Here is a 141,385-nt window from a genome sequence, read left to right on the forward strand (position 1 = left end):
TGGTAGCTCGGGGGCAGGGAGGGGGCAGCTGCGCCTGTATGCGCTAGGGTCCAGGATTCAGCCCTGGCACTCCTGGCTTCAGTTTTCAGGGGTGGGGATCTGGACTTGCCCTTAGCTCCTGCTTCCAGCCTTATAGGGGTTGCCAGGGCTTGTGGCTTTGGTCCTTGGGGGAGGGGAGTGTGGGGGTTCAGGGCTTCTGCTGGGGGGGGGGACATTCCAGCAATTAGGGCTGTTACTCGGGGGGAGGGGCATGCCGGGGTTTGGAGTTGCTATCTGGGGAGGGGAGAGGTGCGCTGAGGACCGGGGCTGCAGCCTGAGTGGTGTTGGCAATTCAGGGGGTGCCCCATGGATCAGGGCTACAGCTCCAGGTTGCTGGGAATTCTGTGTGGGAAGAGCCAACAGGGATCAAGTTTTCAGCCCCACAGAAGGTGCCGGGGATCTTGGCTTCTCTCCCACATCCGGAAAGGGCTGTCAGACCCCTCCCCCCTTGGGACACCTGGCTGTAGGGTGCTCATGGGGAGGGGCGACACACCCCTCACTCACACCCATCCCCATTACCCCCTGTCACACACAGGCTGCCTCTCCTCCTACTGGCTTCTTGTCTTTCTGTGTCTGTGCCCTGCCTGAGAGCGCCACTTGCTGGCCACCCCCTGCCGCAGTCACCTGCCAGCCACAAACAGGAGGCTGCTGCTGCTGAGCTGATGCCCACTGACCAGCAAGGGGAGAGCCAGAGCTGAAAATATGGGTCTGCCCCAGGAAAGCTCATCACCTAATAAACTATCTTGTTAGTCTTTAAAGTGCTACATGACTGCTGTTTTTGTTTTTGTTTTACCAAGATCAGACCAACATGGTCTCTCTGTGACCATTTTTTTTAAAAAGTCAGGAGAGCGGCAAGAGGGTTAAAATACGGGTCTGTCCTGTTAAAAATTGGCCAGATGGTCACCCTCTCTATCCTGCAAATGACAACTTACTACACTTACTACATAATCTAGAGATTGTCATGGGTAGTGTGAATGGTTAGCATGAGTGAATCTACAGACAATGAGCTGAAGAGTGGCTATGCTGAGGTCCAGGCAAGAGCCCCAGAGGTTTATGGACTTGTTTACAACTGTGAAATAAAAGAACAGTGTATGTGTGCTCAGGCAGCGTTTCCAGCACTTCCAGATAAGAAAAAGTAACAAGGGAAGACTCTAGCCAAGGACATTGACTTGTGGTGAGGCAAGCAGTTCAAAAACCAGATATTTCTGGATCAGTCGTGAACACACCAGTAAAAAGAAGGGGGTGTCACTAATGGACATCACCCCACCTGAACTGTGTGCAATTAGTGAATGGCATCTGTCTGGACTGGCTCCTGCCAAGGGGATATATACCACACCATTTCCCCCCACAAATTGGAGTCCATTGATTCGGCATATTGGGGTGACGTGCACATCGGACTTCCATCTCAACCAAATTAACCAATATTACCTGGGGTTTGGCCAGCCTCAGAGGGGTAGTGTGTGTGTGTGTATTCGATTGGGTTAAGGCTTAGATGTAGATTGTTAGTTATTCCATTTAAATATTGCTTTTAATGCCTTTTAATGCTTGTGATGCCTTTTAATGCTGTCTTAATTGCTTAGTACTAAATATACATATATAGAGAGAGCTTTTCAAACTGCTCCTGAATTGAGTGAAATAAAACTTGTTAAAGGTATGTTTAAGATACTGTGAAAGACTCTTTTGTTCTGTGAATGCTAAACCAAATTGGTAGTGTGCTATGGCTTGATCAATCAGATCACAGCTCCCCCTCATGACAAGATCAGCTGCAATAGGTGCATTAGCCACGTCTACACTGCTACATATATTTTAAATTAAATTCAGACATTCCAGGGCTAGAAGGGGCCAGAGTGACAATCTGGTCTGAGCTCTTGTGTAATACAGGCCATACACTTCCTCAACACAATTCTTCATTGACAATATATTTTAGTCTACTTTCACAGGTGGCAGGCAGCATGTGCCAGCATTCTTATATGTCCTTTCAACAGTTGGAAAACCTTTCAGTTTTGTAACAAACAATAGAGAAATAAAATAATTAAAAATAAAAGGCCTGCTGCCTTTGCTCGCTTAGGGTAACTTAGAGAACCAAGTTTCAAGTTAAACAGGAATTTTAAGGTTAATATATGGGTGTAGTTCAGTGTTTACATTCACTTTCCTAAGCACAAAGAGTCACATCCTCATCCGATGTCTTGAAACTGGTGCTGAGTCAAGAAATTGCCACACCAGCCTGAACCAAGTACCATAAATAATAGGGGTTGGGGACTTATTTGTTTTCTGCTTTTCTGGGGTCCAGAAAGCAATATACACATAATGGTCTTTAAAGTACTCGTTCCCTTACTATTAAAAATACTACAGTTTGCTTTGTTCCTTTCTTTTCTCCTTTTCCCTTACAAACCTGATGATGGTAAACTCCACATCTACAAATCACATGACTGTGGGACTATATAATACCAACAGTCTGAGTTTTCTTGGTCACATTTGCTCTAGATTTTGCTTGTCAGAGTTTGCAAACACTCTAAGAAGTTATTTGCCACTATGATGACTGGAGGCTTAAGCGAGAGTAAGCCTGCAACTCCAGAAATCCAAAAGATTGCTGACCAGGTGAGTCACAGCCAATGAAAGATGTAAAACAAACTAACAGCGAAAAAGGGTATGTCTTTAAAGCAAATTCCAGAGAGATTATGGACTGAAGCTAGAATTTATTTTAAAAATCTAACATCCAGCATAGTCAATGAAAGCTCTCTAGACAGCTTCAAAGCATGGGGCATGGAGAAATTGCTTAAGAAGAGATGATACTGACTGCAGTCCAGGAAATTCCTAGATATGCCAAGGTTGGAAGGGACTAGCTAGTCTGACCACGTGGTTTACACAGGCATAGAACTTTTCAATCTCTAATCAATTTACTGTGGCAATTTACTGTTCATTTTAAATTGGGCTAGTTTTTTAATCAAAATGTCATGCAGCACTAAGTATAATGCCATACAGTGGTCTGTTATATCAGTGGTATTACCTTTTATCAACCACTTTTTAATCTCATCAAAAAAGTTATCAAGCTTATCTGATAGGATCAAATTTCCATAAATTTACACTGATTGGCATTACGTATGCTAATTTCCTTTAATTCTTTATTAATTAAGACCCATATCAGCTGCTTCAATTTTGTAACTATGGTCCAGTCAGATTGGCCTGGATTATCCCATTTATACTCTTGAAATAGTAACACATTAGCTTTCTTCCAATCTTCTGACCTGATTTTCAGTCTTCTCAAAGCTCTAGGGACATGTACAGAAATAGATGAAAGACAGCAAGGTCTAGTGGTCTTTATAAGCACTAGAAATTGAATCTACACAGCCAATTAACTGCCAGTGAAGTTCAACTGATAGTAGCAGTGATAGAAACACCCGTGGAGACAGGGTTTTACAAGTCGCCATTGAAGCTTGACCTGTACAGAACTGGCTGACGGGGCAGTAAAAATATCAGTGTTCTGTCTACACGGGCACTTGTGTACTTGGACTAGTGGAGCTGCACGGTTGGTGCATTAGGGGTCCCATTTGCTAATGCAGAGCAGCCCAGGGAGTCAGGCTTTGGTTCAGGGCTGCAACTAGAGTCTCATTACTGGGGGAGGGAGAGAGGATAGAAGAGGGGAGTGGGTATTGCAGAGACCCTGGATTCCTCTATTTAATAAACAAATAGCCTTCTAGGAGTCCATGGACTAGGTAGATCCCTGGGAAACCTTGGATTTTCAGAGTTTGTCAGGATCTTGCTGTGATTTATAACGTTGGCCTTTCCGATAATGATTTAAGGCCCCTTGAAGGTTGCTTGGGCTTGGGGGTCTGGAGGAGGGAAATACCCTGGGCCTGCCTATGTGACCAAAGGCAAATCACGTTACCTCTTTGTGCTTCAACTTCCTCAGCTCTAAAAGGAGGACTGAAGGGGGAGGAGGGAGACTGACACTTCCCTTCCTCAAATGGGGACCGTAAAGTTGAATTCATGTTACTAAGACATATTGAGAGTCTTCCTCAAAAGGCAACATGGAAGTACAAGACATTGGTGGTGTTGTGTGCACGCATTGTAGAAATGTAACAGACACTTTCTCTCAAAAAAAATAACCAATTTTTAGAAGCCAAGTTTAAATCTGCAGACAGCACGTATCAGAAATGAGGCCACAATACTTGGTTTTCAGTGAACACAAATGTGTCACAAAGGTGAAACGTCAAGTCAGGTTCTGCTTTCATTGCCATGAGGTCAGCAGAGGGTTTCAAATGTCCCTGCCCGTTCACTGAGAGCAGACGATAGCCTCTGGAGGGCAGCGATGTAGGGACCTGGACGACTTCAGGAAAGGACCATGCACTTGGAATGATTTAAAGCAGCAGTTCTCAACCAGGGGGCACAAGCAGGTTTCAGGGGGCCCCAAAATAAACCAGAGAGCAGGGCCAGCGCTCGACTTCTGAGGGCCCAGGGCAGAAAGCTGAAGCCAGAGCCCTGGCACCCGGCGTTCAAGCCCCCACATGGGGCTGAAGGCAAAGGCTGAGCCGTGGAGCTTTGCAGGGCCCCAGGCAGTTGCCTTGCCTACCCGCCTCGGCCCTGGCTTTAATCTAGTTTTCTAATGTGAAGAAAACCAGTTGTTGTGGCACAGGTGGGCTGTAGAATATTCACCACGCGCAGCAGGGGGGAGTCAGAAAGAAGACTGGACACTCCTGACCTAAAAAAATATAACAACATTATTCATTGCTCTCTCATCCATTCCAAAAGACGAAACCCTTGCCTGGTGCTTAGAGCAGCAGAAAGAACTCACGAGTTCTGACTTCCCCTTGCTGGCTCTGCCATTGCGTAAGATCTGTGTGTGCTGAGGAGAGGGCAGATTTTGACTAGGTTCTGGCATTTGAGAGTCAAATGGCAACTCCATGGTATTCTTTAGCAGCCAAGGACATCTGACCACCAGCCTGCTGACTAAAACACTTGTGCCACCCCAGCCATCATGATCATTTTTATGGGAATGGAATCTAGCTGCAAGCAGAAAAATGCCATTGCTGATTGGCTTGAATACGAGAATTGCCTTTACTGCATACGTGCTTTTAAAGAAACGGTCAAAGTTCCCAATTAGCTAATGAATGAAGCACAATGGATTAGCTGCTAGTGCAGTGGGACTGGTTGTCACGGGACAGATGTGACTCTGTGGGCTGACTTTGGGGAAGTCATGTCAGCACTTCTGCCTCAGTTTCCCCCGATGCCATGCGGGGCATATTTGCAGTAGACAAATGCTCCTAAAAGAGGCTTCAAAACAATTAAATCTCAGCAAATAGAAATGGTGTTTTGCCAAAGACAAAGGATTTTAACCCTGATTTCCTCAGCAGATACAAATCACTTTGCACTTTTCATTTGGGGAGCTGAAAGCAGGAATCCCAAGGAGAGGTGGGCAACCCTCTCTAGCTGCACGGAGCCTGGGTGCAGCATGCTGAAATTGCTGAGAGCAGCAGAAGGGGAGGTTCTATGGGAGCCGGAGGAGCGTCTAGTCAAGAACAAGGGTGTCGGGGTTCTGGGAGCAGGGCCATGATTGCAGCATTTGGGTCATGGGTGTAACTGCTGCTTGGGGAGGAGAGCTCCTCAGCCTGTGGCCCTGCCCATACTCCACCCTGCTCTGCCCCTCCCCACTGTCACCCTCCTCTATTCCCCCCCAGCTCGACCCATTCCAGCCAAATGCATGAACTCAAATGCAGCAAATAACATCTGAAAAAACCCCTAAAGAAAATGGAGTATATTTTGCACTGCATGCCAGATTGTCAAAACTGGTACCTAAAGAAAAGCACTAAAAGCATGTCAGCCACAGGTTTTTTGATATACCCTGGAAAAACCTGATATACCGAATAATATATACCATAATATATACCTGATATACCAAATATACCAAATAATTAGAGTTATTTGCAAAAATTTGTAAGAAGGGTAAGTCAGTCGTCCTGCTGAATACAACAGTAAATATTATGCAATACATGATGCAGCTCTCCTCTGTTTTACATTTTGTTAATTGGTATTTCTAAGCTGACTTTATATTTGTACTCCTAAGCCTTCCTCAAGCAATACATATTGAACACCTGGGAACAAAGACATTATTTTAAATTAATCAGAGTGGTTTTGCGTGTTCATAACAATGTTCATTTCTTTTAGAAAAGGGAACACGAATGTATTTTGTGTGATTGAAATAATGATAGAAATTCATTTGTCCAACTATCTGTAAGAAAAGGAGAGTTGTGTCTTTGAAGGGAGAAACATTACTGCAGGGATGAACAGAAAGGACAGGAAGACTTTGGAAGCAAGTTTTTTGTACGATGGTAATTAAAATGAACATGTGTATTTTCGATCCGGGTGGTCTTTTGAAGGATTTATTTAAAACGCATATGTCTGAAGATCCAAGCATGTGGGGGTTAAAGATGAATACCTAAATTGTGCATCTAAAAATCAATGCAAGGGTTGATATTTACAGTTTGCTTTAAATATTTAATTTAAGGGCCTAGTTCTGAGTAAATATGCCATGCTCCACGGTTTGTGTCAGAAACGGACAGTTCATACTTCAGGGTTGGCAAATGGCGTCATTACCGCTTAATGGTTCTTTTAAGCGTTTTGATGTTAGGGTACTAGGTCTGGAGAGCTGGAAGACCTTTCACTTTTTAGTGACTAGATCTGCTCCAGAGAAAGACTCATTAGGCTGCAACAGCCTGTGGTGGGGAGACTTGTGGAAGAGTCAGAATGGGGAGAGGAAGAGAGAAGGGTTTGGGCACTAAAACCCAGGGGGAGCATTGGTTTCCCTTGCCTCTTACACTGACTGCTCCTGATTTGGGGTGAGAGTGTCAGCCTGGGAAGCACTGGAACAGCTGCTCCTGAGTTGACACTCAAGCAGAAGATGCTGCACCTGTGTGGAGCCTCCAATGCGTTACACCAGTGTTTCTCAACCTTTTTTTATAAAGTACTCCTTTAAAAAAATTATAAAGACCCCCAGTACTACACTTTTCAGACACATGCAATTTTTTTCTACCATTGCAATACATTTGTTTAAAGAACTTAATCATAGCCAGGTGGGCGATGAAATGTTTGGGTGTAAGAAGTAAAAAAATAATAAAACGCTGTAAAACACTTGTTCCTCTGAGACCTCTTACAATGATGGTGTCTCTCCTGCACCCACTGGTGTCATATTTTACAGTTCCCACATTTAGGGGTAGCATGATTTCTGACCCCTACAACAGTCCCAAATTAGTTACAATACACCACATTCCATTCCAACACTGATCCTCCATCCGCCCTGGCTGAATTGGATTTACATAGCCACACCTCGGATTCCTTCCCCCTCCTGGCATGAGCTGGATTTACATATCAACGGTTAACAGTTAATTATCTTGCAGGGCTAAACAACTGGAGTGAGCACACCCACCCCCAGGGCAGCTCCCTCCTTCTAGCTGTCTGATAGCATGCTGTAATTCAGCCCCGGCTTACAAACGTAAAACAAAAATTCAGTTTTCTCCAAATTTCAGTGGTGTTGACGTATCCCCCCAGACTTCTCTAGAGTACCCCTAAGGGGACTCGTACCACTGGGAGAGAAACACTGCATTATACACAGACCTGAACTCTGAATTTCTTCTGCTGCGCGAGTGGATTGAAATATTAAGATAGTGAGGCCTGAGGATCCCTACCCTGCATTGGAACTGCCTCCCAAAGGTTACAGTGGGAACTTCTCCAGCCTGTTGAGTGAGCCTAGGCCCTAAGGCATTTGACCTTTTCTGGCAGCCCTAATAAATGAGTATTTCATTGGTGCTGTGTATCCCAGAGCTTTTGAGAGCTGTTGCAACCCAGGCTGCCTTGCAGCTGAAGTTTCTTTAATGCTCTTGCGCAAGACCTTTTGCACAAGCACTCTTGCACAAAACAGGAGACACAGTACAGCTGGCACACTCTGAGAAGGGCTGATGCGCCACAGCAATCCAATGACACCACCAGGTTAGGGTGATCACAGCAGTCCTAGGGAAAAACTAAGTCACTTGATTGTGCCAGATACGACAATCTCCTGGACAAACCATCTTGAATTCACTGTAAGTGTTATAGGAGTTCATTGATTAAAAGTACAATCGTTTCTGTTCTATTGAGGGATTCAATATAATTACATGGGGGAGGGGAGCCACAGCCGGCTAGGAATAGTGCAGAGGGGGCGTGGTTAGGCAAATTGACTCAAATTGTAAGACCTCCGCAGAGATCCCACGACCTGGGGAGATACTTGCATTTACTGCTTCAACTGGATTCTCCAGAGACCAACTGACAAAAAGGATTTTTAGATAAATAGTTTAAACAGAATCGAGCCTTTTTTCTCACCCTGCAAACGAGCGGGGCCTTGTGTCCAACCTTTGGGGAAAAGTTGGACGGGCCTAACCTACAGGAGCCCTAGGCTGGAGCTGGGGTGATCTCTAGTGAACTAGCTAGCGTGTGTGTAGGGCATGTATTGTGTGAATGGTTTCCATGGAATGCTTTTCCTTCACAATCAATGTGCTGGCTTAGGAGGAGCGTTGTGATAACTGGTCGCTGCTGGCTCAGCATTGTTCAGAGCCTGTGGAGAGAAAGCCGTACAGGTGCTGGCCCGCTGAGGCAGGCTGGCTTGCTGGAGAGATCACACAGTAGCTCAGGAAGCTGTGCAGCCTGGATTCCCTGCTCAGGAAAGAAAGAGAGAAGGGCCTTTGCCCAAGAGAGGTGATGGCTGAGGAGCTGTGGGCCTCAAGTGGGTGCCCTTGGTGGCTTCAAGGGGAAGCACAGGTGCACTTGCCCTAGACCGGGGCTACTCAACTTTAGAAGCCTTGGGTGTGTGTTTTGGGGGGGGAACAATGATACTCACAGCATGTGCGGAGGGCCGCAACTTAAGTGTGGTTCCATAGACATGCAAATATACATGCAAATAGCTTCTTTCACACTGAGGGACATGAATATAAAGATGAAGCCTTAAGCCGCGGTTCCAGATCCCAATTTGGTCTGTGTGAGCCAGTCAGCACCTCTCAGGCTCTGCCCACAAGGCTAAGCAGCCAGCACTTCCCACAATGCACCGGTGCTCCCGGCACCTCCTCCCTGGGGGCTAGAAACGCCGCCACTCTGTACCCATCTGTTCCCGCCAGCCCGTCCGCTTGCACCTTTCAGTGCTCACCCTGCCTAGGAGACGCCTCGCCGCTGTGGAGCGTGTTCCCAGTGGAGGCCATTTCAAAGGATCCCACCTGCGGGCCGTTTTTGAGCCCCGTGTAAACCCAAATCGCACCGCAGGCCGCAAACAAACAGGCTACGGGCTGCATGTTGAGTATCCCTGCCCTAAACTGCGCCAGTGGGCACTTAGCCTTTGTAAAGGTCGTTAATAATGTGCCTGTCACCTCATTGATGAGCCCCAAACTTCCCTTCCCCTCAGCTGTATGTTACAATGGGAAACTCTCTTCATTCCATGTCACAGTTTTGAAGTCCTGGCACTGAATAAGCTTTTAAAAATCCGCAGCATTTGAAGTGTCCTCAGGGAGACACACATCTACCCAAACCTGCCTCCTGCACCAGCACGTCCTGCCTTTGCCAGAGGGGTGTTAATCCCTGTGAGGCACTCGCCTCTGGGCTGCACCAAACCTGCCTTTGCCCTGCACACTGACAATAGGTGCGCCCATGTGGTATCCAGCCCCTCATTCCTGCACACCCATAGAAATCCCAGATCCTCCATTCCCAAAGGAACAGTGGACCCAGTTTTACTTTAAGTCGCTGTTCCTCTAGCACACACGGTACTTGAGTTCATGTAAAACAAAAGGGAATTTATTTAAGGATGGACAGGTTCAAACAGGAACAAGAGTGAGTTATGGAAACAAATTGTTCCAAGATATTCTTAAATTGGATATACACTTACATTACCTTTCCTAGCTAATAAAGTATATTCCCAGCCCACAAATCAGTCTTTAACCAGTGTTTGCCAGACCCAAGGAACCAGGACCTCTGGAGTACCCTGGCTCAGAGCTCATCAAGATGCCTCTTTAGTTAATATATCATGAGAGTCTTGATATATCATGTGACCTGAGGCCACTGGGGTAGCTCACACTGGAAATGTCAAGGCTCCAGGAGAGTGAGGGAGGAGCGGGGATGGGAAGGAACGAGTATGGGGCGTACTCTGGAAAGGGGATGGGAAAAGGTGGACAAATTCCAAAATCAATGGATGGATGGATGGGGGTATAGGAGGAGATGTTTGCAGAGAGCAGGAGCTTCAGGTAAAAGCTTTCAGGAAAGGCCAGGCAGGAATCCTAGTTTTGGGACGTGAAGCCTGTTGCAGGATCTGTGGAGCTTAGGAAATAGGATGGGAAGCTCTGAGGTGAGTTGAATTGTTTGTTAAGAAGCAAGGCCCAAAGAAGCGAAATGTCTGCTGCATGTAAGTTGATGTACCTTTTCTGGGAAACTGAGGCATTAAACATATGATGAGAAGGAGTGTGCTGAGCTTTTTGCACATCCTAACCCATTCTTTTTCATTATAGGTGAAGTCACAGCTGGAACAGAAAGAGAATAAGAGATATACAACCTTTGAAGCCATTGAATATAAAAGTCAGGTGGTTGCTGGAACAAACTACTTCATTAAGGTCAGCAATCAACAAAATCCCCTACTTCTTCCAGCCTTGCTAAGTGTTCTACTTTAAGTAGAATGGAGCTGTCATTTGTAGTGGCTTGAGGCGAGACGTTCAAACAGTGATCAAACAATGTTGGGAAAGGTCCAAGATGTCTAGCTAGCATGTGTTGGCTGCTATTTCTCTACACGAGTAGAAAAGGAAAGAAGTGGGTTTTGTGAATCTCACCTAAATATTTATAAAGCACACGTCACACATGTTCAGCTGTAAATTGCCACAGTTTGGGCTTTCCAAGAGGACAAGTGTGAAGAATGGGACTTAAATTAAGCCCAGGCATAAACAGGTGCAACTCCCAGGGCAACCAATGGAAGTAGCAGCGTCTTAGGGCAGGGCTGAATTTGACCTTGTGAGTGCAGGGATAAGCTATCAATTTTTGCTGATCATCAGGCGCATCCTAGTTTGGACACAAAGGCCTGTTTCTGTTCACACATGGGGTGTAACATGGGTTATGTAAATCCATGTTGGATTTAATTTTTATTTTATAGCTATTCAATGGCTCAGCACGGCATCTCCCCAAAACATCCTTTCTTTGGAATCTGCTTAGTCCATGGGTATCCTATGCTCTTTGTTTTTCAGGTTTCTGTCAGCGACAGCACTGAAGAGTGTGTGCACCTGAGGGTGTTCAAAAGCCTTCCCCATGAGAAGAAGGAGCCCAGTCTTACTGCCTATCAGACTGGCAAAACCAAATGTGATGAACTTACCTACTTTGAATGAGCTGCTTGGAATGGGCTCTTCTGCTGCTCTTTCTACAGAGGCCCGGCTCATAATGTTCATGCCAATACACGAATGAAAATAAAAGGAATCTGGTTTTCAAACCAAAGTTTGTGTTTCCATGTTGCTTGTAACAGAAAGGTACGTTCATTCCAGCAGTAAGCACCTGCTGCTAACTCACCAAAGGCCCTACTCTCAAAAACTAAAGAAGGAGCCCACATTATGTCACCCAGGAATTTAAAAAAACAATCAAATCGTTTCCCAAGCAACTCTTCTAACAAATAATAGTGTTAGTGTTAGGGGACCTGTTGTGCTTAAAAGAAGCACCCGGCATCTTTTTCAGGGGGATAAGGCAGCACGCCACATTTATTGAACATACGTAGATCAATCAATACTTTATCAGATGCATATGATACATGACACTCATGCACTCATACACACAAGCACACTCGGTCTTGTTGTTACCAATAGTTGCTCCCCCTAACTGCACTGGGCAGGTGAGTTAGATGGGGGAGGGGTGGAGCCGGGTTTCTGCAGATCCGGATCGATGCTCCGATGCTGACAAGATGAAAACCAGGGGTCCTTCTGCAAGATGCCTCATATTTATCCCTCTCATGCAGCTAGTTAGTTATCACCTCGCCTTTTTTAATGCTGCTTCAAAGAGAGTCCTTCCAAATGCAGGCACTTGCTGCTTGACTCCCAAAGCATCTATATGCCCAGTCTTCTTTTCAATGAGCTCACTTCACAGGTATTGTCTTGGATCTGTCTCCCAGCCTTCTCCACCCTTGCAACTGCTGCTGGAGGTGATCTCCTTTCATTCTCCATTCACACCTCCTTCATTTCAACAGGACAATCAATGAAAGGGGAAAGATCTATTCTACTCCTAGCAAAAGACATTTTTCTTTACCTTAACTATTCCTAAGACCTATAACATAAAGAGCTTGATACAAAGTTTCTATGGAAAAGACAGGATACAGGGTTTCTCTTAATACAAGTGATTCTATAAGAAGTCTTAATATAAATTTGGCTGTGTCTACACTGGTGCGTTCTTGTGCGAAAACGGCCACTCTTGTGCAAAAACTTGCTGCCTGTCTACACTGGCCGTGCATTCTTGCTCAAGTAAACTGACATTGTACTGTAGAAAATCAGGGCTTCTTGCGTGAGAACTCTGAAGCTCCCTCTCAGGAAGAAGCCCTCTTGCGCAAGAGCTCTTCCAGAAGAGGCCAGTGTAGACAGGCAACGTGAATTTCCTGCGCAAGAAGCCCCTATGGTTAAAATGGCCATCAGAGCTTTCTTGCGGAAAAGAGCATCTAACTGCCATGGATGCTCTTGCGCAAAAGCACATGCCAGTGTAGACGCTCTCTTGTGGAAGAGTTTTTGCAGAAGAACGCTTCCATAAAAGAGTTCTTGTGCAAGAAGCTGCCAGTGTAGACGTAGCCAAAGATACATCTATAAATATCAAAGGACTTACAAAGTTTCTCTTAATAGAAAGTTATATGAGAATGATACATGGTTATATGGAAATGTTACAGAGATTCATCCACAGACTGGGCAGATGTGCCTGAATGAGTGGGACAGGCTTGGGGTCAGTCAGGGTCTGCATGGGGAAGGCTCCCTAACTCCTGAACAAGCCCCTCCAAAGAAATGAGTCCATACTTCTCCCACCCACACCTAAAAGTCCTCCAGGTTCACTTCCAGGCTCCTTCTCTCTCTCTCAGACTATTTGATCTGAGGAAGTGGGTCTGGCCAACGAAATCTCATCATCTAATAAAACATCTTGTTAGTCTTTAAAGTGCTACATTGTCCTGCATTTTGCTTCAGCTACCCCAGACTAACACGGCTACATTTCTATCACTAGACTCCCCCAGTCTTTTCACTTGTCTGAGGGGTGTGGGAAATACTATAAGACAAACGTGCTGACAGGTATTTTGAACTAAATTACCAAAACAATTGAAACTGGCATTATTATAGTGTCATATTTTGACAAATAACGTATGCAGAATTTTAATATACTTTGTGCAGCATTTTTAATATTCTGGAGCAGACAAAGCCACCCATGGCACCAGTAGGTGAACACTTTTCACACCCTGGCTACGTCTACACTGGCATGATTTTCCGGAAATGCTTTTAACGTAAAAGTTTTCCGTTATAAGCATTTTCAGAAAAGCATGTCTAGATTGGCAGGATGCTTTTCCGGAAAAGCACTTTTTCCAGAAAAACGTTCATGGCCAATCTAGACGCTCTTTTCCTCAAAAAAGCCCCGATTGTCATTTTCGCGATCGGGGCTTTTTTGCAGAAAACGCTACTGTGCTGTCTACACTGGCCCTTTTCCGGAACAGTTTTCCGGAAAAAGACTTTTGCCCAAATGGGAGCAGCATAGTTTTTCCAGAAAAGCACTGATGATTTTACATTAGATCGTCAGTCCTTTCCCGGAACTTCAAGAGGCCAGTATAGACAGCTGGCAAGTTTTTCCGGAAAAACAGCTGATTTTCTGGAATAACTTGCCAGTGTAGACACAGCCCCTGTGTTGGAGCTGTCAATACTTGTTCTCAAAGGTCACCTGTACAACACCTTCAAATAACAAGCTTGGAAAATTAAATTTATAATACCGCTAGCTGCTAAAAAGCATGAATTTAAGAGGGTCTTTACAGCAATGTGTAATAGCACTTATCTGCTAACGCTTAATGGCCAACTTCAAACTCCTTTTACATAACAGTTTAATCTTTATTGTCCACTCCCTGCAAGTGGTGTCCTAAGACACACATTACTCCTTACCCTAATAGGCTATCCCAACTTGAATTTAGATCAAACACACTAAGCCCTAGTCTACACTAGGGAGTTATTTCAAAATAACAAACAGAGCATCCAGAGCACGCCTGTTATTTCAAAATGAGTGGCTGGTTATTTCAAGATAATAACTCCTGCTTTCCAGGAGGACTAACACTAGTTTCAAAATAGTTATTTTGAAATGGCAGTAGTATGGACTCTCCACTGCTGCTATTTGAAATAACTACTCCCCAGAGTCATTCTAAGTAATTATGCCCCCGTGCTTCCTGTGGCTGTAAGTCAAGGTAGCGCAGCCACATTAAGGGAGCGTGCCTCAGACTAAGTTCAAGGCTTCCCTGCTGTGTGGACATGCTATTTTGAAATAGCTATTTTGGATGTTATTATTATTTCAAAATAAGTGATTTCAAAATAATTTCCTAGTGTAGACATGCCCTGATTTTTTCTTCTCTGTTGACCCCTTAGCTCAGAAGCCTGTATCTTTCGTCAGCAGAATTTGGTCCAGTAAAATATATTACTTCACTGACTTTGTCTCTCTTACATCTTGGGAGCAACACAGCTCCAAGGTTGCAAACACATATTAAAAGTCGACCCTGTCACTTTTAATATAGAAGATCAAATGCAATTGTGGGACTTTTTGCTATAATGTAAATTTACCATTTCCAGGAGGAAAAAAATTCCCTGAATCAGTGCAGTAAATACATTCTTTTGTGACCTCAGGTATCACACTGGCAGCTTATGTGACTGTGCAACTTGATGCTTGGTGTATTGTAAGAAGTCAGTACCTTAATAAGTAAACTGCACTGAGCTATTTACCAGCGCCTTGCTTCCAGGAATACCAGCTCCACCAACACATTCAAACTGTCTGCTTTTGCTCTTAAGCAGGTGTCTGTCTCAAGACCGTCAGCCCTAGATCTGGCATCCACAGCTTGGTGCATAGCTAAGGAATGGCACATAACATACTGTGCTGGCTTCCTCGCCCCCGTAAGGTGAGTTGCAGATGGGTGGGGTTGGAGAGAGACACAGGTGGAAGAGCACAAAATGAAGGGTTGATCAGAGGGGTGGCCCCTGTTGTCATTGCCAGTGGCAGCGCCGCTCTGTCAGGGCCTCAGGCCCAGATCCTCAGAGGTATTTAGGAAGCAGTGAGAGCTAAAGGCCTGAAAACCTTTGAGGCTCTGGGCGCTAGACACAGAGTTTGTGGGAGTTCTAGCAATTAATTGCCATGAAAGCATGTGATTCCTGCACAGCACAATTAACACCTTCCTTTTGAATAGGGGACGGGAGCTGGTTTGACTCCCACACCTTCACCTCTCCTCTCTGCAGTTATTAGCTTACAGATAAAGAACCCTTCAAATAAACTGGGAAGGAAAGATAAAAACTGGCTTAAAGGTGTATGTGTGAGTGAGATGACCTTCAAAGTACATCACCTGCAGGTTTCCTAGTCCCATTCAGATTTGTAAAACTGAAGGTACGTCTACACTGCAAACTTATTTTGGAAAAAGGTATTCTGGAAGAGATCTTCTGGGATAATTTATCTCAAAATAGAGCTTCCACACTACACTGAAGCCTCAAAATTAGTCTGAGGCAGGCTCCCCTAATGTGTAGGCGCTAGGTCATTTTAGAGCTCCAGGAAGCACTGGGGGGGAGCTATTTAGAAATAGCAGCTGTGGAGCGTCTACACACGCCCTCTTCTGAAAGAGCTTTTTTGGAAGAGGCGTTGTTCCTCATGGAATGAGGTTTGCCAACATCGGAAGAAGCCCTCCATTATTTTGATTTTCTTTCAAAATAACACAATTGCGGTATGGATGCTAGTATTGTTTTTCTGGAATTATAGCCATTATTCCGCAAAAACGGTGCAGTGTAGACCCACCCTAGAAGTCAATGCCCTGTGTTTGGTGGTCTCTGAGTGAGTGAATTGGCCAAGAAGACTGAACTATCTCCTACCTCTAGAGGGAGTTTCTGCATATCAGGATGGAGGCATTCTGGTGTGGCGAGGCACTGTGTAGGAGAGAAGTTCTGATGCTTATATTATGCCAATTTGGGGACAGATAATTCTTCAGTTTCCGGGGCTGTTAATCTAGCACAAAGATCAATTTAAAGCCCAAAAGAGAATCTTGGAACTCTTGAAAATGGGCAAGTACTAGAATGCCCGGTCATCTTTCCCTGAAATCCTCTTGTAGTTTCCAATAGCACAGAAAGCTTTCTTTGTCAAGTTATCCAGCCTCCTCCCTCATTCCAGTGTCCCCTATCGGAAGGGGATACATTCTCAAGGCAGCTAATGCTGACATCAGACCAGGCTGAATTATGCCCTTTGCTCTGGTACTCTGGAGCCAAGAGCCTTACACCCTGTCTAAGTAAGCTCTGGCCAGGAACAGCTTTATCTCATTTTTAAATTCTGATGCTCTGAAGAGGTTAAAAAAAGGGCTGCACAGCACAAGATACATACAAAGGATATGGGTTTCCTTATGTTTGGTTCAGATGAAAGTAGAGAATAAGAAAGCAGGACTTTAGGATTTTATTCCCACTGCTGCTGGTGGCTGGCTGTGCGACCGAGTAAATCAAATTTCTTTCTGGGTTTATTTTTCTGGGACATCGAAGTAATCTTCTGTAAAAAGCTTTGAACCCATTGATTGTATTCGAGACTATTAGTCTGTTATGCTGTTGTGCAGTGTTACAAATTGCAGCTTAGTTGCCCAGTTTTGTAAGCAGCGGTGCACCAGAATTGAAACTGTCATTTTAAATTTTGTAAAGAAGTACGCAGCCCTTATGACAGGAATGAAAACTTCAAAATGCAAACTAATGCTGATAAGTATTTTTCAACATGGTTGCAAAATAAGGGGGTGCAGGGTTTGAAGTGCAATTGTAGTTACTTCAAAATATTTTTTAGAAGTTTTTCATGTCTTTGGCCAAAAAACATGACCAAAATGGTTGTTGGATTTTTGTTTCCTACAAACCAGGCTCTTAGTAAGTACAGGCAGTCCCCGACTTACGCGGATCCGACTTATGTCGGATCCTCACTTACGAACGGGGCTTTCTCGCCCGGAGGACGAGGTAGCGGATTGCTACCTGCGAGCTCCGGGGGAGAAAGCCCCCTTCGTAAGCTGCTCGGGTGCCCCTGGTCTGCTGGAGACCGTCTCCAGCAGACCAGGGGCACCGGGCGGGTTCCCGCGCTTCTGAGGCTTTGCCAGAGCAAAGCCTCAGAAGCGCGCGGAACCGCCGCTGCTACCGCTTGAGTCCGGGTGCCTGTGGTCTGCTGGGGACAGTCCCCAGCAGACCACAGGCACCGGGACTGAAGCCGCAGCCGCGGGGGGTCCCGCGCCTCTGAGACTTTGCCAGAGCAAAGCCTCAGAGGTGCGGCACCCCGCTTCCGCTGCGGCTCTGCTCCGTGTTCCTGGTCTGCTGGGGGGAGGGGGGCCACGGCTAGTATGCCCCCCCCCCCAGCAGACCAGGCTTTTTTTTTGGACCCTGGGGCAGAGCAGCTGGGGCGCTGCCGATTGGTCCTGCAGCACCCGCTCTGGGCACTACTGGACCAACCCGGCAGCACCCCAGCTGCTCTGCCCCAGGTCCTGATTCAGCCGCTGCTGGTCAGTTTCAGCAGTGGCTGAATCAGGACGCCTGGGGCAGAGCAGCTGGGGTGCTGCTGGGTTGGTCCAGTAGCGCCGAGGAGCGGTGCTACTGGAGCAACCCAGCAGCACCCCAGCTGCTCTGCCCCAGGCGTCCGCAAGTCAGCTGCTGCTGAAACTGACCAGCGCTGACTACAGGAAGCCTGAGGCAGAGTTGCTCTGCCCCAGGCTTCCTGGAATCAGTGCTGATCAGTTTCAGCAGCAGCTGACTTGGGGACACCTGGGGTTCTTAAGTTGAATCTGTATTTAAGTCAGAACTGGCGGTCAGTTTCAGCAGCGGCTGAATCTGGACGCCAGTTCCGACTTACATACAGATTCAACTTAAGAACAAACCTACAGTCCCTATCTTGTACGTAACCCGGGGACTGCCTGTAGTAAGTAACCAGGCTCATTTTTATACCATCTTTTTATTGACGACAGCTTTATTATTTAGAAAAAAATTGAATTTGTCAACTTCATTCAGAGTATTTCGGACAGTTCTACCCAGTACGTTGAGCTGCGCGTCAGTCTGATATCAGCCTGAAATAGTATCTTTGAGGGAGGCAGGAATTGTTCCCATTCGTATCAATGGGAAGTTAACTCTGAATCCAGTAGTATAGGCAGTCCCCAGGTTACATGGATCCGACTTACATCGGATCCCTACTTACAAACGGGGTGAGGCAACCCCGCACTAGCTGCTTCCCCCCAGCATACCAGGGAGTCGTGAAGCTAGCGCCCCGCCCCCCCCAGCAGACCAGGGAGACACGGAGCGGCTTTTCTCAGCAGACACCTCAGCTTGAGAATAAAGGACTGAGGGAAGTGAGGTGTGGGAAAATAAAACTGAGCTCTGGAGAAATGTTTGGCTAGAGTTTCCCCTACAATATGTACCAGTTCCGACTTACATACAAATTCAACTTAAGAACAAACCTACAGTCCCTATCTTGTACGTAACCCGGGGACTACCTGTAGACACTAGGGAGGTTAAAAATCATGTGTTAAGGTAACCACTGCAAAACTCTCAGTGGTCTCACGCTTCCCCGTGCTGCGGGCTCTGCGTGTGAACCTAAACTTTATACTGCAGGGTCCACAGCAAAGCCTCCCTGGTTGTGGGACCACCTGCCCCTGCCCGCCTGGCTCCTGGGGAGGAGGCTTTGCTGAGTGTGAAGGAAACCGATAAGCATCGGCTTATCAGTGAGAAGCTTAGCCACTTACTCACACAACCCTAGTAGATGCTAAGGGTGTAAAATCCAGTTTAATTAGTTAACCGGTTAAACGTCATGTTTGACTGGTTGACTAATTGAACAGGGGCAGGCAGGCTGGACCGACACCCCCCCCACACACCCATACACACCGTGGGCAGGGGCTGCTCCCGCCTGGCTGCTTCCGGCCCTGTGGCAGGCTACCAGCTCCCAGCCCATGCTGGTTATGGCCCAACAGTCCCATGGGATGGAGCGGCCTTCCATGTGCAGCAGGCCGGGGGCCGTTCTGAGGGAACGGTTAACCATTGCCCAGTAAGCATCACGGTGTCAATGGGTAACTTGGAAGGTAGGTGTAACTTAGCAGAAAAGGGGGCTGTTTTAGGGGAGTGCCTACTAATAGAGCAGAATCTGGTTTATATCACCCATCTAGCCAGTCGGGGCTAGATTCACAAAGAGATGTAGGTGCCTAGGTCCTAAATTAAAGTGCCACTCAAAACTCTTGCTAAGCTGCCACCTAACCCTGCAGTCAACTAAAAATAACTCAGAGCCTGCATTTCTGCCATTAGGTCCATCAGGGACTAGAAGTTCCTTCCTCTGGGCATGCAAGTGAAACTAGGCATTGCTCTGCCTGTCTTGCCTGCAGGGCACAGCCTGGTAGGTATAGTCGGAGCACTCTGAACGTCACGCAAAATGAGAAGGAAGGAGAGATTCACCTCTGAGGTGAGAGACTCAGGTTCAAATGTCTTACAATGCAGAAGGGGGCTTGAACAAATCTTTGAAAGTAAAATCTGAACCTGTGCACCTTGCAAACTAGAAATTGCTTGCTGAGGTTGGGGTCAGGCTCTAAAGGTTCCCACAGCCCCTTCCAGTGCTAGGAGCTCAATCCAAAGAGCATGGGACTGTGGAAAGGGGCAACCTTTGAAACAGCTTTAAGTACCTCTACCTTGTAGCTGATGTTAAGAATTGGTATGAAGCCTGCATTGCTGCTCTTGCCATTTCAGAGATTAAAATGTAATTGTTAGGTTTGGTTATTACTTGAGAAATCTCCACGATAAACCTTATTATTGCAGGCAGAGAGATTAAGTCTGAATCACTACTGAGCCATTGTTCTGACTTGATTTTAAGAGGTGCTCTTGCCATTATTCAAGCCTTGTCTGAACACAAACTATAATCAAAATAACGAAATCAGTGTAAATTCTTTTGTTATTTTGGTGCATAAGAATGATTTCAGATTGAGTGTTCTATTTCGATTTCATATAAATTGTTTTCTGTAGTTGCTTAAACCCACGAGTTCCGATTTGTTAATTTCTTCCACAAGCCAGTTGTATTTAGTATGAGCCCTCCAATTAGGAGACAGGAAGGTCGTCTGAAGTTACTGGTTGATTTACCAGATTTTAGCCAAGCATGTTGCTGAAGGTGGCTGCTGCAGGTGCCTGGGGTGCTAGTGTGAGCACCTGAAGGATAGGTTGCTGTCAAGTAACTGAAATTGTTTTATCCCGAACCATTGCATTGATTGGAAACTGTATACAGTAGCTCTCCAAAGCTTGAACAGACTGGTATGTCATTTGCATTTCACCCTCCACTGTAATGCTGCACCTCAGGTGTGCACCAGAGCATCTGTTGAGCAGCGCAGTGATGCAAGACAACAGATTAGCTCAGAAAGTAAAGACTAATTTGTATCCAGCTAAAATGCTCAAGTGAATGGAGACTGATAGAACGTAGTACGCTCAGACACTGGGGCCAGTGCTTTTCTCCCCGTGAAACGTGCCACAGGGTAGGGACCGCAAATTGCTAGGGTCTTAATTTTGTTTCATCTAAAAATGAGCCCATTTAGTAATATGCAGTCGCTTGGCACCAGGCTGCAAGTGCTGGATACCGACCTGCCGGGAATGTGAGTAGGCCAAGGAGCTCCGTGAGTGCCAGTGAGCATTAGGGCTGCAAGGCCAGCCATCAGTCCTAGTTTGAAAACTTGCACTGTCGAATGGGAGACTTGCCAGGCTGGTGCCAGCTTGTGTTGTGTTGAGGATGCTTATGACAAGGAGTGACTCCCTTGTATTTTGGTCTTTTAGGTTTTTAATGATCGCTGCCGAATTCACTACAAACCTCCAAAGAGCCAGTGATGCAGGGGTGCTTCCGCTGACAGTGTTCTGCAATCATGAGAGCAAAGCTGAAGAGACATGGGACGAGCTCCGGGGGACCTTTCCAGAAGTGGGAGAAGCCAGTCTCCTTTTGTTTTCAGACTCACCTACTTAAAATCTCACGTTCAGCTGATTCTCCTAATTAAGAGAAACCGACTTCAATTTTGTACAAAATGTGAAAAACTAATACATTTGATAGCTATTAAAAATTTCAGATGGAATGGGACACTGCCACTTTCTTGCGTACCCCCTCCTGCAGCAGCCCTAGAAGGGAAGTGGCAATAGAGAATTGCTCCGTCGGTCCTTGCACCATGAAGTCTTCCTGTATTATTGCTTTCATCTTGACCTTAGGGGATTAATCTAATCTGCCCTTGAGTGTGAAACTGATGAGGTCAAAAAATATACACGTGATAGTTTGGGTGAGGTTAGTGGATATGAAAGTAGGAGGCTAAAGACTTTGTCTGGAACCAATTACCACAGACGCTGGTGCCGTAAAGTTATACGCAGACACAGCACTACCAGTACACTTCAGTCCTGCTTTGCAGCACCCTCTGTGCCTGTGTGCCCCAGCTGGTTTCTCTAATGGCTCCTGATCAGTTCTGGCACCCCTTTTGAGCAGTCACTGCTAAATGGAATCAACTGCACGATGGCCTTGTGGGGACAAGAATGAGACATCCAACCCCTTTTTCACCTAGGACATTTTAACAGAGATCACTGAAGAAAGTATTAATGTCAAACTAGTTTGAGAGCACAGTGCTCATGAAAGTCTGGTCATTTGCTTCAATTAAAGACTGGAGAATCAGGCTGGGTAAGAAGAGCTGTGCCTAACTTAAAAGGCACAGGAAGGAATTGGAGGGGAGAAGCAGACTGAGGGGGAGGAATTGTGCTTCCTTGCTTGCCTCAGTGCCTAAGGGCTCCCCTCTACTGTATAGTGTACAAGGGTGGTGGGAATCAATATTGTAAAGAAACGGCACTGGATGTTTTACCAGCATGAAGATCTCTGAACAGTTTATGGACTTCAGCACAGGCAGCAGCAAGTGAGCCCTGTCACTATCCTGATGGGAGATGTTCAGTCTCTGATTGTCTCGAATCACCATTTAAGCCCAAAGGAAGTACACTAAGTTCAGTGGTTGCTGCCTTGAGGGTCTTCCAGGCAGACCTATCTTGAATTGGCCTAGCCTGGGCGGAGAGTGGTCATGGGAAAAGCAGGGAGATGTGGAATGAAGAATGGATGCAAATTAGAAGAAACCAGATACATCTGCGACAAGGAGTCCTGTGGCACCTTATAGACTAACAGATGTATTGGAGTATAAGCTTTCATGGGCAAAGACCCACTTCGTCAGATCCATCTGGAGAAGCAGAAGGCACAAAAGGAACAAAGAGTGGGGTGGAAAGCCACAGTATTGCCATTGCCAAAGAGCTGAGGAGGGAAGGAAAGATAGACAGGTGGTGATAATCCTATGAAAACCTTTGAACTGATTAGAAACAGTGGGGCTATGCCTACAGCCAGACAATCACAGAATGGAGATTTAGTGGAGTGACAGTAAAGAGATGGCTGAAAAACTGCTGATCATTACAATTCTAAGAAAAATAAAAGTAGATTGCCAGCCACCCAAATGTATGATGGGAGCAAGAAGGGTATGTAGGGTTCTTCTGGAAATGACCGAAGATGAAAATTTTTTTTAAAAAAAATCTATGGATGTGGACCCAGTTTTGTGCAATAAGGCCGTGTCCAGACTCAGGGTTTTTTTCGGGAAAAGTAGCCTTTTCCCGAAAAAACTTCCCCTGCGTCCAGACTCAAGCCGCGTTCTTTCGAAATTATTTCGAAAGAACGCGGCTTTTCTTTCGATGGCGGTAAACCTCGTTTCACGAGGAAGAACGCCTTCTTTCGAAAGTTCCTCTTTCGAAGGAAGGCGTTCTTCAATGTAAAGAGGCCGTCTTCGAAAGAGAGCAACCAGACTCGCTGGGTGCTCTCTTTCGAAAAAGCGGATTTCTCTTTTGAAAGATCCGCCTGCAGTCTAGACGCGATCTTTCAAAAGAGCCTCTTTCGAAAGAAGCCTGCAGTCTAGACATAGCCATAGTGATTGATTTGTAGAGGGGAGAAACCATCCACAGCTGTGCAAATAACATGGAAGCAAAGGGCTTTATGTGGCACAATAAAGCTAGACTATCAGCTGTTTTGATCTAACTTGTATTCCACACCCCTGGAGAGTTTAGAATTTGCACATATGACAAATGTATGTAGAGGAAAAAGAAGGTTGCTAAATGTGGGCGGGAGCATTCCTATGAAAAGAACAAAGCTAAAATGTCTGAATCAGGGAGGAGATGTGGTACCTAAACAGGCGAAGAAGTTACAAAGGACAAGAATTCTCAACAAGATATACAGAAGCTGAATGCTGCTTAAAAAGTATTCAAAGCAACAGGTGGGGAAGGAGGAGGAGATCATTAAAGGAAAGTGCTATCACTAAAACATAAATAAGAACATAAGAACGGCCGTACTGGGTCAGACCAAAGGTCCATCTAGCCCAGTAGCCTGTCTGCCAACAGTGGCCAGCACCAGGTGCCCCAGAGGGGGTGGACTGAAGACAATGATCAAGTGATTTGTCTTGTGCCATCCATCGCCAGCCTCTGACAGAGGCCACGGACATCATTTCTATCCCTTAGCTAATAGCCTTTTATGGACCTAACCTCCATGAAATTATCTAGTTTCTCTTTAAACTCTGTTATAGTCCTAGCCTTCACAGCCTCCTCTGGCAAGGAGTTCCACAGGTTGACTATGTGCTGTGTGAAGAAGAACTTTCTTTTATTAGTTTTAAACCTGCTATCCATTAATTTAATTTGATGTCCTCTAGTTCTTCTATTATAGGAACTAATAAATAACTTTTCTTTATTCACCCTTGCCACACCACTTATGATTTTATATACCCTTATCATATCCCCCCTCAGTCTCCTCTTTTCTAAACTGAAAACTCCCAGTTGCTTTAGTCTCTCTTCATATGGGACCCATTCCAAACCCCTAATCATTTTAGTTGCCTTTCCCTGAACCCTTTCCAAGGCCAAAATATCTTTTTTGAGGTGAGGATACCACATCTGTACACAGTATTCAAGATGTGGGCGTACCTTAGTTTTATACAGGGGCAGTAAGATATTCTGGGTCTTATTTTCTATCCCTTTCTTTCTTTAATTCCTAACATCCTATTTGCCTTTTTGACCGCCGCTGCACACTGTGTGGAAATTTTCAGAGAACTGTCCACGATAACTCCAAGATCTCTTTCCTGATTTGTCATAGCAAAATTAGCCCCGATCATACTGTACGTATAGTTGGGGTTATATTTTCCACCGTCCATTACTTTATACTTATCCACATTAAATTTCATTTGCCATTTTGTTGCCCAATCACTCAGTTTGGTGAGATCTTTTTGAAGTTCTTCACAGTCTGCTTCTGTTTTGACTATCCTAAACAGTTTAGTATCATCTGCAAACTTTACCACCTTACTGCTTACCCCTTTCTCCAGTTCATTTATGAATAAGTTGAACAGGATTGGTCCCAGGACTGATCCATGGGGGACACCACTAGTGTGTAGGCAGGAAAAGGGAATAAGGGAATTTGTGTGCAGCCATCTTGGTCTTGTTAACAAGAGAGCAAGAGTCAGGCTAAGTCTGTGGCCTGACAACGCGAGATCTGTAATTAGACGCTGCCTTTGCCTCTCGCCTCCATACGGAGATAAGGGTAGAATGCTGACTCTGGTAGAGACCTTGAGATAAGGAGCATCTGGGTGGAACTAAATAACTGTTAACCATTGGTGTTTGTAATGGGAAGGAGACTAATTGTTATTGTTATTATATTTAATAGACAGTATATAAACTGCTTCATAATTGCCTGTATTTGAAGATCTGCCTCGGAGGGAGGGGGCTTCCCCCCTGTCCGAACCAGTTTTTCCCTTGCTGCAGCTTATAATAAAACTGCCTCTAGCTACTTGTTGCTTACAAACTCAGAGTGAGGACAATGTTTTCTTCCACACTAGTTACCCCTCTCCATTCTGAAAATTTACCATTTATTCCTACCCTTTGTTTCCTGTCTTTTAACCAGTTCTCAATCCAAGAAAGGACCTTCCCTCTTATCCCATGACCATGTAATTTACACAAGAGCCTTTGGTGAGGGACCTTGTCAAAGGCTTTCTGAAAATCTAAGTATACTATATCTACTGGATCCCCCTTGTCTGCATGTTTGTTAACCCCTTCAAAGAACCCAAATAGATTAGTAAGACATGATTTCTCTTTACAGAAACCATGTTGACTTTTGTCCAACAAATTATGTTCTTCTACATGCCTGACAATTTTATTCTTTACTATTGCTTTGACTAATTTGCCCGGTACTGAAGTTAGTCTTACTGGTCTGTAATTGCCAGGATCGCCTCTAGAGCCCTTTTTAAATATTGGTGTCACGTTAGCTAGCTTCCAGTCATTAGGTACGGAAGCCGATTTAAAGGATAGGTTACAAACCACAGATAATAGTTCAGCAATTTCCCATTTGAGTTCTTTTAGAACTCTTGGATGAATGCCATCCGGTCGCGGTGATTTGTTAACGTTGAGTTTTTCTATTTGTTCCAAAATCTCCTCTAATGACACTTCGATCCAGGTCAGCTCCTCAGATTCATCACCCACAAAGGACGGTGCAGATTTGGAAATCTTTCTAACTTCCTCAGCCGTGAAGACTGAAGCAAAGAAATCATTTAGTTTTTCTGCAATGGCTTTATCGTCCTTGATTGCTCCTTTTATATCTGAATTGTCTAGGGAACAATATCTGTTTTTTTAGCAGGCTTCCTGCTTCTAATGTACTTTAAAAACATTTTGCTATTTCTTTTTAAGTTTTTGGCTAGCTGTTCCTCAAAATCTTTCTTTGCTTTTCTTATTACATTTTTACACTTGATTTGACAGTGTTTATGTTCCATTCTATTTATCTCACTAGGATTGGACTTCCACTTCTTGAAAAATGCCTTTTTGTCCCTCACTGCTTCTTTTGCATGGTGGTTAAGCAACAATGACTCTTTTTTAGGTCTCTTACTATGTTTTTTAATTTGGGGTATCCATTTAATTTGGGTCTCTATTATGATGTGTGACGGGGCGCCGCACTCCTGAGCCTGAGATGGGCAAAAGAGATACTGGCAGGGCACAAGCTGTGGTGTCAAATGGCCCCAAAAGTTGGAAGCGCGGCCGCTTGTGGGCGGCACCCCGGCTCACGTGCCCCGCCTGTACGGGGAAAGACGGGGACGTAGATGTCACCCGGTGTCAGCCGACGGTCAGGGCAGTGTGTGTGTGTGTGTTACACCCAAGTCTTCAACTGCTGAGACACAAAGTCTCATTGCAGTGGGCAGCCTAGGAGGCTGGAGGGCGCTCCAAAAAATAGTTTAACGTCTGTGACTTTACTGCTAGGACCGGGGTCCCGTCGCAGAGGGCAGCCAACAGGCTCTCAGACGCCCCGAGTTTATAGGAAGAGCTTATTACACCTTAGATTTCAGCTGCTAGAATTCGTAATTCCTTTGCAGCGGGCAGCCTTGGGGAAAGACTGAAAGGTGCCCCAGTGGATTGTGCCACCTGGGTGTGACACAAATCCAAACGCCCAAGCTCTTCCTATAACTGTCCCTTTATGACCGGCTGAAGTTCTTTTAAATTGTGCTTGGTTCTATTACAGCAACTGAAGGAGTCAGGTTAAAACTTAAACAGTTACAGGTTTATTGAGGAAGCTTATAAATCATATGGTTGCAATGGCTATTGTTCTATTTCTTAACTACTAGAAAAATATAGATCTTAAAAATGGTTACAAAGAAGATAAAGATAGAAAAAATAGAAATAATGGTACCAAGTAACAGCTTACTCTTTCTATGTGTACACTTAAGACAGAGGACCACATCCAGGTACAATTTTTACCCCCTTCTGTGCCTCTCGACTCCAGCATGTCAGGCCAGGGCCGGTCCCTCAATTCCTAGGAAAGATGAAAATACGAGGTGGGAGTCCCCATAGAACCTCGGGAGGTCAAACACCTAACCCGACCAGCAGGTAGAGGGTAGAATGACACTCAAAGTGAGTGTGTGCTGGACCTATCTTTTATACTCATGGGGTCACGTATTGCTCTTTCTTGTCTGTCATGCCAAATGGGGCTGGTCTGTCTTTTGTGAGACCAGTTCTTACAAGGGAGTTGTGAACTTAATTTACACTTGTAAGAGAGATAACTAAATTGGAATTACTGGGGATTCTTTTCTCAGTGGGAAATTCCTCTTCCAGGGACTGTGTGTGTGTTCGAATCAACATGGGTGCCAGCCGGGGCCGTTCTCGCAGCCTCGAGGCCAGCTTATTGACTTAATCGCTCTCTCTCCACATATCTGTTTTTTCAGCTTCTCAGGATCAGATGAGCCAGCATAGACTATGCTGATTTTACTGCACCTTCTCTGCCCTGTATGCTTCAGAAAGGCAAATAAGATGGATAATATGGGGGGTGGCTGTCTGGCTACACCTGGAGGGGACTCCCTTCCCCGGGTAATGTCATCAGTTGGCACCCGGGCATGGAGGGTGGAGCCAGGGAAGGTGGCCCCTTCAAAAGACGCCCGGGGAGAGCGGAACGAGGAGGAGATGCTCTGACCGGGGGAGAGGAGCCCAGTGCGGAGGGAGCAGCGATCAGCGGCCGCGGAGACGGTGGAGTTCGTCGCCAGAGAGACGAGCCCGGTGAGGAGGAGGAAGTGACCCTGGATGGGGACAGCAGGCAGCGGCAGCGCCTTAACCACATCCCAAGGGTTGGTGAGTTACGGGGGAATCCCCACCAACCAGGCAGCGACTGTACTCCGCTGCCTTTAGGGTCCTGGGTCGGGACTTGGAGTGAGGGCGGGCCCGAGTCCCCCTCCTCCCTCATGGTCGTCCCATAGCGCCCAGGGAGACCGAGACTCAGGGGGCTCTTAAACGGGCCTCGGACCTTTAGTTTTGTTTGCCGAACTGGTAGAATACGTTAGTGAGGCACGAGTGGGGGAAGGGTGTGCGCGCAGGTAGCCCCATGACGACAGGGCTGTAAGCCTGAGGGGCAGTCTGTCCCGTGACATGGTGTCATTAGAAAGTTTCCATGCAGCTTGTAGGGATTTGGCTCTAGTCACTGTGCCTTTTAATTTCTGTTTAACGAACCTCCTCATTTTTGTGTAATTCCCCTTTTTGAAATTAAATGCCAGAGTGCTGGACTGCTGAGGTGTTCTTCTCACCACAGGAATGTTAAATGTTATTATGTTATGGTCACTATTCCCGAGCGGTCCTGTAACGGTTATATCCTGGACCTGATCCTGCGCTCCACTCGGACTAAATCGAGAATTGCCTCTCCCCTTGTGGGTTCCTGTACCAGCTCCTCCAAGAAGCAGTCATTTAAGCCATTGAGAAATTTTATCTCTGCTTCTCTTCCTGAGGTGACATGTACCTAGTCTATATGGGGATAATTAAAATCCCCCATTATTATAGAGTTTTTTATTTTGGTAGTCTCTCTAATCTCCCTCAGCATTTCAATGTCAGTATCACTGTCCTGGTCAGGTGGTTGATAATATATCCCTACTGCTAATTTCTTATTATTGGAGCATGGAATTACTATCCATAGTGATTCTATTGAATATGTTGATTCATTTAAGATTTTTATTTAATTTGATTCTACATTATTTTTCACATACAGTGCCACTCCGCCACCCACACGGCCTGCTCTATCTTTCCGATATATTTTATATCCCGGTATGATTGTGTCCCACAGATTTCTTCATTCCACCAGGTTTCAGTGATGCATATTATGTCAATCTCCTCCTTTAATACAAGGTATACTAGTTCACCCATCTTATTCGTCAGACTCCTAGCATTTGTGTAGAAGCACTTTAAAAAATTGCCACTGTTTATTTGTCTGTGCTTCCATGATGCATTGGATTCCTTTATATGCAGTTGTTTGTCTGCTCTGGCCCATGGTTTGTCTTCTCCCCTCCTCTCTTTCTGACTACAGCTTAGAGAATCTCTATCAATGGATTCTCCTCTAAGAGAAGTCTCCCTCCGATTTACGTGCTTCTCCGCACTAATCGGCTTTCCCCCATCTCTTAGTTTAAAAACTGCTCTATGGCCTTTTTAAGGTTGAGTGCCAGCAGTCTGCTTCCACCCTGGTTTAGGTGGAGCCCATCCTTCCTGTACAGGCTCCCCCTCTTCCAAAAGTGTCCCCAGTTCCTAATAAATCTAGACCCCTCCTCCCTACACCATCCACGCATTGAGATTCTGAAGCTCTGCCTGCCTACCTGGCCCTGCGTGTGGAACTGGAAGCATTTCCGAGAATGCCACCATAGAGGTCCTGGATTTCCTGGATTTCAGTCTCTTTCCTAGCAACCTAAATTTGGCCTTCAGGACATCTCTCCTACCCTTCCCTGTGTCATTGGTACCTACATGTACAACCACCGGCTCCTCCCCAGCACTACACATAAGCCTATCTAGATGCCTTGAGAGATCCGCAACCTTCGCACCAGGCAGGCAAGTGACTATACGGTTCTCCTGATTATCACAAACCCAACTACCTATGTTTCTAACGATCTAATCACCCACTACTAACATCTGCCTCTTCCTAACAACAGGCATTCCCTCCCCCTCAGAGGTATCCTCATTGTGAGAGGATACCGCAACATCCTTTGGAAGGAGGGTCCCAACTACGGGATGGTTTCTCTCTACTCCCATTGAATGCTCTGTTCCCCTGAGACTTTCATCCTCCTTAAGAGCACTGGGGCTCTCAGACTGGAGGTGGGAACAGTACTATAGTGTCCCGGAAAGTCTCATCAACATAGCTCTCTGCCTCTCTTGATTCCTCCAGTTCAGCCACCCTGGCCTCCAAACCCCGAACTCGGTCTCTGAGGGTCAGGAGCTTCTTGCAACGGGTGCACACAGACACTACCCGCCCATAGGTCTGATAATCATACATGTTACACTTGACACAATAAACAGGATAGCCCCCACTCTGCTTCTGGGCTTCTGTCTCCATTTTTCTTATGAATAAGTTTATAATTAAACTGGGCTTCTTTTTGAATGGCTGGAATATAGATTATTATAAAAGTTATGTCTAAAGAAGGTCAGAAGTAACTAGTGCCCTTTAACCTCCCCCTCTCAAAACTCCCTGTTTGCTGCTCCTGTTCACAAGCTCCCTGGTCACTGACTCACAGCTTTATAAAGCCCTGGTTGCCCTGCCCCCTGACTAAGGCACAGCCAGTTAACAGAGGCTTCTAGATTTTAAACCTTTAGAAGCTCTCAGCTTCCAGCTGCCGGCCACAGCACACACTCCTTCAAACAAACAAACAAACAAACAAACAAACAAACAAACAAACAAACAAACAAACACAAGCTCAGCACACAGCAAGTAACACCCCCCCGCTTTCCCCCCCCCCATAAATACACACTACAGACAGCCACTTACCTCAAGGGTCCCATATTTACTCCTCCTTTACCTGGAGAACTCCCTCTCAAAACTCCCTGTTTGCTGCTCCTGTTTGCAAATGTGACAAAGGGCAGGATGACACACAAGAGAAAGAGGGATATCTATTATCTGAAGCAGTAGAAGTGATAAACTGCACTTCGCAAACAGGAAAGAGCAAAGATTGTATTAAAAGTAATAGAAAAGCATTTGCATGCTAGTATTTTGGCAACAGAGCCCATTCATGCATTTCTGAGGGAGGACAACATTGAGGTTTAACTAAAATAGTGCTAAATGCTTGTTGTTGGAATGTGCAAGGCCTAATAACCCTCAGGCTATGTCTACACTGCCTCTTTTTTGCAGAAGAGGCAATGCAAATGAAGCACTCTAGCTACTTCTCGCGCTTCATTTGCATATCCTCTTCCAATGCTTTTTGCGGAAGAGGCTTTTGTGCCAAAAAAAGCAGTGTAGACACGTCTGTTATGAGCAAAAAACCCCTTTTGCACAAGAACCTGTAAACCTTATTTTTTGAGGAATAAGGGTTTTTGCACAAAAGGGGGGTTTCGCACAAAACGGACACGTCTCCACTGCTTTTTTTGGTGCAAAAACCTCTTCTGCAAAAACCATTGAAAGAGAATATGCAAATGAAGCATGAGAGGTTGCTAATGAGCTCTTCATTTGCATTGTCTCTTCTGCAGAAAAGAGGTAGTGTAGACATAGCCATAGTCAGGAACTAAAAAAACAACTTGGTATTGAAATGGAGGACAAATCTGATGTTACCAGTACACAGCAGTGTTTCTCCAAGGGTACATCTAGATTACATGCCTCTGCCGACAAAGGCATGTAAAATAGACTACCCGACATAGTCAGTGAAGTGGGGATTTAAATATCTCCAGCTTCATTAAAATAAAAATGGCCGCCGTGCTGTGGTGGCTCAGCTGATCGTCGGCACAGCGCACGAGTCAAGAAGCGGATCGGTCAAAGGAAGACTTTGTTGACTTCTCCCGTATGCCTCGTGAAACGAGGTTTACAGGAGCGGTCGACAAAGGCTTTCCTTGTTGAACGATCCGCGTCTTGACTCGCGCGCTGTGCCGACAATAAGCCGAACCGGCAAAGCGCGGTGGCCATTTTATTTTAATGAAGCTGGGGATATTTCAATCCCTGCTTCATTTACTATGTTAGGTATCCTATTTTACATGCCTCTGTCAGCAGAGGCGTTTAATCTAGACGTACCCCAAGTGTTTTGCAGGCCCCTGCCACTTTGTTTATCTAAAAGGTCCATAGCCATGAAGCCTCGCGGCTCCCATGGGCTCCAGTTCACTGTTTACAACCATGAGAGCCTACCTCAAGCCATCTGCCTCAGACTGATGGTATGCTCTAGCACTGGATTTACCTAAGCCAGTAATCAATGTGAATTCTCAAAGTATTACAGTAGTCTCATAATGGAGTCACAGAGAGTCCCTTTAGACTCTCCAGTCTATCTTGCCACCTAGGTAAGCCGGACTATGTGACATGGACTTTCACACCAAAAAATTACAAAATATTCAGGTGGTACGGAGTCCCAAGAGATGAGTCACTCAGCAAGGCAGATTTGCATTCTGGATTTCACATCAAAGAATGCTAGTAGACAATACCATAGTAGTTGAAAGGTTTATTAGTTAAGAAAAAGGAATGAGTTGCCGAGAGGTTAAAGCAGGTAAAAAATACATCCAGGTGAGTAACAATGTATAATTTCAAAAGGTGCCAGAGATGAAGTCCTCCACTAATGTCCTAAAAGGGCTGCCCAGAATAACATTGGGATTTCCGTCTTCTCAATTAAATTATTGTCTTGTTAGAATCTCAACAATTCGGAGATGAATTCTTCCTTGAATCCATGTTCACAGCGGCAACTCAAGCTGACAGCAGCTGTTCCCACACAAGTCCCTGTATCAAGGATGGTGTAGAGGAAGGGAACACTTAATGAAGTCTTAGATCTTGTGCAATGGCTCATTTGTGTTTAATGAACAGGACTTAACATCTTGTAAAAGACTGTCATTTGCATTACACCAGGCTTCTTTCTTGTAAAGTAGGCTACTTAGCTAAAGAGGTATATACAATGCAAATGTTCCTTGTTACATTATGAGATGGGGCACAGCTGAGTGAGAACAGTACATGTAGTATTTTACAAGCATTTTGTAAAACATTCTCTGCATTCTTATCAACTCAAAATCTATTATTTATTTGGATAATTGTAATACACTGGTAAGTAAGAGGGGTTTGCAGCAATGCACTTGTAAGTATTCAGTGAAGTCTGGAGCCTTGCCATAAACGTGTGCTAGCCAGCAAGCATCGCTGCCACCACCTTTACAACAACTTACGGCACTGGTTTTGAGCTCTGGTAAACTGCATATTAAAAAAAAACAACAACACATAGTCCTGCAGCACCTTAGAGACTAACAAACCATGTAGATGGGATCATGCGCTTCCATGGGCACAACCCACTTCCTCAGATGAATGGCATTTAAGAGGGCCAAGTTCCAAATAAATAGCCGAGAAAGAGATGGGGAGGGAAATGGAAGGAGAAAACAAAATTGGAAAAGAATAATCAAATAGGGTATGTCTACACTACAGCGCTAATTCGAACTAACTTAGTTCGAATTAGTTAATTCGAACTAAGCTAATTCGAACTAACGTGTCTAGAACTAAAAACTAGTTCAAATTAGCGTTTTGCTAATTCGAACTAGCATGGCCACATTGAGTGGACCCTGAACCGGGGTTAAGGATGGCCGGAAGCAGTGCCGGCAGGGCATCAGAGGAGGACTTAGAGCGTGGAGATGCTGTCTCAGGCTAGCCGACGGCTGTGCTTAAAGGGACCCGACCCCCACCCCGGACAGACAGTTCTCAGGGGTGCCCTGCTTGCAAAGCAGTCCTGGCTTGGATTGCCCGGAGTTCCCACACTGGGCACATCACACCACTCGGCCATCAGCCCGGCTGCACTTGCCGCAGGCTGCCATCTGGGGAGAGGAGGCAATTGGGGGGCTGCAGGAGAGCTTCCACCCCCAGAAGCCCGCAGAGCCAGCCCAGTCCTCCCCATTGGGGGCTCGTACCCCATTCCTCCCTCACCTCCTTCCACTTACCCTTCCCTAGCACCCCTTCCTGATGTACAAAATAAAGGACAATTGTGTTCCAAAATGGAATCTGTCTTTATTGAACAAAACTGGGGGAGACTGGGAAAAGGAGGTGGGAGAGGGGAAGAGAGAGGCTGGGAGAGGGGAGGGCAACTACAATGATCAGGGGTTGGGAACAGGTCCCATATGAAGAGAGGCTAAAGAGACTGGGACTTTTCAGCTTAGAAAAGAGGAGACGGAGGGGGGACAGGATAGAGGTCTCTAAAAGTAGGAGTTGGGTGGAGAGGGTGCATACAGAAAAGTTCTCATTAGTTCCCATAAAGAAGGACTAGAAGACACCAAAGGAAAGGAATGGGTAGCAGGCTTCAAACTAGTAACAGAAAGTTGTTCTTCACAAAGCAAAGAGTCAACCTGTGGAACTCCTTGCTGCAGGAGGCTGTGAAGGCTAGAACTGGAACAGAGTTTAAAGGGACGTGAGATCAAGTGATGGAGGTTGGGTCCATGGAGTGGTATTAACCAGGGGGTAGGAGTGGTGTCCCTGCCCAAGGTTTGTGGAAGACTGGAGAGGGATGGCACGAGACAAATGGCTTGGTCACTGTCTTCGGTCCATCCCCTCCAAGGTCCCTAGGGTTGGCCGCTGTCGGCAGACAGGCTACTGGGCTAGATGGACCTTTGGTCTGACCCAGGACGGCCATTGTAAGCTCAGGGCTCAGGGTCGGGGGTCTCAGTGGACCCCCTTGATTTTCATGTACACCTGCTCCTGGGTGGCCAGGCTGGCAGCTATCCTGACCTAGACGGCCACTTTCCTGTGCCTAGTGCGGAGATCGTGGACGAAGTCCACGATGTCTGCACTAGCTCAGGCGGGTGCCCACCTCTTGCGGTCCTGGGCAAGCTCCCGGGAGCTGCCAGCCTGGTCCCGGGAAGAGGGGGAGGGTTGGGGGGCATTGGGTGGGTGGCTCGATCCGTGCCAGGTGCAGGGTCTGCTGGCTGGGTGCTGGCAGGCTTGCACCTGGCATGGGCACCGTAGCCAGCCCGTGCCCCTTTAAGGGGTTTGGGGCTGGGAGGGGGGCAATAGAGTTTCCCTGGTGTTGGCCAGAGTGGCCACCAGGGAAACCTGGGGAGGGCTAGCCTCCCACTAGTTCGAATTAAGGGGCTACACACCCCTTAATTCGAACTAGCTAGTTCGAACTAGGCTTAATCCTCGTAAAATGAGGATTACCTAGTTCGAACTAAGCGCTCCGCTAGTTCGATTTAAGTTCAAGCTAGCGGAGCGCTAGTGTAGCGCCTATGAAAGTTAGTTCGAACTAACGTCCGTTAGTTCGAACTAACTCTGTAGTGTAGACATACCCTTAGAGTGTCCATGCTAACAGAAGCTGATAGAGTGGGTTCTAAGTACCCTTAAATACCTGCTGTTTGGCTTGGGTAATCCAGTTAAGGTCTTTGTTCAAACCTCTATCACAGGTATCAAACTTGTACATGAAAATAAGTTCTGCAGTGTCCCTTTGAAGTTGGTTTTTGAAATTGGCTTGTAATAATATAGAGATTCATTAGTGAGTGCCTGGGCAAGTTAAAATGTTCCCAACAGGTTTCTGTACGTTGCCTTTTTGAATATCTGATTTGTGTTCTTTGTCATAGAGACTGTCCAGTTTGGCCAGTATTCATGGCTGAGGGGCTCTGGTGGCACTTGATGGCATATATCACATTGGTGGATGTGCAGCTGTATGAGCCTCTATCACAGTTTCTATCCCACCCATGGACAAAAGGGCAGAGCGCCGGTAATTTGTCCCTCCGGTGGGCTGTGAGCATCTGTTCTCCCATCCACCACCTGGTTTGATAGTGGTACAGACCACTAATCACTATGAGCAATAGGGCCAACCTGCTCCGTCCCTAAGAACAGGTAAGCCAAGTGCTCAGATGTTTTGGGTCGCAAGGCCTATGCCTCGCGGGGTCTCCTACTCAGCATAGCTAACCAGCAAGTCCTCCTAAGTAGGTACTCCTTTAACTCATGGGCAGCTATGGACAAGTTGAGGAATTGCTGCCCCAAGACTTGAAGCAGGACCTCAGAGTCTTGTCTGAGGAAGGGGTTTCTACTCCCTCTACTTCCTGGTCACAAAAGCCAAGGGCAGTTTCCGTCCTATTCTGGATTTGAGGGATCTGAATACCTTCATAGTCAGGTCCAAGTTCAAGATGGTTACCCTGGCCTCCTTCATTCCTTCCATAGACACGCGAGACTGGTACGCTGCCCTCGATATCAGAGATGCCTCTTTCCACATTTCCATCTTCCACAGGTGGGGATTTCTGCACCTGGCCCTGTTCGCCACCTGCATCAACAGGAAGTGTCCCCGGTATTGCTCTCTGTTTGGGCACAGCCTGGGGTCTCTGGGGGAAGCGTTGATGATCCCCTGGCCTGCTGTAGGCCTTTCCCCTTTCCCGCTGATCCCCAGAGAAATCCTTAGAGTCAGGGAATTCCGGGCCTGAGTGATCTTGACAGCCCCGGCCTGGCCTCGTCAGCACTGGTTCCTGGACCTCCTCGCCCTTTCAGTGGAGCGGCCTCTGGCCTTCCCCCTGTGCCCGAACCTAATCTCCCAGCAGTTTGGCAGGCTCAGACACCCGAACCTCCACTGTCTGCACCTCAAGGCATGGAAGCTCCATGGCTAACGGCCTCAGTGAGGCAATGCTCAGAGCAGGTCAAGGCAGTCCTCCTAGGGGCTGGAAGCCTTCTACCTGGCAGGTCTTCCTACCTGGAGAAGTGGAAATGGTTTGTAATCTGGTCAGGTGACAAGGCCCACCCTCCAGGTCTACCTCCTGGGGCTCAGGCTCCAGGGCCTGGCTCCCTCCTCCGTGCGCGTGCCCCTAGCAGCCATCTCAGCTTTCCACTCTGGTTCGGGGGATGGACCATTTTCTCGCACCCCATGGTGCACGAGATCCTCAAGGGCTTAGACAGGGCTTACCCCTAGGTTCGTGAGCCAGTGCCCTCTGGGACCTCAATATGGTCCTCTCAAGGCTCGTGGGTCCTTCCTTTGAGCCACTGTTCCCAACGTGTTCCCTTCTACACCTTTCCTAGAAGGTGTCTTTCCTTGTGGCCATTACCTCAGCCAGGTGAGTATTGGAACTCAGGGCCCTAGTAGTGGACCCCCCGTAAATGGTCTTTAAGGATAAGGTCAGGCTGCATCCCCGCCCGGCTTTTTTGCCCAAGGTGGTATCTGTCTTCTATGTTCACTAGGATATTTTTCTCCCTGTGTTTTACCCTAAGCCCCCTAGCTCTGGGACAGAACAGGCTTTACACACACTTGACACGAGGCGCACTTTAGCCTTTTATTTAGAGAGGACCGAGCCCTTCCGCAAGTCCCCTCAATTGTTTATAGCGTTAGCGGGTAGGATGAAGGGTCGGCCGGTGTTGGCTCAGCCTATCTCTTCCTGGATCTCAGATTGCATCAAGGCGTGCTACGAGCTAGCGCAGGCTCCGGCCCCGCCAATTAGGGCGCACTTCATGAGAATGCAAGCATCTTCCACGGCTTTTGTGGCCCAGGTGCCCATTGTGGAGATTTGCAGGACAGCTACCTGGTCCTCAGTGCACACTTTTGCAGATCATTATGCCATGCTCGCCAGGGAGGATGCTGCTGGAGGTAGGGCTGTGCTACAGTCCGTCTCTGCGTAGGCTCTGACCTTGCCACCTGAGGGTTGGCTTTGGAATCACCTAAGTGAAATGGACATGAATAAGCACTTGAAGAAGAAAAAATGGTTGGTTACTTTTGTAACTGTTGTTCTTTGAGATGTGTTGCTCCTGTCCATTCCACATCCCCCCCGCCTCCCCTGCATCGGAGCGTTCTGGGAAGTAGGAGCTGAGGGGGTGGAGGGCCAGTGGGGATATATATGCACCGATATAGGCGGCGCCATTCCAGGGGGCTCCCCGGCTGGCCTGATGGGTTCTGCTGAGGAAAGGGTCTCTAGCAATCCACGTACGCGGCATGCGCACACCTAAGTGGAATGGACATGAGCAACACATCTCGAAGAGCAACAGTTACAAAAGTAAGTACTGTAACCGTTTTTAATATGTGCCTTACAGAACACATGCTGGTGTGCAGAGATAGCAAAGTTTTACTTAACCCTGGATTGGCATCACTTGTGTCGGTTACTCAGTCCTGTCACGTTTGCGGTGTAAGACGTGCATATGGCAGGCCGCAGAAATAGTTAAATGAAAGAAACTGACTCCCCATAAAATGTTCTGTAGTCTTGGAGTGGGGGGGGGGGGGGGGAAGGAGGGGGGAGGTGCACTTACCTGCCAGACTTTTCACAGATTTGGGGAAAGCATTCTCTGAGCCATTGACGTTCATATTTAACAAACCATCAGATACTGGAGAAGTGCCAGCGGACTGGGAGGAGTGGGGAGAGCACTGATCACTGCCCTCATGAGGTTCTGTGTCTGTCCAGGACAGTGACTGGTGGAATATGTGGGACACCTTATGATAGCGTTGACACCATTATTATAGTATTGCAAGGAATCATGCTAGGTACACCATGGACAGTATCTGCAAAAAAGTTACAATTTGTCATCAGAGGTATAGCGAGGGTGTTATGAACCCTGGGGCAAAGGCAAAATTTGCATGCATAACCTCTGCTGCTGCTGTGCAGTGGGGCCCTGAACCTGCTGCATGGCTTAGCCTGACCCGGGGGGGGGGGGGGGGAGAGAAGGGAAGGCTTGTACCACATCTTCCCCTCACCTTCCTCCAGTTTGGGGCTGGGCCCCCGCATGCACTAACCCGCTGGTGGAGACGGAGGAGGGTGGGGCTGGGGGCGGAGAGGTGCGGAGGAGGCTCCAAGCTGGCAGCGGTGTGCAGAGAAGGAGCAGGAGAGCTGAGGGATGATTGGAGAGCAGAGGGGGACTAAATTGGTGGCCTCCTAGCATGGCACCCGGGAACAAATGCCCCCCGTCCTCCTCGTTACCCCACTGTTTGTCATTTAAGATAATCTTGTTTATGTGTTTGTATCAACTTTGTGTCATGGGCTATAGAGATGTAGTTCCAAACTTGCGCTGTGTTTCTCAATGACACCCCCCAGACAGATTGGCGTCAGCGCGGTGTTGCTTGTTTGATGGCGCATCAGGGGCCATCAGTGGTACAATGAACGCAGTGCAAGGCACGAGGGACGGCCCCCCAAGTCAGCAAGGCTTGTGGTAGGCCTGTGCACAGAGCACTCTCAGGTTTGTCTACACTCAGGACACAAAAGTGCTGCCGGGGCAGGAGCGCTCTGATGCGACTGCGTGGTCGCAGAGCCAGTGCCAGGAGCGTGTCCAGCTGGCACTTTACAGCGCTGAAACTTGCTGTGTTCAGGGGGTGATTACACTGGCCCTTGAGTGTGACCAGACAAGCCCCAGGGCTTTTGTGCTATGTGCCATGAACCCTGTGTGAGACAAAGGGAGCACAAGTCGTAGGACGTGGATGGAACGAGGCAGCTGCATCTTCTCCACTTTGTCTGCAATCCCGCTGCTCAGTCTGCAGTGACTTTTCTAGGAATGGAGGCTCTGACCCAAGGACTGAAGGACATGCCCATGCTGTGGCTGTCTGTGTTCCAGAGGGACTTTCAAGCCAGCTAACTTACCAGGACCGCCAATAACCTGACATAGGCACTTTGTAGTCTCATGTGTGCACCTGATTGTTTTCCCATTTAACAACTCTCTTCTTGTTCTTTTTTCTCAACTTTAGTTTTCTACACTACAGGACTGGCTGGCAGCTGTGGCGTTTTGGGTAAACTCCAGACCTATCCCGACTTGCTAATGTGGCTCAGGGGCGCAACTAGCTCTTCGGGTGGGGGCGGGGAGAGGGAGCAGCAAGCAAGATATTACTGTGGGCCAACCTCAGGGGATAAATGCATGGAGGTTGGGTCCATCAATGGCTGTTAGCCAGGATGGGCAGGAATGGGGTCCCTGGCCTCTGTTTGTCAGAAGCTGGGAATGGGTGAAAGGGGAGGGATCACTTGAGGGTTCCCTGCTCTGTCCCCTCCCTCTGTGGCACCTGGCAGTGGCCACTGTGGGCAGACAGGATGTTGGGCTAGAAGGACCTTTGGTCTGGTCCAGTAAGCAGATCTTACCAGAGAGGAAGATTATTTACCAGAAAAGGCTGCGAATATTGTAACCTTCTAAGAGTTTGCCGAGAATGTGCCTTTAGCCAGAATCCAGCTGGAATGAAACCCTGTTAAACATGAAGTTATAGCTGCTGTATGGAAATTATCACCTACAGATCTTTTTATTGGGAAATCTTGCACTGAAAGCATGTTCATTCAAGTTAATGTCATAACCCAATCCCAGAAAGTGTCTGAATGTGATTCTTCTATGTTCTCTGTAATCAACAGGGAGATTTATGAAGGGGGAGTGTTTGACTCTAGGCGCTGCCTGGGTTTAATCAGGGTAAAGCCCTACCTGAAGATGGGAAGGGCAGATTTTTGGTGGGTGATGAATTGTTGGCTACTGATGTGTAAAAGTGAGCCTTAACAAAGTAGGTGTTGCTTAAAGTAGCTTAGTATGATGAGTCATTGTCTGTGAAAAGAAGTGATTGTTTCTTGTGATAACAGGAAGCTGCATTCCAAATTTGGTGATCCTCGCCCTCTGGCGCACCTGGCTTTGGCCTCTCTCAGCACACAGGATCCTGGGCTAGATGGACCTTTGGTCTGACCCAGAGTGGCTATTCTTCTGTTGCCAGGTGAAGCCATGTTTTGAAGGATCTGCTTGTTTTCCAGCAACTTGTCGTAAAAATGCAGCACAGTCTAGGGCAAAATTCACTCCCACAAACAAGATCGCCTTCTTGGGAAAAACACCGAGACAGGCTTTTTCAAGTGACCAAACTGCATTAATTATTTAAAAGACGTATTAAACACAGGCTGCGGTGCCTGGCAAAAATGCCAAACTCACCTGCCTTTCCCAGAGCTGAGTATTCTGCTTCCTTGTTGTCTGTCTTGGGGAAAATGTTCTCCCCCTCCCCCCTTTCAGAAATGGGGATTTTTGATGTCACAGGCTACTATTGGTTTTGCATGTGTCCACGCATCACAAAGATGATTCTCAGCTATCAAACGTGAGGTGGGAAGTTTTGTGTGGCAAAGGCAAAGATCAGCATACTTCTCAACAGGGCCCACTCAACAGGGAGAAGCTTCTCCAACTTTTCCATGCACTCAAAGGCAGGTTTCCAGTTCTCCAACTACTTTAGGGATGTTGAATAAAAATTCTCAACTGTATTGTAAAATTCATTTCCTCACCCTTGCCTCAACCAAAGACTGCAGGAGGGTGTTTGTGTGTGATGTGACAAATCTTTCTCTGAGCCTCATGCTAAATTGTTTTGAATATGCAGTGCAATTTCTGTCACCGATAAGTTGTTTTTTATCGATTGCTTCTACCGTGGTAGAAAAGAACATTCAATAATGTTTGTGATTACCACATCAGAAGGGGCAGCTGGGGGCTGTGTGTGGCCACGGGGTAGCTCAGGGGACACGGAAGGGGCTGCTACTCGGGGGGAGGGACATGCCGGGGTTTGGAGCTGCTATCTGGGGAGGGGAGAGGTGCGCTGAGGACCGGGGCTGCAGCCTGAATGGTGCTGGCAATTCAGGGGGTGCCCCATGGATCAGGGCTACAGCTTCAGGTTGCTGGGAATTCAGTGTGGGAAGAGCCAACAGGGATCAATTTTTCAGCCCCACAGAAAGTGCCAGGGATCATGGCTTCTCTCCCGCATCCTGAAAGGGCTGTCAGACCCCTCCTGCTTTGGGACACCTGGCTTCAGGGTGCTCATGGGGAGGGGTGACACACCCCTCACTCACATCCATCCCCATTATCCCTCTGTCACACTCAGGCTGCCTCTCCTCCTACTGGCTTCTTGTCTTTCTGTCAAGAAAAATGGGCCGGATGGTCACCCTCGCCATCCTGCAAATGATAACTGGGAATTCTTAAGGAATCTATACACTTACTACATAATCTAGAGACCAGCTGCAATGGGTGCATAACCACGTCTACACTTTAAATTCAGACATTCCAGGGCTAGAAGTGGCCAGAGTAACAATCTGGTTTGCGCTCTTGTGTAACAAAGGCCATAAACTCCCTCAAAAAATTCCCAGAGTGGATCTCGTAGGAAAACATCCAATTTGATTTAAAATTACCAGGGATGAAGAACCCACCATGATCCTTGGTAAACTGCTGCAGTGGTAAATTGCTCATTATTAAATTGTATGGATTATTTACTGTCTGAATTCATCTAGCTTCGCTTTCCAGCCATTTGACCATTTGTGCAGTGGATATTTGTGCGTATATTTTAAATCTTTAAAATGTATCTGTCATTCAAAAACGTCACTAAAAATTAATAAAATATAATCCAAAGAATACAAAAAGCTATGGAGAAGTATATTACTTTCTTTGGGGTCAGTCTGACAATTTATAATGACAAATGATAAAGAGATAATGTAGAAAAAGAAAATGTTATTCCTGGTGCACAATTATAACAAGATTAATTGCTAAATGCACATAAGTTTGGAAAATTTTGATAAAGAAATGTACATGTATGCTTCTTTTGGAGGGCGGGTCATATTTCTTCAGACTAAAAGCTAAAATACATGCAAAAGAAGGGGCAAGGGTGGCAGGCAGCATGTGCCAGCATTCTTATATGTCCTTTCAACAGTTGGAAAACCTTTAAGTTTTGTAACAAGCAATAGAGAAATAAAATAATTAAAAATAAAAGGCCTGCTGCCTTTGCTCGCTTAGGGTAACTTGGAGAACCAAGGTTCAAGTTAAACAGGAATTGCTGTTCCTGTAAATGAAACCTGGGGAGAACGTGTCTGTGTGGTAATTTTTAAGTTAATATTGGGAAACATTTGGGTGTTGTTCAGTGTTTACAATCACTTTTCTAAGCACAAAGAATCACACCCTCATGAGATGTGTTGAAACTGGTGCTGAATCAAGAAATTGCCACACCAGCCTGAACCAAATATTGTAATTAATAGGGGTTGGGAACTTATTTGTTTTCTGTTTTTCTGGGGTCCAGAAAGCAATATACACATTATGGTCTTTAAAATGCTCTTTCCCTTACTATTAAAAATACTATATTTTGCTTTCCTTTCTTCTCTCCTTTTCCCTTACAAACCTGATGATGGTAAAATCCACATCTACAAATCACGTGACTGTGCGGCTATATAATATTGGAAGTCTGAGTTTTCTTGGTCACCTTTGCTCTAGATTTTGCTTGTCAGTGTTTGCAAACACCCTAAGAAGTTATTTGCCACTATGAGAAGGAAAGATGATGTGAGAGTCGGAGGCTTCTCTGACCCCGAGCCTACAAACGAAGAAATCCAAAAGATTGTTGACCAGGTGAGTGACAGCCAATGAAAGATGTAAAACAAACTAACAGCAAAAAAGGGTATGTCTTTAAAGCAAATTCCAGAGAGATTATGGAATGAAGCTAGAATTTATTTTAAAAATCTAACATCCAGCGTTGTCAATGAAAGTTCTCTAGACAGCTTCAGAGCATGAGGCATGGAGAAATTGCTTAAGAAGAGATGATACTGACTGCAGTCCAGGAAATTCTAGATATGCCAAGGTTGGAAGGGACTAGCTAGTCTGACCACGTGGTTTACACAGGCATAGAACTTTTCAATCTCTTAATCAATTTACTGTGGCAATGTTCATTTTGTATTGTGCTAGTTTTTAATCAAAATGTCATGTGGCACCAAGTATAATTCCGTACAGTGGTCTGTTATATCAATGGTATTACCTTTTATAATCTCATTAAAAAAGTTATCAGATTAGTCTGAGTGGATCAAATTTCCATAAATTCACACTGATTGGCATTAAGTATACTAATTTCCGTTAATTCTTCATTACTCAAGACCCATATCAGCTGCTTTCAGTTTTTACCTATGGTCAATGTCCGATTGGCCTGGCTTATCCCATTTATTCTCTTTAAATAGTAACACATTAGTTTCTTCCAATCTTCTGACCTGATTTTCAGTCTTCTCGAAGCTCTAGGGACATGTACAGAAATAGATGAAAGACAGCAAGGTCTAGTGGTCTTTATAAGCACTAGAAATTGAATCTACACAGCCAATTAACTGCCAGTGCAGTTCAACTGATAGTAGCAGTGATAGAAACACCCGTGGAGACAGGGTTTTACAAGTCGCCATCGAAGCTTGACCTGTACAGAACTGGCTGACGGGGCAGTAAAAATATCAGTGTTCTGTCTACACGGGCACTTGTGTACTTGGACTAGTGGAGCTGCACGGTTGGTGCATTAGGGGTCCCATTTGCTAACGCAGAGCAGCCCAGGGAGTCAGGCTTTGGTTCAGGGCTGCAACTAGAGTCCCATTACTGGGGGAGGGAGAGAGAGTAGAAGAGGAGAGTGGGTATTTCAGAGACCCTGGATTCCACTAGTTAAAAAAACAAATAGCCTTCTAGGAGCCCAGGGGCTAGTTAGATCCGAGGGAAACCTTGGATTTTCAGAGTTTGTCTGTGATTTATAACGTTGGCCTTTCTGATAATGATTTAAGGTCCCTTGAAGGTTGTTTGCGTTTGGGGGTCTGGAGGAGGGAAATACCCTGGGCCTGCCTGCTGCTATATGAACTCGCTATGTGACTGGAGCCAAATCACGTTACCTCTTTTTGCTTCAACTTCTTCAGCTCTAAAAGGAGGACTGAAATGGGTGGGGTGGAGGAGTAACGGTAGTTCAGACTAGGAAGCCTAGTCCGAACTACCTAGTTCGTGTCGCGTGTAGTCGTGCGCAGGGCATGGAGTCCAAACTAGCGGACATTTAAAAATGGCGGCGCTCAGCAACATGCAAATGAAGCCCGGGAAATTCAAATCCCGGGCTTCATTTGCATCTCCGGTTGACTAGTTCGAACTAGGGTGGTAGAGTAGACATACCCTAACAGGTCCCTTCCTCTAATGGGGACCGTAAAGTTGAATTCATGTTAATAAGACATATTGAGAGTCTTCCTCAAAAGGCAGCATGGTGTTGTGTGCACGCATTGTAGAAAGTTTAAATCTGCAGACAGCACGTATCAGAAATGAGGCCACAATACTCGGTTTTCAGTGAACACAAATGTGGCAAAAAGGTGAAACGTCAAGTCAGGTTCTGCTTTCATTGCCATGAGGGTCAGCAGAGGGTTTCAAATGTCCCTGCCCGTTCACTGAGAGCAGACGATAGCCTCTGGAGGGCAGCGATGTAGGGACCTGGACGACTTCAGGAAAGGACCTTGCACTTGGAATGATTTAAAGCAGCAGTTCTCAACCAGGGGCCACAAGCAGGTTTCAGGGGGCCCCACCAAAATAAACCAGAGAGCAGGGCCAGCGCTCGACTTCTGGGGGCCCAGGGCAGAAAGCTGAAGCCGGAGCCCTGGCATCTGGCGTTGACGCCCCCACATGGGGCTGAAGGCAAAGGCTGAGCCGTGGAGCTTTGCAGGGCCCCAGGCAGTTGCCTTGCCTACCCACCTCGGCCCTGGCTTTAATCTAGTTGTCTAATGTGAAGAAAACCAGTTGTTGTGGCACAGGTGGGCTGTAGAATATTCACCACGCGCAGCAGGGGGGAGTCAGAAAGAAGACTGGAAACTCCTGACCTAAAAAAATATAACAACATTATTCATTGCTCTCTCATCCATTCCAAAAGATGAAACACTTGTGCCACCCCAGCCTTCGTGATCATTTTTTTGGGAAGGGAAACTAGCTGCCAGCAGAAAAATGCCATTGCTGATTGGCTTGAATACGAGAATTGCCTTTACTGCATACGTGCTTTTAAAGAAACGGTCAAAGTTCCCAATAAGCTAATGAATGAAGCACAATGGATTAGCGGCTAGTGCAGTGGGACTGGTTATAATGGGACAGATGTGACTCCTCTGTCAGCCACGGTGTCACTCTGTGGGCTGACTTTGGGGAAGTCATGTCAGCACTTCTGCCTCAGTTTCCCCCTGATGCCATGCGGGGCATATTTGCAGTAGACAAATGCTCCTAAAAGCGGCTTCAAAACAATTAAAATCTCAGCAAATAGAAATGGTGTTTTGCCAAAGACAAAGGATTTTAACCCTGATTTCCTCAGCAGATACAAGGCACGTTGCACTTTTCATTTAGGGAGCTGAAAGCAGGAATCCCAAGGAGAGGTGGGCAACCCGCTCCAGCTGCACGGAGCCTGGGTGCAGCATGCTGAAATTGCTGAGAGCAGCAGAAGGGGAGGTTCCATGGGAGCCAGAGGAAGGTTTAGTCAAGAACAGGGGTGTCGGGGTTCTGGGAGCAGGGCCATGATTGCAGCATTTGGGTCATGGGTGTAACTGCTGCTTGGGGAGGAGAGCTCCTCAGCTTGTGGCCCCGCCCATACTCCACCCTGCTCTGCTGTTGTACCAATAAAAGCAAGCAGGATCTTATTAGGGGGATAAGGCAAAAAGCCACATTTATTGTAAAGATAATAATAAAAAAAATAAAGAAAAGATAGAAGCAAACAACGTTGTTTAAATACTTATTCCTAACACTACTTAACCCTTATACCCTTTTATATATATATATATATATATATATATATATATATATATATATATATATATATATATATATATATATATATATATATATATATATATATATATATATAACCATTCATTCAAGTTCTGTGTATAGTTACCAGCCTGGAAGTTGCTTGTGACAGAATACTGGCCAGGTATTCTGTACACAAGTGATGGTAGTGGGGAGCGAAGTCCTGATCAGATGCGCATCTGAAGCTCCTGGTAGGCTGGCATCAGAACCTTGGACTCTGACTCCATAGTTTTTTAGTCCAGTTCTTATAGGAATTTTTTCCTATGCCAGTCTATGGAAATTGCTGCATCATGCTGATGTCTCCAGGGTGGCTGCCAGGTGCTCGTCAGTGATCTCATCGGGTGGACCTCTAGTATTTGGTTTTCTCCACTTGACACCTTTTGGTTGCACTGGCACCTGACGCCTTCTTCAGCCCTTTGTTGCTGTATTCTCAGGCTGGCACCTCTCAGAACCATTCACTCATCATCCAAGCACTCGCTCTCTCTTACACACATTCCTTAATTAATGTTTCCCATACAATATTTTTGTATAATAATAACTTTACATATATCAGAGTTGTAGTTACAAAAAGTTTCTGGATGGTATTGCTTAAAACATTCTCTGAGTGCTGAGTAAAGTTACAATGTTTTAAAGAGAACAGGCGTCAATTAAGTAACAATGCCCTTAGTCAATTACAGGGCTTGGCTCCCATAGCAGAGTTAGTGGTTTGACAATGCATTGTTACAATGTATCTTTGCAATGTCAATTTCAAGCAGCCCCTTGCACAAACTTGAGCATGCCCTGGAGCACGGGGGGGGGGGGGGGGGGGCTGTTTCTGGTTACATAGGATTATATTCTTAACAGTTCTAAGTTACATGACCTAATACATTATATTCTAAAGGGGCAATAATAATAATAAATCTAAACATTTAACAATCTTAACAAATAATAATAATAAGAAGAATTAATAATAAATCTAAATACTTTAAGTTGTGGGGAACAAATTATGGGGAGTCACTTCCATTTGGTGGAATCATTTTCAATACATTAATATGTTATCCCTACACTGCCCCCTCCCCACTGTCACCCTCCTCTATTCCCCCCCAGCTCGATCCGATCCAGCCAAATGCCTGAACTCAAATGCAGCAAACGACATCTGAAAAAACCCTCTTCTACAATTTATTGCTAAAGAAAATGGAGTATGTTTTGCACTGCTTGCCAGATTGTCGAGACTGGGACCTAAAGAAAAGCACTAAATTTGGAGATAAAAACATGTCAGCCACAGGTTTTTTGATATACCCTGGAATTTATTAGAGTTATTTGCAACAACTTTGTAATAAGGGTGAGTCAGTCTTCCTGCTGAATACAACAGTAAATATTATGCAATACATGATGCAGCTCGTCTCTCTTTTACAATCGGTATTTCTAAGCTGACTTTATATTTGTACTCTTAAGCCTTCCTCAAGCAAAGCATATTGAACACTCGGGAACAAAGATATTATTTTAAATTATTCAGAGTGGTTTGGGTGTTCATAACAATGTTCATTTAGAAAAGGGAACATGAATGTATTTTGTATGATTGAAATAATGATAGAAACTCATTTGTCCAACTATCTGTAAGAAAAGGGCAGTTCTCTCTTTGAAGGGAGAAAGATTACAGCAAGGATAGACAGTAAGGATAGGAAAAATCTGGAAGCAAATTTTTTGTACTATTGTAATTAAATTGAACATGTGTATTTTTGATCAGGGAGGTCTTTTGAAGAATTTATTTAAAACTGTAACAGTACCCCTTTAAAAAATGTTGTAAGTACCCCAGTACTTACACTTTTCAGACACCTGTAATTTTTTTCTACCATTGCAACACATTTGTTTAAACAACTTAATCGTAGCCAGGCAGACAATAACATTTTTGCGTGTAAAAAGTACAAAAATAATAAAACTATGTAAAACTTAAAACAAAAATTCTGTTTTCTCCAAATTGCAGTTGTGTTGACGTAGTCTCCAGACTTCTCTTGAGTACCCCTAAGGGGACTCGTACCACTGGGTGAGAAACACTGTGTTATACACAGATCTGAACTCTGAATTTCTTCTGCTGCGCGAGTGGATTGAAATATTAAGATAGTGAGGCCTGAGGATCCCTACCCTGCATTGGAACTGCCTCCCAAAGGTTACAGTGGGAACTTCTCTAGCCTGTTGAGTGAGCCTAAGGCATTTGACCTTTTTGGCAGCCCTAGTAAATGAGTACAGGCAGTCCCCGAGTTACGCGGATCCGACTTATGTCGGATCCGCAGTTACAAACGGGGCTTTTCTCGCCCCGGAGAACTGGAGCAGCGGGACGCCCAGATGCGCTGCAGTCCCGCCGCCCCCGTCCTCCGGGGTGAGAAAAGCTGCTCCACGTCTCCCTGGTCTGCTGGGGGGGGGGAGCCCCCCCCCCAGCAGACCAGGGAGACGCGGAGCAAAGCCTTGGAGCACGCCCGCAAACCAGGGAGACGGGGAGCAAACCCGCGGAGCACGCCCGCAGAGGGACAGCCCGGGCATGCCTGGGCTGTCCCGCTGCGGGCGTGCTCCAAGGCTTTGCTCCCCGTCTCCCTGGTCAGGAGACCAGCGAGACGGAGCAAAGCCGTGGAGGATGCGAGCGGTCCCGCCACCCGCGTCTCCCTAGTCTGCTGGGGGGGGGGGGGGTGCAGCTAGTGCTCCCCCTCCCCCGCCCAGCAGACCAGGCTTTTCTTGCCTACACCTGGGGTAGAGCAGCTGGGGCGCTGCTGGGTTGGTCCCGCAGCGCCGCTACTCGGCGCTACTGTACCAACCCGGCAGCACCCCAGCTGCTCTGCCCCAGGCGTCCTGATTCAGCCGCTGCTGGTCAGTTTCAGCAGTGGCTGAATCAGGACACCTGGGGCAGAGCAGCTGGGGTGCTGCTGGGTTGCTCCAGTAGCGCCGAGGAGCGGCGCTACTGGAGCAACCCAGCAGCACCCCAGCTGCTCTGCCCCAGGCGTCCCCAAGTCAGCCGCTGCTGAAACTGACCAGGGGCTGACTACAGGAAGCCCGAGGCAGAGTTGCTCTGCACCGGGCTTCCTGGAATCAGCTGCTGATCAGTTTCAGCAGCAGCTGACTTGGGGACGCCTGGGTTTCTTAAGTTGAATCCGTATGTAAGTGAGAACTGGCGTCTAGATTCAGCCGCGGTTGAAACTGATCAGTTTCAGCAGCGGCTGACGCCAGTTCCGGCTTACATACAGATTCAACTTAAGAACAAACCTACAGTCCCTATCTTGTACGTAACCCGGGGACTGCCTGTATTTCATTGGTGCCGTGTATCCCAGAGCTTTTGAGAGCTGTTGCAGCCCAGGCTGCCTTGCCGCTGCAGTTTCTTTAATGCTTTCCTCAGAGACAAGGTACAGCTGGCATGCTCTGCCTAGTTCTGTAGCTGAGAAGGGCTGATATGCCACAGCCCTCCAATGACCCCACCAGCTGTGGGTGATCATAGAAGTCCTAGACAAAATCTTTACGTCTCTTGATTGTGCCAGATAAGACAATCTCCTGGACAAACTATACTGAATTCCCTTTAAGTGTTATAGGAACATAAGAACATAAGAATGGCCGTATTGGGTCAGACCAAAGGTCCATCTAGCCCAATATCCTGTCTGCCGACAGTGGCCAATGCCAGATGTCCCAGAGGGAGTGAATCAAACAGGTAATGATCAAGCGATCTCTCTCCCGCCATCCATCTCCACCTTCTGACAAACAGAGGCCAAAGACACCATTCCTTACCCATACTGGCTAATAGTCATTTATGGACTTAACCTCCATGAATTTATCTAGTTCTCTTTTAAACCCTTTATAGTCCTAGCCTTCATAAGCTCCTCAAGCAAGGCGTTCTACAGATTGACTCTGCGCTGTGTGAAGAAGAACTTCCTTTTATTTGTTTTAAACCTTCTGCCCATTAGTTTCATTTGGTGGCCCCTAGTTCTTGTATTATGGGAAGAAGTAAATAACTTTTCCTTATTCACTTTGTCCACACCAGTCATGATTTTATAGACCTCTATCATATCCCCCACTTAGTCTCCTCTTTTCCAAGCTGAAAAGTCCCAGTCTCTTTAATCTCACTTCATATGGGACCTGTTCCAAACCCCTCATCATTTTAGTTGCCCTTCTCTAAACCTTTTCTAATGCCAGTATATCTTTTTTGAGATGTGGAGGCCTCATCTGTACACAGTATTCAAGATGTGGGCGAATCATGGATTTATATAAAGGCAATAAGACATTCTCCGTCTTATTCTCTATCCCATTTTTAATGATTCCTAACATCCTTTTTGCTTTTTTGACTGCCGCTGCACACTGCGTGGATTTCTACAGAGAACTATCCACGATGACTCCAAGATCTCTTTTCTGATTAGTTGTGGCTAAATTAGCCCCCATCATATTATACGTATAGTTGGGGTTATTTTTTCCACCGTGCATTACTAAACACTTATCCACATTACATTTCATTTGCCATTTTGTTGCCCAATCACTCAGTTTGGTGAGATCTTTTTGAAGTTATTCACAGTCTGCTTTGGTCTTAACTACCTTGAGCAATTTAGTATCATTTGCAAACTTTGCCACCTCACTGTTTACCCCTTTCTCCAGATCATTTATGAATAAGTTGAATAGCATTTGTCCTCGGACTGACCCCTGGAGAACACCACTAGTTACTCCTCTCCATTGTGAAACTTTACCATTTATTCCTACCCTTTGTTTCCTGTCTTGTAACCAGTTCTCAGTGCATTAAAGGATCTTCCTTCTTATCCCATGACAACTTAATTTATGTAAGAGGTTTTGGTGAGGGACCTTGTCAAAGGCTTTCTGGAAATCTAAGTACACTATATCTACTGGGTTCCCCTTGTTCACATGTTTGTTGACCCCTTCAAAGAACTCTAATAGATTCCTAAGACATCTTTACAGAAACCATGTTGTCTTTTGCCCAACAAATTATGTTCTTCTATGTGTCTGACAATTTTATTCTTTACTATTGTTTCAACTAATTTGCCTAGTACTGATGTTAGATGTTACCGGTCTGTAATTGCCAGGATTGCTTCTACAGCCCTTTTTAAATATCGGCGTTACACTAGCTATATTCCAGTCATTGGGTACAGAAGCTGATTTAAAGGACAGATTAGAAAACATAGTTAATAGTTCTGCAATTTCATATTTGAGTTATTTCAGAACTCTTGGGTGAATTCCATCTGGTCCCGGGGACTTGTTACCGTTAAGTTTATCAATTAATTCCAAAATTAATGACAATTCAATCTGTGACAAGTCCTCAGATTTGTCACCAACAAAGGATGGGTCAGATTTGGGAATCTCCTTTAACATCCCCAGCCATGAAGACTGAAGCAAAGAATTCATTTAGTTTCTCCGCAATGACTTCATTGTCTTTAAGTGCTCCTTTGGTATCTCGATCGTCCAGAGGCCCCACTGGTTGTTTAGCTGGCTTCCTGCTTCTGATGTACTTAAAAACCATTTTATTATTATCTTTTGAGTTTTTGGCTATCTGTTCTTCAAACTCCTTTTTGGCTTTTCTTATTATATTTTTACACTTAATTTGGCAGTGTTTATGCTCCTTTCTATCTATTTACCTCACTAGGAGTTCGTTTCTGTTCTATTGAGGGATTCAATATTATTCCATGGGGGAGGGGAGCCACAGTTGGCTAGGAACTAACAATAGTGCAGAGGGGGCGTGGTTAAGCAAATTGACTCAAATTGTAAGACCTCCGCAGAGATGCCACCACCTGGGGAGATACTTGCATTTACTGCTTCAGTCTGGAATCTCCAGAGACCAACTGACAAAAATGATTTTTAGATAAATAGTTTAAATGGAATCGAACCTTTTTTCTGACCCTGCAAATGAGCGGGGCCTTGTGTCCAACCTTTGGGGAAAGGTTGGATGGGCCTAACCTACGGGAGCCCTAGGCTGGAGCTGGGGTGATCTCTAGTGAACTAGCTAGCGTGTGTGTAGGGCATGGATTGTGTGAATGGTTTCCATGGAATGCTTTTCCTTCACAATCAATGTGCTGGCTTAGGAGGAGCGTTGTGATAACCGGTCGCTGCTGGCTCAGCACTGTTCAGAGCCTGTGGAGAGAAAGCCGTACAGGTGCTGGCCCGCTGAGGCAGGCTGGCTTGCTGGAGAGATCACACAGTAGCTCAGGAAGCTGTGCAGCCTGGACTCCCTGCTCAGGAAAGAAAGAGAGAAGGGCCTTTGCCCAAGAGAGGTGATGGCTGAGGAGCTGTGGGCCTCAAGTGGTGCCCTTGGTGGCCTCAAGGGGAAACACAGGTGCAGTTGCCCTAGGCCGGGGCTATTCAACTTTAGAAGCCTTGGGTGTGTGTGTGTGGGGGGGGAGACAATGATACTCACAGCATGTGCCGAGGGCTGCAACTTAAGTGTGGTTGCATAGACATGCAAATATACATGCAAATATATGCAAATAGCACTCACGGGCATGAATATAAAGATGAAGCCTTAAGCTGCAGTGCCAGACCCAAATGTGGTCTGTGTGAGCCAGTCAGCACCTCTCAGGCTCTGCCCACATGGCTAAGCAGCCAGCACTTCCCACAATGTACCGGTGCTCCCGGCACCTCCTCCCTGGGGGCTAGAAACACTGACACCCTGTACCCGTCTGTTCCTGTGGGCCCCTCTGCTTGCATCTTTCAGTGCTCACCCCGCCTAGGAGACGCCTTGCTGCTGTGGAGCGTGTTCCCAGTGGAAGCCATTTCAAAGGATCCCACACGTGGGCCCTGTGTTGAGCCCCGTGTAAACCCAAACTGCACCGCAGGCTGCAAACAAATGGGCCACGGGCTGTATGTTGAGTAGCCCTGCCCTAAACTGCGCCAGTGGGCACTTAGCCTTTGTAAAGGTCATTAATAATGTTCCTGTCACCTCAAAGATGAGCCCCAAACTTCCCTTCCCCTCAGCTGTATGTTACAATGGGAAAGTCTCTTCATTCCATGTCATAGTCTTGAAGTCCTGGCACTGAAGAAGTTTTTAAAAATCCGCAGCATTTGAAGTTGCCCCCAGGCACACACACATCTACCCAAACCTGCCTCCTGCACCAGCACGTCCTGCCTTTGCCAGAGGGTGCCAGAGGGGTGTTAATCCCTGTGAGGCACTCGCCTCTGGGCTGCACCAAACCTGCCTTTGCCCTGCACACTGACAATAGGTGCACCCATGTGGTATCCAGCCCCTCATTCCTGCACAGCCACAGAAATCCCAGATCCTCCATTCCCAAAGGAACAGTGGACCCAGTTTTACTTTAAATCACTGCTCCTGTAGCACACACAGCACTTGAGTTCACTTACAGTAAAACAAAAGAGAATTTATTAAAGGATGGACAGATTCAAACAGGAACAAGTGTGAAGTATGGAAACAAATGGTTCCATGTTAATCGCATACACGTAAATTACCTGTCCTATCTAATCAAGTATATTCCCAGCCCACAAATCAGTCTTTAATCAGCGTTTGCCAGCCCCAAGGAACCAGGACCCCTGGAGCACCCCTGCTCAGAGCTCATCAAGGTGCCTCCTTAGTCAACATATCATGAGAGTCTTGATATATCATGTGACCTGAGACCACTGAGGTAGCTCACACTGAAAATGTCAGGGCTCTAGCAGGGGTAGGGAGGAGCGGGGATGAAGAGGAGCGGGGATAGGGTGTACTCTGGAAAGGGGATGGGAAAAGGTGGACAAACTCTGAAATCGATGGATGGATGGATGGGGGTATAGGAGGAGATGTTTGCAGAGAGCAGGAGCTTCAGATAAATGCTTTCAGGAAAGGCCAGGCAGGAATCCTAGTTTTGGGATGTGAAGCCTGTTGCAGAATCTGTGGATCTAAGGAAATACCGTGGGAAGCTCTGAGCTGAGTTGAATTGTTTGTTAAGAAGCAAGGCCCAAAGAAGCGAAATGTTTGCTGCATGTAAGTTGATGTACCTTTTCTGGGAAACTGAGGCATTAAACATATGATGAGAAGGAGTGTGCTGAGCTTTTTGCACATCCTAACCCTTTCTTTTTCATTATAGGTGAAGTCACAACTGGAAGAGAAAGAGAACAAGACATACGAATTCTTTAAAGCCGTGGAATTTAGAAGGCAGGTGGTTGCTGGAACAAACTACTTAATTAAGGTCAGTACTCAACAAAATCCCCCGTTTCTTCCAGCCTTGGCCAGTGTTCTACTTTACGTAGAATGGATCTGTCATTTGGAGTGGCTTGAGGCAAGATGTTCAAACAGTGAGCAAACAATGCAGGGAAAGGTCCAAGATGACTTTTAATTAAGGAAGAGACTATCTCTCATATGATTTTTGCATTGTCTAGCTAGCATGTGTTGGCTGCTATTTCTCTACACAAGTTGAAAAGAAAAGAAGGGGGTTTTGTGAATCCCACCTAAGTATTTATAAAGCACGTGTCACACGAGTTCAGCTGTAAATTGCCACATTTTGGGCTTGCCAAGAGGGCAATCTCCATTCCAGACTCTCCAATGGCTTTTACAACTCTCACCCTCCGGCACTGGCCTTCGCTATTGTGTAAGCACAACAATGGCTTTTCCTTCCTTCCACATCCCCACCCCCACTCCCAGTGCCCTGAGAGGAAGCAGAATCCTGTTCCCCATGTTCACCCCCTAGGCAGAAGGCCGGCCAGGGGAGTCTGGGGAGAGTTACTGAGAGGATTCAGCGGTACACTCTCAAACTCCTCTAATCAATACTAGACACAGCGAGTGTGTGTTGGGGAGGGTAGATCTCTAGCTGCAGAAGTACAGTCCAGCCCATTTTCCTTTCAGTCCTCGTGATCCAATTACACGTTCCAAGGCTCGCACTTCAGGGGAAGGGATGAGAATCTGATTATTAAGGAGATTTTCCCCTTTCCCAAATGTTTCCCTAGAACGGGGCCCTGTGGTTGGTCACAAGCTGCCTGGGACCCAGAGGCCAAGGCTGCTCCTTCTGTGGAACACGCTCTCTGAACATTCCTGCCCCAGGCCTCATTCTGGTCTCCTGAGCCAGAGTCCCACCTCAGACTAGCCTGTAGCCCAGCGGTCAGACATTTCTCTGACAAGTAGAAAACCCATGACCAAGACTTGTCCTGCACAAGAGGGTATTGACTGGGATCTCTCCTGGCCTTGCGTCGCTAGGGGATGGAAGTGTTTAGGGGTGGGATTTTCAAAAGCACAAAGTAAGGAGGAGGGGACTTTCCGAATTGTCTGTGGAACTGGTGCCCCTAAAATCATGCAGGTTCTTTTGAAAATCTTTTCCATGAGCCTAACAGGAGGCACTCATTTTTGAAGATCTAGGTCTAAGACTTGAGGATTAAATGTGTACATTTGCTACCCACATTCTGGGCCAGGCTGGCTCCTGAAACAGATTTACATGGCGTCCCCCAAGAAAGGCACAGCATGTCCTTTTGCAGTCCAATATCTTTGGCTCTTTGTTACTGAAGAACAACAGATTGGCTGGCTACAGCTGCGCCTGAAGGGCTGTTACTGCTCAGCTGCCCCATTGCAGTCCTTGAACACTTGTGCACAGACCCGGGGAACCGAAAACTGGGCTTCTCTGCTTTGAAAGTACAGGCCTCCACCACATGGATTCAAGGCCAGTTACTGTAAGTTCTGAGCAGATTGCAAGAGGATAGTCTCTGCGGGTGTCCAGCCACCAGAGTGCAACATAAACCTTTGAGCAGCTCAGATTTCACCTAATGGTCAGCTGTGGTGCTAGGCCAGTTTTCTCTGCTTTTAAGCCAGACAATCCGGGTTTTTTAGGGCCTGCTCCCCTGTCCTGTAGGGATGTGTTTTTTCCCATTATAGCACTGCTCTGGATGGAGGATGCCATTTTGAAGAGCGTACTAGTGTGATGTGACATGCAACATCATGCTGGTGGGGTGGGGTGGCATGTACTGCATCACCTGTGCAAGATGACCAGAATCATGCAGAAGTGACAGATTGCTGGGTATTCTGGAGATGCATCAGTGGCCACACTAGGTGCTACTTACATCAGAAAATACATTGAATCCCCTCTGAACAGAAGGAGAGCACTGAGAGAGAGGCCAGAGATTAACCAGACCCAGAGAAAGCCAATGAAGAGAGCAAGTGGGACAAATGGCTGGTTCCATAAAAGAGAGAGAGATTTATTATTTTTAAAAAAGGTTCTTCAAATAGGAAACAGAGGATTTGATCTGACCTTGGCCGTCCCACCTCCTTACTGAGTGCCCTAGCTACCAAGGTATCACTAAGAAGTGGGAGTCCCAGAATCAACTCTCTTATGTATATCAAATGAGGATAGTATTGAACCCTGGTCTCCCACATCTTAGGAGTACCCCAGCCACTGACGTAAGGGTTACATGGTGGAAACCACCATGTCCTCCTTGGGCTACTTTGTAAATCTCTCTTCCCACAAAATAAAAAAGAATAATTTTGGAAACCTTGAAAAAGCCTGTCACCATTACTAGAGAAATAGTTTGTGTTTTTTTTTGACATGTGACAATCCAAATTCACAAAACCCCATATGCTACGTCTACACTGGCAGTTTCTTGCACAAGAACAGCTTTTCTTGTGCAAAAACTTGCCGGGTGTCTACCCTGCACGCACATTCTTGCACAAGTAAATTTACAGTCTAGGTTCGAAAAAGAGGGCTTCTTTTGGAAGAGTTATTCCTCTCCCCATGAGGGATATGCCCTCTTGCACAAGAGCTCTTGCGCAAGAGGGCAGTGTAGACAAGCAACATTAATTTCTTGCACAAGAAACCCCTATAGCTAAAATGGCCATCAGAGCTTTCTTGCGCAAGAGAGCATCCACACTGCCATGGATGCTCTTGCACAAAAGCACATCTCTTGCGCAAAAGCACATGCCAGTGTAGATGTGCCCTTGTGGAAGACTTTTTGTGCAAGAACTCTTCTGCAAAACAGTTCTTGTGCAAGAAGCTGCCAAGTGTAGACGTAGCCATAGTTTTGTTCGATTTGAAACTGCATTTGTGGTGAATAAGAGATTTGTCTGAAAAATCTTCCCCAGCCCATGTTAGAGCACTCACTTACCTTCCACTAGGACTCACTGCTCTCTGGTTCCTTTATGGTGGTGGGGTGCTTTGGGTTTGGTCCTTTAGCCAAGCAAACAAATGTCCAACAAATATTCCAAATGCACATCAGCCCTTGCTGTAAACTCAGCTAGTCCCTGGAGGGTCCAACAGAAGGGCTTCTTCCCATTACTCCCCTCTTGCCTCTTACCTGGCTTTCATCAACTGACTCTCATGTAGAAGATGAAGAAAACATCTCCTTTCCCCGGCTTTCTTTGCCCCTCCGGAGTGTCTGTACTGCGAAGGCCCTTCTAGGGCACAAGGGGTTAAGTCTTCCATGGCCAATGTAGCCATGGGATGTGACGGAAGTCAATGAGACTTTCCCTCAGGAAAAATGGATTGAAATCTTTTGGGTTTAACCCTGTGATTTTCCTAATGCAAACTCACCCTGACTTCACCAATCCCCACAGAGATGTGCAAAGTTCAGAAGATAAGGGGTTGAGTGGGATCATTTTTGGAATGTGAAGAATGAGACTTAAATTAAGCCCAGGCATAAACAGGTGCAACTCCCAGGGCAACCAATGTAAGTAGCAGCTTCTTAGGGCAGGGTTGAATTTGACCTTTTGAGTGCAGGAATAACATTTTGATTTTTGCTGATCATCAGGAGCATCCTAGTTTGGACACAAAGGCCTGTTTCTGTTCACACATGTGGTGTAACATGGGACAGGTTGAGGGGCTTGAATATTCCATGTTGGATTTAATTTTTATTTTATAGCTATTCAATGGCTCAGCACGGCATCTCCCCAACACATCCCTTCCTTGGAATCTGCTTAGTCCATGGGTGTCCTATGCTCTTTGTCTTTCAGGTCTCTGTCAGCGACAGCACTGATGAGTGTGTACACCTGAGGGTGTTCGAAAGCCTTCCCCATGAGAACAAGGGGCCCAGTCTTACTGCCTATCAGACTGGCAAAACCAAACATGATCCACTGACCCCCTTTTAATGATCTGCTTGGAATGGGCTCTTCTGCTGCTCTTTCTACAGAGTCCCGGCTCATAATGCTCATGCCCATACACGAATGAAAATAAAAGGAATCTGATCTTCAAACCAAAGTTTGTGTTTCCATGTTGCTTGTAACAGAAGGGTACGTTCATTCCAGCAGTAAGCAACTGCTGCTAACTCACAAAGGCAGCACGCCACATATATTGAACATACGTAGATCAATCAATACTTTATCAGATGCATATGATACATGACACTCATGCACTCATACACACAAGCACACTCGGTTTTGTTGTTACCAATAGTTGCTCCCCCTAACTGCACTGGGCAGGTGAGTTAGATGGGGGGAGGGTAGAGCCGGGTTTCTGCAGATCCGGATCGATGCTCCGATGCTGACAAGACAAAAACCTGGGGTCCTTCTGCAAGATGCCTCATATTTATCCCTCTCATGCAGCCAGTTAGTTATCACCTCGCCTTTTTTAATGCTGCTTCAAAGAGAGTCCTTCCAAGTGCAGGCACTTGCTGCTTAAGCATCTATATGCCCAGTCTTCTTTTCAATGAGCTCACTTCACAGGTATTGTCTTGGATCTGGCTCCCAGCCCCTCTCCACCCTTGCAACTGCTGCTGGAGGTGATCTCCTTTCATTCTCCATTCACACCTCCTTCATTTCAACAGGACCATCAATGAAAGGGGAAAGATCTATTCTACTCCTAGCAAAAGACATTTTTCTTTACCTTAACTATTCCTAAGACCTATAACATAAAGAGCTTGATATAAAGTTTCTATGGAAAAGACAGGATACAGGGTTTCTCTTAATACAAGTGATTCTATAAGAAGGCTTAATAGAAAGGCTGTGTCTACACTGGTGCATTCTTGTGCAAAAACGGCCACTCTTGTGCAAAAACTTGCTGCCTATCTACACTGGCCGTGCATTCTTGTGCAAGTAAACTGACATTGGTTATATGGAAATGTTACAGAGATTCATGCACACACTGGGCAGATGTGCTTGAATGAGTGGGACAGGCTTGGGGTCAGTCAGGGTCTGCATGGGGAAGGCTCCCTAACTCTTGAACAATCCCCTCCAAAGAAATGAGTCCATACTTCTCCCACCCACACCTAAAAGTCCTCCAGGTTCACTTCCAGGCTCCTTCTCTGTCTCTCAGACTCCCCCAGTCTTTTCACTTGTCTGAGGGGTGTGGGAAATACTATAAGACAAACTTGCTGACAGGTATTTTGAACTAAATTACCAAAACAATTGAAACTGGCATTTTTATATTGTCATATTTTGACAAATAACGTATGCAGAATTTTAATATACTTTGTGCAGCATTTTTAATATTCTGGAGCAGAATTCCCCCAGGAGTCTAACAGAGAAAGCCACCCAAGTCATTCCCAGTAATTACTCCCCAGTGCTTCCTGTGGCTCTAAGTCAAGGTGGTGCATCCATGTTAAAGGAGTCTGCCTCGGGCTAATTTCAAGGCTTCCATGTAGTGTGGACATGCTATTTTGAAATAGCTATTTTGGGAGTTATTATTATTTCATTTCAAAATAATTTCCGTGTAGACTTGCCCTGATTTTTTTCCTTCTGTTGACCTATTAGCTCAGAAGCCTGTATCTTTCATCAGCAGAATTTGGTCCAGACAAAATATATTACTTCACTGACTTTGTCTCTCTTACATCCTGGGAGCAACATGGCTCCAAGGTTGCAAACACATATTAAAAGCCGATCCAGTCGCTTCTAATGTACAAGATCAAAGTGCCCAAATGCAATAGTGGGACTTTTTGCTATATTGTAAATTTCCCATTTTCAGGATGAAAAAGTTCCCTGAATCAGTGCAGTAAATACATTCTTTAGTAACCTCGAGTATCGCACTGGCAGCTTATGGGAATTTGTAACTTGATGCTTGGTGTATTGTAAGAAGTCAATACCTTATTATGTAAACTGCACTGAGGTATTTACCAGCACCTTGCTTCCAGGAATACCAGCGCCACCAACACATTCAAACGGTCTGGTTTCGCTCTTAAGCAGGTGTCTGTCTCAAGACCGTCAGCCCTAGATCTGGCATCCACAGCTTGGTGCATAGGTAAGGAAGGGCACATAACGTACTGTGCTGGCTTCCTCACCCCCCTAAGGTGAGTTGCAGATGGGTGGGGTTAGAGGGAGACCCAGGTGGAAGAGCGTGAAACAAAGGGTTGATCTGAGGGGTGGCCCCTGTTGCCATTGCCAGGGGCAGCGCTGCTCTGTCAGGGCCCCAGGCCCAGAGCCTCAGAGGTATTTAGGGTACAGTGGGAGCTAAAGGCCTGAAAACCTTTGAGGTTCTGGGCGCTAGACACAGAGTTTGTGGGAGTTCTAGCAGGGCTGGCAGTTAATCGCCATGGATGCGTGTGATTCCTGCACAGCACAATGAACACCTTCCTTTTGAAGAATAACCCCTGTTAAGCTCAGACCCCAGAGCATGGGAAGAGAAGGGGCTTGGTTCTCATCCTGGCTCCAGCAAAGTAGAGAGCTTGACACACACCCTGTCCTGAATTTCTTAAAGGTGAAACCAGGGTGGCCAGGGGCTAACGGGAGCTGCAACTCCCTTGGACAGCTCACCTGAGCTGCCCTCCCCGTGCCCCTGGGGCTCTCCCCATGCCCATCCCACCCCTTGCAGCCTGCAGCCGACCTCACCTCCGTCCCCCCTCCTCCTCCTGTGCCTGCCGGGGCTGATCTCCTACCCTAGCTCAGGGACTGTCCTCTATCCCCTAAGCCCACAGCTGGGGCTGACTCCTGAGCCCCATCATGCCGGGGCTGGAGCTGACCCCCCAAGCTTGGGGACTGATTCCCACTCTGACTCCTGTGGCCACCCACTGCTAGGGGGGCCCCACTCTCCCAGCCCCTGAGCTCGGTAGTGCCCATGGCGGGGTCACACACCCCAACCTTGGGCCACTCTCATCTGTGGCTAGATGGTGATTTTCCCCCGCCTAAGCCCCGCTCTACCTGCAGCTGGGCCTGAGCCCTCCTCAGGCCCACTCTGCCCACAGCTGGGGCTGATCGCTCCCCTCCCCGAGCTCTGCACCTCCCCCAGCTGAGGCTGACTGCTGCTTGGCCAGCTTTGCACCCCACTGCTGCTTGGCCAGCTCTGAAACCAGCACTGGCCCCAGCAGCACGTCTCCGCTGGCCTGCAGCTGAGCCCCGGGCAGGAGCTGCCACTCTGCTCTGTCTTGCAGCTAGGACACATGCCAGGTGCAATGAAAAAGTAGGGAGGGCCGGGCAGGGAAAGAACTGGCCAGCCCATGCCCGATTGGTCCTCATGCCTGGGACCTACCCCTCTGCACAGTGCCCCATTGCTCCTAGCAAACCACTAGTTTCGGTGCTACCCCCAAAGAGAACATGCACCTGGCAAGCTCAGCCTGCCTGTACCAGCCTCTCCTCCCCTGCAGGATGATGAGTTCCTGAGGTAAAATCCACCTTCCCTTGCAAAGAAGGGCTCACTTAGCCGAATGGAGCCCACCCCGCTCAGTATAAAGGAGGGGAGCCCAGTGTCAGAAACCACCCTTCCAGAAGCAGCAGCAAGACACACACCCCCTCCCCCATCCTCCTCCACAAGTCATCGCCTGCTTCAGCAACTGAATGCCTGTTTGCGAGAGGGGTTGAACAAGCAGTAGGACTGAGTGGACTTGTAAACTCTGAAATGTTACATTCTTTTCTTGTTAATTCTGCATTCATAAGTTCAGTTCTCCTGATGAAGAGATGGCAAAACAGTACCCCAATGAGGTGAATTGAAGTTTTTATTACAAACATTTGCACTGTAAAAAATAGCAAGCACCGTACACTTTGTATCCTGTAATGTAATTTAAATTAATATATAAAAAATGTAGAAAGGATTCTAAACATTTACATAACTGGTATTCTATTGTTTTAACACCACAATTTTTTTGAGTAATCACTTGACAGTGCTAATTTTTAAATCATGTGCAGTCTTGAGTCTTTTTTTGGGGGGGGGGATATTTAACTGCTCTCAGAATTGTGGGCTGTAGAAGAAATGAACCCAGCCAGTAATGGAGCAGGTCTGGTCCCCTTCCCCTCCCCTTCCCAGAATTCACATATCACTCAGGCTGTGCACACGGGGTTTCTGGTCAGCATCTTCAGCAGAGAAACGAGCATGTCACCCAGTCACACCCTTCCCCAGGACACCCATTAACACCGCCCCCTGCCGTGAAAAATATCATTTGCAGCTTCACAGTTGATGTCTACAACTACCTCATCATCATCCACCATCACACAGCAAACTTCCCTGCCACTCTGACAGGCCAGGACCCAGCCCCACGCCCTTCTCATGGCTGGCAACAACAAGCACCAGCACATCCCACCACTGACTGGCTCAGTCCACCATCTACAGTGTGCCTGTCCCTGGGCTTCTGTTAAGCTGCGTGCCAGCATCCCCTGCAGGGACTCCAGACTGCAGCAGGGAGAGCTGCCTCCCCCCCAAAACCGGCTGCAGTTTTGAGGGGGGGGGTGCTTCTCCCTGCTAGCCTCAATCCTGAGCTACTGTGACTGGGTGACAGACTCACTTCTCCCCATTGACATCGGCACAGAGCTTCTGAGGCTGGGGGAGAGGTGCCTCTGCCCACCGGCCTCCTTATGGGGCTGCCCTGGACTTGGAGGCATGTGGAGAGGTCCCCGCCCAGATTAACCCAGAACTGCCCGCTCTGGGGGACAGGAGCCTCTCCACCAGTCAGGCCTGCTAGAACTGCTGCAGTACTAGGGAAGCTCCTCTAAGCTGGTGCTGAGCTACTGTGGGGCATCCTCTCCCCCCGGGGCAGCCTGCACCCCAAACTCTTTAGCCCATCCCACCCCAGAGCCCTCAATCCCTCTGTCACAGCCCTTACCCCTAGCCTGCATTCTGAACCCCCAATCCTTGTCCCCACCCCAGAGTCTGCACCTTCAGGCACAGCCCTCATCTTTCTGCACCCCAACCTCTGCCCTAACCCTTGAGCCCCCCTACACCTCAAACCTCTGGGCACTACTGCTACCCCACACTGCCCGTGTGCAGAATGCCTTTTCTTATATGCTCACCTTTTTATTGTTGCACATGGACATAAAAAAAAGAGAGGGCACTTTGTCCCACACCACCGCTGGAGCCAAGATGCTAAGTGAGCCTGCCCCAGGCCAAGTTCTGCCGACGAGGCAGGCCTCCACCAGAACCCCAGCATTGCTTCACACTCCTTGTCAGAACAAGGCCCTGGTATGGGACGCGGGAGCATGCAAGAGAGCTCCCAAATGTGCCGGGGCACAAGGAGCCAATGCTCCGCAAGGCTCACATGAGCAATTACATTCACAGTAGGATGGAGCAGGCATCTCAGCCTTGGCTATAAGGCCGGAACGGACCAGCAGATGCAGGGCCTTCTCACAATCTGATGGCACCTTCCCAGACTGTTTCAGAAAGCTGGGGTTGAGCCTTGCAATTTGCAGCTTACTCAGTTTTGCTAGGGTGCAAATCTGCTAGGTATGTGTCCCTCTGTCCCCCGAAAGAGCCAGGTAAGGGATCTCTGTTGCACTCACCCTTCTCAATACCTTCTGCACCCGTGCTTTGCACACCTCCCACGACATTTAGTGAAAAGCTGATATGAAAGTGCCCCAGTGTGCTGATGTAATATAATGTGACACACAAATGAATCAGAAAAATTCAGAAAACAGATATAGGAAGCAATATATGCTGGCATCCATATGCTCCAACCATCACATTAGTTAAAATCAGCTCCTGAAAAAAGGCCATTTCTTAGCCCTATCAAGATTATGGAAAATAAGTCCTTATGGGTATGTCTACACTACAGCGCTAATTCGAACTAACTTAGTTAATTAATTATTAGTTAATTTGAACTAAGCTAATTCGAACTAACGCGTCTAGAGATAAAAACTAGTTCGAATTAGCGTTTTGCTAATTCGAACTAGCATGTCCACATTAAGTGGACCCTGAACAGGGCTTAAGGATGGCCGGAAGCAGTGCAGGCAGGGCATCAGAGGAGGACTTAGAGTGTGGAGATGCTGTCTCAGGCTAGCCAAGGGCTGCGCTTAAAGGGTCCCGACCCCCACCCCGGACAGACAGTTCTCAGGGGTGCCCCGCTTGAAAACCAGTCCTGGCTTGGAGTGCCCTGAGTGCCCACACTGGGCACATCACACCACTCGGCCATCAGCCCGGCTGCACTTGCCGCAGGCTGCCATCTGGGGAGAGGAGGCAATTGGGGGGGCTGCAGGAGAGCTTCCGCCCACAGAAGCCCGCAGAGCCAGCCCAGTCCTCCCCATCGGGGGCTCGTGCCCCATTCCTCCCTCACCTCCTTCCACTTACCCTTCCCTAGCCCCCCTTCCTGATGTACAAAATAAAGATAACGTGTCTTCCAAAATGGAATCTGTCTTTATTGAACAAAACTGGGGGAGACTGGGAAAAGGAGGTGGGAGAGGGGAAGAGAGAGGCTGGGAGAGGGGAGGGCAACTACAATGTTCAGGGGTTGGGAACAGGTCCCATATGAAAAGAGGCTAAAGAGACTGGGACTTTTCATCTTAGAAAAGAGGAGACGGAGGGGGGACAGGATAGAGGTCTCTAAAAGCATGAGTGGGGTGGAGAGGGTGCATACAGAAAAGTTCTTCATTAGTTCCCACAAAGAAGGACTAGAGGACACCAAAGGAAAGGAATGGGCAGCAGGCTTCAAACTAGTAAAAGAAAGTTGTTCTTCACAAAGCAAAGAGTCAACCTGTGGAACTCCTTGCTGCAGGAGGCTGTGAAGGCTAGAACTAGAACAGAGTTGAAAGGGAAATGAGATCAAGTGATGGAGGTTGGGTCCATGGAGTGGTATTAGCCAGGGGGTAGGAGTGGTGTCCCTGGCCAAAGTTTGTGGAAGGCTGGAGAGGGATGGCACGAGACAAATGGCTTGCTCACTGTCTCCGGTCCATCCCCTCCAGGGTCCCTAGGGTTGGCCACTGTCGGCAGACAGGCTACTGGGCTAGATGAACCTTTGGTCTGACCCAGGACGGCCATTGTAAGCTCAGGGCTCAGGGTCGGGGGTCTCAGTGGACCACCTTGATTTTCATGCACACCTGCTCCTGGGTGGCCAGGCTGGCAGCTCTCCTGCCCTAGACGGCCACCTTCCTATGCCTAGTTCAGAGATCGTGGACAAGGTCCACGATGTCCGCAGTAGCCCAGGCGGGTGCCCGCCTCTTGCGGTCCCGGGCAAGCTCCCGGGAGCCGCCAGCCTGGTCCTGGGAAGAGGGGGAGGGCTGGGGGGCATCGGGTGGGTGGCTCGATCCGTGCCAGGTGCAGGGTCTGCTGGCTGGGTGCTGGCAGGCTTGCACCTGGCACAGGCACCGTAGCCAGCCCGTGCCCCTTTAAGGGGTCAGGGGCCGGGAGGGGGGCATAGAGTTTCCCTGGTGTTGGCCAGAGTGGCCACCAGGGAAACCTGGGAAGCCTTAGCCTCCCACTAGTTCGAATTAAGGGGCTACACACCCCTTAATTCGAACTAGTAAGTTCGAACTAGGCTTAGTCCTCGTAGAATGAGGTTTACCTAGTTCGAACTAAGCGCTCCGCTAGTTCGAATTAAATTCGAACTAGCGGAGCGCTACTGTAGCGCCTATGAAAGTTAGTTCGAACTAACGTCCGTTAGTTCGAACTAACTCTGTAGTGTAGACATACCCTATGACTCACTAAATTTAGTGATATCGATCTAGCTGATTCCTCTTTAACCAGTCTCTGGAATCTGGCTCTTGCATTAATTCATTAGAAGGGAAGTTCCTTAAATTCAAAAAGTACAAAATCAATAATGGATACAGCCTTCTTCTGGGACTCCATAGCTAAGGAAGTTTAGCAGCAGCCCTTGTTTAAATCCATTGTGGTTAACTGTCACACCATATTTCATGTATCATTTTTATTGTACTTTTCCTTGACCTCAACATCCCAGATTTTGACAAAGACTTGCATGAGCAAGGGCAGGTAAGGTGTATGCTACTGTGTAGCAACACTGATCCAGGAATAATTTCTTTCTCTGCATCCAGAGTATTGTAAATTCCCCATAACATTTTTTGAGACTGATATCATCCAGTTTCACCTAAGAGCATCTCCCAGAACAGAGGAGAAAGTCACAGTGGAAATGTCTCAAGCTACATTGTATATCACAGCTTCTCATAGTTCATTTGAGTCACAATGATTGATTTTCCATAATCTTCATAGGGCTAAGAAATGGCCTTCCAGGAGCTGATTTTAACTAACGTGATGGTTGGTGCATATGGATGCCAGCATATATTGCTTCCTATGTCTGTTTCCAGAATTTTTCTGATTCATGTGTCACATTATATTACATCAGCACAATGGGGCACTTTCATACCAGCTTTTCAAGACGTTAAACAAATCTAGAACATAAATCAAGTTAAGGATCCCGAAAAAGAAATACAATGGGCCACTCACAAAGAACAGTCAAAGGGACATCATGTACCAATTAGTCTCCTCTGCCTGAATGACTCAGCAGAAGTAATTTTCTCTGACCTCAGCTGCAGCCAGGGTGCTGACAGATAAGCATCACCAGTTTTACCCATCAGGGCTATGTCTACACTCGCGGCTTCTTGTGCGAGTAATATGCAAATGAGGCTAAGTGTGGACTATCGCCGAGCCTCATTTGCATATTACTTGCACAAGAAGCCGCGAGTGTAGACATAGCCGACAAGTTCACCAGACAGGTTCTGGAATTTGTCTTGTGTATGTAAAAATATTTCTATAATATTGAATACCATGTTACCAGGCCAGGATTATATTAATATAATTTCTCCTTCTCATGAATATACAGTTCAGAGCACAATACACGCAAACACAACACGGAACATGGTCTGAACGCTTTTACTGTCATTTTCTGAAGAACAGGTGATCCAGCCTCTTGGGGTTCCTCATGGAACATCCTCAAAATTGGAGCTACACATTAGTTCAGCCTTACTCAAGATCTCATTAAACTAACAAATGAAGAACACTTTTCTTCCTTGTTTTAATCCCATCAAATGGGGTCCAGTCTATAAGTTCTCTTCCTCCACAGTCCTGTTCAGTATCATATCCTCTTATCACACTATTGGCTAACAAGCCTTCCTTTATGTTGACATCTCACCGCTTCTTGTTGGGTCAGCCTCTGTCTTTTTTTGGTCAATCTTGGTCAGGTGGACTCTCTTACCCATATAGTTGCCAGGACTGTGATGTACACCATCAAACCATCTGGGCCTCCACTGCCTCATTTTTTTATTTAAGGATGTTATTTTGAGCATGTCTCTAACATATATTTAGTCTTTCTTGCTTAGGCCACTCATCCATCTCAACATTCACATTTCTGTGAGACAGATCACCTGCTCATGTTCCTTCTTTGTGGTCCAACACTCAGTGCCATCCATTGAAACCGAAAGAGGTACCGTTTTGTAGACTTTCCCTTTTAACCTTATCAAGATCTTCCTGGCACATTCTGCACCACCTATATTTTCCCATTAGAAGCAGGGATTTATTATCCTAGCTCTACTTTTGTCTTCCATTGCCCAAGTCTCTGGAACCCAAATTCTGGAGATTTTGCCCTAGACTCTGGAAATTTCAGTCCTGTCTGCTAATCTAGTTTCAAGGACAATTCTCCAGAGTTCACATTACTGGAACTACACACCCTTGTACTTTGTGTGCATATTTTGAGCTCATGTCTCTCCAAACATCTCTCCCTTGAGCAAGATCCTCATCTCACTGCAGAGAACGCCATTTTCATACAGCACACACCGAAGTGCCTCTTTCTGGATGTGTCTCGTGAGAGTATTTAGGACAGGTAGAAAGGGTTCTGTGCTGATGCCTTATGCTCTCCAACTTTAATGATAGCTCATCTGCTTCACCACCAGTCGGAACTTCAGGTGCTGTTGCACCTACATATAAGGCTTCAACAACCTGCACAAAGTCCCACACAATTTTCCCCCTCACACACAACCAGATGGCTACCCCTGGAATTCAGTCAATAGCTTTTTCCAGATTCAAGCACTTCACGGGAATACTTTTCCCCTGCACTAGCCCATTCCAAGCCCAGTTGAAAAGGAGGATTGGCAGCTGGTTGTAAAAAAATGCATTGATACTATAGTCCTGAAATGAATCAAGAACATGAGGAGTATTCTAGAAAGGATGCACAGTGCCCCCTCCCAAGTGTTGTGGAAAGCTGACCAGGGCCATGCCATAACAGCTAAGAAAACCGAGGGTATGTCTACACTACAAAGTTAGTTCGAACTAACGGACGTTAGTTCGAACTAACTTTCATAGGTGCTACACTAGCGCTCCGCTAGTTCGAATTTGAATCGAACTAGTGGAGCGCTTAGTTCGAACTAGGTAAACCTCATTTTACGAGGACTAACGCCTAGTTCGAACTAGCTAGTTCGAACTAAGGGCTGTGTAGCCCTTTAGTTCGAACTAGTGGGAGGCTAGCCCTCCCCAGGTTTCCCTGGTGGCCACTCTGGCCAACACCAGGGAAACTCTATGCTCCCCTCCCGGCCCCGAACCCCTTAAAGGGGCACGGGCTGGCTACGGTGCCCGTGCCAGGTGCAAGCCTGCCAGCACCCAGCTAGCAGACCCTGCACCTGGCACGGCACAGAGCCACCCACCCGATGCCCCCCAGCCCACCCCCTCTTGCCGGGACCAGGCTGGCGGCTCCCGGGAGCTTGCCCCGGACCGCAAGAGGCGGGCACCTTCCTGGGCTAGTGCGGACATCGTGGACCTCGTCCACGATCTCCGCACTAGGCACAGGAAAGTGGCCGTCTAGGGCAGGAGAGCTGCCAGCCTGGCCACCCAGGAGCAGGTGTACATGAAAATCAAGGGGGTCCACTGAGACCCCCGACCCTGAGCCCTGAGCTTACAATGGGTCAGACCAAAGGTCCATCTAGCCCAGTAGCCTGTCTGCCGACAGCGGCCAACCCTAGGGACCCTGGAGGGGATGGACCGAAGACAGTGACCAAGCCATTTGTCTCGTGCCATCCCTCTCCAGCCTTCCACAAACTTTGGGCAGGGACACCACTCCTACCCCCTGGCTAATAGCACTCCATGGACCCAACCTCCATCACTTGATCTAACTTCTCTTTCAACTCTGTTCTAGTTGTAGCCTTCACAGCCTCCTGCAGCAAGGAGTTCCGCAGGTTAACTATTTGCTTTGTGAAGAACAACAACTTTCTCTTACTAGTTTGACGCCTGCTACCCATTCCTTTCCTTTGGTGTCCTCTAGTCCTTCTTTATGGGAACTCAGGAAGAACTTTTCTGAGTGCACCCTCTCCACCCAACCCCTACTTTTAGAGACCTCTATCCTGTCCCCGCTCCATCTCCTCTTTTCTAAGCTGGACAGTCCCAGTCTCTGTAGCCTCTCTTCATCTGGGACCTGTTCCCAACCCCTGATCATGTTAGTTGCCCTCCCCTCTCCCAACCTTTCTCTTCCCCTCTCCCACCTCCTTTTCCCAGTCTCCCCCAGTTTTGTTCAATAAAGACAGAGTCAATGTTGGAAGAAACGTTATCTTTATTTTGTACATCAATAAGAAGGGGGGCTAGGGAAGGGTAAGTGGAAGGAGGTGAGGGAGGAATGGGGTACGAGCCCCCGATGGGGAGGACTGGGCTGGCTCTGCGGGCTTCTGGGGGTGGAAGCTCTCCTGCAGCCCCCCGATTGCCCCCTCTCCCCAGATGGCAGCCTGCGGCAAGTGCAGCCGGGCTGATGGCCGAGTGGTGTGATGTGCCCAGTGTGGGCACTCAGGGCACTCCAAGCCAGAACTTCTTTGCAAGCGGGGCACCCCTTAGAACTGTGTGTCCGGGGTGGGGGTCGGGACCCTTTAAGCGCAGCCCTCGACTAGCCTGAGACAGCATCTCCATGCTCTAAGTCCTCCTTTTATGCCCTGCCGGCACGGCTTCCGGCCATCCTTAAGCCCTGTTCAGAGTCCACTCAATGTGGACTTGCTAGTTCGAACTAGCAAAACGCTAGTTCGAACTAGTTTTTAGTTCTAGATGCGTTAGTTCGAACTAGCTTAGTTCGAATTAACTAATTCGAACTAAGTTAGTTCGAACTAGCGCTGTAGTGTAGACGTACCCAGAGTGAAATACCCGTTAAATAGATCATGTAACTTCCATTGAAATGTTATTTGTTTAGAAGTGCCTATATGGTTTTAATGCCTTATAAGGATTTTTGATTCAGATCTGGTGAAGAAACACTTGTATTTATACTTGACATGTCCTGTATTAGGAGCTATCTTCTACCAATTCAGGGGGATGGATCTGATCGCCTAGGAAGAGTTTCTATTTCAAATTACTGTGATCCTATTTCTTTTTACTTTTTCAAGTTTGCTCTGGTGTTGTAAACCTCCATCCTTAGCTCTCTAACAACAATATGCAGAGAACAAGTGTGATTTACTGAGGAACATCCCGTTTCTGTCATAGGGTTAGGAGAAATTTTAATTCATATTCTGCCCCACGTCACAGCTGTACTGGTTACACTCCCTTCCTCTTTCGCTCACTTCTCCAGTCACTTATATGGAATTTACACCAGCATAACTCTACTGATTTCAATGGAACTACATCTGTTTTACACGAGTGTGAGAGGAGAGTTAGGGATGGCGAGGAAGGAAGAAAGCTGTAGAAAATTTGTCAGACAAGATTTTTAAGTACATTTTCATCGGTATAGAAACACTTTGCATCCTATAAGCATGAGAGGGGCTCTTTCAAAGAGCCCCCTAGAAGTAAGCCAGCTCATCATGCATCGTCTTGCTGCTCTGATAGCTGGCGAGGCTCAGTGGTTTGTTCTCGTGAGGAAGGCTTTTGAACACCCGCAAGTGCAAGAACTCCTCATTGCCAACATGGACCTGAAAGGTAAGAAGAAAGGGACAGTGTATGCCATGGGAAAAAAGCCTTCCAGGGACAGGGCATTCTAGAACGGGCGCGCTTGGGGATAGGGGAAGGGGCGCTGAGGAGGGGCCATCTTCTTACTGGGGCACAGGTGAGCTCACTTCCTGACTCTTTCACATACTGACTGTGTGGCCCTGGGGCAGGTCACTCAAGCACAGAAAGGTTGTTTCCCACCTGTAATATGAGGATCATCCTACTGGTTTACCTGCCCAGGGTGGGGTTCATTTATTAATGGAAGGAAATGCTCTAGTCTAATCTAAGCTGGGACTGCAAACCCTACAATGCCTTCTAATCACATGGCTGTTGCACGGTGCCACGCTAGGGAAGAGTGGCTCGTTTGGGGTCACAACAGACAAACGTACATTGGGTTTTCCCATCGCCCTCTTCTGGGGCACTCCCAGTGAGTCCCCACCTGGGAACGCTTTGTTCCCAGCTCCTTTTGCCCTAATCCAAGGGGCTCGATACCTGAGTCTTCCCACAGCCCTTGGCTCAGGTCTTCTCCCCAGGGCTCCCTCTCTTCCAGCATTGCACTCCCCCAGGCCCACCCGCTTGCCCGTCCTACCCCACCCTGCTCAGGGGAATCCACCCTCCAGCAAAACCCTCAACTTCCAGGCTCAGCTTCCCCAGACTGAGCTAGCTCTTCCCCTTGGACAAGGGGACGCTGCCTGAGACCTCTGCTTGTCTGGGGGGTTCCCAGCTCCTCTCCAGCAGCTCACACCTACTGGTCTCCTTCTAAACTCGGCTCTCTGCCAAGCAGCTCCTGTCAGATCTTCCTTGCTGCTTCCTGTCCCTCTCCGTATCCCCTTAGACTCTCCAGGTCTCTCGCTCTCTCCTGGTCTCAAACAGTTCTCACTTGCCAATATGCCCCCACCCCCACCCCGCACAGGGCCCTCTTTTAAGCCCAACCGAGGGAGGGCTGATGAGTAACAGGTGTGCCGCACCCCACTCCCTCTTAAAGGGCCCAGTCCCTCTGGGATATGGATGTAGCAGTTTAACTGGGTGTCTGATCTGCTGATGTTTATCGGTTTTGGTTAATGGTTAAACTCTTGCAGTGTTGGAGCTGCCAGCAGCTGGTGAGGTAGGTGGTGCTGGGAGCCCACAGGACTGGCAGCCCGCAGAGCCCGTTTAACCACGTAAGCGGTGGAACTGTAATCGCTTACACAGTTAATACTTTTTAGCCCTTTTTACCCTGCGGCACTCATTCTAAGGGCCAAATCACAGGCAGCTCTTTGTAATTAACTAATTACTATGCATATAAGATTCAAATTGAGACCCTGTTCCCCACTGCCCTGTACCTTGATGAAGTAGTTTATTCCAGCAACCAGCTGTGTTTTAAATTCCACAGCATTAAAGACCTCAAATTTCTTCCCTTCTTTTTCTTCCACCTGAAGCTTCACCTTAAGGAAACAGAAGAGTTTTTAGTGCTCAGTCTAGGCAGATGCAAAGTCTGGAACCCAGGCGCCCCACGATCAGTGTTTCCATCAGTACAGGTCACACTGCCGGGGCATCTGTGCACATGTAGCACTTCCCGCGTCTCCAAAACAGAATGGCTGAAGTAGGAGATGTTCCATACAGCAGGATGTAACAGAGCGATGGGCAACCTAGGCTCGTGAGTGGCTGCATAAGCGGCCCTCAGCGAGCCACAAGATTGTCCTAACTGAGATGTTCTCTTGGGCTAGGGCAGTGTTGTGGTCTGCGCTTGGGCACTTGGAATTTGAGGGTTGCACTGACTGAACCTCCCGCAAAGCAGCCCCTCTTTAACTGGTGACAGAGGGAGCGCTCGGCAATTACAATCAGTGTTGTGTGCGATCGGCCTGCACCTCACTTCACGTGCCCTTGCTGTACGTGTGGTCACTCCAGTAATACCAGTAAGAAAAAACCAATGTGGACAAAACCCAGCAGAATCGGGCAACCCTGTGTGTGCGCAGAAGGAACCAAAATGTCTCACGGGCCACATGTAGAATTCCAATGGGGCACAAGTCACCTACCACTGATTTTAACAGATGGCAATTTCGTGCCTTCTCCCCAAAAAGCCTCACTGAATGAAGTGTGAGTATCTTTGGAATCCAGTGTATTAAACCCAAAGGCTACACAGTACTGTGGGCTGGGACTGTATTTTCTCTCTACACGGGGAGATGTGATATCAAGCCTGGGAAGTAGAACTTCCCGATTATACTGCATACTGTGCCAGAGAACAAGGGGCTTTTGGGACAGAGTATCAAGTGGTTTGGCTGGCGTCTCTTCAGGGGGAGCTGAAAGCAAATTCCCTACTTCCAGTGATGCCCCAAACTCAGTCTTTTGAAGCTATACCCTGAGGAGAGGACGATTGTCTGCTGATCACCCCCGAGTCTCAAGATTAAAGGCCAATTTTATATGAAGGAGATAACAGAAGAACGACGGGGGGTCACCAAATGAAATTAAAAGGTAGAAGGTTTAAGACAAAGGAAGTTTTTCCTCACACACAACACACAGTCAGCCTGTGGAACTCCTTGCCAGAGGATGGGGTGAAGGCCAGGACTTTAACAGGGTTCAAAAAAGAGCAAGATAGATTCATGGAAGATACATCCACCAATGGCTATTAAGCCAGGCCGGGTAGGAATGGAGCCCCTAGTCTGTGTCAGAAGCTGGGAATGGATCACTTGATGATGACCCGTTCTGTTCATTCTCTTTGGGGCACCTAGCACTGGCCATTGCCAGAAGTCAGGATACTGGGCTAGATGGACCCTTGGTCCAACCCAGTTTGGGGTAATGGTTCCAGTCAGCGGGAGGCCAGGCTGACTCTCTTCCAGGAGCAGAAGTCCGGATCTCGGGCCTGACTACAGGCCCAGTAGCAGTTTATGAGCCCAGGCCCTGGGTCCGGGCAGAGCAGCAGACAAACAGTTAAGCAGTTCAACACTCAGGCCTGTCTGCAGGCCAAGCAGGGGTCAGGTCTTCCTGCAGGCAGAGGGCCGACAGGCGAGGGAGTTTTCTCCCTACTGGGGGATCCTGCCACCCAAGGTGAGGTGTGGCAGGGGGGACGCAGGCCCAGCCGCTCCACTGCGTCCCAGCCCAGAGCCCTAACAGTGGCAGTGCGGGCTGCTTGGCGGGGATCCTGGCGGCAACACACCAACCAGGTCACAGGTCAGCGGGGATCCTGGCCACAACGTGCCGCCCAGCTGACCTCCGTCTCCTCTGCCGGACTCATGCTGGCTGCCCCTGGGCTGCTTCCTGATTCCTCCTGGGGTCCTACCTGGCTCCAACTCAGCTCCGCAGGGTCTGCTGCAGGGCAAAGGGGCTGACAGCGTGTCCATGGGCTCTGGGTCCAGGGCAGGCAAGAGTCCAGTCCATTCTTCAGGGCTTGACAAGGGTCCTGGAAGCAGTCTCTGCAGCCCCACCCAGTCGTCAGGGCTCAACAGTAATCATGGCAGCCCGGACCAGTCCTCCCGCCGAGGGCAGCGCAGTGGGGCCTTCCTCCTAGGGAACTTGGGCCGAGCGTCTGGCCTGCTTAACAGCCGGGCTTCAACTGAGGCGGGAGGTCCTCCTTTTATACTTCTGGCTCCGCCCTTCTGCTTCCTGTGGTGGGGCCGGGTGGCCACGCTGATTCACTGTACTCCCCCTCCTGCAAACCCAGTCTTGGGTCTCCGGGGCTGGATTCTGGCTCTTTCCCTGGGTGGGAGAAAAAGTCAGCATTTAGATGTTCCTTACTGGGTTGGTGTCAGACCGAGAAGGCGTATAGCTGCAGTGTTAAGTACCAGCGTGAGCAGGCATTGGTGTCTTTCATCTGCTGTAGCCACTGCAGAGGGGCATGGTCCGTCGCAAGGACAAAGGGAGCACCTAATAAATAATAACGGAGCCTCAATGGCCCCTTTGATGGTGAGGGCTTCCTTTTCAATCGTGGAGTATTTGCACTCTTGTGGGAACAGTTTCCTACTCATATACAAGGCAGGGAGTTCGTCTCCCTCCCCGTCTTGTGAGAGGAACACCCCCAACCGTACTCCGGAGGCTTCCGTCTGTAGCACAAATCCCTTATCAAAATCCAGACTAAAAAGCACTGGGTCCTGCGACAGAATCCTCTTCAGGGTGCCAAAGGCCTCTTCACACTCAGCAGCGCTGCTGATTTGTCAGGGGCTGTCCTTCTTCCGGAGCGAGGCCAGGGGGCTGCAATGGCTACGGATTGGGGAACAAAATGCCGATAATAGCCAGACAGGCCAAGAAATTGGGCGAGATGGACACTTGGTCCAACCCAGTACGGCCAGTCTTGTGCTGAGAGGTTTGGCCTGTTGGTGGGCCTGCTAGTCCTGAGCCAAGGCTGTCCTGAACTCGTCACCACAGAAATCCCCCTTTGAGATTCGAAGGGCCGACTCCTACCAGAGCCCTGGCTGGAGACAGGTGCTACGGTGCATTTGTGATTTTTACAGCATCTCACTCTGATCCACAGAGCCTGAGCTAGGCACCCAGGTTCCCGTTACAATGATTCGGGAGGAGTAGTCATCTCAGACGGAGAGCCACGAAGAGGCAGCATTCTAGGAGCTGATGCGGACAGAAGAGTTATGCCCATCTCCACCCCTCCAGCGGATACAGGTGCCTAAGTCTGGGCTGCAGGCGAGGCACCTCTCTGTGTCCAGTGATGCACAAACAGGAACCCTCTGCCTGGTGTCAGGGATTTAGGTGCCTACATAGTTTCTCATGAGAACAAGATAGGTACCTGCCTGCCTTGTTCACACAAAACAAGGGGCATGATTGTGAGGCAGACGGAGGAGGGATCAAGCTTTTTCAGTTCAACATTCAGAGCACTCATGATGGAGACCTAGGTTCAATTCCCTCCTCTGCTTAAGGGGGCGCAGGGAGACCCTTGTTTAAATCCTCTTAAAAGTCTCCTGTGGAACAAGGATCCCGTTTCCTATGGGAGTAGAACACGTGTAACTGAAGGCATGTTAAGCGCAATGTGCGAGGAAGTCTGTTGAATGGTTCTTTCAGAGTATGATACCTGCTTGTGACTGATGATAATAATAAAAAAAGTAAAAAGCATTTTGCATTTCATAACTTCTTCAATCTTTCTTTGAGGCTGCCAGCCCCTTGTGAGCTAGGTATCTTTAGTCCCGTTTTACTGACTGGGAAACTGAGGCACACAGCGAGGAAATGACTTTTCTCACATCACAGACAGTGAGAGAACCTGAGAGAAGTCACAAATTACTGGTTGTCTTTCTGTGCTCTGATCACGTAAGCAGACTAGCCTGGGCAAAATACAGACTGCGGGCAGCATCCACCCCACCAAGGCAGCGGATCTAGCCCGTGGACACTGCAGGGTGTCCCAGGCAGGCTCCCCACTTGCCTCATCCCACCCACACGCCGCTCGGAAACGTGGCTGTGGGGTGGGTTCTTCTTTAAAAACTGAGAGTCTGGAGGGGAGGCGGGGAGAAAGCTTTAGGAGCTGCTCCCACCCCAGCACAATCCCATTGGCTGGTTTCTGGACAAAAACTGGCCAGTAGGAGCTGCCTGTTTCAAAAACAGGCAGCCACAAAGCACAAGGGGCTATAGAACACAAGGCTGTCGACAGTGCGGGGGCGGGACGACAGGGAGGCAGATTCAGGAATGGCTGATAAGTCTCCTGCTAGAGCCTACCTCCAGCACCCCAGTCCCTCCCGTCCCCAACCCTCTGCCCCCCACTTCACATAACCCAAATCCTCTACCCCCCTCCTGTACCCATATCTCCTCTCAGAGCTGGCACCCCAATCTCCTGCCCCAGTTCACAGTCCCCCCCGCCCTAGCTCGCAACCCAAACCCCTGCACCCCCTTCTCTATCCCAATTCCCTGCCCTTGGTCACAATCCAACCCTCCTAATGCCCCAGCCCAGTGCCCCAGGTTACAACTGCCTCCCCTTTCCCCAAGCTCCCTTCTGCACCCAACCTCCATCCTAGACCTCCTCCATTAATCTCATGGAAGAGTGTGGCCCTTGACCACTTTTCCAAATTCTTGGAGTGGCTCCCCATCAAAAATTATTCTCCACCCCCGTTGTAGGCATTAGGTTGATGAGACTGATGAATTCAAACTTCATTTTTAGGGACAAGACAAATTAATTATACTAACACTAATGCAGCCTTGTAGGCCCTGCCTACAACAGCTGGTCTCACTTCTTTGTGGTGCATGGGTATGTATCCCTCAACCTATCACAGTCTCTGGTCAAGGTTCCCTCTAAGATTTCCCAGCCAGGAGTGGAGGGAGTTTTGTTTTGTGCACCAGTGTCGAGGTCCTGTGCGCTGGTTCGGATGTTATTAACAAATATCTTATACATATTGTGTAAAATGTTATTGAAGAATACTAAATTGTGGGGTAATTAACAGGGTGCATTACTTACAAGTGTTCATTTAATATGAAGTCAAATAAAAAGAAAATGCTGCAACATTTTTGGCATATTTTATTTTTCCACCCTAAAGCACAACACAGCTCCCGGCTCCACAGACACAGATGAGCTAGTCACATGAAGCTCTGGGGCTGATTTTATTACCAGAGAAACACTGACTCACAAAATCATGTGACTGACAGGCATCTCCACTCCTGGGAGGAAGATGTGCTCACAGGGATAAGGGTTCTGTGGTCTAGGAAGTGAGAGGCAGACAAGTTGAGAGTCTCTGTGTAAAGATACAAGGGTTACAAATAAGACTGATGTGTGTGTGTGGGGGCGGGGGAGTGAGAGCTGCTATGGACCATCCAATCATTTCTAAAACAAATAATAGCCGAAACACAGGACCTGGCAACAATGGGGGACTTTAATCACATACACCTGTGGTAAAGTAATGAAGTAAACGGCAAAATCTCCACGAAGTTCTTTCTCTGTACTGGGAACAAGTTTTGGTCCAGGAAAGAAAAGAAAGTAAAGGGGGGGGGACACAGCCATTTTACACATGATGCTGCCCAAGAAGGAGAAATCGGTACCGAAACTGAAGGTGACAGGCAGCTTGAGTGGCAGCGAGTAGGAAAAGATGGATTTTGTGCCAGAAGGAGCGAGATCAGCAAAGTCAGTCAAATGGACTTTACAAGAAGCAGACTTTAGCAAAATCAGAGAACTGACAGTTAAGGCCCCCGGGTTACAAAACTGTAGGGAAAAGGAGTTGGAGGAGCTGGCGGTTCCTCTGACCTGACAATCCACAAGGAACGCGACAAGTGGTGGAAAGGGGGGCCCGTCGGTAAGGAGGCTGCAGGGGAAGTGCCTGAGGGGGGGGATGCCCATCAGCAAGCGGAAGGCACGAAGAGAGTTATTGTACGTGCGTGGGGTCAGCGCACTGTCTGCGGCATCGTCCCGTGCCCGAGCAGCAGCAGCTGCGCCTCCGGCCGCTCCGCTCCCCCCGTTTCCACGAGAGAATCGCTGCTTTGATTTTGCGGTGCACGCTCCCCCCCCCCCCAGGCACTGAGCCCAGCCCCCCCCCCTTGTGCCGGCGGCAGCTCCCCGGCGCGCCCGCGCTCCCTCACCTCATCCACAATCTGCTGCGTCTCCGGGGTGGCCGCCTGGGCGCCCGTGAGCCCCCCGCACTTCATAGCGCAGCAGCTGGGGCCGCCTGGGAGACCCCGAACCAGCGAGAGCGAACGTTCGGCAGCGAGTGACAAAGATTCTGTCACGTGAGCTCTGGCCGGGCGGGTTGGGCCACGTGACACCGATTCATTTCCTCTCCCCGGCAGCTGTTCGCCGGACAGGGAGAGCTGTTGGCAGCAGGAACCTCGCGCAGCCTCAGGCCCCAGCGCTGGTCTGTGTGTGGCTCCCCCCGCCCCATTGGTTCAGTCTGTGCCCGGCCGGGGGGGGACTCTCGAGCCCTGGGAGGGGCGGGGCGAGCGCGGGGCTCGGGCACACGCAGCGGCACGTTCCATGGCGCCCGCGGGAGGCTTTGAAAAGAACCTTTAGAATTAGCTCGCGGCCGCTGCCGATCGCTGAAGGGGGCGGGGCAGAGCCGGGCGCGTGGGAGGCGCTGGAAATGGCTCCAGGCATCAGCGCGTTCCCGCCTCCTGGCCTGGCCTGGGGGGCGGGGAGATAAGCCGGGGGGGGACAGAAATGGGCGTTAGGGGCAGAGCTGCTGTCCCATCCCCGATCCCAGTACTGAAGCGGGTCCATGTGGCAGGCTGATCCTAGGCACTGACCCTACATTTAGTCTGTTGTGTGTGCAATTGTGTATGCCCGTGGGGTGCAAGCTTTAAGGCCCGAGTCCTCTCCCCTTGTGCTGCAGGAGAAGGGGACTTTGCACTGAGGTCTACTCTGTTGCCAACTTCTGGAAACATGTTGCAAGGGACACTTGGTCAAATATGCTGGTTTGCTGGGGGCCACTGAAAGTTTTGTCTATTCTGAAAAGATGTAGTAATACTCATGAACTTTATAAACGTAATAGCCACAAGTCCTCTTAGATGTTAAATCCATTTTACAGAGGGAGAAGTTCAGGCTCACATAGATTATGGTCAAAACTATCAAACTTGGGTATATCAAATTACACTGTGGCCCCTTTGTAATGAATGTTCACAAAGCACTTTAAGATCCTCAAAAGGGATTAATTTGTGTGTTCTGTGCTTGCTTGCTTGAAGCACATAGTATGGTCTGTTTGGGGGACTGTGTGCTGTGCTAGGCTAGGCTGAGAGTTTACTAGTGAAACTAGCTTGCCATCTTTCATCCCTAATCCATTCAGGGTACTTGAGAAGGGGGAGACACTAACACAGAACTGGAGTTTACAAAGACAGCTTCTAAGTGACTGGAACTGCAGCAACAGGGAAGTTCTGGGAAGGTGTTTAGAGAGGGAGCATGGCAGGCAGATACACCTAACAAACATACTCTGTTTGAAGCGAGGTGGAGAACCTACCAAACATACACCTCCCTCCCTTAAGGGAGTAAAGGGAATGCAGGCAAAAAGTGTGCAGAAGAATGGGAACTAGCCACTTTAGGGTGGTGAATGGAGACACGTGTGCATTAGCTGTAAGCACTCCATGGTGTTCAGAGACTGAGTACAGACTCTTGAGAACAGAATGATTGGACTGGGGGAACTAAGGGAGACAGATACATAAAGGAGATGTTCAGGAACACAGTAAAATAGTTCCTTCCCCAGTCATACAGTCTCTGTGTTGAGGAGAATGAAAGTCTCAGGGAAGGAGAATGTTAAGCTGGAGTGGAGGGAAATGACCCCAGAGTTGGATGTCATGGTATCCTCTTGCACTGAGTTATTAGGAAGAGAGAGACAATTGTAATGGGGAGTTTGATTATTAGAAACATATTTGTGTTTGTGATAATCAGGAGAATTGCATGGTAAATAGCCTGCCAGGTGCAAAGATTGTGGCTCTCAATGAGACATCGGAACAGTCTTATCGGCAGTGCTGGGGAAGAACTGGTGGCTGTGGTACATGTAAGTAAGGAGAGGTTAGAGAGATGTGCTGGATGCCAAATTTAGGCTGCTAAGTAAGAGTAAAGTCGGAGATCTCCACAGTAGCATTCCATGAAATGCTTCTAGTTCCACCCCAAAGGCCAGTTAGACAAGCAGACTTGCAGGGTCTCATTGGTGTGTAAAAGTAAAAAGGTCTCAGAGAGGAGTTTTTAAACTCAGGGCTGGGGGAAAGCCAATAGGAGTAAAGGAGTCCACGGTTTTCATAATTTGTATTCTAGTAAAGGGTAGAAAATAGAAGTTCATGAAATATACATAGGAACTGAAGAGAAACAGGTCAAGTGAAAAAGTGTAGAGAATCTACAAGTATAGTGCTTTGGCCGCATGACAGGGCATCCCAAGGACAAAACCAAGAAAAGCTGCAGACCGTGGAGGACGATCTGAGAGTCAGCGGGAACGCGTGTAATCAAGAGTCCTGAGCCAACAATAATCACATCTGCTTGAGCCAACGCCTTCGAGAATGCTGTGTTTGGGGCTGGGAAAAAGCAGTTTGTGAAAAAGCAGGATGTGGACTTTTGGGAAGTTGAGAGGGTATAAAGATAGTTGTAATCTTGCAATAAAATGATTTCATGCTTGTACCGGCTGGAGTCCGTGCCTTCATACACCACAAAAAAGTCCTATTCAGTTTTATCACAGACAGTCTTGGCAATTGCAGGCTAGCAGGCCTCATTTTAGTGCCAGACAAATTGATTGTAATTACAGTAAAGAACAGAATTGTCAGCTTGAATGGTAGGACTTCTGTTGCACCAAAACTGCACCTACTGTACTAGCTCAGAGTTGCTGGCAAAGCTGCACAAAGACTGAGCCCAGGACGACTCCCAGAGCCCAAGATGAATGTGAGCTGGTGACAATTGGAATCACCCTTCCCACAATTTCTTTACCTACAAACTAACGACATTTGATCTGGAGTCCCTGGTGACCCCTTGGGGCCTGTAGTGAGGCAGTGTGGCCTCCCTGTAAGCCAGAGGGGGAAGAGCCACACGCTCAGCTCAGGTGAGCAGAGCCAAGCTGAGCTCACCCTGCCCGCTGGAAGTGGAGCAGTGGAGCAGGAGTACAAAAGGCAGAGTACCCAGCTCAATGGGAGCCGAACAAGGGAAGGAAACAGACGTGCCCTGTTGGCTGCAGTCCGCTGACCTACTGCTGAGCCAGGAAGCATCCTGGAGCTGGCAAGGCCTGGTGCGCAGGAGGACCAGAGCTGGTGGGACTACGGGTGGCCAAATACCTGGAGGAACCTGATCCAGAGCCGGGAAGGAAGCCACCTAAGGGCTTTTGTTTAACGGTGTTGTGGGGGAAGAGTCCCACTGAACCAGTCGTAGGACACTCAGGGGCTCTGAGCTTGAACGTAACGGAGCTGGGCGGGCCTGCATTCCCCTGTCTCTGCCACCTTCCTCATGGGATGGCAGCCTCCCTACCGGAGCACTACAGGCTCTTTGCCAGGGCTCCCCTGCCTGGGGTTAGAGCGCCTAGTCTGCTTACTGGCTCCATGGGCCGAGGAGCTATTGACTGCTGGGAGCTAAGCCTGGGACCCTGTGCCTAGCCTTCTAATTCTCCTAGCAGTGCAGTGATACAGTGAGGCAGTGTGACCTCCCGCTGACGTAGAGGGGGTAGGGAGGGGTAACTGACCCACCACAGGGCCTCGTGATAGCAAAGTCACTTTTCAGACCAGGACCACACGTTTTGTAAATATAAATAATTTACAAAGCCCCCAAACTTGGAAATAAACATGAAATTATCCCAGGGAAAGAAACCCACTCATTTCAGTCTGTTAAATGAGGAATCTTGACAGAAAGGAGCCCTAAGTTACTTTCCAATTCTCCTGCCTGCAGTATGTGCGGAGATATGTGTTTGTGTTTGTTTTCCTGTTTATACTTTATTTTCCCTCACAGGGTGCAGCTGGGGCTTGGCCCATGACTCTGCGGATTTGTGCCATTTAATGCAGTCAGCAGGACTGACTCTGCCAGGGGAGTCACAGGGAGGGTTACCACTTTGTAGACCATCTTTTGAACTAATTCTCATGTATAGGCTGGAATCCATTTGTCTTATTCTTTAGCTACGTCTGCCATCTAGTGGCCATTTCTTTTCACTCAATTAAAGCCCAAGACCAAGATTTTCAAAATTGGGTGCCTAAAGTTGGGCTCCTAAATCCACATGTAAGCACTTCTATATAGCCTAATTTTGAGAAGCTATGAGTACCTGAAGCTCCCACTGGCTTCAATGGCAGAGGCTATTTTTAAAAATTGTACCATGATGTGTATTTTTAAGTTTTCTCCCTGCTATTTACTTGTTTTTCCTCAAATGTCATTTTAATATGATGGTTACTTTAATTAATTTGCTGGTGTTTTTCTACACAGAAGCAGAAGCTCTGCCAGTCACAGGCATATGGGGACACAGCAAAGAAAAGGTTAATTAATCCGTAGCTTGAAAAAGCATCTCTACAATTCTGATTACCCTTTTGTTCCCCACAATATTCCACCTCAGCTAACAGTGCAGATTGTAAAGCAAGCCCTTGCATGGCAATATCACCGGGAAGTTTTATTTTCCTGCCCCGGCAAAACAAAACAAAACGACAACCAACCAACAACAGTAGCAATGTTTTTTCCAGCACATTTCCACGGACCTTTGTTTGTCTGTGTTCACCGTAAGCCTAAGGCCATCTTGTATTGCTGCAGTGACTAAGAGCATTTTATAGCGTTTTGAGAGAAGATTAAACCAGATTCACACAGGCTGATAACTGTTGCAAAAAGGGGTCTAAACTTTAAAGTGGATGTTTTCCTAATGATGTACTCTAGGAACTATTTGGGGGAAGTTCTGTGAATTACACCACGCAGGAGGTCAGACTAGATGATCACAGTGGTCTCTTCTAGCCTTAGAATCTATGTAGCACTAAATCCCTCATGTAACGCCATTGTCACCCGTGTGTCAGACAGTAAAACGGATTCTCTGATCCATGCACATGCAAGTTCATTTCAGTCATTCTCAAATGGGAGAGAAATGGGCATGTCTTATGAATAATCTGCAGCAATTGGGTCAACCTTGAGAAGCCCATTAAAGAGTGTCTTTAAAAGTCTTTTCTACTCCTCTCCCAACTCTTAAAGCTTCTCTTTCAGACAAAGGAAATATATCACATGCCAGACACCCCTTGAAAATGGACCACACTTGCCCTGGCTCATCAACCATATAAATCCTCCAAAAGCCTCGCTGCTCCAAAATATTCACTTGGCACAAAACCCAAATCATCTGGTTGACCATATGCATTTCCATTATACTCCACCGAGCCTTTTGTCTATGTATGCCCCTCAAATGCTCATTTTTCCTTTAGCTACCCTCAAACATACACACTTTTGAGGGGCAGTTTCCCCATCTTGATTAGCTTGAGTGAGTGAGTGAGTGTGTGTGTGTGTGTGTGTGTGCGCCTGTCTGAATGCGTGGCTGTGAATGAGTGTGTGTGTGTGTTTGGGAGAGTGTGTGAGAGCGCGAGAGACACTTCATTGAGCATAGGGATCTAGTAACTCAAGGATACATCTCACTGAGCTCTTACAACATTCTGCCCCAGGAGCAAGCTGTTACCCCTTTCCACTAAAAAAGGCAACTTGGAGGTGATGTATTAACAGACATAGACCAACAGGACACTTGTGACTTGATCTAATGCACTGATGTCTGTGAAGAACACTGTCCGGCATTCACTACCGCTCACATTGGCAGCCACGGGAAGCAGGGGTTGGAACATCTTCTTATATACATACCAGGGAGGACCACCTGTCCTATTAAATACTTTACATGTTCAGACTGTTGGCTATACGAAGCATTCGGAATATTTATGTCTTTATTTGTTGTATTTTTAAAGGACCCCTTTCCTCAGGTCAAACTGCAAATCCTGTTTTAGTAAAGCCAAGTCCTTTCCTTGGTCTTAACACGGTTAGAGATCTCACATGTAGTCTACAGAGGGACTATTATACACAGTGGGGAAGAGGGGTTTTATACATCAGCATAAAAGCAGAGTAAAATGAAATTGCCTAACCCCCTACCTACACCAACTGAGCTGCAGTCTGCAGGCAGGACTGACAATGGCAAGGCAGTAGACAAATCCCAGCTGGGGGAAGATTTTCACTTGTCCTTTCAAGATGTCCGGATCCTGATTTCTTTAAACCAAACACAGTGTCAGTACAAGGGTCCCTAGATGTAGCCTCTGACAATCTGCCTCCTGTGTGACCTTTGGTGGTGAGTGTCTCTTTGCCTGCATTAGCAAGAAGGTGTGGAGGCTTCATCTGAGCCGTGTCGTTGGTGTTTTTCTCTAAGGAGCAAGTGAAGTCGGCAGAGAGCAGGGGTCTTCGTAGTTGCTCTTGCTACTGATGGAGGTTGAGGGGGTGGAGCCTGTGGAACTACCCAGACTGTTAGACCTCTTGCGTGACACGTTGCTCCGTCTCAGCGTGGCCCTGGCTGCTACTTTGAAGGCATGGGCAGCCGTGCTGCAGCGCACTTCCTCAATGGTGTTGCGGGAGGGCTTAAAGAAGATGATGTAGACTTTGTTGAAGAAGATGCAGGCCAGCTGCCCAAAGCTGGCAGCCAGTATGGCAATCACCTCCACAGCTGAGACAAACTTGCCAGAGGTACTGGCATAGGCAGGTATGAAGGAGATCCACACAATGAAGAAGATCAGCATGCTGAAGGTGATGAACTTGGCTTCGTTGAAGTTCTCAGGCAGCTTCCGAGACTTGAAAGCGAAGAAGAAGCAGATGGCAGCCAGAAGGCAGGTATAACCAATCAAGAAGCCCAGAGCCATCAGGGAGCCTTCATGGCAGGTGAGGAAGATGATCTCGTCCTCCAGCTCATGGTTCCGGTAGCTGGAGGGGGGAGCTGTGTAGAGCCAGATCACACAGATGATGATCTGCACAAAAGTGCACAAGAAGACCAGAAGAAACTGCAGGTTGAGGCCCCACCATTTGCGATGGAGGCTTGTAGGGATCTTGGCTTCAAAAACCAGCAGGACACGATTTGTCTTTACCAGGATGCAGGAGATGCAGAGGACAAAGCTGATGCCAAAGGCTGGCTGGCGCAAGCGGCAAGTCCAGTCCTGGGGCTTGCCAATGAAGAACAGTGAGCTGGAGAAGCAGCACAGCAGGGAGAACAGGAGGAGGTAGGACAACTCCCGGTTGGTGGCCTTGACAATGGGTGTGTTGCGGAATTTGGTGAAGACCCCCAGAACAAATGAGGTCAGGAAAATTCCAAGCACAGCAAAGAGAGTCAGAGCTATTCCAAAGGGCTCAGTCCAGGACAGGAACTCGATTTGCTTCGGAATGCAAGAGGTGTGGTTTTCGTTGGACCAGAAATCCTCAGGGCACTTGGCACAAGCACTCGCATCTGCAAAATAAATAGGACTGAGTGAACAGTTTGTTAGACTAGATGGCCACCCTAAATAAAATGGAGCAATGTTTAGTCCTTCCATACTAAATATAGAAGTGCTTCCTATAGGAAATGCTCTGCGTGCTTGGATCAAGAAGGAACATTGCATGATGGGACCTCTAGTCCAGTGGTCCCCAACATTTTGGGGCTGCCAGGCGCCTGGGGCCGGGGCCACTCACGGGCCTGGGGGAAGGGCCAAGCATGCGCCGCACCTGGGGCCGGCACCGGCATGTGCCGTGACCCCAGGCAGGGGCTGCCCAGGCACTATGCGCCCGGGGCCGGCACCAGCATGTGTCGCGCACCCGGGGGCAGGGCCGGCACCGGCATGTGCTGCGACCCCGGGGCAGCGTCTCCCATGTGCCCGGGACTGGCACCTGCCGCACACCCGGGAGCGGGGCCAGCCCAGATTGCGTTGGGGACCACTGCTTAGTCTCTCAGGGTATGTCTACACTACAGCGCTAGTTCGAACTAACTTAGTTCGAATTAGTTAATTCGAACTAAGCTAGTTCGAACTAACGCATCTAGAACTAAAAACTAGTTCGAACTAGCGTTTTGCTAGTTCGAACTAGTAAGTCCACATTGAGTGGACTCTGAACAGGGCTTAATGATGGCCGGAAGCAGTGCCGGCAGGGCATAAAAGGAGGACTTAGAGCATGGAGATACTGTCTCAGGCTAGCCGAGGGCTGTGCTTAAAGGGTCCCGACCCCCACCCCGGACACACAGTTCTAAGGGGTGCCCCGCTTGCAAAGAAGTTCTGGCTTGGAGTGCCCTGAGTGCCCACACTGGGCACATCACACCACTCGGCCATCAGCCCGGCTGCACTTGCCGCAGGCTGCCATCTGGGGAGAGGGAGTAATTGGGGGGCTGCAGGAGAGCTTCCACCCCCAGAAGCCCGCAGAGCCAGCCCAGTCCTCCCCATCGGGGGCTCGTACCCCATTCCTCCCTCACCTCCTTCCACTTGCCCTTCCCTAGCCCCCCTTCTTATTGATGTACAAAATAAAGATAACGTTTCTTCCAACATTGACTCTGTCTTTATTGAAAAAAACTGGGGGAGACTGGGAAAAGGAGGTGGGAGAGGGGAAGAGAAAGGCTGGGAGAGGGGAGGGCAACTAACATGATCAGGGGTTGGGAACAGGTCCCAGATGAAGAGAGGCTACAGAGACTGGGACTGTTCAGCTTAGAAAAGAGGAGACGGAGGGGGGACAGGATAGAGGTCTCTAAAAGCAGGGGTTGGGTGGAGAGGGTGCATTCAGAAAAGTTCTTCATGAGTTCCCATAAAGAAGGACTAGAGGACACCAAAGGAAAGGAATGGGTAGCAGGCTTCAAACTAGTAAGAGAAAGTTGTTCTTGACAAGGCAAATAGTTAACCTGTGGAACTCCTTGCTGCAGGAGGTTGTGAAGGCTAGAACTAGAACAGAGTTGAAAGGGAAGTGAGATCAAGTGATGGAGGTTGGGTCCATGGAGTCCTATTAGCCAGAGGGTAGGAGTGGTGTCCCTGCCCAAAGTTTGTGGAAGGCTGGAGAGGGATGGCACGAGACAAATGGCTTGGTCATTGTCTTCGGTCCATCCCCTCCAGGGTCCCTAGGGTTGGCCACTGTCGGCAGACAGGCTACTGGGCTAGATGGACCTTTGGTCTGACCCAGGACGGCCATTGTAAGCTCAGGGCTCAGGGTCGGGGGTCTCAGTGGACCCCCTTGATTTTCATGCACACCTGGTCCTGGGTGGCCAGGCTGGCAGCTCTCCTGCCCTAGCCGGCCACTTTCCTGTGCCTAGTGCGGAGATCGTGGACGAGGTCCACGATGTCCGCACTAGCCCAGGAAGGTGCCCGCCTCTTGCGGTCCAGGGCAAGCTCCCGGGAGCCGCCAGCCTGGTCCCGGCAAGAGGGGGTGGGCTGGGGGGCATCGGGTGGGTGGCTCTGTGCCGTGCCAGGTGCAGGGTCTGATAGCTGGGTGCTGGCAGGCTTGCACCTGGCACGGGCACCGTAGCCAGCCCGTGCCCCTTTAAGGGGTCCGGGGCCGGGAGGGGGGCATAGAGTTTCCCTGGTGTTGGCCAGAGTGGCCACCAGGGAAACCTGGGGAGGGCTAGCCTCCCACTAGTTCGAACTAAAGGGCTACACAGCCCTTAGTTCGAACTAGCTAGTTCGAACTAGGCGTTAGTCCTCGTAAAATGAGGTTTACCTAGTTCGAACTAAGCGCTCCGCTAGTTCGATTCAAATTCGAACTAGCGGAGCGCTAGTGTAGCGCATAGGAAAGTTAGTTCGAACTAACGTCCGTTAGTTCGAACTAACTTTCTAGTGTAGACATACCCTCAGGAGCCATGGGTCTGTATTAAAGAAGAAGGCTATTTCTGAGCCACACTTTATAGTTTTGGAGCTGCACTCTGGCTTTCCAGACCAATTCCGTGGAATCATTTTAGAATATGTAGTATCTGCTAGACAGCTCTGTGTTTCTTGTTGTCTTCACTATGTACCTCTCTCTTTACTCTCTCCCTCTGAATTTTATCTTCTCACCTCACATACCTACCTCCTCCGTCATCACATCACGGTGGTATCTGAGTCATTCTGGCTGACTTGATGACAAATGATGGAAATCAAAAGAATATGCTAGCTTCTTTAGCTGCAGTGGGATCCCACTTCACATCCTAAGGAGGTAAATCTTGGATGCATTTAAACTGTTCATCTTAAGCAGACAATCAGTGCTCTTGATTTCCCCAAAGCCTTAAAGCTCTCACTTTAGAATGGCAGGGAAAGGGAACCCTGACTAGCTGAGATCTTCTTTACGTTGTTTTAATCATGCACAACATAAGGTCCCAGATCTCTCCTGTCCAGCTCCAAAGAGCTTGGGAAATGGACCGATCTAGGCCTGGTAGGGGGTACAGTCTGGGCATCACCGGAGCTCCGGGCTCTAGAACCTCCCTCACCTCTCAAGTAGAACCTGACCTAGAAACCAGGGGTCTCTGCATTTCTATCTGCTGCCCAGGTTGTGGGTCTTTGGGCAGGTACAGCAAATCCCATCACAAGTGGTGAAGATAGATGGCATTGTCAACTTTATAGGACTGGTGACCCAAGAGACCATTTCCTTAACGTTTATAGTAGAAGGGCATCGGAACCAATATACTTTAATAGGATCCAATTTCCATTCTTCCCAATAATTGTTGGCATTCTTTGGCTGGAGTGACGTGACCTGTGTGGCTCCTGGTGGTGAAGGAACATTAGCTTTTCCCCTAAATATTGCCAGAAAATGTACCTCCAAGAAATTGACCTGCTCCCCCGGAGGTGACATGCAACCCAGGTAATAGCGAGAAAGGTGGGTGTATTGGAAAATATGAATGTGGATTCATTACCCTCCTATAGGGTTTGCAACTGGTGCCCTATGGATACATCTACACTGTGCCTGAATCGGAAATGGAGGCACTATGCGTGCATATCTTGGAAAAGCTCACAAAGAGAGTCATTCAGTGATCCACCTCTTCAGCAGGGACACAAGTCCTCTTTGTGCAAGGAAAGGATGGGTTACCGTGCCTCTGCATAGACTATCGTGCATTGAATCAGGTGTCTATTTGTAATTGGTATCTCTTGTCTCTCATCTTGGAACTGCTGGGCCGCTTGATGAACTCACTTAGGTTTTAGGGAGATGTACCATCTAGAGCACATAAGGCCAGGGGACAAATAGAAGACTGATTTTTGTACCTAATATGGGTATTTAGAATGCTCAGTAATGCTGTTTGGCTTAACTAGCATCTTCATAACATTCGAATAGTTCATAAACAGAACGTTCAGAGACATTTTGGACTGTGTGTGACCATCTTATCCTAGTGAGATATTGGTGTTTTCTGCCAACCCGGCGCAGCACTGCCTGTTCTGTCCTGGAGAGACTGGTTTGTTTGCCAAACCAGAGAAATGTACCTTTGACCAGGACACCTTTGAACTTTTAGGTTCCATATAATCTCCCTGGAGGATATTCAGATGGACCTATAGCAGATGGAAACCATGCATGACTGGAGAGCTCCCTGTCTTCTCTGAGAACTTCAGCGCTTCCTCAACTCTGCAAATTTTTATAGGTGACTGACAGCCAACTTCCTTGAACAGATAATCCCCCCATAAAGCCATTTCGTTTACTTGGTCACTTGAAGCCTAGCTTCCTTCTGACCAGCTCAAGATCACCTTCACCCCAGCCCTGATTCTGGCACACCCTGACCCAATCAGTTCTGTACCCTTGTGCATTCTATTCTCAAGAACTCGTCCCTGCTGAGATGAACTATGGAATACTGGACACCTAGCTCATCGCAATCCAAACTGCATTTGAAGATTGGCATCGCCATCTTGAGAGAGCTTGGCATCCAGTATTGATTTTTAACTTACCATAAGAACCTGCAGCAAAAGATCCTGCAGCAAAAAACTTCAGGACAAGACTTCAAAGAGAAACTGCTGAGCTACAGTTCATCTTCAAGTTTGACACAATCAACTCTGGATTAAACAAAGACTGTGAATGGCTAGCTAACTACAAAAGCAGCTTCTCCTCTCTTGGAATTCACACCTCCAGATCAGCTACTAGAAGTGGGCCTCATCCTCCCTGATTGGATCCACCTTGTCATCTCCAGCCTGATTCTGGCCTGCATATTTATACCTGCCTCTGGAAATTTCCACTACATGCATCTGACGAAGTGGGTCTTTGCCCACAAAAGCTTATGCTCCAACACTTCAGTTAGTCTATAAGGTGCCACAGGACTCCTCGCTTCTTTTCCCATAAGAACCTTGAGTACTTCTAGAAGGCCCAAGCTTTGATTCAGAAGCAGTTAAGGTGGGCTTTGCTCTTTCTCTGAGTGTGAGTTTATAGTTACCTGCCACCTGGGAAACTGAAAGGGGAGAGCCAATGCTCTACTGTGGAACAGGAAAGTCTGTTAGGAGAACAAGGAACCTACTTCTGAGACCCTTCCTACCAACTGAAGCCTAATAATGTTGTCAATGTCACAATTCAGCATGACCTCGTCTCCCCCCTCCATTCTGCCTGGAAAGATCTACCCACCCAAGGAACACGATCTGTGCCATTGTGGGCTAAGTACTGTTCTGTGAGAGATGGGATAACATACTTTGGCAAGTGCATATATGTCCCTATGGAGCACACCAACTGGAGGTGCTATGACCATGCCAGAGTGTTGTCAATGTCACAACTGGTGGATCGCTTTGGAATCTTAAATTGTCCTTCATGGTTGCCCATTTTTTCAGGTGGCCCTCTAGTCAGGCTGAAAATCCAAGCTTTTCTGGACTTCTGCAAGTGTTGTGTATGTACCAAGATGTTTTGAATGGAATCCTTCAATTGCTTCATAACCCCAGAGTCCAACTAGTCCTTCTTTGGCCATCAGCCTAAACGTCATTGAGGAGCTCCCAGTGTCTGGTGGCTGTAGACCATCTGACTAAAATGGCCAATTTCATCCTTGCAACCCCTGCCTTTTGCTGAGACTACTTCCCATCTCCTGGCACAAAATGTGGTTTGTCTCCATGGACTTTCAGACCAAGGCTCATGGTTGACACTTCATATTTCCTTTCAGAAGCCCTGTAGTGAGAACCTTTTCCATGACTGAACACCACCACTGCCTCTACCAGGCAAAACAGAAAGCGGTGGTTTGTAACCTATCCTTTAAATCAGCTTCTGTACCAAATGGCTGGAGGAGAGTTAATGCAATGCCAGTTTTTAAAAAGGCTCCAGAAGTGATCCGGGCAATTACATGCCAATGAAACTAATCTCAGTTCTGGGAAAATTGGCCCTGCTTAACTCTAAGACTATATCTACACTACAGACTTCTTGTATAAGAAGCTTTTTTTGGAAGAGATCTTCCGAAAAAACTTCTTGTGCAAGAGAGCGTCCACACTGCCAAAGCACATCAAAAAAGCAATGCGCTTTTTCAAAAGATAGCATCCAGGCAGTCTGGATGCTATCTCGCATGTAAGCAGTGATTTCTATGGACAGATTGGCCACCAGGGCACCTGTGCTTTTTCCTCTTCCCTCATTTTCTGAAAAAACACTCTCTTCCGCATCCACACACACCTTTTTGCAAAAGAGTTGTTTCTTATAGTATTTCTTATAGTATTTGAATCAAGAAACTTATGGTACCATATACCCGCATTTAAAGAATGGTAACTGATATTTTGAGAATGTGATTCACACACATGGCAGCACATTTTAAATACTGCTGAGAGCTTGTTGAAACTTTCATTTCAGTAATGGTTGCACTTTGGAGTGTAGCACGATTTTGGATGCAGAAATACGCTGACACAATAATTTGCTTTCATTTTCTGAGATATGTCCAACCCTGAGGCAGCAGTCTGACAGAGGCATTGGAAATTCAAAAATTTACAATTTGCTCTAAAACTGTTGTTCTGTTTTCCCTCTATAGTGGAATGGTGTGGTTTAATCAAACTCCCACTTCAATAGGAGTTGAATTGTGCCCATGGGTCATATCAATCTGCTTTATTAATTTCCTGCAGAAACTATGGTAGCTGATTCAATTAAGGGAAATGTTCATCTGTGCAGGATGAATACAGGGTTGTCTGATGACAGTGGATGCTCTAGAGAATGGACTTTATTTCCTCATAAAATGGGGAATAAAATCCTGAAAATAGAAAAATTAAAAGTAGGATGCAGATTGGAATTGAGTTATGGAGCATTTCACCTATAGCCTGTGGGGGAACCACAGGGTATGGCCGCGGTGTAGTAGGAATACTGATGTCAGATTCCTGGGTTCTATTCTGGGGGTTTTCTCGGTGCCCTGGAGCAATTTCTGTCCCATCTGTCTCCTAGAAACCCTAACTAGGGATGTAATAGTATTTCGATTAACCGATTAGCGAAAGCTTATAGGTTAATGCTATAAACTACACGCATTTCCCTCCCGCTGCTTGCCAGGAAATTTTTTAGTAGACTGGTCAGCCGCCCAGTTCAGTCCTGGCTTGCGCCAGGCCCGGGACCTACTCCCACGGCAGCTCTGCATTTAAAGTGCATTAGGAGCCAGGCAGGCAGGCAGCCCGGTTCAGTTCTGGCTCATGCTGGGTCTGTATCAGAAGCAGCAGCGCGGGGTGACAGGCAGCCTTTCTGCAAGCCATTCTGGTTTTTAAACTGGCTCCCCTAGTGGGCAGCTCCTGCCTGGCCCCCTCATGCTGCTGCCTCTGATACTTGGGCTCTGAGGGGGCTGAGGGCAGTTATTTTAGCAGAGGTTAGGAAATGAATAGGCCATGGAAACTGAATCCCCCTCTGCCCTTTAGTGAAGGCCCCAGTGAAGCCCAGTGGGAGCGCCTGGGGGCAGTTGGAGGGGAGGCTGCTGCATGTGCTGTACCTATTTCCCCAGCAGCGGCTGGTACAACTGATCCAGGAGCTGCCTGAGATGCTCTGGTGACCCCCAGGCCATCCATACTGGTGGTGGCAAAAGTCAGAGAGATCCCAGAAAGTCACAGGATCCATGGCCTCTGTGGGAAACTCGCAGCCTTAACCATGACTTGATCACATTTATATTGTGCACAGAGAATAAATCTAGCTCATATGCCCAGACACACCCAGACAACTTTAAGGGCCAGTATCACAAAGCTGAAAACAATTGTGAGTGAAATCAGTGGGATGAAGAATTTAATCAGGGAAATATGGATTGTAATTGGGAATCATTTAAGAACACCTGACTTAGGGTACGTCTAGACTACATGCTTCTTGCGACAGAGGCATGTAGATTAGTCTACCCAGCAGAGAAAAATGAAGCGGCAATTTAAATAATCGCCGTTTCATTTACATTTAAGTGGGTGCTGCACTGAGCAGATCAGCTGTTTGTCGGCTCAGCGTGGTAGTCTGGACACTCCGTGGTCGACATCAAAGGCATTTCCGACCTCCCAGGTAAACTTCATCCCAGGAGGCGTACCTGGGAGGTCGACAATTGCCTTTGATGTCGACTGCAGGGCGTCCAGACTACCGTGCTGAGCCGACAAACAGCTGATTGGCTCAGCGCGGCAGCCATTTAAATTTAAATGAAACGGCGATTATTTAAATTGCCGCTTCATTTTTCTCTGCTGGGTAGACTAATCTACATGCCTCAGTCTATACGCATGTAGTCTAGACGTACCCAAGTGCCCTGAAAGCCACAATCCAACAACGGAGGCTGTGCAAGTTAAAAAAACAATCTGAGTTACAGAGGGGAAGTGATGGCAGCGGTAAAAAATAAAATACACAGAGATACCAAATGGAAGAAAGGGAAGCTGACAGTTATGAATATCAATCAGAAGTTAGGAACTGAAGAAAATTAAGAGAAACCAAGGGACACATGGAGAAATCTGTGGCCAATAGAGGTAAAGATAATAGGGCATTTAAAAACATATTAGGAATTAAAAGAATCTTGACAAATGTTATTGGTTCATTCCTAGGTGGAAAAGACAGAATTATCAATAATAATGCAGAAAAGACAAAAATATTTAATACATATTTCTGTTCTGGATTTGAGGAAAAACAGTTGATGTAGTCTCATCATGTGGTGATGATAACACTTTCTCAATTCTACTAAAATCTGAGAAGGATGTGAAACAGAAGCTATCAAAGTTAGACATTATTAAATCAGGAGATCTGGATAGTTTGCATCCAAGAGTTTTAAAAGAGGTGGCTGAAGACCACGGGGGTCCATCAATGCTGACTTTCGATAAGACTTGGTGTACTGGGGAAGTACCGGAAGACTGAAAGAAAGCTAATGCTGTGCCAGTTCTTAATAAGGATAAATGGATCAATCTGGGTAATTATAGGCCTGTGAGCCTGACATCTGTCCCAGGTAAAATAAGGGAAAAACTGATACTGGATTTGATTTATAAAGAATTAAATTCATGCAAATCAACATGGATTTATGGAAAGTAGATCATATCCGACTGACTTGATAACTTTTTGATGAGATAAGTTTGGTTATAAAGGCAATAGTGTGGACTAATTTACTTAGACTTCTGTAAAGCCTTTGTCTTGGTGCTGCAGAACATTTTAATTACAAAAGTGAAACAACATATCGTTGACATGGCACACGCTAACTGGATTATCAGTTGGGTAACTGATAGGTCTTAAAATGTAATTGCAAAGGGGGAATTATCATCAAACAGTAAGGGTGGAATTAAAGGTCGTACTGGTGGAAAGTGTCAGACTGGCAGCCCGGAAGACTGACATCTGCTGAGAGAATGTGTAACTGCAACCAGCTTTACCAGTATTCTGCACTTTAGTGTTTGAAGGACCATTTCTAGAGAGGAGAAGGTAGGCCGTAAGTCTTTGCAATCTACACTGTACAATGGACACAAATTACACTGGGAACTCGTATTTAGGGTTCTGTTTTTCAGTTTTTAACTAATAAAACTTCAATAGAACATCCCCGATTAGAAAAAAATGAAATCAATGTTTAAATGAAATGTGTACTCAACTCATGCTTACTATATCCCTTTTCCAGTATTTATACAGGTGATGTCCATGCTCCCTAGCTCGTATCTAGTGGCTTTTCTACACAGAGCAGTAATGCAAACTCCCAGGGTATGATTTCTAAAATGCACTAATATTTTGTGTATACAACCTACGTGTGTGTGTGTGTGTGTGTCTCCAATTTTTGGACATCTCTCGAATTCAAACATTACAAAAAATAAATACTTAACACTGAAATTATTAAACCCTGAGAAACAGAAGTCCAACTTATGTTACTCATAATATCAAAATGTCATAAGATAGTAACAAAAGCCAGTTCCCATTGGCCTGACTTTGAATTAGCAGCCTAGAGGTGAAAGGTTCTTCTTGCCAAGAAACAGACTGCTAAGACAGCCTGCCCCTCTGCTATTACATGGGTTATTACTAGTAACTAAAAAAAAGTAGAATGATTTCTTGCACTTACTTTTACCCAGTGCCCCCATCCTACACAAATCTCCTTCCTCCAACACCGAATAAAATAAATTAACTAACTATAAAAAAATGCTACCCCAAGAAACGATATAACCCTCAAAAGGGAGACGGGCTAGATTTTTAGGTATTTAGTTTTTAGGTATTTTTAGGTATTTAGGTATTTAGACAGGCACTTGGGAGGATTTTCAAAAACTGCTAGATATGAAATGAGTAGAAATAGGCTAGACACATAATGGGATTTCAGTGCCTAATTGCCATTGAGATCCTCAAAACACCTGGTGCCTAAAGTCCTATTGTGATGGGGCTCTCCATATGCATTATGAAATATGCTTATGATATGACTATGACGTAAATGAGATATACTCTATGCAAGATGGCTCATATAAGGTATCATTGAAAAGGTTATGAATTGCTGAATATGATTATTCCATTTGTGTGCCTGTATCACGTCTGTGCCTGAAGTTAGGAATATTGACCTGTGTATCTATATTTCATATTGGCTGCTTGGGTCACTCCTTCAGCTGACACTTCAGATACTACAATAGGAAATCCAGAAAGAGCTGCTGGTCCATCAGTGAGGACAATGGTCTGTGAACAGGCTTGGCCTTCCTGGGGACACACCACACTACTATTGAGCCATGGATGCTAGAGAATCAGGTCACCTGATATTAATTAGGTATGCAAAGTCCCAGTTAATCAGTTAATCAGTTGACCCTGGGGGGGTCACGAGCAACTTAGAGGGGGGTTGCGATATCACAAAGTTTAAGAACCCCTGGTCTGCTGCTCTTGGGCCGGAATGCAGCCACTTGAGATCAAAAGCTGTGGTGCAGGGAAAGAGATGCTTCAGGTCAAATGGCCCTTCTCTCCGGATACGTGGTACAGGCTAATAATCACCATGAGCAGGTGGACCCTATTGCTCATGGTGATTAGCATCCTGTACCACTATCAAACCAGGTGGCGGATGGAAGAACAGATGCTCACGGACCACCTGAGGACACAGGGCTATGCTCTGCCCCTTTGTCCGTGAGCGGGATAGATGTTGGCATCCTAGTCTGGATTTGAGGGATCTGAATATCTTCGTAGTAAGGTCCAAGTTCAAGATGGTTACCCTGGCCTCCTTCATTCCTTCCATAAACAAGTGAGACTGGTACGCTGTTCTCGGTCTCAAAGACGCCTCTTTCCACATTTCCATCTTCCAAAGGTGGGGGTTTCCCCACCTGGACCTGTTCACCATCTGCTTCAACAGGAAGTGTCCCCGATTTTGCTCTCTGTTTGGGCACAGCCTGGGTTCTCTGGGGGAAGCGTTGACGATCCCCTGGCCTGCTGTAGGTCTTTCCCCTTTCCCGCTGATCCCCAGAGAAATCCTCAGAGTCAGGGAATTCCGGGCCTCAGTGATCTTGATAGCCCCGGCCTGGCCTCATCAGCACTGGTTCCTGGACCACCTCGCCCTTTCAGTGGAGCGGCCTCTGGCCTTCCCCCTGTGCCCGAACCTAATCTCCCAGCAGTTTGGCAGGCTCAGACACCCGAACCTCCACTGTCTGCCCCTCATGGCATGGAAGCTCCATGGCTAACAGCCTCAGAGAGGCAGTGCTTGGAGCAGGTCAGGCATGTGGCGGGTTTAATGGGTGCGAGCCCCGCACCCTAGCTCCCCCAAGCAGGGAAAAAGGGGGGGCTCCGCAGACCCACTGCCTTGCTCAGTTTGTCCGGTCGAGTTGCAAAATCGAGTTGATCCGTCGGCTTTGAGGACCAGCACAATGGGACTGCGCCACTCGCTTGCTGATTCTTCTATTACCCCCCACTGTCGCATTAACTGGATCTCCCGCCTTACGGTGTCCCAGGTTTTCCTGGGAAGGGGGCGTAGTGGTTCCCGTACAATCCGGCCTTGCTCCGTGGCAATCTGATGCATCCCCAGGGTCGTTCGGTCCGGCCGCGACATGAGGATCTCTTGATACCGCTGGAGGATGTCCCGCAGTTGTTCCTGTTGTTTTGGGGTCAGGTCGGGGTTCAGGCTAATCTCCGGCTGCTTTGTTTCCGCCCTGCCCCATGGTCCCAAATCGTCTTCTCCTGATGGTGGGGCGATTAGCAGGGCGTCCCGGGGTACCCACTTCTTCAGTAGGTTAACATGGAAAAGTTGGGTCCCTTGGCGTCGGACTGATAGCTTGACCTCATAATCGACCTCCCCTATCTTCTTGATGACCTCGAAAGGTCCCTGCCATTGTGCCAGGAGTTTTGATTTTTTTGTGAGCAGGAGCAGCATGACCCGGTCACCCGGCTGGAACTCCCGCCGACGTGCGTTGATGTCATAATACTTCGCTTGCCGGTGTTGGGCGTCCTCGAGGTTCAGTCGAGCGTACTCGCCCAGGTGACTTAATTTCTCTCAGAGCTGCACAATATACTGTATCGTCACCCGCCCGGTGGTCGGTTGGCATTCCCATCCCTCCTTCAGGAGGTCGAGGATTCCTCGGGGGCGGCGTCCGTACAGCAGCTCGAAGGGGGAAAAACCTGTGGAAGACTGCGGGACTTCTCTCACCGCAAACAGAAGACTAGGCAACATCAGATCCCACCCTCTTGGATCGTCCTGTACGAACCGTTGCAGCATCCCTTTAAGTGTCTGATTAAACCGTTAGACTAAACCGTTGGTTTGCGGGTGATAAACCGAGGTTCGTAGCCGCCGGATTTTCAGCATCTTGCACAGCTCTTTGATGACCCGGGAGGTTACATTTGGGCCCTGATCCGTGAGGATCGCTTGGGGCAGGCCCGTTCTCGAGAAAATCCGGAGTAGCTCCCGCACTAGTGTTGGGGCTTTTGTGTTCCTCAGCAGGACGGCTTCGGGGTAACGGGTGGCGTAATCTACGACCACCATAATGTAGCGGTGCCCCCGCCCCGAGGGTTCTAAGGGCCCGACCAGATCCATGGCTATCCGCTCGAAGGGTACGCGTGCTGGGGCCGTCCTTTGGCACTCGGGGCATGAGTCACAAAAATCCCGCACTGCCCGGAAAACCCCTGGCCAGTAAAATTGTTGGAGGACCCGATTCAATGTCCTCTCCCGCCCGAGGTGCCCCGACCAGGGATTGGCATGCCCCAACTCCAGTACCTCCCAGCGGAACCGGGCGGGAACCACTAGTTGTTTCCGCACCCCCCCTTCTGTCTCCTCCGTCACCCTATACAGGCAGTCACCCCATACCTGGAACTGTGGCCCTTGTGGCGGCCTCGCCAAGTCCTGTCCCGCGTCGTCTGGAGCGACGACCTGGTCCCAGGCGTGTTGGAGGGTGGGATCCATCCTCTGCTCGGTCATGAAGTCCGGCTCCGCCTCGAGTTCCAGGCAAATCGCCCCCTATGTCGGGCTCATTGCTGATGTTCCGGCATCGGGCCCCCCTGTGCCTTTTCCGGCCGTTGGAGGGTCCTGGCCCTTCAGGAATAGCTCAAACCCCGGCCAGTCTCTGCCGATGAACACAGGGTATGGCAGGGTCTTGGCTTTTCCCACCGGCCAAACTCGGTCTTGTCCGCCCCTGGTCAGGCGGAGTTGGAAGGTGGGGTACTCCCTCACGTCTCCGTGGACGCACCTCATCCATACGGGTTCACCTTCCGGACGCCTGGGGGGGACTAGGTCAGCCCTTACGAGTGTTACTGACGAGCCGGAATCCACCAGAGCCTGAACGGGGCGGCCCTCCATCAATACGCTCCGCACCACGGGGCTGCCCCTGCCCCCGCCATCCCCCCTAAGGCCGGCCGCTTTCCCTTGGGTCAGGATGCAGTCCATTAGGGGACATTCCCGCTTGAAATGTCCGTCCTGCCCACACTGGAAGCAGGGTCCCCGGGGTCCGGGTCGGGTCTCCCGCGGCCCTCCCTCTGGCCGTCCCTCGACTTCGGCCCACTCCGGGGTGGGGTGGGACCAGACGGGCGCTAGCCATGGGGCAATGTCCCGCCCTCGTTGCATCCCCAGTGGGGGTTCTCTCCCCGGGGGTCTTCCCTGGGGCCGGGGCCCCCCTACCTTCGGGCTGGGTAGGGCAACTCTTCCGCCGCCACCCTCTTCTCATTCCGCAAGGAGGTGGGCCTCCATTAACTTGACCGCCTCGTTGAGCGTTGTGGGCTGGTTTCGGCGGACCCACCTTTGCCCTTCCCTTGGCAGGATATGGATGAATTGTTCCATCACCACCATTTCGACGACTTGGTCACCCGTTTTGTGCTCTGGTTCTAACCAGCGGTTGGCCCATTCCTTCAGTCGCTGAGCCACTGCTCGGGGGCGGTCCTCCCCCTTAAACGCCTCCTGGCGAAACTTCTGCCGGCAGGTCTCAGGGGAGTGGCCCAGCTGATCTAGGATCGCCTCTCGTACCTTGTGGTAATTTAAAGCTTCTGCAACCTCCAGGCTGCAGTAAGCGAGTTGGGCTGGCCCGCTCAAGTAGGGGGCCAGTAGGGTTGCCCATTGTTCCGGCGGCCACCGGGCTGCCGTTGCCACCCTCTCAGAGGTGGTGAGAAACTCTTCGGGGTCGTCCTGGGGGCCCAGCTTCGTGAGACGCAGGGGCAGATTGGGTCCTTCCCCCCCTGCTCCTTGCCCTCCAGTTGCCTCCCCCCATCACCTTTCTACGGTCTGTCGCCACTGGTCCTGCTGGGCGGCCAACTCCTGGACCAGCAGCCTCTGATGTTCCTGAAATTGAGTGGTCAGCTGCTGGACCAATTGTGTCTGTTGCTCCTGCTGGACTTGATGTTGTTGTCGCTGGGTCTCGATGAACCACTCGAGGAACTGTCTGGGCTCCATCGGCTTGGCTGCCATTTCTCCACCCGCCGCGGGGTCCACGGGCCGATTGGCCTGTTTGCGCTCGTCTGTGGGAGGAAATTTCCTCGATGCCCACATTCTCCACCAGTGTGGCGGGTTTAATGGGTGCAAGCCCTGCACCCCTGCTCCCCCAAGCAGGGAAAAAGGGGGGGGGCTCCGCGGACCCACCGCCTTGCTCAGTTTGTCCGGTCCCCCGCAGGAATCGGTTCAGGGGGCCAGGGTAGGGTGCGATCACCCCTTGCCTCTGACGGCCGAGGGGGTTCGGCGGACCCTTCCCCATGTCTCTCTGGGCGGTACCCCCAACGGGGCTCAGCCTGGGTGCTTGACCTGCTCCTCGGTCCTTGGCCCTCTCCCCCTCGGAGCCTCGGGGGGGGGGTGATTAGGCAGTACGTTCGTGGGGCTGGGGTGCGGCTTCTGTTCCCCCCCAACCCCTGCTGCCCGGGTCGTCGCTTCGGGGAATTGCTTCAGGGTGGGGTGTGTGGGGAGTGGGGGACCCGGGCCCGCCCTCTCCTCCGGGTCCCAGCCCGAGGCCCTAAGTGGAGTCGGTGCTCACGCGCAGCTCTCCACGGCCGGCGGGGCCGCTATTCGGCCCTCGCCTGCCCACGGGCGCCAGAAAGGCCCCGCTTCGGGCCCCTTCCACTCCCCGCCAGCTGGCCCCAGCGGCCGGACCGGTGTCGGATCACTTACCCCGCCGAAGACGCCGAGTCCTCCCCAAGGCGAGTCGCCAGCTGCTTGCGCCGTCCTTCCTCGTCGCCCGGGGTGCCGGGGGTCTGACGCCCCTGGAAGCCAGGGTGGCTGCTCCCTGACCTCCCCCCCTCTGGGCGGCCCACCGCTGCCTTTATGGTCGCGGGCGGATGACGTCGGGGGGGTAAGCCCTGCCTCCCCGGCGTCCTGTCCGCGCCCCTCCTCCCACCGTGCGTCCGCGGCCCCGCTCCACGAGGCGAACCGCGGCGCCCTGGCCGAGCGCATCCCCGCGACTCGAGCCCCTGTCCTTGTCCCGCGGCGCGCGCCCGCCCGCCCTCTCCAGCGGGGCCGTGCTGGTGACGCGCCGTTCAGCTGGCTGCCGGCGCCCGCAGCAGCCGCTCTACCGAGGGCCGGGGGGGGGGGTCTCTCCCCTGCGGCCAGTGCGGACCCCGCCGGGTCTGTCACACACCTCCCCCCTTTGGGGTGGCTGGGTCAGGGTGGGGGTGGGATCCCCTATGCGTGAAAAAAAGTCTGCGTTAAGGTGTGTGGCCCCAGGTCGATGGGTTATTTCGAAACAGTAGGGCTGTAGGGCCAGGTACCACCGCATTATATGGGCGTTAGTGTCTTTCATCGAATTTAGCCAGACTAGCGGGGCATGGTCCGTCACCAACTTAAATTTATTTCCCCATAGATAATACCGTTAGGTGTCCACTGCCCATTTTACCGCCAATGCCTCCTTCTCGACGGTTGCGTAGGCCCTTTCGCGTGGCAACAGCTTACGGCTAAGGTATAGGATGGGGTGGTCCCCATCTTTTCCCTCCTGTGTCAATACAGCACCGAGTCCCACCTCTGAGGCATCTGTATAGAGGATAAAGGGTTTGTCAAAGTTTGGCTGCATCAATACTGGGGCTGAGGCCAGTTTCTCCTTCAGTACCTGAAAGGCACGTTCGGCCTGCGGGTTCCATCTTACTTTGGTGGGTTCCGAATTTCTTACCAAGTCAGTCAGGGGGGGTCGCCAGTGAAGTGAACTGTGGTACGAATTTTCTATAATACCCCGCGAGGCTCAGAAACTGGCGTACCTGCCTCTTGGTTATCGGGGTTGGATATTCCTTTAGGGCCTGCACTTTGCTGTAAATGGGATTTAGTTTCCCCCGACCCACGGTGTACCCTAGGTAGGAGACCTCACACTGTGCAAAGCGGCACTTTTTAGGGTTGGCTGTGAGGCCTGCCTTACCTAAGGCCGAGAGTACCGTTCGTAGGTGTCCCACGTCCGGCTATAGATGACAATGTCATCTATGTAGGCGGCGGCGAACTCGTAATAGGGGGCCAATACCCGGTCCATCACTCGTTGGAAGGTCGCTGCCTCCCCATGGAGACCGAAAGGCATGATCTGAAAATGGAATAGACCGAATGGGGTCGAGAATGTGGTCTCCTCTTGGGCCTTTGGGTCTAACGGTATTTGCCAATACCCCTTCGACAGGTCTAACGTCGTTATATAGACCGCCTGTCCAAGGCGTTCCAGTAGCTGATCTACTCTCGGCATTGGGTACGCGTTGAACCGGGACACAGCGTTCACCTTCCGGAAATCGATGCAAAATCGAGTTGATCCGTCGGCTTTGGGGACCAGCACAATGGGACTGCACCACTCGCTTGCTGATTCTTCTATTACCCCCCACTGTCGCATTAACTGGACCTCCCGCCTTACGGTGTCCCAGGCTTTCTGGGGAAGGGGGCGTAGTGGTTCCCGTACAAACCGGCCTTGCTCCGTGGCAATCTGATGCATCCCCAGGGTCGTTTGGTCCGGCCTCTGGTGGGGCCGTGCTGGCGATGTGCCGTTCAGCTGGCTGCCGGCACCCGCGGCAGCCGCTCTACCGAGGGCCGGGGCGGTCTCTCCCCCGCGGCCAGTGCAGACCCCGCCGGGTCCGTCACAAGGCAGCCCTCCTAGGGGGCTGGAAGCCTTCTACCTGACAAGTCTTTCTACCTGGCAAAGTGGAAATGGTTTGTAATCTGTTCAGGTGACAAGGGGGTCCCCCCTATGGAGGCCCCGGTTCCAGCTATCTTGGACTACCTCCTGGGGCTTAGGCTTCAGGACCTGGCTCCTTCTCCATGCAAGTGCACCTAGCAGCCATCTCGACTTTCCACTCTGGTTCAGGGGAAGGACCATTTTCTCGCACCCCATGATGCACCAGTTCCTCAAGGGCTTAGACAGGATTTACCCCCAGGTGCGTGAGCCAGTGCCCTCCTGGGACCTAAATTTGGTCCTCTCAAGGCTTCCTTTGAGCCGTTGGCCCGTGTTCCCTTTCTACACCTTTCCTGGAAGGTGTCTTTCCTGGTGACCATTACCTCAACCAGGTGAGTATTGGAACTCAGGGCCCTAGTATTGGCCCCCTTATATGGTCTTCTTTAAGGATAAGATCAGGCTGTGCCCCTACCCGGCTTTCTTGTCCAAAGCGGTGTCTTACTTCCATGTTCAGCAGGATATTAGTGTCCCTGTGTTTTACCCTAAGCCCCGTAGCTCCGGGATGGAACAGGCGTTGCACACACTTGATGTGAGATGTGCTTTAGTTTTTTATTTAGAGAAGACCAGGCCCTTCCGCAAGTCCCCCCAATTGTTTATAGCATTAGCAGATAGGATGCATTAGTGCATTAGTCTGGGAGCTGACCTTTTCTGTGAAGACAGAGGTTAAAAAAAGCATTGAGTACTTCAGCTTTTCCCGCATCATCTGTCACTAGGTTACCTCCTTCATCCAGTAACGGCCCTACACTCCCTCTGATCACCCTCCTATTGCTAACATGCCTGTAAAAATTTTTCTTGTTACTCTTCACATCCCTTGCTAACTGTAATTCCAGTTGTGCTTTCACCTTCCTGATAACTCCCTTGCATTCTCGAGCAACATATTTATACTCCTCCGTAGTCATCTGTCCAAGATTCCACTTCTTGTAAGCTTCCTTTTTGTGTTTAAGCTTACCATGGATGTCCCCGGTAAGCCAATCTGGTCGTCTACCATATTTGCTTTTCTTACTGCATGCCTGGATGGTTTCTCCCTGTGCCTTCAATAAGGCTTCTTTAAAATACGGCCAGATCTCCTGGACTTCTTTCCCCCTCCTATCAGCATCCCAGGGAGCCTGTCCATCAGTTCTCTGACAGAGTCAAAGTCTGCTTTCCTGAAGTCCAGGGTGTGTATTTTGCTACTCTCCCTTCTTCCTTTGGTCAGGATCCTGAATTCGACCATCTCATGATCACTGCTTCCCAGGTTGTCACCCACCTCGACTTCCCCAAATACTTCCTCCCTGTTTGTGAGCAGCAGGTCAAGCATTCACTGTTCTGTTCCCTCCCTCTGGGGCACCGGGCATTGGCCACTGTTGGCAGGCAGGGTACTGTGCTAGCTGGACCTTTGATCTGACCAACTAAGCAGATCTTACCAGACAGGAAGATTATTTACCAGAAAAGAGTGTGAATATTGTAACCCTCTATGAGTTTGCTAAGAGTGCGCCTTTAGCCAGAATCCAGCTGGAATGGAACCCTATTAAACATAAAGTTATAGCTGATGGAAGGAAATGATCACCTACAGATCTTTTCATTGGGAAATCTTGCATTGAAAGCATGTTTATTCAAGTTAATGTCATAACCCAATTCCAGAAAAAGTCTGAATGTGATTCATCTATGTTATCTGTAATCAACAGAGGGAAGGGTGTATGATGCTAGGCGCTGCCTGTGTTTAATCAGGATAAAGCCCTACCTGAAGAAGGGAAGGACAGATTTTTGTGGGTGATGAATTGTTGGCAACTGACACATGTAAAAGTGAGCCTTAACAAAGTAGGTTTTGCTTAAAGTAGGTCAGTATGATCATAGAATACTCATAGAATACTAGGACTGGAAGGGACCTCAAGAGATCATCGAGTCCAGTCCCCTGCCCTCATGGCAGGACCAAATACTGTCTAGACCATCCCTGATAGACATTTATCTAACCTACTCTTCAATATCTCCAAAGATGGAGATTCCACAACCACCCTGGGCAATTTATTCCAGTGTTTGACTATCCTGACAGGAGATTTTTCCTAATGTCCAACCTAAACCTCCCTTGCTGCAGTTTAAGCCCATTGCTTCTTGTTCTATCCTCAGAGGCCAAGATGAACAAGTTTTCTTCCTCCTCCTTAGGACACCCTTTTAAATATCTGAAAACTGCGATCAGGTACCCCCTCAATCTTCTCTTTTCTAAGCTAAACAAACCCAATTCTTCCAGCCTTCCTTCATAGGTCATGTTCTCTAGACCTTTAATCATTCTTGTTGCTCTTCTCTAGACCCTCTTCAATTTCTCCACATCTTCCTTGAAATGTGGTGCCCAGAACTGGACACAGTACTCCAACTGAGGCCTAACCAGCGCAGAGTAGAGCGAAAAATCACTTCTTGTGTCTTGCTCACAACACATCTGTTAATGTATCCCAGAATCGTGTTTGCTTTTTTTGCCACAGCATCACACTGCTGACTCATATTCAGCTTGTGGTCTACTCTAAGCCCTAGATACCTTTCTTCCGTACTCCTTCCTAGACAGTCACTTCCCATTTTGTATGTGTGAAACTGATTGTTCCTTCCCAAGTGGAGCTCTTTGCATTTCTCTTTATTAAACTTCATCCTGTTTACCTCAGACCATTTCTCCAATTTGTCCAGATCATTTGGAATTATGACCCTATCCTCCAGAGCAGTCGCAACCCCTCCCAGCTTTGTATCATCTGCAAACTTAATAAGTGTACTTTCTATGCCAATATCTAAATCGTTGATGAAGATATTGAATAGAGTCAGTCCCAAAACACACCCCTGTTTAACCCCACTTGTTATACCTTTCCAGCAGGATTGTGAACCGTTAATAACTACTCTCTGAGTACGGTTATCCAGCCAGTTATGCACCCACCTTATAGTAGCCCCATCTAAATTGTATTTGCCTAGTTTATTGATAAGAATGTCATGCTAGACCGTATCAAACGCCTTACTATAGTTTAGGTATACCACATCTACCACTTCTCCCTTATCCACAAGACTAGTTATCCCATCAAAGAAAGCTATCAAATTGATTTGACATGATTTGTTCTTTACAAATCCATGCTGGCTGTTCCCTATCACCTTGCCACCTTCCAAGTGTTTACAGACGATTTCCTTAATTACTTGCTCCATTTTCTTCCCTGGCACAGAAGTTAAACTAACTGGTCTGTAGTTTCCTGGGTTGTTCTTATTTCCCTTTTTATAAATGGGCACTATATTTGCCCTTTTCCAGTCTTCTGGAATCTATCCTGTCTCCCATGATTTTACAAAGATGATAGCTCAAATACCTCCTCTAGGTGCTCCTTGAGTATTCTAGAATGCATTTCATCAGGCCCTGCTGACTTGCAGGCATCTAACTTTTCTAGGTGATTTTTAACTTGTTCTTTTTTTTCCTGAATCATTGTCTATGAAAAGAAACGATTGTTGCTTATGATAATAGGAAGTTGTATTCCAAATTTGGTGATCCTCGCCCTTTGGGGCACCTGGCTTTGGCCTCCCTCAGCACACAGGATCCTGGGCTAGATGGACCTTTGGTCTGACCCAGGGTGGCCATTCTTATGTTGCCAGGTGAAGCCATGTTTTGAAGGATCTGCTTGTTTTCCAGCAACTTGTCGTAAAAATGCAGCACAGTCTAGGGAAAAATTCACTCCCACAAACAAGATCGCCTTCTTGGGAAAAACACTGAGACAGGCTTTTTCAAGTGACCAAACTGATTAATTATTTGAAAGACACATTAAACACAGGCTGTGGTGGCTGGCAAAAAAGCCAAACTCACCTGAGTATTCTGCTGCCTTGTTGTCCGTCTTGGGGAAAACGTCCCCCCCCCCCCCCCATGTTCAGAAATGGGGATTTTTGATGTCACAGGCTACTGTTGTTTTGCATGTGTCCATGCATCACAAAGTTGATTCTCAACTATCAAACATGGGGTGGGAATTCTTGTGTGGCAAAGGCAAGACTGCTTTGTATATTATCCCACACCGGCATGCTTCTCAACAGGGCCCGCTCCAACTTTTCCGTGCACTCAAAGGCAGGTTTCCAGTGCTCCAACTACTTCAAGGATGTTGGATAAAAATTCTCAATTGCATTGTAAAATTCCTGTTCCTTCATTTCCCCACCCTTGCCTCAACCAGACCGCAGGAGGGTGTTTGTGGGTGATGTGACAAATCTTTCTCTGAGCCTCGTGAAATTATTTGGAAAGGTACGAATATGCAGTGCAACTTCTGTCACCAATCAGTTGTTTTTCTCGATTGCCTCTGCCGTCTTTGGAAAAGTGGCTGTTTGCCTTCTAGGCAAAACAAGCCTCTATTTTGTGCAAAGGTCACAGAAGACTTTCTTGGACAGCGTTGGGCATGTGTCTTGAGTGAAAAAATATGCCTTGTGCCCATCAAAAAATCAACAACATTCTGTCTAGTGCTGGTCGCAGAGAAGGGGATCGTGTACTGCCATTTTCCAACAATGTGAGATACTCAAGGCTAATACATTGGCAAAAAAGTCTTTCAGTTCTTCCACAGAAACCGTGTAACTGGAAAGTATTTATAAGCTTTCACGGCAAAGAACTCCAAATCCAATGGAAGACAGTCAGCTGCTGTTGGCCGGCCGTTATGAACAAGGTGAGCACCACAACCAAAATCATAGAATCTGATCTCCTCCCCTAATCTGATTTGCAGTTTTTGGCAGACATTCTTTTCCTGGCACCGTTAGCACCTCCACTATTTGTACTGGCACTGTCTGCACAAAACCCAACGAGCATTTTCAATCCCTTGATATAGAAATCCACACTGCACAGCAGAAGTTTCAGGCGGTAGAAAAGAACATTCAATAGTGTTTGTGATTACCACATCAGAGAGGGCAGCTGGGGGTTGTGTGTGTGGCCAAGGGGTAGCTCAGGAGGTAGAGTAGGGGTAGCTGGGGGCTGTGTGTGACCTGGGGGTAGCTCAGGGGGCAGGGAGGGGACAGCTGGGGGCTGTGTGTGGCTAGGGAATAACTCAGGGGGCAGGGAGGGGGAAGCTGGGGGCTGTATGCGGCCAGGAGGTAACTCAGGGGGCAGGGAGAGGGTAGCCCGGGGCTTTGTGTGACCTGGGGGTAGCTCAGGGCAGGGAGGGGACAGCTGGGGGCTGTGTGTGGCTAGGGAGTAACTCAGGGGGCAGGGAGGGGGCAGCTGCGGGCTGCGTGTGGCCGGAGGAGCTAGGGGCTTGTGTGCAGACAGGAGGATACCTCAGGGTTCAGAGAATGGGTATCTGGAGGCTTTGTGCCAGGAGGGATCGGTGGTCCCCACTGTTCCCTTAGGGCTCTGCCAGCCGTGGATCTGGGCTCCCCACCCCTGCCGCTCTCACTGGTTGTGGGAGCCCGGCTGTGGCTTCCTGCCTCCAAACTGTGTCCTGCACTTCCCCTGAAGTGTGGAGGGGCAGCATGCCCAGTGTCGCCCAGCTCTGCCCATGGGCTTCGGGGCTTCTATTGCACGGGGAGCGCTGGGGTCCTGGATTCAGCCCTGGCACTTACTCCTGGCTTCAGTTTTCAGGGGTGGGGATCTGGACTTGCCCTTAGCTCCTGCTTCCAGCCCTACAGGGGTTGCCAGGGCTTGTGGCTTTGGTCCTTGGGGGAGGGGAGTGTGGGGGTTCAGGGTTTCAGCTGGGGGGGGGGGACATGCCAGCGATCAGGGCTGCTACTCGGGGGGAGGGGCATACCGGGGTTTGGAGCTGCTGTCTGGGGAGGGGAGAGGTGCACTGAGGACCGGGGCTGCAGCCTGAGTGGTGCTGGCAATTCAGGGGGTGCCCCATGGATCAGGGCTACAGCTCCAGGCTGCTGGGAATTCAGTGTGGGAAGAGCCAACAGGGATCAAGTTTTCAGCCCCACAGAAGGTGCCGGGGATCATGGCTTCTCTCCCACATCCGGAAAGGGCTGTCAGACCCCTCCCCGCTTGGGACACTTGGCTGTAGGGTGCTCATGGGGAGGGGCGACACACCCCTCACTCACACCCATCCCCATTACCCCCTGTCACACACAGGCTGCCTCTCCTCCTACTGGCTTCTTGTCTTTCTGTCTCCGCGCCCTGCCTAAGAGCGCCACTTGCTGGCCACCCCCTGCCGCAGTCACCTGCCAGCCACAAAGAGGAGGCTGCTGCTGCTGAGCTGATGCCCACTGACCAGTAGGGGGAGAGCCAGAACTGAAAATATGGGTCCTCCCCAGGAAAGCTCATCACCTAATAAACTATCTTGTTAGTCTTGAAAGTGCTACATGACTGCTGTTTTTGTTTTTGTTTTACCAAGATCAGACCAACACGGCTGCCTTTCTGACCATTGTTAAGAAAAAGTCGGGAGAGCTGCAAAAGTGTTTAAATATGGGACTGTTCTGTTAAAAATGGGCCGGATGGTCACCCTCGCCATCCTGCAAATGATAACTGGGAATTCTTAAGGAATCTATACACTTACTACATAATCCAGAGACCAGCTGCAATGGGTGCAAAACCACGTCTACACTGTTAGATATACTTTAAATTCAGACATTCCAGGGCTAGAAGTGGCCAGCGTGACAATCTGGTTTGCGCTCTTGTGTAACAAAGGCCATAAACTCCCATAAAAAATTCCCAGAGTGGATCTCTTAGGAAAACATCCAATTTGATTTAAAATTGCCAGGGATGAAGAACCCACCACGATCCTTGGTAAACTGTTGCAGTGGTAAATTGCTCATTATTAAATTGTATGCATTATTTACTGTCTGAATTCATCTAGCTTTGCTTTCCAGCCATTGGACCATTTGTGCAGTGTATATTTGTGTGTATATTTTAAATCTTTAAAATGTATCTGTCATTCAAAAATTAATACAATTCAATCCAATGGATGCTAATTCTGAGATAATACGAAAGGCTGTGGAGAAGTATATTACTTTCTTTGGGGTCGATCTGCCAATTTATAAAGACAAATGTTAAAGAGATAATGTAGAAAAAGAAAATGTTATTCCTGGTGCACAATTAAAACAAGACTAATTGCTAAATGCACATAGGTTGGGAAAAAGTTTGATAAAGAAATGTTCATGCATGTTTCTTTTGGAGGGCGGGTCATATTCCTTCATATAGAAAGCTAAAAGAAGGGGTAAGGGTAGCAGGCAGCATGTGCCAGCATTCTTATATGTCCTTTCAACAGTTGGAAAACCTTTCACTTTTGTAACAAAAAATAGAGAAATAAAATAGTTAAAAATAAAAGGCTTGCTGCCTTTGCTCGCTTAGGGTAACTTGGAGAACCAAGGTTCAAGGTAAACAGGAATTGCTGTTCCTGTAAATGAGACCTGGGAAGAACGTGTGGTAATTTTAAAGTTAATATTGGGAAATATTTGGGTGTTCTTCAGTGTTTACAATCACTTTTCTAATCACAAAGAATCACACCCTCATGAGATATGATGAAACTGGTTTTGAGTCAAAAAAATTGCCACACCAGCCTGAACCAAGTACCGTAATTAATAGGTGTTGGAGACTTATTTGTTTTCTGCTTTTCTGGGGTCCAGAAAGCAATATACACATTATGGTCTTTAAAATGCTCTTTCCCTTACTATTAAAAATACTATATTTTGCTTTCCTTTCTTCTCTCCTTTTCCCTTACAAACCTGATGATGGTAAAATCCACATCTACAAATCACGTGACTGTGTGGCTATATAATATTGGAAGTCTGAGTTTTCTTGGTCACATTTGCTCTAGATTTTGCTTGTCAGTGTTTGCAAACACCCTAAGAAGTTATTTGCCACTATGAGTGAAAGAGACCCTCCGCCAACTGTCGGAGGCTTCTCCGACCCCGAGCCTGCAAACGAAGAAATCCGAAAGATTGTTGAGCAGGTGAGTCACAGCCAATGAATGATGTAAAACAAACTAACAGCGAAAAAGGGTATGTCTTTAAAGCAAATTCCAGAGAGATTATGGAATGAAGCTAGAATTTATTTTAAAAATCTAACATCCAGCGTTGTCAATGAAAGCTCTCTAGACAGCTTCAGAGCATGGGACATGGAGAAATTGCTTAAGAAGAGATGATGCTGACTGCAGTCCAGGAAATTCTAGATATGCCAAGGTTGGAAGGGGTTAGCTAGTCTGACCACGTGGTTTACACAGGCATAGAACTTTTCAATCTCTTAATCAATTTACTGTGGCAATGTTCATTTTCTGTTGTGCTAGTTTTTCATCAAATGTCATGTGGCACCAAGTATAATGCCGTACAGTGGTCTGTTACATCAGTGGTATTACCTTTTATCAGCCACTTTTATAAGCTCATCAAAAATGTTATCAAGTTAATCTGACAGGATCTAAGTTCCATAAATTCACACTGATTGGCATTAAGTATACTAATTTCCTTTAATTCTTTATTAATCGAGACCCATATCAGCTGCTTCAATTTTTTACCTATGGTCAATGTCCAATTGGCCTGGATTATCCCATTTATTCTCTTTAAATAGTAACACATTAGCTTTCTTCCAAGCTTCTGACCTGATTTTCAGTCTTCTCAAAGCTCTAGGGACATGTACAGAAATAGATGAAAGACAGCAAGGTCTAGTGGTCTTTATAAGCGCTAGAAATTGAATCTACACAGCCAATTAACTGCCAGTGCAGTTCAACTGATAGTAGCAGCGATAGAAACACCTGTGGACACAGGGTTTTACAAGTTGCCATCGAAGCTTGACCTGTACAGAACTGGCTGACGGGGCAGTAAAAATATCAGTGTTCTGTCTACACGGGCACTTGTGTACTTGGACTAGTGGAGCTGCATGGTTGGTGCATTAGAGGTCGCATTTGTTAATGCAGAGCAGCCCAGGGAGACAGGCTTTTGTTCAGGGCTGCAACTAGAGTCCCATTACTGGGGGAGGGAGAGAGGATAGAAGAGGGGAGTGGGTATTGCAGAGACCCTGGATTCCACTATTTAAAAAAACAAATAACCTTCTAGGAGCCCAGGGGCTAGGTAGATCCCTGGGAAACCATGGATTTTCAGAGTTTGTCAGGACCTTGCTGTGATTTATAACGTTGGCCTTTCCGATAATGATTTAAGGCCCCTTGAAGGTTGTTTGGGCTTGGGGGTCTGGAGGAGGGGAAATACCCTGGGACTGCCTGGCTCAGCCGTGGACTCACTATGTGACCAAAGGCAGATCACGTTATCTCTTTGTGCTTCAACTTCCTCAGCTCTAAAAGGAGGACTGAAGGGGGAGGAGGGAGACTGACACGTCCCTTCCTCAAATGGGGACCGTAAAGTTGAATTCATGTTACTAAGATATATTGAGAGTCTTCCTCAAAAGGCAGCATGGAAGTACAAGACATTGGTGGTGTTGTGTGCACGCATTGTAGAAATGTAACAGACTCATTCTCTCTCAAATAAATAACCAATTTTTAGAAGCCAAGTTTAGCTGCAGACAGCACGTATCAGAAATGAGGCCACAATACTTGGCTTTCAGTGAACACAAATGTGGCACAAAGGTGAAACGTCAAGTCAGGTTTTGCTTTCATTGCCATGAGGGTCAGCAGAGGGTTTCCAATGTCCCTGCCCGTTCACTGAGAGCAGACGACAGCCTCTGGAGGGCAGCGATGTAGGGACCTGGACGACTTCAGGAAAGGACCATGCACTTGGAATGATTTAAAGCAGCAGTTCTCAACCAGGGGCCACAAGCAGGTTTCAGGGGGCCCCAAAATAAACCAGAGAGCAGGGCCAGCGCTCGACTTCTGGGGGCCCAGGGCAGAAAGCTGAAGCCGGAGCCCTGGCACCCGGCGTTGAAGCCCCCACATGGGGCTGAAGGCAAAGGCTGAGCAGTGGAGCTTTGCAGGGCCCCAGGCAGTTGCCTTGCTTACCCACCTCGGCCCTGGCTTTAATCTAGTTGTCTAATGTGAAGAGAACCAGTTGTTGTGGCACAGGTGGGCTGTAGAATATTCACCACGCGCAGCAGGGGGGAGTCAGAAAGAAGACTGGACACTCCTGACCTAAAAAAATATAACAACATTATTCATTGCTCTCTCATCCATTCCAAAAGACGAAACCCTTGCCTGGTGCTTAGAGCAGCAGAAAGAACTCACCAGTCCTGACTTCCCCTTGCTGGCTCTGCCATTGCGTAAGATCTGTGTGTGCTGAGGAGAGGGCAGCCTGTGGTCCCACCCATAGTCCACACAGTCAGGTGCCTAAGTACCTTTGTAGATGTGGGCCTTGCGCTCTGCCCCTCTTTTCTCCATTTTAGTCCTAGCTAGTTTAACTGGCTCCCCACCCTGAATACTGGCTGCTGAGAATCCCTTTCTTACACACACTTAATGCAGGGGGAGCCTGGGTGTTAACTCAGGGCTAAAAATTCTCCTGGTCAGCAGGGTGCCAAAGGTCCTCAGTGCAATCTAGCCCCAACCACCCTGGCCCTATCCATCTGTGGAGCGTGTTGGCCCCCGAGCATTCCCTTCCTTCCTCTCCTAATCTTAGATAAGTCCAGAAACAACCTCCAGCCGAATGGATTGCTCCTTAAATCTCCTTGGCCTGAATCTGGGGACTAGGCAGCTGGCAGCTTGGCCTCCCTTGATGGCCAATAGCTAACTGATGGGTAAATGGTGCTGGAGGTTGGGGGGTTGTGAACGGGGAGAGGGGACAGCTTGTTTGTCTGAGACAAGGGCAGCGGGCTGAGGGGACGTGTAACTTGCCACACCCAAAGAAGCACAAAGCCTGGGTGCAGCGCCCTGAAACTCCTGAGAGCAGCAGAAGGGGAGGTTCCATGGGAGCCGGAGGAATGTTTAGTCAAGAACAGGGGTGTCGGGGTTCTGGGCGCAGGGCCATGATTGCAGCATTTGGGTCCTAGGCCGTGTGTGTAACTGCTGCTTGGGGAGGAGAGCTCCCCCGCCTGTGGCCCCGCCCATACTCCCCCCTGCTCCGCCCCCTCCCCACTGTCACCCTCCTCTATTCCCTCCCCCTCCCTGCTCAACCTGTTCCAGCCTAATGCCTGAACCCAAATGTAGCAAATGACATCTGAAAAAACCCTCTCCTACTATTTATTTCTAAAGAAAATGGAGTATGGATTGCACTGCATGCCAGATTGTCGAGACTGGGACCTAAATAAAAGCACTAAATTTGGGGAAAACATGTCAGCCACAGGTTTTTTGATATACCCTGGAAAAACCTGATATACCAAATAAGATATACCATAATATATACCTGAGATACCAAATATACCAAATAATTAGAGTTATTTGCAAAAGTTTGTAAGAAGGGTAAGTCAGTCGTCCTGCTGAATACAACAGTAAATATTATGCAATACATGATGCAGCTCTTCTCTGTTTTACATTTTCTTAATTGGTATTTCTAAGCTGACTTTATATTTGTACTCCTAAGCCTTCATCAAGCAATGCAGATAGATAAATAGTTTAAACGGAATCGAGTCTTTTTTCTGAGCCTGCAAATGAGCAGGGCCTTGTGTCCAACCTTTAGGGAAAGGTTGGACGGGCCTAACCTACGGGAGCCCTAGGCTGCAGCTGGGGTTATCCCTAGTAAACTAGCTAGCGTGTGTGTAGGGCATGTATTGTGTGAATGGTTTCCATGGAATGCTTTTCCTTCACAATCAATGTGCTGGCTTAGGAGGAGCGGTGTGATAACCTGTCGCTGCTGGCTCTGCACTGTTCAGAGCCTGTGGAGAGAAAGCCGTACAGGTGCTGGCCCGCTGAGGCAGGCTGGCTTGCTGGAGAGATCACACAGTAGCTCAGGAAGCTGTGCAGCCTGAACTCCCTTCTCAGGAAAGAAAGAGAGAAGGGCCTTTGCCCAAGAGAGGTGATGGCTGAGGAGCTGTGGGCCTGGAGTGGGTGCCCTTGGTGGCCTCAAGGGGAAGCACAGGTGCACTTGCCCTAGACCGGGGCTATTTGACTTTAGAAGCCCGGGGGGAGGTTACAATGATACTCACAGAATCAAGTAAAAGCTTTCAGGAAAGGCCAGGCAGCAATCCTAGTTTTGGGACGTGAAGCCTGTTGCAGGATTTGTGGAGCTCAGGAAATAGGGTGGGAAGCTCTGAGCTGAGTTGAATTGTTTGTTAAGAAGCAAGTTCCAAAGAAGCGAAATGTCTGCTGCATGTAAGTTGATGTACCTTTTTCGGAAAGCTGAAGCATTAAACGTATGATAAGAAGGAGTGTGCTGAGCTTTTTGCACATCCTAATCCTTTCTTTTTCATTATAGGTGCAACCACAACTGGAAGAGAAAGTGGACGTGAAATATGAATACTTTGAAGCCATTGAATTTAGAACGCAGATAGTTGCAGGAACAAACTACTTAATTAAGGTCAGTACTCAACAAAATCCCCCACTTCTTCCAGCCTTGGCAAGTGTTCTACTTTACGTAGAATGGAGCTGTCATTTGGAGTGGCTTGAGGCAAGATGTTCAAACAGTGAGCAAACAATGCAGGGAAAGGTCCAAGATGACTTTTCAGTAAGGAAGAGACAATCTCTCGTGATTTTTTCAGTGCCCACCTAACATCTCTACACGAGATAGCTGGCTGCTGTTTCTCTACAGGAGTAGAAAAGAAAAGAAGGGGGTTTTGTGAATCCCACCTAAGTATTTATAAAGCACACGTCACACGAGTTCAGCTTAAAATTGCCACATTTTGGGCTTGCCAAGAGGGCAATATCCATTCCAGACTCTCCAATGGCTTTTACAACTCTCACCCTCCGGCACTGGCCTTTGCTATTGTGTAAGCACAAGGGTATGTCTGCACAGCAAAGTTATTTCGAAATAACTTTCCTAGAGTCTCCACAGCCAAACTGCTATTTCAAATTTAATTCAAAATAGAGGAGCGCTTATTTTAAACTTGGTAAACGTCATTCTACGAGAAATAATCATAGAATCATAGAATCATAGAACTGGAAGAGACCTCAGAAGGTCATCAAGTCCAGCCCCCTGCTCTAGGCAGGACCAATTCCAACTAAATCAACCCGGCCAGGGCTTTGTCAAGCTGAGACTTAAACACCTCTAGGGATGGAGACTCCACTACTTCCCTAGGTAACCCATTGCAGTGCTTCACCACCCTCCTAGTGAAATAGTTTTTCCTAATATCCAACCTGGACCTCTCCCACCGCAACTTGAGACCATTGTTCCTTGTTCTGCCATCTGTCACTACTGAGAACAGCCTCTCTCCATCCTCTTTGGAACCTCCCTTCAGGAAGTTGAAGGCTGCTATCAAATCCCCCCTCACTCTTGCTTCTGCAGATTAAACAGACCCAAGTCCCTCAGCTTCTCCTCATAAGTCATATGCTCCAGCCCCCTAATCATATTGGTTGCCCTCCGCTGGACCCTCTCCAATGCGTCCACATCCTTTTTGTAGTGGGGGGCCCAGAACTAGACACAATACTCCAGATGCGGCCTCACCAAAGCCGAATAAAGGGGAATAATGACATCTCTGGATCTGCTGGCAATGCTCCTCTTAATGCAACCTAATATGCCATTAGCCTTCTTGGCTACAAGGGCACACTGTTGACTCATATCTAGCTTCTCATCCACTGTAACCCCCAGGTCCTTTTCTGCAGAACTACTACTTAACCAGTTGGTCCCCAGCTTGTAACTATGCTTGGGATTCTTCCGTCCCAAGTGCAGGACTCTACACTTGTCCTTGTTGAACCTCATCATATTTCTTGTGGCCCAATCCTCCAATTTGTCTGAGTCATTCTGTACCCTATCTCTGCCCTTAAGCGTATCTACCTCTCCCCCCAGCTTAGTGTCATCCGCAAACTTGCTGAGGGTGCAATCCATCCCCTCATCCAGATCATTAATAAAGATATTGAACAAAACCGGTCCTAGAACCGAACCTTGGGGCACTCCTCTAGAAACCGACCGCCATCCTGACATCGAGCCATTGATCACTACCCGCTGGGCCCGGCCTTCTAGCCATCTTTCTAGCCATCTTACCGTCCATTTATCCAATCCACAATCCCTTAACTTGCTGGCAAGAATATTGTGGGAGACCGTATCAAAAGCCTTGCTAAAGTCAAGGTATATAACATCCACTGACTTCCTCATGTCCACCGAGCCAGTTACCTCATCATAGAAGCTAATCAGATTGGTCAGGCACGACTTGCCCTTTGTGAATCCATGCTGACTATTCCTAATCACTTTCCTCCCATCCAAGTGCCTCAATATGGATTCCTTAAGGATCCCTTCCATGATTTTTCCAGGAACCGAGGTAAGACTGACCGGCCTATAGTTCCCTGGATCATCCTTCTTCCCTTTTTTGAAGATGGGCACTACATTTGCCTTTTTCCAGTCATCTGGGATTTCTCCCGATCTCCACGACTTTTCAAAGATAATAGCCAAAGGCTCCACAATGATATTTGCCAACTCCCTCATTACCCTCGGATGCACTAAGTCCGGACCCATGGATTTATGTACGTTTCGCTTTTCTAAATAGTTCCTAACCTGTTCTTTACCCACCACGGGCTGTCCATCTTCATCCCATCTTGCATCACTTGGCGCAGAAGTCCAGGAGCCGACCTTGTCCATGAATACAGAGGCAAAGAAAGCATTGAGTACTTCAGCTTTCCCCACATCATCTGTCACTAGGTTACCTCCTTCATCCATTAGGGGCCACACACCCTCTCTGATCACCTTCTTCTTGTTAACATGCCTGTAGAACCTTTCTTGTTATCCTTCACATCCTTAGCCAGTTGCAATTCCATTTGTGCTTTCGCCTTCCTGATAACCCCCCGGCATTCTTGAGCTATACCTTTAAACTTCTCCCTGGTCATTTGTCCAAGTTTCCACTCTTTGTAAGCTTCCTTTTTGTGCTTAAGTTCACCAAGGATTTCCCCTGTAAGCCAGTCCGGTCTCCTACCATGTTTGCCTCTCTTGCTACGCTTCGGGATGGTTTCTTTCTGTGCCTTCAATAAGGCTTCTTTAAAATGGTGCCAGCAGTCCTGGACTCCTTTCCCCTTCAAGTTAACATCCCAGGGGATTCTGCCCATCAGATCTCGGAGGGAGTCAAAATCTGCTTTTTTGAAGTCCAAGGTGTGTACTTTACTACTCTCTTTTCTTCCTTTCGTCAGGCTCCTGAAATCTACCATCTCATGATCACTGCTTCCCGGGTTGTCACCCACCTCCACTTCCCCTATTAGTGTTTGTGAGCAGAAGGTCAAGCTGCGCACGGCCCCTGGTCGGATCCTTCAGCACCTGTGTCAAGAAGTTATCCCCAACAGTCTCCAAAAACTTCCTGGATTGCCTGTGTACTGCCGTATAGGTTTCCCAGCAGATGTCAGGGTGATTAAAGTCCCCCACGAGAACCAGGGCCTGCGATCTGGAAGCTTCGCTCAGTTGTCCGAGGAAAGCCTCATCTACCTCATCCACCTGATTCGGTGGCCTGTAGCAAACACCAACCACAACATCAATGTTGTTGTTTGCTCCTTTAAACTTAACCCATAGACTTTCAACAGGTTTTTCTCCCTCTTTATACTGGAGTTCAGAGCAATCGTAGTGCTCTCTTACATATAGTGCAACTCCTCCTCCTTTTCTCCCCTGCCTGTTGTTCCTGAACAGTCTATACCCTTCCATGACAGCGTTCCAGTCATGCGAGTCATCCCACCAAGTCTCTGTTATCCCAATTAAATCATATTTCTTGGTCTGGGCCAGGGCCTCCAGTTCTTCCTGTTTGTTGCCCAGGCTTCTCGCATTAGTGTACAAACACTTCAGGTAACCAGTTGATCGTCCTATCTTCTCCATTCGAAACATGGGTCCTCTTTTCTTGCCCCTTCCTCTCTGCATTTCTTCCTGGTATCCGACTTTCCCACTTCCCTCAGGGTTTTGGTCACCGTCCCCCGATGAACCTAGTTTAAAGCCCTCCTCACTAGGTTCGCAAGCCTGCCCGCGAAGATGCTCCTTCCTCTCTTCGTTAGGTGGATCCCATCTCTTCCTAACAATCCTTGCGCCCGGAACAGAGTCCCATGGTAGAAGAAACCAAAGCCCTCTCTGCGACACCATCTGTGCAACCACGCATTTACGTCCTCAATTCGACGATCCCTGCCCAGTCCTTTCCCTTCAACAGGGAGGATGGAGGAGAATACCACTTGTGCTCCAAATTCTTGGATCCTTCTTCCTAGTGCTACATAATCCGCAGTAACACGCTCAAGATCATTCTTGGCCGTATCATTAGTTCCCACCTGGAATAGCAGGAAGGGATAGCAATCCGAAGGTTTGATCAGCTTGGTAAGCATCTCAGTGACATCCTGAATGCGAGCTCCTGGTAAGCAGCACACCTCTCGAGATTCCAGGTCCGGACGGCAGAGGGATGGCTCAGTCCCTCTTCGGAGGGAGTCCCCGACCACCACCACCCGTCGTTTCCTTTTGGGCGTGGTGGCCGTGGAACTCCCATCCGTAGGACTATGCATCCCATGCCTTCCAGTAGATGGTGATCCCTTCTGGTTTCTTCCTTGTGAGGTTCCTTCCAGAGCTTTCAGCACTGCAGAGCCTGTGGAGAGAGCTTGAAAGCGATTGCTTACCTCTATAGCATTCCCGTGCTGGCCTTTTTCCCCTTCTAGAAGTTACATGCTGCCAGTTCTCTTCTTGGTCACGTACTGCCCTCAGTGGCTCTTCTGCCTGCTGTGCTTGAAGGATTAAATGCTGCCTTCTATCGAGGAAGTCTTCATCCTCTCTGATCAAGCGTAGGGTCGACACTTGGGCCTCCAGTCCTCTAATTTTTCCTTCCAAAATGTCAACCAGCTTGCACTTCATGCAGATGAAATCCGTTCTTTCTTCCGGGAGGAAGACAAACATGGCACACGCTGTGCAGGTAACAACAGCAGACCCATCACCAACCATCGCTGCTGTCCTGGAAAAGGGATTTAAAAATAAAGGCAAGAGAATCTCCCACCCTTCCCTCTCCCCTTCCGAACTCCCTCTCAAAACTCCCTGTTAGCAATCACCTGTTTGCAAGCTCCTTGGTCGCTTGCCAACTCCCTTATAAAGCCCCTCCCCCTACCAAGGCTCAGCCAATCAGCAGAGGCTTCTAGAATTCAAACTTTAATTAGAAGCCAACAGTTGCCACCTGCCAATCACAGCCAATCAAGGGGAGGGGGAGGGCAGAGGGGAGGTGGAAAAAAAAAAGCCTCATTCTCAAACACAGGGGAAAATAAATAAATAAACAAAAAAACAAAAAAGAACACACACCAACCCTCACTCAGAAACACAAGCTCAGCACACAGCAAGAAAGCCCCAAACACAACACCCACTTCCCTCAAGACTCCTGTATCTGCTTCTCCTCTACCTGGAGAACTCCCTCTCTAAAGCCTCACTCAAACAGGCTGGCCAAATTTGAAATAGCTGTGTAGACACTTATTTCGAAATAGGGGGCCTCTAGCCCTTCCCAGGGTGCCCTGGTGGCCACTCCAGCCTCAACTAAGATCTGTCCTCTCTCTCCCTCCCTCCCCAGAGCCCTCAAAGGGGTTGACTCTGGCCACAGTGCCTGTGCCAGCTCCAAGCCTGCCAGTCTAGAGCCAGCAGTCACTGCCCTTGACCCAGTGGCCCCAAAACATGAGCCAGCAAGCCACTGGCAGCCAGCCCCCCCACCGCTCCCCAGGAGCCTGCCAGGACCCAGAGAAGGCAGGTGCCTTCCTGGTCCAGGGCAGAGATCAGGGTGGACCTTATCCAGGTTTGGGGGGGGATGCCCCCAACTTCCATGATCTCTGCACTAGATGGAGGAACGCTCCTGTCTGACAGGATAGCTGCCAGCCTGGCCACCAAAGGCCACATGCGAACCCAGGAGCAGGTTTGCATGACAATCAAGTTGGTCCGGCGAGACCCCCCAACCCTGAACCCTGAGCTTCCCCTCCCCCTTCTTCCCCTTGCTTCCCCCTTCCAGCTCCCTCCTCCCAGGTTTCCCCCTCCTCTCTCCCACCAGAGTCTCATTTCCTCCCCCCCAGTTTTGTTAAATAAAGAGAGTTTGTGTTCATGACACTATGTGTATTTTATTTGACATCAGGAAGCGGAGTTAGGGAGGGGTAAATGGAAGGACGTGAAGGAGGAATGAGGCACAAGTCCCCAGTGGAGCAGACCAGGGAGGCTCTTAGTGCTCTTCAGGGTGAAAGCTCTCCCGCAGGGCCTCCTGGATACTGACAGCCCCCAGATGGACCTCCTGGATGGCAGGCTGCTGAAAGTGCAGCCAGGCTCGCAGCAATGAGTCCAGGAGAAGCACCAGAGAGTCCAGGGGCACCTCTGGCTCCATGTTGCAGAGTGCAGGGTGTCCCAAGTGAGGGCAACCAGAGCATGCAGTGGCAAAAATGCTCTGCTGTCCCTCATCGAGATAGGCAAGCAAGCAGGGAAACCTGAGAACCAGCTGCCCAGCGGTAGGCGGGGTGTCCCTTTAAGCACAAACTTCAGATAGCCTCAGGCAACAGCCACACAAAGACACTCCTGACTGTAGCCAGTCAGGAACCCCCCCTGTAACATCCATCTTTGCTTGCCTGGAAGCATACAGGGCACACAGAGCAGTAAAATCAGCATAGTCTGTGAAGCCTTGACAGGAGGCCCGGATATGCTAGCTCACAGTGACCCTGGATGGCTGTAAATAGAGATATGCCAATTGTTGACTTCGAGGCCGGGAGAACTGCCTTGGCTGGCACCTATATTGATACGAACACACAGCCGTCCGCAGTGGGAGGGATCTTCCGCCCAGTAAAGAATGTCCAGTACTCATAATTTAGTTATCTCTCTTGCAAGTGTAAATTAAGTTGAAACTCCCTTGTAAGAACTGGCGTCACAAAGACAGACCAACACAATTTGGCATCGTAGATAAGAAAGAAGATACTGGCCCCTATGGGTATAAAGATGGGTCCAGCAGCACATTTACTCTCATCGTCAATCTACCATCTATCTGCTGGTCAGGTTAGGTGATTGGCCTCCTGAGGTTCCACGGGGACGCCCATCTCGTATTTGTCTTTCCTAGTAATTGAGGGACTGGTCCTGGCCTGATACGCTGGAGTTGAGAGGCAAAGAAGGGGGTAAAAATTGTACCTGGATGTGTCCTTTGTCTTAAGTGTACACATAGACTTAGAGCTCTGATGCTCTGCCTGACCTGGTTCCGGCCAGCCTGAAATGCGATTCAGTGTCCACTCAGTGTGGACGTGCTATTTCGAAATAACTTATTTCGAATTAACTATTTCAAAATCAGATAGTCCATCCCCTCTTTCCTTTCAGTCCTCGTGATCAAATTACACGTTCCAAGGCTCGCACTTCAGGGGAAGGGATGAGAAATTGATTATTAAGGAGATTTTCCCCTTTCCCAAATGTTTTCCTAGAACGGGGCCCTGTGGTCGGTCACAAGCTGCCTGGGACCCAGAGGCCAAGGCTGCTCCTTCTGTGGAACATGGTCTCTGAGCATTCCTGCCCCAGGCCTCATTCTGGTCTCCTGAGCCAGAGTCCCACCTCAGACTAGTCTGTAGCCCAGCGGTCAGACATTTCTCTGACAAGTAGAAAACCCATGACCAAGACTTGTCCTGCACAAGAGGGTATTGACTGGGATCTCTCCTGGCCTTGTATCACTAGGGCATGGAAGTGTTTAGGGGTGGGATTTTTAAAAGCACAAAGTAAGGAGGAGGGGACTTTTCAGAATTGTCTGTGGAACTGGTGCCCCTAAAATCATGTAGGTTCTTTGAAAATCTTTTCCAGGACCCTAACAGGAGGCACTCATTTTTGAAGCTCTAGGCCTAAGACTTGAGGATTAAATGTGGACTTTTGCTACAGCATCCCCCAACAAGATTTACAGAGCGTCCCCCAACAAAGGCACAGCATGTCCTTGTGCAGTCCAATATCTTTGGCTCTTTGTTACTGAAGAGCAACAGATTGGCTGGCTACAGCCAGCCAGTCAAGGGTTTTTTAGGGCCTGCTCTCCTGTCCTGTAGGGATGTGTTTTTTCCCTGTAGGGATCTTTTGATTTTCCTAACACAAACTCACCCTGACTGCCTGGATCCCCACAGAGATGTGCAAAGTGCAGAAGATAAGGGGTTGAGTGGGATCATTTTTGGAGTGTGAAGAATGGGACTTAAATTAAGCTCAGGCATAAACAGGTGCAACTCCCAGGGCAACCAATGGAAGTAGCAGCTTGTTAGGGCAGGGCTGAATTTGACCTTGTGATTTCAGGGATAATATTTTGATTTTTGCTGATCATCGGGAGAACCCTAGTTTGGACACAAAGGCCTGTTTCTGTTCACACATGTGGTTTAACACGGGACAGTCTCCGCAGCCCAGGTTGAGGGGCTTGAATATTCCATGTTGGATTTAATTTTTATTTTAGAGCTATTCAATGGCTCAGCAAGGAAAATCCCCAGCACATCCCTTCCTTGGAATCTGCTTAGTCCTGCTCTCTTTGTCTTTCAGGTTTCTGTCAGCAACAGCACTGAAGAGTGTGTGCACCTGAAGGTGTTCGTAAGCCTTCCCTATGAGAAGAAGGAGCCCAGTCTTACTGCCTATCAGACTGGCAAAACCAAACGTGATCCACTGACCCCCTTTTAATGATCTGCTTGGAATGGGCTCTTTTACTGCTCTTTCTACAGAGTCCCGGCTCATAATGCTCGTGCCAATACATGAATGAAAATAAAAGGAATCTGATTTTCAAACCAAAGTTTGTGTTTCCATGTTGCTTGTAACAGAAGGGTACGTTCATTCCAGCAGTAAGCAACTGCTGCTAACTCACCAAAGGCCCTACTCTCAAAAACTAAAACCGGAGCCCACATTAGAAGTCATGCAGGAATTTAAAGAAACAATCAAATTGTTTCCCAAGCAATTCTTTTAACAAATAATGGTGTTGGTGCTGGGGGACTGGACAGATGTGCCTGACTGAATGAGAGAGGCTTGGGGTCAGTCAGGGTCTGCATGAGGAAGGCTCCTAACTCCCGAACAATCCCCTGCAAAGAAATGAGTCCACACTTCTCCTAACCACACCTAAAAGTCCTCCAGGTTCACTTTCAGGCTCCTTCCCTCTCTCTCAGACTCCCCCAGTCTTTTCACTTGTCTGAGGGGTGTGGGAAATACTATAAGACAAACTTGCTGACAGGTATTTTGAACTAAATTAGCAAAACAATTGAAACTGGCATTATTATAGTGTCATATATTGACATATAATATATGCAGAATTTTAATATACTGTGTGCAGCATTTTTAACATTCTGGCGCAGACAAAGCCACCCATGTCACCAGTAGGTGAACACTTTTCACACCCTGTGTTGGAGCTGGTCTCAAAGGAAACCTGTACAACACCTTCAAATAACAAGCTTGGAAAATTAAATTAATAATACCGCTAGATGCTAAAAAGCATGAATTGAACAGGCTTCATGGTTGATTACAGCAATGTGTAAGAGTACCTCTCTCCTTTTGCTTAATAGCCTACTTCAAACTTCTTTTACATAACAGTCTAATCTTTATTTTCCACTCCCTGCAAGTGGTGTTCTAAGACAGGCATTACTCCTTAAACCTAATAGTCTGTCCCAACTTGAATTTAGATCAAACACACTAAGCCCTGGTCTACCTTAGGGAGTTATTTCAAAATAACAAACAGAGCATCCACATTACCAAGCCTGTTGTTTCAAAATAAGCGGCTGGTTATTTCAAAATAATAACTCCTGCTTTCCAGGAGGACTAACACTAGTTTCAAAATAGTTATTTTGAAATGGCAGTAGTATGGACTCTCCACAGCTGCTATTTGAAATAATTACTCCCCAGATTCACTCCAAGTAATTATGCCCCAGTGCTTCCTGTGGCTCTAAGTCAAGGTAGCGCATCCACATTAAGGGAGCCTGCCTCAGACTAATTTCAAGGCTTCCCTGCAGTGTGGACATGCTATTTTGAAATAGCTATTTTGGATGTTATTATTATTTCAAAATAAATTATTTCAAAATAATTTCCTCGTGCAGACATGCCCTGATATTTCCCCTCTGTTGACCCATTAGCTCTGAAGCCTGTATCTTTCATCAGCAGAATTTGGTCCAGAAAAATATACAACTTCACTGACTTTGTCTCTCTTACATCTTGGGAGCAACACAGCTCCAAGATTGCAAACACATATTAAAAATTGACCCTGTCACTTTTAATATACAAGATCAAATGCAATTGTGGGACTTTTTGTATAATGTAAATTTCCCGTTTCCAGGAGGAAAAAATTCCCTGAATCAGTGCAGTAAATACATTCATTTGTGACCGCAAGTATCACACTGGCAGCTTATGTGAGTGTGCAACTTGATGCTTGGTGTATTGTAAGAAGTCAATACCTTAATATGTAAACTGCACTGAGGTATTTACCAGCACCTTGCTTCCAGGAATACCAGTGCCACCGACACATTCAAATGGTCTGTTTTCGCTCTTAAGCAAGTGTCTGTCTCAAGACCGTCAGCCCTAGATCTGGCATCCACAGCTTGGTGCATAGCTAAGGAATGGCACATAACATACTGTGCTGGCTTCCTCGCCCCCCTAAGGTGAGTTGCAGGTGGGTGGGGTTGGAGAGAGACCCAGGTGGAAGAGCGTGAAACAAAGGGTTGATCTGAGGGGTGGCTTCTGTTGCCTTTGCCAGGGGCAGCGCTGCTGAGTCAGGGCCCCAGGCCCAGAGCCTCAGAGGTATTTAGGGTACAGTGGCAGCTAAAGGCCTGAAAACCTTTGAGGCTCTGGGCGCTAGACACAGAGCTTGTGGGAGTTCCAGTAGGGCTGGCAATGAATCGCCATGAACGCGTGTGATTCCTGCAGAGCACAATTAACACCTTCCTTTTGAACAGGGGATGGGAACTGGTTTGATGTCCTCTCCTTCACCTCTCCTCTCTGCAGTTATTGGCTTACAGATAAAGAACCCTTCCAATAAACTGAGAAGGAAAGATAAAAACTGGCTTAAAGGTGAATGTGAGAGAGAGAAGGGCTTCAAAGTACATCACCTGCAGGTTTGCTAGTCCCATTCAGATTTGTAAGACTGAAGGTACGTCTACACTGCAAGCTTATTTCGGAAAAAGCTATTGTGGAAGAGATCTTCTGGGATAGCTTGTTTCAAAATAGAGCTTCCACGCTACAGGGAAGCCTCAAAATTAGTCTGAGGCAGGCTCCTGTAATGTGGACGTGTTACCTCATTTTAGATCCCCAGGAGGCACTGGGGAGGAGCTATTTAGAAATAGCAGCAGTGGAGCGTCTACACACGCCCTCTTCTGAAAGAGCTTTTTTGGAAGAGGCGTTGTTTCTCATGGAATGAGGTTTGCCAACATCGGAAAAAGCCCTCCATTATTTCAATTTTCTTTCAAAATAACACAATTGCTAGTATTGTTTTTCTGGAATTATAGCCATTATTCTGCAAAAACGGTGCAGTGTAGACCCACCCTACATATATTCTCAAGGCAGCTAATGCTGACATCAGACAAGGCTGAATTATGATCTTTACTCTTGTACGCTGGAGCCAAGTGCCTTTCACCCTAAGTAAGCTCTGGCCAGGAACAACTATATCTCATTTTTAAATTCTGATGCTCTGAAGAGGTTTTAAAAAGGGCTGCACAGCACAAAATACATACAAAGGATATGGATTCCTTATGTGTGGTTTAGATGAGAGTAGAGAATAATAAGAAAGCAGGACTCTAGAATTTTATTCCCACTGCTGCTGGTGGCTGGCTGTGTGACCGAGCAAATCGATTTTTTTTCTGAGTTTATCTTTCTGGGACATCAAAGTAATCTTCTGTAAAAAGCTTTGAACCCATTGATTGTATTCGAGACTGTTAGTCTATTATGCGGTTGTGCAGTGTTACAAATTGCTGCTTAATTGCCCAGTGTTGTAAGCAGTGGTGCACCAGAACTGAAGCTGTTATTTTAAATGTTATAAAGAAGTACGCAGCCCTTATGACAGGAATGTAAACTTCAATATGCAAATTAATGCTGCCAAGTATTTTTCAAGATGGTTGCAAAATAAGGGGGTGCAGGGTTTGAAGTGAAATGTTGTCACTTCAAAATATTTTTTAGAAGGTTTTCATACCTTTGGCCAAAAAACAGGACCAAAATGGTCGTTGGATTTTTGTTTCCTACAAACCAGGCTCTTGATAAGTAGTAAGTAACCAGGCTCATTTTTATACCATCTTTTTATTGACAACAACTTTGTTACTTAAAATAAAAAATTGAATTTGTCAACTTCATTCAGAGTATTTCGAACCGTTCTACCCAGTACGTTGAGCTGAGCGTCAGTCTGATATCAGCCTGAAATAGTATCTTTGAGCGAGGCAGGAATTGTTCCCATTCCGGCTTTGAGGTAGGCTGCCAGCTGCCAGCCCATGCTGGCTATGACCCGGCAGTCCCATGGGCTGGAGCAGCCTTCCACGTGCAGCAGGCCGGGGGCCGTTCTGAGGGAACGGTTAACCATTGCCCGGTAAGCATCACGGTGTCAATGGGGAGCTTGGAAGGTAGATGTAACTTAGCAGAAAAGGGGGCTGTTTTAGGGGAGTGCCTACTAATAGAGCTGAATCTGGTTTATATCACCAGGGCCAGCCTGAGCCATTCTTGCGCTCTGGGCAGTGGGCAATCGGCACCTGACTGACATGTACTGGGCGTCGCGCCCCGAGGTGCGGAGTGCACGGGGGGCGCCTGATGCAGCACTCCCTACCACTTCAATCAGGCGCTCCCCATAGGTTGGTGCCCTGGGCACCACTTAATCCGGCCCTTTATATCACCCATCTAGCCAGTTGGAGATAGATTCACAAAGAGACGTAGGTGCCTAGGTCCTAAATTAAAGTGCCACTCAAAACCCTTGCTAAGCTGCCACCTAACCCTACAGTCAGCTAAAAATTACTCAGCGCCTGCATTTCTGCCATTAGGTGCATCAGAGACTCAAAGTTCCTTCCTCTGGGCATGCACGCTGCTGCCTCAGTCTTGGTGCCCACGCGCGCCTCTCATGCTGAATCCCCAGCAGGATCCTCAAACCAAGTGAAACTAGGCAGTGCTCTGCCTGTCTTGCCTGCAGGGCACAGTTTGGTAGGTGTTCTCAGAGCACTCGGAACTTCACCCAAAATGGGAGGGGAGGAAAGACTCACCTCTGAGGCTGGTGTAGAAGCTATTTTATGTTTAGCTAGAAGCCATCTTGTATAACAGAAACCATTTCAGCTTTTTGTCTTTGCACGTAGGCCAGAGTGAACTTTCTATCACCCCATGCGCCAGGCCAAGACAGATGTGCTATTGGAATGTGTTAACTGGGCTGGTTCAGAGAGGAGAGGTATTCTCTCATACCTGTCCGCCATCTTGTTGATAAGGCTTTGTTTTTCCTAGTTTAATTGATTATTTCTGTAATTGGATGCCCTGACGTCAGACTGTTTGGCTAAGGGTATAAAGATACTAGGATTGATTGTATTAGCAGCCTTACTGGGCCCGACTTTTCTGGGACCACATTTGGCTCACTTTGCTTTACTGATCAATAAAGCAATCAGTTGTTAGCCGCCTAAACAGAGAGGAGCGTGTTTTTGCTTCGACAATTTGGAGGTTCCACCGAGATTCCTAACGCGCCACTTGCCTGTATGGACAGACCGGCACTCCACTTCCAAACCTCTCAGAGCGCTCAAGGGAAGGTAAGGAGATACCTGTTACGAAATCTCCTGGTGAGGGCTTGGGATTTGGAGTGACGGCCGGCCATTGGGGTAAGGGGGGCTACGGAATTCAATTTTGTAGAGCGGCTAACATTTTGTTTGTCTGTGTCTGTTTTTGTCTATCAGGCGTGTCTTATGTGTCACAGTTCCAAAAGTGCACACCGGTGTCTCTAGTGAGGCAGCCACGCGCTGGACCCTCTGTGTTCGGACGCTAAAAGCTGATGTGGTGCCATTACTCTCTCGGCACACGGAACTGTGGGGAAGCTTTGTTGTCTCTCTCTGTTATTTGTGGGCGTAGTACTGACCTCTGAGGCTAACCCCAGGCCATAGTACCCCATTCCGCCAGGCTGTCTCCATGCGCCAGGACGTGGTGTTCTGCCAGGCTGGGACGGGTGCCGGAAACCCTTGCGAGCCAGGTGGACCTTGAGTCCAGTGCCTCACAACAAAAATGGGGGGGACCAGTGCGAGCAGGTGAATTCTTGATTCAGTGACTTGCAGAGCGAGCAGGCGGATCCTGATTCGGTGACTCGCAGAGCAAGCAGGCGGATTCTGATTCCGTGACTCGCAGAGCGAGCAGGCGGATTCTGATTCGGTGACTTGCAGAAGAAGGTGTAAGCAGGCGGACTTTTAGTTCGGTGTCTTACAGAATCTGTTTAAGCGTGCGCAGGAAATGGGGGTAGGTCAGTCTACAGGAATGCCAGTGCCTTTATGATAAGAGCCTTCTGGTATAGGATCCTAATGAAGTCTGATATTAAGTACCTGATGTCTTAGGGCAGCGCCACTTAATAGAAACACCCATGAGAATTGGACAATAAAGAAAGATGCATCTAAATGTGGAAACTGTAGGAAAAATGTGAAAAAGGAGAAAAAAAATTTGTGAGAAAAAAATGTGTGTGAAAAATGAGTATGAATGTAATGAGTGAAGAATGAATGCCTCTGCATAGGTCTGAGACTTGAGCTGATCCCAGCTGCACCAGGGCTCTCCCACGAGGGAGCTCTGAACGCAAGGAGGGGGGTCAGCTGAACCTCGAGACTCAGCGGATATGTGAGGGAGTGACGACTCCCCTTATTTCATGAGCTGCTAAGGTCTGACACTCTAGACCTGGCAGACTCTTTCTTTGGAGTGTGTAAAGTTAGTTTAAGTGGGGGTTAGTCTAAACACCCCCCACTCTGCCGAAAGGCACCCCTGTGTACTACATGTACATGCATAATGGTCCAAGGACCTGTAAGCATTTAACAAATTGGAAAAGAGGAAAAATTAAAGCCCTGAGGGATGAAAGTAAAGCTCAGAAAAGCAAAAATCCGCCCTGCATTAAGATAGGTAACTTAAAAGTTGCTGCAGCACCTCTGTGCCAAAATAATACACAAGAAGTGGAAGAAAAAAAAAAGAAAGATTTCTCAGTTGGCACACCCATATCAGCCAAGCTTGGGGGGAAAATTTGGCACATCACCCCTCTATCCCTCTTTATAACGCATACACAGGTAGAGAGGAAACATGAAAAATAACTGAAAGGAATTAGCTCTTCCCGTTGAAAACACGGGCTCCTGTAACAAACTTGCCCGATCCAAAGCAAAACACAAAGTTTAAAATAAGTTTAACAGTTTAAGGAAAGTGTTCCTCCAAATCCTAAGGGGGAGGAAAAGAAAAGAAAAAAAAAACCTGCTTTAAGAAATGACTCCTTGTTTCTTGCAGCCTCTTTTAATCATCTTAGCAATGAAACAGTCAAGTTAAACATTTGGCTACAGACACTTTGTTAAATCTATTAAAGAGAAAATAAGGAATTCCACTGAAACTTAATTGGTTAACCGCATAAAAGAATAGAACTATACATTGTAAATTTGTAAAACCTGTACCCTAAGGGTTAAATGTGTCTTCCAAGGAACCTAATTATTGTTTAAAAAAATCCAAGCCCAGAAACTTCAGAGTGTTTCTGTTCAAGGCTGAGCTGATAGCACTTTTGGCTTGCTTTCAGATCCAAGGTTGTGTGTGTCTGCAAACTGCCTGTCTGTTCTGGAAGGGAGGGAGCACTGTCCCCCATAAGTAAGTCTGTAAGGGTATGTCTACACTACCCTCCTAGTTCGAACTAGGAGGGTAATGTAGGCATACCGCACTTGCAAATGAAGCCCGGGATTTAAATTTCCCGGGCTTCATTTGCATAAGCGGGGAGCTGCCATTTTTAAAACCCCGCTGGTTCGAACCCCGTGCAGCGCAGCTACACGGGGCACGAACTAGGTAGTTCGAACTAGGCTTCCTAGTTCGAACTACCATTACTCCTCGTGGAATGAGGAGTAATGGTAGTTCGAACTAGGAAGCCTAGTTCGAACTACCTAGTTCGTGCCCCGTGTAGCCGCGCTGCACGGGGTTCGAACCAGTGGGGTTTTAAAAATGGCGGCTCCCCGCTTATGCAAATGAAGCCCAGGAAATTCAAATCCCGGGCTTCATTTGCAAGTGCGGTATGCCTACATTACCCTCCTAGTTCGAACTAGGAGGGTAATGTAGACATACCCTTACATTGCATGTGATTCTTTTCAGGAAAGGAAAACCTTTTTGCTTGCTGGAATAGTAACTAGCAAGCACCTTGTTCTAAGAGAGTTTCTGTAGCAGTAAAAAATAAAGCCTGGTCTGCAGTACAAGAGGGAAACTGAGGCATGCCACCTTTAACTAAATAATTAAACAATGAAGTAATTTACTCAAACCCTCTGAAGCTAGTGTTCAAAATAAAAGCATACCATTGGGTAACAGCAGGCTGATCAAAAAGTAGCAAAAATCTGTAAAGAAAAAGTGTTCTAAAATATAATGCACCACCCCAATGTGGGTAGAAATGTTTTCTTTGTCTTTCAGATCATCAAGAAGTGCTAATATCATCTGAAAATTAACTGAAGAAAAAAAAAACATGGTTCTGTGTCATGACATAATAAGTTTGTGTTCTGTGTTCTGTCCAGATTTGTCTTGTGTGTGTCTTAATTGTGATATATGTATTTCAAACATTGTTGTGTGTACAGTATTGTTGTTTTAATGAAAGAATAATTTAAGTCCCTTGAATAATCTTAACTTTGTGCTTTACACAGATGGCTTTTTTTGCTTTTATAATTCTAGTGAAGTTTTAGTAGCAGGCTATGCAGTTTGTACTGTCTGGAATGTATCTGCTCCTCTACCTGCTGTTTTTCCCTTCTCTCCTACCATCGCCAGCTCCTACGCCGTCTCTTTCAGAACTGGCCCTCCTGCGAGACCAAGCCCCAGAATCGGAAAAGCAGGAGTGGAGACTGGCAGGGTGCACCTTGCACCCAGACCACTTGTGGTGCAGCTTTGATGGCCACAATGTTGCCCCAGTGGTCTTGCTACCTCACCTTGCCTCCGTGTTCCATGGATTGTCGCACGTTGGCAAAGGGGGGGATGGTAGCAATCCTTAAAACAAAATTGGTTTGCTCCCAAATTCTCCCAAGCAGCCAAAGATTACTGTCTGGCTTGCCCTGTCTGCCAAGCCCACAACGTGGGTAAACCTGTAAAGACAGTTCCGGCAACCAGACCTCCGCCTTTGGGACCATTTCTGAATTTACAAATGGACTTTATTCAATTGCTTAAATGTCAATCTTTTGAATAATGTGCTGGTTATTGTTTGCTTGTTTTTGAGATGAGTAGAAGCTTATTCCTGCAGGAAAGCTGATGCCATCACAGTAGCTAAGAAACTTCTAAATCATTACATCCCATCATGGGGAATACACCTTGTGATCTCCAGTGATAAAGGTACCCACTTTACTGGGCAAATTGTTCAAAAAAAACCTGGAAAAGTACTACTCTACCAGACAAGCACTGCACTGTGCACGACACCTGGAAAGCGCAGAAGCAGTAGAAAGATGAAACAGGATTTTAAAGAAGAAACTTGCTAAAATATGTGAGAACTCTGGCTTAACATAGATAGTAGCACTCCCGATTGCCCTAATGAGCATGAGAGCCACTCCTAATCAGAAAACTGGACTCAGTCCACGTGCAATTGCATGTGGCCGACCTATGAGACTGTTAAGCAGCCCAGAAATTAACCTGGCTGATGCCACACTTGTTAAAGGAAGCATAGTCAAGTATTGTCAGGAACGTATGAGGTGTGTACAGTCTTATCATTCACAGGTTAAGGACGCCTTCCAGGAGGCCCCGACTGAGCCGTGCCTTAAACTACAACCAGGAGACTGGGTTTGTGTGAAGATTCACCAGCGAAAGACTGCCCTGGAACCCAGGTGAAAGGGTCCCTACCAAGTCCTTCTGACCACCCATACTGCTGTAAAGTGTGAGGAATTGCCCACTTGGATTCACGCCTCTCACTGCAAACTGGTTCCAGCGCCTACAGAGGTTGGCCCTGTGAAAGGAAGGTATTGAGGCCTACCCAGAATATGTCAAATGAGCACCAGTTTAATTGTAAGTGGAAAGGAAAGGCAGCACTCTCAGATACAGGAGATAAAAATAAAAACAAAATTTGATTGGTTGACCAACAATAACCCCGCTTTTAGGGAAGTAAGTAACTCAGACAGCAGTATGCAACAAAGTGCTGATTACCCCAAATGGAGCAGACGAAAGTTTTTTGTAAGGGCAGAATGAGACAACAAAAATCTAATGTCAGCAATTGTCAGGCGAGTGGAAAAGTACGCAAGAGCGGACGGGTTGTGAATCCAAAAAGCCAGGTCTGATCAACCAGGGCTCCCTCCCCGGCGCTGAATCTCGCTGCCGCACATAAGCTCCGAAAGGGGAACAAATAAGCTCCGAAAGGGGAACGAATACCGGTCGTAAGTTGCAACGAAAAATCCAAAGAAAGGAAAAACATAAAGAAAAGACTATCTCCTGAATCTAAGCAATGCTTCTATCTTTCTTAACATATTATATATTTGTTAATTCCATAAATTTTTTAAAGGTAACTCAGGAGGGTATATCAGTAGGAGAAGTTATTATTTCTTGTTTTTTTTAACTGTACTGTTTTTCTATTTTTTCTTTGTATATTATATTGTCTTAAAAGAATCAAAAATAATGAATTGATTTAAATGGAAAATTGATTATAAAGTAAATAGAAAAAATAAATAATCTTTGTTTGACCCTAAAAAGAAGTATTCCTCTCTCTGTGGTTTCAAATCCTTTAAAGAACCAAAAACGGTTACCGAAAGGCCCCAACAAGGAGCACCGCAGACCTGGTACCAGAGACCCAGGTCCAGAAGCAGACAAGGAGCACCGCAGACCCGGTACCAGAAACCCAGGTCCAGAAGTAGACGAGGATCAGTGCAGGCTTGGTACCGGCAATCCAGGCCCAGAAGCAGACGATCCTGAGAGACCAAGGCTAAGGTACCAGCTGCGACCCAGAAGAACCTGCCAGCGATAGGTGAAGCAAACTAGGAAGTCCTGAAGAACAGCCAGCATGAGGCTGGACAAACAATTCATGTTAAGCTTATGCTTAATCTTGTTTTTAATACCTAGCAGTTATAACCTATATGGTTCAAATGTATTTATGCTTTTAATGAACCAAGTTTCCCAAGAATTTAATTCCACAGGTTGCTGGATATGTGCTCAAAGTCCTGTACATTCAGAAAGAGGTATCCCAATGATTCCAGTCCCACAAAACAACACTCAAATGAATGGCACACTGTTTAGTGAACTAAGCCAAATGATACTTGGCAGGATAAAAGGTTTACTAACCCAGGGTATATCTGCCTAGCCTTGACCCCAATTGGAAAGTACTGCTGGACATGTAATGGTTCAAGAGCCAGGGTGAGAAAAAGCCAAAACCAAATGGCCCTAGACTATGTCCTAGCTAGTAAGGGCGGGGTTTGTGCCTTAGTGGGTAAAGAACGCTGTGTGTATATCACTGACACCAGCAAGGAAGTGAAGGAAGATGCCTCAGAGATTGAAAGAACTGTGAAACGCCTAAGGCAGAGGGAAGACTGGACCCTCTGGGATTGGTTAGGAGGCTGGTTTGGACATGTGGGAACTTGGATTTTGCAAAGAGTAGTTTTAGTATTGGTTATATTCTTTTGTGTTTATTGCTGTTTCTTGTTAATCAATTGCTTTATTTCTTGTATTCTGGAAAACACAAGACAGACCCTTACCAAAGGGAATGTGGAACTCATGATGTTAAAATAGGATGAGCAGAGAAAGGAACAAGAAATGTATATAAATACTTTAATGGAAATAGAGATGTAAAATGGTTTCAAGGTTAGCCTTTAAAAGGCTAAAAGGGGGGAGTTGTAGAAGCTATTTTATGTTTAGCTAGAAGCCATCTTGTATAACAGAAACCATTTCAGCTTTTTGTCTTTGCACGTAGGCCAGAGTGAACTTTCTATCACCCCATGCGCCAGGCCAAAACAGATGTGCTATTGGAATGTGTTAACTGGGCTGGTTCAGAGAGGAGAGGTATTCTCTCATACCTGTCCGCCATCTTGTTGATAAGGCTTTGTTTTTCCTAGTTTAATTGATTATTTCTGTAATTGGATGCCCTGACGTCAGACTGTTTGGCTAAGGGTATAAAGATACTAGGATTGATTGCATTAGCAGCCTTACTGGGCCCGACTTTGCTGGGACCACGTTTGGCTCACTTTGCTTTACTGATCAATAAAGCAATCAGTTGTTAGCCGCCTAAACAGAGAGGAGCGTGTTTTTGCTTCGACAATTGGAGACCCAGGTTCAAATCTCTTATCAGGTGGAGGGGGGCTTGAACAAATCTTTGAAAATAGAATCCGAACTGTGCACCTTGCAAACTGGCAATTGCTTACTGAGGTTGGGGACAGGCTCTAAAGCTTCCCCCTGCCCCGTCTAATGCTAGGAGCTCAATCCAGAGAGTTTGGGACTGTGGAAAGAGGCAAACTCTGAAATGGCTTTAAGTACCTCTACCCCGGACCTTGTAGGTGATGTTAAGAATCGGCATGAAGTCTGCACTGCAGCTCTTGTCAGTTCAGAGCTTAACAGATAAAGTGTTAAGGTCTGGTTATTACTTGAGAAATCTCCATAATAAACCTTATTATCGCAGGCAGAGGGATAGAGTGTGAATCTCTACTGAGTGGATGTCCTGACTTGATTTTAAGAGGTGCTCTTCCCATTATTCAAGGCTTGTCTGAACACAAACTAGAATCAAAATAACTGAATCAGTGTACATTCTTTTGTTATTTTGGTGCAGAAGAATGATTACAGACTGAGTGTTTTATTTTGAGTTCATTTAAACTGTTTTCTATAGTTGCTTAACCCCCTGAGTTCCGATTTGTTAATTTCTTTCACAAGCCAGGTGAATTTAGTATGAGTCCTCCAGTTAGAAGACAGGAAGGTCGTCTGAAGTTACTGGTTGGATTTACCTGATTTTAGCCAACCATGTGGCTGAAGGTGGCTGCTGCAGGTGCCTGGGGTGCTAGTATGAGCACCTGAAGGATCGGTTACTATCAAGTAATTGAAATTGTTTTATCCCAAACCATTGCATTGATTGGAAACTGTATAGAGTAGCTCTCCAAAGCTTGAACAGACTGGTATGTCATTTGCATTTCACCCTCCACTATAATGCTCCATTTCTGGTGTGCACCAGAGCATCTGTTGAGCAGCGCAGTGATGCAAGACAACAGATTAGCTCAGAAAGTAAAGACTAATTTGTATCCAGCTAAAATGCTCAAGTGAATGGAGACTGATAGAACGTAGTACGCTCAGACACTGGGGCCAGTGCTTTTCTCCCCGTGAAACGTGCCACAGAGTAGGGACCACAAATTGTTAGGGTCTTAATTTTGTTTCATCTAAAAATGAGCCCATCTAGTAATATGCAGTCGCTTGGTACCAGGCTGCAAGTGCTGGATACCCGCCTGCCAGGAGTGTGAGTAGGCCAAGGAGCTCCGTGAGTGGCAATGAGCATTAGGGCTGAAAGGCCAGCCATCTGTCCTAGTTTGAAAACTTGCACTGTCGAATGGGAGACTTGCCAGGCTGGTGCCAGCTTGTGTTGTGTTGAGGATGCTTATGACAAGGAGTGACTCCCTTGTATTTTGGTCTCTTAGGTTTTTAATGAGCGCTGCCGAATTCACTACAAACCTCCAAAGAGCCAGTGATGCAGGGGTGCTTCCCCTGCCAGTGTTCTGCAATCATGAGAGCAAAGCTGAAGAGACATGGGACGAGCTCCGGGGGACCTTTCCAGAAGTGGGAGAAGCCAGTCTCCTTTTGTTTTCAGACTCACCTACTTAAAATCTCACGTTCAGCTGATTCTCCTAATTAAGAGAAACCGACTTCAATTTTTACAAAATGTGAAAAACTAATACATTTGATAGCTATTAAAAATTTCAGATGGAATGGGACACTGCCACTTTCTTGCGTACCCCCACCTGCAGCAGCCCTAGAAGGGAAGTGGTAATAGAGAATCGCTCCATCGGTCCTTGCACCATGAAGTCTTCCTGTATTACTGCTTTCATCTTGACCATGGGGGATAAATCTAATCTGCCCTTGAGTGTGAAACTGATGTGGTCAAAAAATATACACGTGATAGTTTGAGTGAGGTTAGTGGTTATGAAAGTAGGAGGCTAAAGACTTTGTCTTGAACCAGTTACCACAGATGCTGGTGCTGTAAGGTTATAGGCAGACACAGCACTACCAGTACGCTTCAGTCCTGCCTTGCAGCACCCTCTGTGCCTGCATGCTCCAGCCCAGTTCTCTAATAGCTCCTGATCAGTTCTGGCACCCCTTTTGAACAGTCACTGCTAAATGGAATCAATGGCACGATGGCCTTGTGGGGACAAGAACGAGACATCCAACCCCTTTTTCACCTAGGACATTTTAACAGAAATCACTGATGAAAGTATTAATGTCAAACTAGTTTGAGAGCACAGTGCAGTAGGAGCCAGTGCATCTGTGGACTTTAAATGTGCTTATTTGTGGTATCAGTCAAACTGGCCATAGTGTATAGTACCAAAACTTTGCTTGGAAGACGAGCATCCTTTCATTAGGGAATGTCCTAATGAAAGCCAGTGACTCACACCTAGCAGAATTCCCACAAGTGAGGCTATTGGGTATCCTGGGGTGGGCATCTCTGTCTTCCCTGGTGGTGCTTTTCCACTCTCTAAAAATTTAATATTGGTTGAGAGCGAAAGAGTGACTTCATGGCCTGGTGGACCCCCCCAGAAAGACCCAGAATTTTGGGAACCCTTACTTACCATGGCCCGTCAGTGTTATCAGCGCTGCTTTATAGTCCACTACCCCTCACACAAACCAGATACTCATGGGGCCCATGCTTTTTTAGATTCCAGGTTGCAAGAGGCTAGCGTAAGCACTGTCAGTGTTACAAGCCGCAGTGATGACAGAGGCGAGACTCCTGGCACTGAACCCCTGGCCATCTGGCTCCAGAAAGAGTGGGGACACTTTAGCCCGGACAAAAACTACCGCCGTTATAATCGCGCTTGTATAAGTCCTCCCAATCTTACAGTCGCTAGCTGGAGGCAGGCGGCGCGCCAGTGTCCAAAATGCCAGGAGCATAAACACATGGGTACAGTATCCCATTGTGCGGGGGCCTTTTCCACCAAAAAGTTTGTACCGGGTCAGGTGTGGCAAGTTGATTTCATTGGACCCCTTTCCGGTGCCAAGCCCTATACAAAGGGTGATGTGGTTGTAGATCTTGGGTCCCGTCAAACATGGTGGAAGCCTTTACACTGCGCCACGGCAGCACGCTTACTAATGCCTTGCTGGAGCTCTTGGCTGCCTGGGGAGTGCCCAGACAAGTTCAAACTGATGGGGCCCCCCGTTCCAGTCAAATGCAGTACAGCAGCTTTTCCTAGAGTTTAACATCGCTCACCACGTCCACTTGCAGTATCATCCCGAAAGTAATGGTGTGGCAGAGCGTAAAATCGGGCACCTAAAGACTACCCTCTACACTTCCTTGAAAGGAAGAGACTTTAAGAGCTGGCATCTCCACCTACTGCCTACGCTAATTAACCTTAATGAGCAGTGCAGCCGGTGGCCGGACTTTAAGGCCCAGCCTCTAGGGCCATGGACACTCCGATTCAAAGCAGATGACCCAGTATGGGTCTGCATCCCTGCCCACAATGGGATTGGTTGAGAGCGAGAAAGTGATTTCTGTTAGAGAAAACACCTGCCCCCCCGCAGAAAAAAGTTTGGCCAGGCCGCTCTTGCTATAGTGGGCTGCAGTACTCCTTGGGAGAAACCAGCCGCACCCTTGCTTGCCTCAGGGCCTGAGGGTTCCCTACAACTGTGTAGCATACAAGGGTGGTGGGAACCGATATTGCAAACATACTTCCCTGCATGTTTTACCAGCATAAAGAGCTCTGAGCTGTTTATGGACGTCAGCACAGCAGGAGCAAATGGGCCCTGTCACTATCCTGTTGGGAGATGTTCAGTCTCTGATTGTCTCGAATCACCATTTAAACCCCAAGGAAGTACCGGAAGTTGAGTGGTTGCTGCCTTGAGGCTCTTCCAGGCAGATCTATCCTGAATTGGCCTAGCCTGGGTGGAGAATGGCTGTGCCCTGGAGATGGGAAAAGCAGGGAGATGTGGAATGAAGAATGGATGCAAATTAGAAGAAACCAGATCCATCTGGAGAAGCGGCAGGCACAAAAGGAACAAAGAGTAGGGTGGAAAGCCACAGTATTGCCATTGCCAAAGTGCCGAAGAAGGAAGGAAAGAAACACAGGAGCTCTTGGGGAACAAACAGCACCACATTTGGCATTATTTGGCCTTCTTGTGGACCCTCTTCCCTGGAGACACCTACGAGTGAGTTGGTCAAGAAGACTGAACTATCTCCTACCTCTGGAGGAAGCTTCTGCATATCAGGATGGAGGCTTTCTGGTGCAGCCAGGCACTGTGTAGGAGAGAAGTTCTGATGCTAATATTATGCCACTTTGGGGACAATTAGGGTGCGTCTAGACTACAGGGTTTTGTCGACAAAACTGTACCTGCGTCTACACTGCCGCTGAGTTTAAAGATCAATTTAAAGCCTAAAAGAGAATCTTGGAACTCTTGAAAATGGGCAAGTACTAGAACGCCCGGTCATCTTGCTCAGAAATTCTCTTCTTGTTTCCAATAGCACGTAAAGCTTTCTTGTCAAGTTATCCAGCCTCCTCCCTTGTTCCACTGTCCCCTGTGGAAAGGAGACATATTCTCAAGGCAGCGAATACTGACATCAGACCAGGCTGAATTATGCTCTTTGCTCTGGTACTCTGGAGCCAAGTTCCTTACACCCTGTCTAAGTAAGCTCTGTCCAGGAACAACTATATCTCATTTTTAAATTCTGATGCTCTGAAGAGGATAAAAAAGGGCTGCACAGCACAAGATACATACAAAGGGTATGGATTTCCTTATGTTTGGTTCAGATGAGAGTAGGGAATAAGAAAGCAGGACTCTAGGATTTTTATCCCCACTGCTGCTGGTGGCTGGCTGTGTGACCGAGTAAATCTAATTTCTTTCTGCATTTATCTTTCTGGGACATCAAAGCAATCTTCTGTTAAAAATCTTTGAACCCATTGATTGAATTAGAGAATGTTAGTCTATTATGCTGTTGTGCAGGGCCGGATTAAGACCTGTAGAGGCCCTAAGAACTGAAAAGATTATGGTGCCCCCCATATGTAATCATATATATATATATATACTAGCCCAATGTCTGTGACTCTGTAACGGTGTAACGCTTTGTGTTGCCTCTGGGCGGCACGGTTGCCTCTGTAATGTCCTTTGCCTTCCACCCTGGCACTTGGCTGACTTCTGCACTTCTCAGCCGGGCTGCCGCACAGGAGTAAGCAGCGCAAACAGCCATTTGGGGTCCGTGCTCTCCATGCAGGAGGAGGAGGAGAAGAGAGAATAAGAGGCAGGAGGGGGAGGAGAAGAGAAAGAGAGATGGAGAGAGAGGCAGGAGATGGAGGAGAGCTGAGAGAGAGAGAGACGGGGAGGCAATAGAAGAAGGAGAGAGAGAGAGAGAGAGAGACAGAGCGAGAGACCAGAGGCTCAGGAGAGAAGACCGAGATAGAAAGGGAATAGGACGTGGAGGAGAGACCTGAAAATTCTGTTTTATGACAGCCTAATTGGCTAGTTCAAAATACAAACAATACTATACCCTAAAATAAAATTTTATTTTTCGAAATGACATGTATGCTGAAATTAAAATAGCTTCTTTCTAGATTTTCTGATTGTAAAATTCTGGATAATTTAATCGAAGCTGACTCGAAGCATGTCCACTTCCATACACAATAGGGAAAGTGATTCAAGTCTGTCCTGACACATTGTTGTTCTCTGAGGCTTTTTTATTCTGTTCGCTGAGGAAAAGAGCATTCTGTGGAGCACTTAGTAATCATCAACGGGGCTCAACAAATACACTCACCCTCTCACCCATTACAAGTATATTTTACCAGCTAGCAAGTGCAGGGGTGGACTGGTCCGGTGGAGGAGCAGAGTGCCGCCAGAAAGGGGGAAGTGCAGTGATTCTTGCTGCTGGGCTGCCTGTGTGCAGCTCCAGCGTGAGGAGGCGGGGTGCAAGCCAGAGGGCAGGACGCCGGCAGAAACCAGGATGCTTGCGTGACATGGCGTCCTGACGTCACGGCCAGCGACCGCTGGATTCTAAAAGGGTCCGGCAA

At 47.7% G+C, this 141,385-nt stretch overlaps 4 protein-coding genes and 1 long non-coding RNA gene across 7 annotated transcripts; 3 read left to right on the forward strand and 2 right to left on the reverse strand.

Moving 5' to 3' along the window:
* Nucleotides 1–2,483: 2,483 nt before the first annotated feature.
* On the forward strand, nt 2,484–58,337 carry LOC102460036 (cystatin-B). 3 transcript variants are annotated; one of them, XM_006124180.4, is made up of 3 exons: nt 2,484–2,637; nt 10,551–10,652; nt 11,274–11,517. In XM_006124180.4, the coding sequence occupies exons 1-3, from the start codon at nt 2,572–2,574 to the stop codon at nt 11,409–11,411; spliced, it is 306 nt and encodes a 101-aa protein (XP_006124242.2). In that variant the 5' UTR covers nt 2,484–2,571; the 3' UTR covers nt 11,412–11,517. The 3 variants fall into 3 exon arrangements, with proteins under 3 accessions (XP_006124242.2, XP_089628164.1, XP_075760537.2); XM_089772038.1 differs by lacking the exons at nt 10,551–10,652; nt 11,274–11,517 and adding exons at nt 54,255–54,356; nt 58,094–58,337 and having other exon boundaries at nt 2,541–2,637; XM_075904422.2 differs by lacking the exons at nt 2,484–2,637; nt 10,551–10,652; nt 11,274–11,517 and adding exons at nt 42,871–43,026; nt 54,255–54,356; nt 58,094–58,337.
* A 12,057-nt stretch (nt 58,338–70,394) lies between these two features.
* LOC102443525 (cystatin-B) lies at nt 70,395–78,850 on the reverse strand. The gene is made up of 3 exons (XM_075904445.2): nt 78,570–78,850; nt 72,419–72,520; nt 70,395–71,080 (listed from the first exon to the last, which is right to left on the reverse strand). The coding sequence occupies exons 1-3, from the start codon at nt 78,633–78,635 to the stop codon at nt 70,952–70,954; spliced, it is 297 nt and encodes a 98-aa protein (XP_075760560.2). The 5' UTR covers nt 78,636–78,850; the 3' UTR covers nt 70,395–70,951.
* A 5,133-nt stretch (nt 78,851–83,983) lies between these two features.
* Nucleotides 83,984–86,007, reverse strand: CASR (calcium sensing receptor). The gene has a single exon (XM_075919804.2). The coding sequence runs from the start codon at nt 85,950–85,952 to the stop codon at nt 84,801–84,803; it is 1,152 nt and encodes a 383-aa protein (XP_075775919.2). The 5' UTR covers nt 85,953–86,007; the 3' UTR covers nt 83,984–84,800.
* A 24,947-nt stretch (nt 86,008–110,954) lies between these two features.
* Nucleotides 110,955–123,858, forward strand: LOC142819211 (stefin-C-like). Its single transcript, XM_075904458.2, has 3 exons — nt 110,955–111,112; nt 115,443–115,544; nt 123,615–123,858. The coding sequence occupies exons 1-3, from the start codon at nt 111,026–111,028 to the stop codon at nt 123,747–123,749; spliced, it is 324 nt and encodes a 107-aa protein (XP_075760573.1). The 5' UTR covers nt 110,955–111,025; the 3' UTR covers nt 123,750–123,858.
* Nucleotides 123,859–131,329: 7,471 nt separating this feature from the next.
* LOC142819212 (uncharacterized) lies at nt 131,330–138,640 on the forward strand. The gene is made up of 3 exons (XR_012897017.2): nt 131,330–133,594; nt 133,945–134,141; nt 136,820–138,640. It is a non-coding gene; the product is annotated as an uncharacterized LOC142819212 (long non-coding RNA).
* Nucleotides 138,641–141,385: the final 2,745 nt, after the last annotated feature.

The sequence above is a fragment of the Pelodiscus sinensis genome, chromosome 1 (assembly GCF_052426305.1).
Source record: "Pelodiscus sinensis isolate ZL-2025 chromosome 1, ASM5242630v1, whole genome shotgun sequence".
NCBI classification, from domain to species: domain Eukaryota; kingdom Metazoa; phylum Chordata; order Testudines; family Trionychidae; genus Pelodiscus; species Pelodiscus sinensis.

Excerpts from the sequence above, each read along its gene's own strand:
- LOC102460036 (XM_075904422.2), top strand. The coding sequence starts at position 42,943 with ATGAGAAGGAAAGATGATGTGAGAGTCGGAGGCTTCTCTGACCCCGAG. Across the intron at positions 43,027-54,254 it reads TCCAAAAGATTGTTGACCAG|GTGAAGTCACAACTGGAAGA; the intron begins GTGAGTGACAGC and ends TTTTCATTATAG. Across the intron at positions 54,357-58,093 it reads GAACAAACTACTTAATTAAG|GTCTCTGTCAGCGACAGCAC; the intron begins GTCAGTACTCAA and ends TTTGTCTTTCAG.
- LOC102443525 (XM_075904445.2), bottom strand. The coding sequence starts at position 78,635 with ATGAAGTGCGGGGGGCTCACGGGCGCCCAGGCGGCCACCCCGGAGACG. Across the intron at positions 72,521-78,569 it reads CGCAGCAGATTGTGGATGAG|GTGAAGCTTCAGGTGGAAGA; the intron begins GTGAGGGAGCGC and ends TGTTTCCTTAAG. Across the intron at positions 71,081-72,418 it reads GAATAAACTACTTCATCAAG|GTCCATGTTGGCAATGAGGA; the intron begins GTACAGGGCAGT and ends CTTACCTTTCAG.
- CASR (XM_075919804.2), bottom strand. The coding sequence starts at position 85,952 with ATGGAAGGACTAAACATTGCTCCATTTTATTTAGGGTGGCCATCTAGT.
- LOC142819211 (XM_075904458.2), top strand. The coding sequence starts at position 111,026 with ATGAGTGAAAGAGACCCTCCGCCAACTGTCGGAGGCTTCTCCGACCCC. Across the intron at positions 111,113-115,442 it reads TCCGAAAGATTGTTGAGCAG|GTGCAACCACAACTGGAAGA; the intron begins GTGAGTCACAGC and ends TTTTCATTATAG. Across the intron at positions 115,545-123,614 it reads GAACAAACTACTTAATTAAG|GTTTCTGTCAGCAACAGCAC; the intron begins GTCAGTACTCAA and ends TTTGTCTTTCAG.